Source organism: Nomascus leucogenys, chromosome 3 (assembly GCF_006542625.1).
Source record: "Nomascus leucogenys isolate Asia chromosome 3, Asia_NLE_v1, whole genome shotgun sequence".
In the NCBI taxonomy this organism is placed as follows: domain Eukaryota; kingdom Metazoa; phylum Chordata; class Mammalia; order Primates; family Hylobatidae; genus Nomascus; species Nomascus leucogenys.
This window is the reverse complement of record NC_044383.1, coordinates 146,439,345-146,573,751: the sequence shown is the minus strand read 5'-3', so window position 1 is coordinate 146,573,751 and position 134,407 is coordinate 146,439,345. Positions and strand designations below refer to the sequence as shown.

Sequence of the window (134,407 nt, the reverse complement as noted above, 5' to 3'; positions counted from 1 at the left end):
AAATACAAAAAATTAGCCGGGCACGGTGTCATGCTCCTGTAGTCCCAGATACTGGGGAGGCTGAGGCAGGAGAATTGCTTGAACCCAGCAGGCGGAGGTTGCAGTGAGCTGAGATCACGCCATTGCACCCCAGCCTGGTCAAGAGAGCAAGACTCTGTCTCAAAAAAAAAAAAAAAAGAACATTCAAATAAGATTGAAGACAAATTGAATTTCCTTAGCTCTGCCCAGCATAAGGCCTGCAATCAAGATCCACTCAGGTCCTCTTATGAAGGAATAAACATCTCTTCCAGCATGAAAATGCTAAATTCCTTGCAAGTATTTACAAAGAAAGTTATAAACACCAGGAAACGTCAACCTCACCAGGAGGTGAGGTAGAGTTCACCCTTCTGTTTCACCTGAAGTGGAAACTGCAGCCAAGTCACAACTTCCTAGGTGATGCATGTCCATGCAAGCTGGACTGTATTGCTGGCCTGACGTTTGCACCTGCCAGCTCCTCGCCACCCCCTCTTTCCACCTTCCTCCAGCCCAGGCTCTGCTGCCTGGGAACTGCCATTCTAGGATAGCTTATTTCATCAACATGAACATCTCTGCATAGCCCTAAGAGGACAGTATCATTTCCAAATGGAAATAGCAAGAACTTAACTAATCTGCTAAGGACTCATATAAAGCATCCCTCTGTCGTGGTAAGAGTCCTCAGCAAGTTTATTTGTGCCCTCGATGCCAATGTGCAGATTGTTTTTACTGCTATTTTAGTGCATTAGGGCATATCAGCGAGGAGACTTGTAGTAATTAACCTGGAGGTGGCTCTTCTTTCTTTAGTTGCCCTTTTCCACATGTTAGCTTTTGTTCGTCAGTCCCCGGGACCGTGCAATGAGGTGCTTATCAGCCCTCACGTCCCGTAAAGAGATAGCAGGCTATCTCTCAGTTAGCACAGTGGTTAAAATGTAATCCACTAGGGTACATTTTCTTTTCCTTTCTTTCTTTCTTTTTGGAAACAGAGGCTGGCTCTGTCACCCAGGCTAGAGTGCGGTGGTGCAAACACAGCTCACTATAGCCTTAACCTCCTGGATTCAAGCGATTCTCCCACCTCAGACTCCAGAGTAGCTGGGACCACAGGTGCACGCCACCACGCCCAGCTACTTTTTTTTTTTTAATTTTCTGTAGAGATGGGGTTTTGCTGTGTTACCCAGGCTGGTCTTGAACTCCTGGGCTCATGGGATCCTCCTATCTCAGTCTCCAGAGGTGCTGCAATTAGAAATATGAGGCACTTTGCCTGGCACTAGGGGACACTTTCTAAGTGAGACCTAACTCATTTGGGGCTCAGTGAGGTGATATTTTCTTAATTGAGTTGTGCTTGAAAAAATCTAGGTATCTATTCATCTTTGAAAAAAAAATAATTTTCATTGGCTGTCTCCTCATCATTAATAAGCATGGCTGTGTTACATGCTTAAGACAAATATTAGCAGAGAAGAAGACAGTCAGTCCCAGATAACTTAGCAGCCTGCACTGAGGCGGCACCAGGACTCCCCAGAGGAGAGACGAGGGTCCTTCTGCTCTGAGGTCCAGGCTCACCATGGATAAAACAGAGATGCACCAAATCATCCTTCCCATCTCTCACATTCATTGTTCTCTAAGCTCATTCGGAAAAAAAAAAATCTTGTCTCACAGTATGTCAGGGAGATAAGTCATGTAGAAAAACATTAAAATATTTTCAGGAAAGCAAATGAGTGCACAAAAAACCTGGTGAAATCTGAGCAAGGTCTGCAGACTAGTTTTTGATATTGTGCCAATGGCAACCTTCCAGTTGTAATCATGAACTATAGTTATGTAAGATACTGCCTGAGGGAGGCGGGGCCATAGGCACAAGGACCTCTCAGTACTGTATTTGTAACTCGTTGTGTTTATACTTATTTCAAAACAAAAATTATATGTATATATTTATATATGTATACATGTTATGTTTGCATATACATGTGCCTATATTTGGATACATGTGTCTATTTTAGGAGGACCTATGATGATGTAACTGCTTTCATGCTAGTTAACAGAATTCCCAAAGTTCAGGGAAAGTCTAAAGTTATAGAGTTCCTAACTCAGGGTGCAGAACTCAGACTTTGGCTTATTCTCGTGAGCTCTTGGGATGAGTGGGTGGGACAGAGAGGCTTCTGCACCACCATGCTCCGTCCCTGGCTGGAGACCAGATGGTTAAGGACTGATGGGTGCCAGAGAGCAGCAGCCCCCCATATGGGTCCAGAACCCAGAGGCTGGAGTAGTTCATGCCTGCTCCTGCCTCCCAGGTATTCAAGGGAAACCCACCATCTCCACATACCAGCAAAACAGAGGCCCCAAGTAATGACTTCTCCTTTTTCATCTCATCCTGCCACCTGACCAGCTCCTGGGCTCCTCAATCCAAAGTTGGGGAAGAGAGAAGGGAAGGTCAGTGGAAACCACTTTTGCTATAAACGCTCATCCTTCAGATGTTCTTTCAGTGGGTACAATGCTTAGTGCTGTGCTAGGTGCTGGAGAATCAAGAGTAAATAAGAGGCCATCTTTGCCCTCAGGGAGTCTTTGGTCTAATGGGGTTGGGGCAATGCAGGTCTGTAAACTGGAATTGTAAAAGTGAAATAGCCCAGGTCCCATTTGTTGTAGTGGTGCACAGACAGACAGTCTTGAGAGGTGAGGAGACATTTCCCAGAGGAAGTGACATCCAAGTTGAGACTTAGAAGACAGCTGGAAGGATGAGAAAGGAGAATAATTCTGTGGAGTCCTAATTAGGCAAAAGGAATCAGGCTGGTGACACTGAGGAAAAAAGAAAGAGAAAGCAGATAAGCCGTAAGTTTGCCTTTCTTCATGGTCCAGGACCATAGCCCTCCTGCACAAATAAGTCACAATCTTCCTGTGCCCAGCTATCACCAGGCTCTCAGCTGATAGAAAAATGCAGGTTATCCCACTGCAACCTTGGTGTTATCAGTACTGCACAAAGCCCTCTTCAGCACACAGTACAAGCAACAGCCTATAAAACCCCCAGCAAGCCTTTGTCTCTTGGCATTCAGTTCCTCTCTTGCTGGCCTGCAACATATTTTCATACTTTCTTTAATAAATCTTCCTTTATTTATCTACAACTGTCTTGGTAAATTCTTCTTACTGCCCATGGAATACTGGCCTCAGATGGTTGCTTCACCTGCTACACATTCTTTAAGCAGAAGAAATATATGTGCAGGGTCCCAGAGGCAGGAGGAGCAGGCAGATGAGAGGAATTTGGCTAACATGGGGAAATGGTCCAATTGTACAGGCTTCTCACTCTGTTTCGAGAAGTTTAGACTTCAGCCAAAGAAAGGCAGGGACTACTGTTACTGAAGGCTTTTAAAATCCAAGGGTGGCTTGATCCCTCTGATTGCAGCATAGTGAGGAGGTCATAGGAGGTGAGAGATGAGAGGGGGTGAAAGAAGGCAGTGGAGAAAGAGAAAAAAGAATGGATTGGGGGATGTTGAGAGAGTAGAATATTGAATGTGGGGAATGAAATCAAGGATGCTGCCTGAATTTCTGGCTTGGACATCTGGTGGATAGTGGATCATTCATTAAGAAGGAACACATAGGAGGGAATAAGATGAAATTGCCTGGGGACAACGTTATGTTTAGGAACTTGAGAAAACCCAAGTGGAAATTTCCAGAAGGGAGTTGAATATTCTGGTCTAGAACAGGAGTTGGCAAACTATAGCCCATGAAGCAGCCTTATTTTTATAAATCAAGTTTTATTGGAACGTGGCCACACCCATTCTTTTACTATTTTCTGTGGCTATATTTGCACTACCTTAGCAGAGTGGAGCAGACGTGACAGAGACAGTACAATGACCAGCAAGCTGATAAAATATTTGTTACTGTCGCTTTACAGAAAAAGTTTGCCAATTCCTGGTGTAGAGCCTAGGAAAGAGGTCTGAGTTGGAGATGTGGAATCAGCAGTTGTCAGCAGATAGGTGGGATTGAAGCAATGGGGGTGGACAAGCTTGCTCAGAGAGAGAAAAAGAAGCCCTAGGATAAAGCTCTCAACAGCACAAGGACCCAGAAGAAGAGAATTCTGTAGAGATGACAGAACAGTTAACCAGAGGGGAAAATTGACAGTGTGAGTCCAGAGAAGCCAGCGAAAGTGAAAATTGTAAAAAGGTGGGAGTGGTCATGGGTACCAAAGACTTGTGAGAAATCAAGTGAGATGTATCCTGTGTATGCCAGAAGGTAAGAGCAAATGAGGCCAACATAACCTTAATAACACCAATCTCAACGGCCCAGACTCCCAGCAAAGTCTACTCTGGCTACCGCTACCATTAAATATATGTCAAACTCAGTAAAATAGCAATTTTAATTAAACAAATTCCTGACCTATCTCTGTAATATTCCCTTCCCAACATTTTTGCCTGCGTATTCTTTGATTGCCTCTTCAATAATGTTGTAATATCATATTGTATGAGAGAATAGAATAATAAACTATTTTGGCTCTAGTATTTTATTATTGATAGATTTAAATTTTTCTTCTGGCTTCATAGCTCGTGATCGATAATGGAAGATAAGTTTTCAGGATTCTTGGCACACTTAGGAAAACCTTATCAAATTATTTTTATTTAGGAGCTGTAAAATTTGGAATAATTCCCAGACGGGATCAGCTAGACTCTTTTCTAGCTTTTACATTTCTATTTTTCTTATTCAACTTTTATTTTAAGTTCAGGGATAAAAGTGCAGGGTTGTTACATAGGTAAACATGTGTCATGGGGGTTTGTTGTGCAGATGATTTCATCACCCAGGTATTAAACCTAGTACTCATTAGTTATTTTTCCTGATGCTCTCTCTCTTCCCATCCTCCAACCTCTGACAGGCCCCAGTGTGTGTTGCTCCCCTTGATGTGTCCATGTGTTCTCATCATTTAGCTCCCACTTATAAGTGAGAACATGCGATATTTGGTTTTCTGTTCCTGTGTTAGTTTGCTAAGAATAATGGCCTCCAGCTCCATCCATGTTCCTGCAAATGCACATGTCATATGACATAATCGTGATGTAATCTATGGTCTTGCATATTTATGTTACACTACCAGGTAAGTCAGCACAAAGGAGGTTAAGACTATTCTGAAATCTGTTTTACATAGGGACAGGCTAGCAATAACATATACAGAAATGACTCCATACCACATAAATAAATCCCATGGAACCCAAACTCAGTGACTCAACTCAATTCTTCTTTTGCTGGATCCTCAAAATGCCCACATCCACTCCACCACCACCCAACATGAGGGCAGAAAGAGATCAGAATTTTAGCCAATTACAGCTAAAATGTCTGCTTTTGACAAAAGCAAATGACCAAATGGATACATCGCCAGGGCCCCTCCAGAGCCTCAGAAAGGGCCTGTTGAAGTTGTCTTTTGCTATGGGATGAATCAAACCAAAACACAGTGGCTTAAAATAAGACGAATTATTTTATTTCTGAATTCTGAAGGTCTGCTGGCTTGGCCAGGTGATTCTCTTTCTTGTGGTCTCTTATGAGGTCAGTGGTGGCTAGGGCTGAAACCATCTCCAAGTCTTCCTCACTCACATCTCATGGGTGATCCCAGCTGTTGCTGGAACCTCATCTGGGACTATCGGCCAAAACACTCAGAGCTTCTCCATGTGTCTGGGCTTCCTAGAAGCCTGCAACTGGCTTCCAACAGAATCAGGCAGAAGTTATTTCTCCTTTACAGTCTAGCCTGGAAATACTCCAGCATCACCTGCGTGAGAGGCACAAGTCTCCCCAGATTCTAGGGAAGGACATATAGACCCCACCTTTCCATGGGAGGACTATTGGCCTCACCCTGTAAGAAGAGTACATGTGGCTGGAGTCTTGTGGCTGCCATCTTGGAAAATACAATCTGCCATGGGACTCATGCAAGGAAGGGGCCCTGCGCCTGAATGTTATTAGCTTCCCTGTGCATCGGTCTCTATTTACGCATGTTCCAAATTCATCTCCTTCCAGAGCTTGCCAAAAGTATCCCGCTATAATCCTTCCCTCTCCCACGCTGACACAGGTCAAATCCTTGAACTCTGTTGCCCAAATAGCTTCAAGCACCTCTGCTTCCACTGAAGGTTGAGCCAGAGGTTATCTCCTCCCCCTCCACTAGTGGTGGCATGGACCCCCAATATCACCGTGTCTTTGTTAGGTAAAGGGACTTGTATATTTATGGCAGGTGGTACCTGGGGAATAAGCTCTGGCTGTCATTGCACGCAGAAAGTTAGGTTTCTGCTATTTCAGAGGATAGCCCCCCCTTGTGTTCAGTCAGGGGTGTAACCACACACAGTTTTATGGGAATCAAAAGTGTTGCAATCTTTAATTGCCATAAACATGCAATCCTTCTTCCACAAAGTATGCTGAAAGATGTGCTTTTTGGTGCTGTAGTGGCAGGGTTAAAATGGAGTTTTGGCATTCGTCCCACTTTCTATCTCAAACAAGTAGTCCCTCCAACCTGACATCATGGTGTTGGGGGAGACCTCTAAGTGCTTGGCACAGCCAGCCATGTGGTACAGAGCCACTTCTGTGGCTGTACCACCATCTGACAGTAACCTCACTAGAGACCCCAAGGGAGAGAACTGCCTGGTCAAGCCCAGCCAAGCTCCTTTTTCCCTTAATGGAACATTGTCTCAGGAAGCCTGGCTGTTTCTAACAAATTGATCTTGGCCCAGAGCCATCGCAATTTGTACAAGACTTTATATTCCTGCACCTCAACAGTCATTAGAGTGCTGGTACCTCAGTATTTTTGTTCCAGGCAGACTGCTCTGGCCCACCAGGTGAATCAGGGTTGTGTTTAGATGGTTAGGAGACTCCTCCCAAGTTTAAAACAGTGTCCAAGCTCCAACTGTAAATCAACTGGGGAGACACCCCAACCCTAATCACCAGCACTGTCTGAGCCCCAGTCCCCACTCTACCAAGATGTCCTTTTAGAAAGATAAGGACTAAAAAATGCTCACTGAGTTTGGTGATGAGAGTCAGCAGAGGGGTGGGAAGAGAAGTCACGCCATATGTCTCAGCCCATTTGTGCTGCTGTAACAAAGTGTCACAGTCCTTGATGGATTACCCAGATGACAGCCTGGGTAATCCATACAGGACAGAAATGTATCGTCTCACAGTTCTGAAGGCTTCAAAGCCCCCGATCAAGGTGCCAATTATTATTATTATTTTATTATTATTATTTTTTGAGACGGAGTCTTGCTCTGTTGCCCAGGCTGGAGTGCAGTGGCGTGATCTCTGCTCACTGCAAGCTCTGCCCCCCGGGTTCACGCCATTCTCCTGCCTCAGCCTCCCGAGTAGCTGGGACTACAGGCGCCCGCCACTACGCCTGGCTAATTTTTTGTATTTTTAGTAGAAACGGGGTTTCACCGCGTTAGCCAGGATGGTCTCGATCTCCTGACCTTGTGATCCGCCCGCCTCGGTCTCCCAAAGTGCTGGGATTACAGGCGTGAGCCACTGCACCCGGCCAATTATTACAGTGTCCTCACATGGCAGAAGGCAGAGGGTAGGAGAGGATGAACATTGTGTCTTCACACAGCAGGACAGTGAAAGAGCCCGAACCCACTCCCACAAGCTCCCTTTAAAACAGCATTAATCGGCCTAAATTCCCAAAAGTCCCCATCTCCCAACACTGTTGCATGAGGGATTAAGTTTGCAACATGTTGGGCCGAGGCAGGGGCTCATGCCTGTAATCCCAGCACTTTGGGGGGCCAAAGCAGTGGATCCCTTGAGCTCAGGAATTTGAGACCAGTGCAGGCAACATGGGGAAACCCTGTCTCCACCAAAAATCAAAAATTAGCCAAGTGTGGTAGCACACACCTGTAGTCCCAGCTATTTGGGAGGCTGAGGTGGGAGGATCACCTGAGACCAGGAGGTGGAGGCTGCAGTGAGTCGAGATTGCACCACTGCAGTCCAGCCTGGGCGATAGAGTGAGACCCGGTCTCAAAAAAAAAAAAAAAAAAGTTTGTAAGACGTGATATTGAGGAACACATTCAGACCACAGCATCACAGCTGGAGAGTCAGTGGGAAACAAAATGGAAACAGCATATTAGGATAACTCTGAAGAAATGTGTCTGCGATGAAGCCAAGAGAGAAGGAGCTGGAGGCCCCAGGAGTGCTCACGGGAGAGCGGCCATAGGTGGGGAGAAGAGAGAAGGGGTTACCAAGGGTGAGTTCCTGAGGAGAGCGGGGCTGTCACTCGAGGAAAGGTAGTCCCCGTGGGGAAAGGACAAAGGAGTTGGGAAGTGACAGGCGTCCGCTGTCTTCACAGCAGGAAACGGAAGGAGGTTCCCTCAGGGCTCTTTTACCGGAAGTACAAGGCGCCTCCATCTTCAGAGCAAGAAGGGTGCAAGGTGGGGCAGGAGACCTGAGGGAGTCAAGGTTTTGCACAGAGTAAACGGGTGGGAACACAGGGCCCCTGCAGCCTCAGGAGGATCAGCTGCGGCCTGGTTTGCTCGTGTCGTCATTCGTCTTGGGCACCTTGTCCCCGGGGTCAGCCAGTTACTTGGCTTCCAGGCCTGTCATCCTGCCGGAAGCATCCCCAGCTTGGGGATGTTGGAGAGGCCCTGGCCCCACCTGGCTGGGGATGGAGTGTGTGAGCTGTCCTGGGCTGAACCTGGGTGTGGGGAAGAGAGGGGACTTAGAAAAGAGAGGGACAGTGAACTTGGTTTTGTGTGGCTGGCTGGAGTGACAATGACAAATGACTGCGTTTGAAATATTAAATTTCCTTCTCTAATCAAGAATTAATTGTACCTGCCTGGCCCCTGAAGGTGACAGTTTGCAATCCCTGATGTTATGGGCTGAACGTTTGTGTCCCCCCAAAATTCATATGCTGAAGCCCTGATTCATGATGCGCTAGTATTTGGAGGCAGGGCCTTTGGAAGTGATGAGGGTTAGATCAGGTGATGAGGGTGTGGATGGGATTAGTGCCTGTATAGGAAGAGGAAGACAGCAATCTACACACACACACATGCACACACACACACACGCGCACACACACACACACACACCCCGTTCCTTTCCCTCCTCGAACAAGCTGAGGGGATGCCATGTCAGCATGTAGCAAGGAGTGGCGCTATCTAAAAGCAAGAAAAGAGATTTCATCAGACACTGCATTGGCCAACACCTTATCTTGGACATCCAGCCTCCAAACGCAGGAAATAAATGTCTGTGTCTAACACCCAACCCTACCACCTCACCTCCTGTGTGTGGTATTTTGTGATGTCAGCCCCAGCTGACTAAGGCACCTGGTTAAACCAGAATAAGCAGGTGAGGAGCACTGGGGAGGGGTGAGAGAGGAAACCATACTGGGCCAGATGACTGAGGAGACTGTTTTGCTAAATATTGTGCATTTTAACCCAAAGGCCATGGCAAGCCACTGAAGGCAGGGTGTGCCACAAACTTGGAGAGCCCTAAGCCCCTTGGAAAAGAAAAGAATACCATTTATGGAGAAAAGGAGGTCCCCCTTTTCAAAGGTCATTTGACCTTCACAAAAGCATTGGTCCTCTGGTTCTTAGTGTTAGAGCTCAGTAGGGGAAGGTGGTTCCCTGAATTTTTAAAAGCCCTCTTCTGAATCCAACAGTACATGAGTCCCTTAAGAGTGGCCAGAGAAGAAAGAATCCACTGGCCGGGCGCGGTGGCTCGCGCCTGTAATCCCAGCACTTTGGGAGGCCAAGGCGGGCGGATCTTGAGGTCAGGAGATCAAGACCATCCTGGCTAACACAGTGAAACCCCGTCTCTACTAAAAATACAAAAAATTAGCTGGGTGGTGGCGGGCACCTGTAGTCCCAGCTACTTGGGAGGCTGAGGCAAGAGAATGGCATGAACCCAGGAGGCGGAGCTTGCAGTGAGCAGAGATCATGCCACTGCACTCCAGCCTGGGCGACAGAGCAAGACTCCGTCTCAAAAAAAAAAAAAAAAAAAGAATCCACTGAGTTGACATTCCAGTTCAGTAAGTTGTAGGGACATTGTTTTGAAAGAATCTGTAGGCAAGGGAGCACCAACTCATAACTCACCTCAAACCTGCAGGGTTCCTTAGCGCACTTCTTAGCCCAAAACCCTTCCCTGTCTGGCCAGCAGTGATGGATTATTGCAAACGTTGTTCAGTTTCATTTGACCTACTTTGCAAAGCCAAGTCCCAATATATAAATAACTGTGGGAGCTAAGGTCACTGCACTTAGTTCCTCTGAGCAGCCTTTCCACCTACCAGGCCACGATCAATAGTAATCACCATTGAACATCCTTGAGGCAATTCTTTCAATATTACTTTGCATCAATGACTGCACAAGAATTGCTCCAAGTGGAAGGACTGATGTTGGCAAGCAGGCTTCCAGCAGGGGCTGCAGATAGCCCTTGATCTTCGGGGGAAGTTACCTCTGAGTTCAGACACTCTGGCAATCCCTAGCTATCAACCTTCCGATAAGCAAGTAAGTGGAAAGGTGAAATTAGACAAACACGTTATTACCTTAGAGGACAATTAAGCATTGGTGGCTAATCTAAACATACCCTTTTCATGATTTTTATTTTACTACTAGCTATGATTTATTGTAGGCTTGTCCATCTATGCCAGGCACAAACAGCATTATGAATTACCTATACCATGTTATAATCACCAGAGTTTTTCTCTGTTATTATTACCATTTTATAGATCAGGACATTGAAACTCATTTGCCCAAAGTTATGCCAACAGAAATTGGCAGAGCCAGTTTCTAACCCAAATATCTGAGTCTTAAGTGATTACTTTTAACCACTGCACTGCAATTTACTACTGGGAGGAGGAATAATAATAATAATATCTTGATATTATTTGATTGACTAATGCCTAAAGTGTCTAGGCACCATACGAAGCTCTTTTTTAAATGTTTTATTTCATTTATAATTGACACATAGCAATCGTACATATTTATGGGGTACAGTGTGATGTTTCAATGCATGGATACCTTGTATAATGGTCAATTAGGATAATCAGCATATTTATCGCCTTAAACATTTATCCTTTCTTTGTGGTGAGAAGATTTAAAATCCTCTCTTCTAGTTATTTTGAAATATACAATACATTATTATTAGCTGTAGTCACCCTAGTGTGTAATAGAACAACCAGAACTTATTATTTCTAAGTGGAACTTTGAACCCATTGACCAACCTCTCTCGACTGTCCTCTCCCCAACTACCCTTCTCAGCCACTGATAACCATTATTCTACTTTCTAATTCTATAAGATCAAGTTTTTTAAAAAAGTTTTAATCAACAAATAGTAATTGTACATATTCATGGTGTACATAGAGATTTTCAATACATATAATGTATAGTGATCAACTCAGGGTAATTAACATATCTATCATCTCAAAAGTTTATCATTTTTTATATATTTGTGTTGGGAATATTCAACATCCCCCTTTTAGGTATTTGAAACTATTCATTAAATTATTGTTGACATCCTACAGTGGTATAGAACACTAGAACATATTCCTCCTATCAAGCTGTAATTTTATAGCCTTTAACAACTCTCTTCCTATCCCTCCCTGCCCTGGATCCTTCTCAGCCTCTAGTACCTTCTGTCCTACTTTTTACTTCCTGTGTTCAACTTCTTTTAGCTGCCACATGTAAGTGAGAACATGCAGTGCTAACCTTTCTGTTCCTGGCTTATTTAACATAATGTCCTCTAACGTCACCCATGTTACTGTGAATGATAGGATTCCATTCTTTTTATGGCTGAATAGTATTCCATGGTATGTATATACCACATTTTCTTTATCCATTCATGTGTGGTCAGACAACTAGGTTGATTCCATGTCTTGGCTATTGTGAACAGCTGCAATAAACCTGGGGCTGCAGATGACTCTTTGATACAATGATTTCCATTCTGTTGGATAAATGCCCAGTAGTGAGATAGCTGGATCATAAGGTACTTCTATGTGTAGTTTTTTAAGGAACCTCCATACTGTTCTCCAGAGTGATTGCGCAGTTTAAATTCCTACTAACTGTGTAGAAAAGTTCTCTTTTTTTTCTGCATCCTCACCAGCATGCTATTTTTGTCTTTTTGATAATAGCCATCCTTACTGGGGTGAGACAATAGCTCATTGTGGTTTAGCTTTGCATTTCTCTGAGGATTAGTGATGTTGAGCACATTTTCATTCATTTGTTGGACATTCGTATGTTTTCTTTGAGAAACGTCTACTCCGGTCATTTGCCCATATTTTAATTGGGTTAGATTTTTGCTGTGGAGATGTTTGAGTTCCTTGTATATTCTGGATACTAGTCCCCTGTCCCATGAGTAGTTTTCACATATATGAGGCAGCACACTAGGTCCTTTACAAGGTTATTTCATTTACTCCTCACTCTGACCCTACAAGGGAGGTGCTATTACTACCACTTTCATCTTACTAATATGGAGTTCAGCAGAGGTTCACAGCTTCCCCAAAGTCACACAGCTAGTGTGGCAGATGGAGCAGGGTTGGATGCCAGAGCCAGGACCTCCAGCCCCACGCCTCACTGCTGCCAGAGCCCGCTCATCTGCAGTCACTGCCACAGGCATCAAATGGTAGTACCCAGAATAAGCATCTATCGAGCACCTACTGTACTCACCGAACTCTGATCAGTCTGAAAGTCTAAGCAATGAAACAAACAAAGCCAAGGGATGGTAGAAATCGCAAAGTTCAAACCAGAGTCTAGGGCCTGAAGTGCACTGCATGGGCCGGGTTAAACTGAATGAAACATTACGATTTTGATCCCTTTCATTATTTGTTGTCCATATCCATAAATACTTTTACAGGGATCAGTTTAGATGCCAAGTCAAAAACAAACAGGCAACGAATCAGCTCTTCCGACATTTTCTTCTCCTGAAAAAGGTTCTTTGAAAGCCCTGTTTTGCAGAGACTCAGTCCTCTTGCATGATGGGTAAATCGTAGGAGACATCTACCAGCTCTTATGTTACATACTTAATGTGGAAAGATTGCTTCGTCCAAAAGCCTGGAGTTTTCAGAGACACCGTCCTCAAACTTCCCCCCTTGGACAATACCAGCGCCTGCAGGAAACAGCTCTGACGCACTTAAGACTTAAATACAACCCACAGAAGTGCTCGCTTGGCTGGGAAAACCTATTGCTAAGCAGAAGAGCGGCATTGTTTTTTTCTTTTCTGGAATTTGTAAACAGCATTTATTCTCAGCCTTGCCTTTGAAATGTTCCAGTTGGAACACTGCTGGGCAGCGTGGAAACAGACGCGAACGTCAGCCAGACCGGCAGGGGGCGGCAGACCCCACACTTTGCCCACGCCTCAGGTGGGAGGGAGTGTCCGGCTCCCAAAACCTGTCGCGGGCTTTATCCCAAGCGACTTCAGCCAGCAGATGGTTCATGTCCTGAGGCTGCAAAATACGAGGTGGTAGTAGTGGGGAGCGTGAGGCTGAGAGTGGGGAGAGCAATCCAGGGCGCCAGGGTGGGAGCTGCAGCGGGCCCGTGGCCGCCCGGAGGACACTGATACTTCTGGAGCGCGCGCGAGGGTCCAAGGCGGGACCTGACCAAGGACGCCTGCGCTCCGCGGAGACGCGGCCTGAGGGACACGAGGCAGTGGCAAGGGACAGGAGGAGGGCGCGGACACGGGGCGCTGGAACGGGGCGGAGACATGGACGGGGCGCGGGTGGGCGGACCCCCTCCCCGCAGGGCGAGGATGGCCAGGCCAAGGCCGCTGGGAAAGGCAGGACGCTCGCCCCTGAGCTGACAGCTGGGCTTTTCTCCTTCCTCTCCTGTCCTGTGTTCCAGGGCGCGACCCCGCTCTGTCCAGACGCTGGCTCCCGGACCGATCCTCAGGTAGGTGGGTCGGAGCCCCTGAGAGAAGTGGGGGTTGAGGGAGGGCGTTTCTGCTTCCTAGCGCAAGCACCGGGAGCCCGGATGCTCCAGCCCCTGGACCCTGGATTAGAAACTGGCAGGAGTAGGAGATGTTTCGCAGGAGGCCGCCCTCTGCCTTCCTCTGTTCTAACACCTGCTGGACTCAGGGAGTCCTAGCACCTGTATTTTTGACCAGAAAAAAATTCTAACAGCAGAAAGGCCAATGTGATGGGTTACGCCTCCTTAATGTGCCCCATTTAACTTTGTAACCTTCCTTCCACAGACTGACCTTTTTCGTGCAATTGATGTGATCCTATGTCAGCTATACAAAACAATTTTTATTTACTGAATTTGGTTTAAAAGGCAAGAAGTTGCTTCCCGTAGGGCACATTGATCCCCGGTGGAAAGGGATGTTTATGCCCTGAAACATGGACAGTCACATGCGCTGCTTGGTTTTGTGTGGAACTAACATGAGATGATCTTTTCACTGATTTTCAGAATTGTGGAGAATTCACTTAGGAAAATAAGTATGTGTATCAATGCATGACTGATATGGGCATTTACTTTAACTGATTTCACTGAAGCAGTGCTCCTAATATTTTGAGACACAGGTTTTATTTGGTTCCTTTTTACCACATGATCAATTAGCTTCTTACTTCATAAGTTATAGTGGGGGAAGGTACTTCCTGTTTTCTGTTTAAATTTCTTGCCCTTATTTAAAGAGACAATAGGCCGGGTGCAGTGGCTCACTCCTGTAATCCCAGCACTTTGGGAGGCCAAGGTGGGCAGATCATCTGAGGCCAGGAGTTCGAGACCAGCCTGGCCAACATGTTCAAACCCCATCTCTACTAAAAAAAAAAAAAAAGAAAATACAAAAATTAGCTGGGCATGGTGGCACGCACCTGTAATCCCAGCTACTTGGGAGGCTGAGGCAGGAGAATTGCTTGAATCTGGGAGGCGAAGGTTACAGTGAGCCAAGATCGTGCCACCGCACTCCAGCCAGGGTGACAAGAGCGAGACTTCATCTCAAAAAAAAAAAAAAGTCCTCAAGTCTTTGGCTAAATACAAAGCTGTGTATGCACAGGGAGAGGTTCCACAAAGAAAGAAGGATAAGGAATAGCTACTGGGAAAAGAACAACTGCAGGGGAACAGTGAGCTCAGTGGAGATGCCAGAGCTCACATACCACTTTCAGACTCTTTTCAGACTCAGTGTTTATTTTATGCTGAGTTTTTTAAATGAAATACTTTATGTGGACAGGGAAAATTGGTACCAAAGGGAAACCTTAACAATGAGGAGGAAACTTTCTATAAAGAGAACAGGGGACAAAGTGTGTGCTAAGTGTAAAATGAGCATATTCATCCTTAAAGCACATCAGAATTGAATACGAGTATTTATTCATTTCATTCATTGAATCAATGAAATAAGCACAGCTCTTTGAGGATTTGAGACTACATTCACCCTTTATTCAGAGTCACCTGCAGTTTTGCTTGTCTCTGCATTTCTTTGCTATTAGATGACTGCTGCATTGTTGAGTTGTATTTTGAGTGGATATTTTTGTTTGGTAATAGTGAAAATTTTAAATTGTAAAACATGCATATTTATCCTTTCTCTCCCTTCTAAATATGTGTCACTGTAAAACATCATTCCCATGTGACAATGTGTGCTGCAGACTGTTTCAAAATTGGGCAGCCAATTAGCAAGGAAAAACAAGTGGTCCACCTTCAATATTTGCTTGTTGTTCATTTACATGCTCTTGGCACCAGTCCGAGACTCACATGTGCCCCAGAATAACATTCAGACTCTCAGCTGGTCTTCTGTTACATGTCCATGGCCCAGTTCACTCCATGATATACACCTCTGTGCTCCGTGTCTCCTGGGCTGGGCTCAAGTCAAGCAGTCAGTGACAGACTTCATTCCCAACAAGAGAACCAGTTCGCATGACTCCCCATACATGCTGCAGCTTTGAAAACATTCATCTCAATGTTCACACTTTCATTTGGTATCAAGTATTTCACTAGATTCTTACAACCATGGTGCAGTAACATTCACTGAGGAAGAAGTGGAGGATCCAAGCAAGGATGGAGCAAGTTGCTCTGGGCACACAACGCATTTGCAATTTTACAGCCTCTTGGTGGCATCTCAGACATTCTGTGCACTGATCAATGCCCTATTCAATCAATGGAAAAGGACGCACTTGGCATGAGATTCCAGTTATGCACAGAATATACATGAGAAGTGCGCCTTTGTCATCCCTACTTTCAAAGGTGAAGGCCACCAGCAGTTTCTTATATGCAACTGATGCCTTTCAAATGAAACCTTATATCTGTGTAGTCCATAGGCAACCACAGGCAAATGTGAGGGTGAAACTCTGTGTTCTATGTTGCTCTGTGTCAGTGAAGCAAGGCAGTGCCAGCTCAGAGGGCTCTGGAGCTTCCCGGCAGGGATGCCTGGTTGTGGGTGCTGCAGCTGCCAGCAGAGCAGTCAAACATAACTGCTGATGCTTTTCTTTCAGTTCTGCCGTCATCACTGACAAAGTAATCCCAGCTTGTCTGCCATCCCCAAATTATGTGGTTGCCGATCAGACTGAATGTTACGTCACTGTCTGGGGAGAAACCCAAGGTGAGATAAATTCCATTGCCCACATAACAAATTGGTTTTGACCTACAGTCCATGTGACAAAATGATCATTTCGGAGAAAGCTGTGCAATTTCCTATCCATGAATGTGGTCCGCCCACTCCTGATTTTGCCTGGGCACCTGTCTATTTCTGCATAATGGATCTTCAAGGCACATGGTCAAGGGGTGGAAGACTGTTTCTTTGAGTCTGTCTTTTTTTTTTGTTTGTTTTCAGAATGTTTTTATTCTATTTTAATTAATTTTAACTTCTATTTCAGGTTCAGGGTTACATGTGCAGGTTTTTTGCATGAGTAAATTTGTGTCTCGGGGGTTAGTTGTACAGATTATTTTGTCACCTAGGTCCTAAGCCTAGTACCCAATACTTAGTATTTCCTGCTCCTCTCTCTCCTCCCACTCTTCTCCCTCAAGTAGGCCCCAGTGTCTGTTGCGCCCCTTTTTGTGTCCATGAGTTGTCATCATTTAGCCCCCACTTGTAAGTGTGGACATGTGGTATTTGGTTTTCTGTTCCTGTGTTAGTTTTCTAAGGATAATGGCCTCCAGCTCCATTCGTGTTCCTGTAAAAGACATTATCTCATTCTTTTTTCTCTTTATCTCACCATAGTATTTCATGGTGTATATGTACCACATTTTCTTTATCCAATCTGTCATTGATAGGCATATAGGTGATTCCAAGTCTTTGCTCTTATGAATACTGCTGCAATGAACATTCACATTCATGTGTCTTTATGATAGAGTAATTTGTATTCCTCTGGGTATATATCCGGTAATAGGATTGCTGGGATGAGTGTTAGGTCTGTTTTTAGCTCTTTGAGGAATCACTGGGCTGCTTTCTACAAATGGTTGAACTAATTTACAGTCCCACCAACAGTGTGTAAGTGCTCCCTTTTCTCCACAACCTTTCCAGCATCTGTTATTTTTTGACTTTTTTTTAATAATAGCCATTCTGGCTGGCATGAGATTGTTTCTTATTGTGGTTTTGATTTGCATTTCTCTAACCCAGTGATATTGAACATTTTTTCATATGCTTGTTGGCTGCCTGTATGTTTTCTTTAGAAAAGTTAATGTCTCTTGCCTACTTTTTTTTCTTTAGAAATGTTCATGTCTCTTCCCTACTTTTTAATGGAGTTGTTTTTTTTCTTGTAAATTTGTTTAAGTTTCTTATAGATGCTCGATATTAGACCTTGATTTTTGTCAGCTTTGTCAAAGATCAGATGGTTGTAGGTTTGGCCTTATTTCTGGGCTCTCTATTCTGTCCCGTTGGTCTATATGTCTGTTTTTTGTTTGTTTTGTTTTGTTTTCACCAGTACCATGTTGTTTTGGTTACTATGGCCCTGAAGTATAGTTTGAAGACAAGTAATGTGATGCCTCCACATTTGTTCTTTTTGTTTAGGATTGCCATGGCTATTCTGGCTCCTTTTTGGTTCTATATAAATTTTAAAATAGTTTTTTAATAGTGCTGTGAAGAATGCCATTGGCAGTTTGATAGGAATAGCAATGAATCTGTAAATTACTTTGGCCCATATGGCCATTTTAACGATATTGATTCTTCCAATCCATGAGCATGGGATGTTTTTCCATTCACTTGTGTCATCCCTGATTTCTTTGAGCAGTGTTTTGTAATTCTCGTTGTAGAGATCTATCACTGCCCTGGTTGGCTGTATTCTTAGGTATTTTATTTTTTGTGGCAATTGTGAATGGGATTGTGGTCCTGATTTGGCTCTTGGCTTGGCTCTTGGTGTATAGGGATGCTAGTGATTTTTGTATTTTGATTTTGTATTCTGAAACTTTGCTGAAGTTGATTAACAGAGAAGGAGCTTTTGGGCTGAGACTATGGGGTTTTCTAGATACAGAATCATGTCATCTGCAAACAGGGATCATTTGATTTCCTCTCTTCCCATATGGATGCTCTTTATTTCTTTCCCTTGCTTGACTGCTCTGGCCAGGACTTCCAATACTATGTTGAATAGGACTGATGACGGAGGGCATCCTTACCTTGTGCTGGTTTTCAAGGGGAATGCTTCCAGCTTTTGCCCATTCAGTATGATGTTGGCTGTGGGTTTGTCATAGATGTCTCTTATTATTTTGAGATACATTCCTTCAATACCTAGTTTATTGAGAGTTTTCAACATGAAGGGTGGTACATTTTTTGAAAAGCCTTTTCTGCATCTATCGAGATAATCATGTGGGTTTTGTCTTTAGTCACATTTATGTGATGAATCACATTTATTGATTTACATATGCTGAACCAATCTTACATCCCAGGGATGAAGACTATTTGATCATGATACATTAGCTTTTTGATGTGCTGCTGGATTAGGTTTGCAAATATTTTGTTGAGGATTTTTGTATCAGTGCTCATCAAGGATATTGGCCTGAAGTTTTTATTGTTGTTGTGTCTCTTTCAGGTTTTGGTATCAGGGTGATGCTGGCCTCATAGAATAAAATGGGAAGCAGTCCCTCCTCCTCAATTTTTTTTGACGTTTCAGTAGGAATGGTACTAGCTCTTCTTTGCACATCTGGTAGAATTCAGCTGTGAATCTATTTTGTTTCTTAGTAGGCTATTCATTACTGATTCAATTTTGGAGATCATTATGGTTCTGTTCAAGGAATCAATTTCTTCCTGGTTCAGTCTTGGGAGGGTGTATGTGTCCAGTAATTTATCCATCTCTTCACCACCATCACTATCATCATCAATAGACATCACATAACCAGTTTGTAGCTGGCCCAGAGGCTACTTGCTGTTTCTTCTTCCCCACACCCATCCACACATCTCTAACCACCATCCCCCACTGGGCTCCCGCCTCCCCGGTCTCACCTGCAGGTCCACTGAGAAAATGATTCTCAGAACACTAACTAGACCATGAGGTGCCACAAAACATAACTCAGGCCTGTTAATCAATTTTCTACATGTCAATAATGACATCAGATCAATTGGTGTTCTCAGCCTCTGAGAGGGAGGTTGAAGTTTTCCTGCTCTCCCCTTCATGTTTCCAGGTGTTCCCTGACTTGGATCAAATGCAGAGTTTGGAGGTGTTGAGGCCAAGGGGATTTTCCGGGTCAGTCGTCATCCGCCATCAATGGACTGATCCTGCTGCTGGACTTACCCTGCTGCCCTCTCCCCAAGGCCTCATCAGGGAGGGCTTCAATCCTCAGGTCACCTGTGGCCTACCTGCCTTCAGAGGTGACATCTCTATGTTGGCCACTGGATGGCAGCACCTACTCGCAGACCACATCAACTTTCCTGGCAACTTGCGGTAGGTTTTCACCATTACCAGGATGTTTGCCTTGCTTAAAGAGCAGATTCTAGAGAACAGTGCTCCCTCACACAACTGTGTAGTCCAGGTGATGCACCCTCTGCCCGATGCTTGGTAGTCAGAAGCTTCCATCATGCAGCTCTGCCCAGATTGGGCAGAGCTGGCCTCTGCAGCGAGGTGCTGGGATGAACATCTTCCATGCTGCTCATGTCAACTCCAGATGCAGTCAGTTTTCTGAACCAAAGTCAATGATCTGAGTGCAGTCAAAGGCTTTGGGGGATGAAAGAGAGAGTGCCTTATTTCTTGCCTGTGCCATGCTCACAAAGCAAGGATTTTTGCAAAATGCTAATGAAAGCTGGGCTTGCAAAATTGGAAAACTGGATTATTTGTGAGAACACTGAGACATCCCTGGGTGTGTCCATCTGGAGAAACAGCATTTCCTCTGGCAATTTTGCAAACATTCTATTTCAATTTGGCAAAGAAAATAAAGCAGTTTTTCACAAAAGAATAAACACAACTAGGAGAATCTTCACTCTTCCAAATTGTTAAAGAAGTATAAATTAGAAAATGAATCAGGACAATTTCAACCTATTAGATTAGCTAATATTTAAAAAATTGAACACTCATATAAGTGTGGTGAAGTGATTGTTTTCTAGTGACATTTTACACTGTCATACCCTTCTAGAAAATAAATTGGCAATGTTATTGGGAGACAGCAATATGTCTATATAATTTATGGGAACTTAGGCTCAGAAAATATTAAGGAATAAGAATGAACTTTATGAACAAAGATGTGGAAGGTCGGAAGCAAGAGTGGGGCCAACGCACAAGGGGAGGAAGCATTTGGGCAGTGACTCCGCAGACCCAGGCTCAAGTTGAACTACACAACCTCCTTATGCCTCGGTTTCCTTAACTGTAGAGCAGGAATGATGGAACTGCCTGTTTCATGGGACTGTTGTGAGGATGAAGTGAGATACACCACATTATAAACTTGTGCCTGGAAAGGGTAATGCTTAGTAAATGATGACTATTCTTTTTTATTGCAATAAAACATACGCAACATAAGAGTTACTATTTTAACCATTTTTGCAGGGTACCACCGAGTGGCATTTAGTACATTCACAATGGTGTGCAACCATCATCATATTTCCAGAATATTTTCCTCATCCCCAAAGGAAACCTCATGCTCATTAACCAGTAGCTCCCCATTAAAATATTAGTTATGAAGATTGTAGCGTTACACAAAACTCATTATGTAATGTTGAGTGAAAAAGCAGGGTGTGAAATTTTGCGATATGATGTAATTAGTGAAAGAAGCATATAAAAAGTCTGAAAATATAAAAACAATAGCAATTGCATTTCTCAGACTCTACATTTAAACGTTATTCTTTATAGTTTTAAAAGCAAAGAAAAAGGTAAAGAAACACCAACCAACCCCAAAGCACCATGACAAAGCCTAGATTGTTGAATCCAGATCTCTGGAACATAGACTCTTATATGACGATCAGAGAGCCCAGTGGCATTGGGAGCTGCCTCGTGTTCTGCAGCCTCATGGACAGACAGGAGGTCCAGCACGCTGCTCTGTTCTTCTGGAGTTTCCTTGTGAACATGTTGTGGATGTAGTTACCATTTCTTTCATCTTTTTAAACACAGGTACCTTTGGGGCTGGCCTTCTCAAGGAAGCCCAGCTCCCTGTGATTGAGAATAAAGTGTGCAATCGCTATGAGTATCTGAATGGAAGAGTCAAATCCACCGAGCTCTGTGCTGGGCATTTGGCTGGAGGCATTGACAGTTGCAAGGTAAGATAAGATCAAGAGACCAAAGTTAGTCTTGTGCTCTCCTGTCTCAGTCTCAGCCCCTTAGACTTGAGTCCCAAAGTGGCAAATTCAAGTAGGATTTATCAATGGAAGACCCCAGTCTAAGTGTTGCTCAGAAACTCCCTAGATCTGTCCCAAATGCATATTCAGATCATCCAAGGGGACTTCTTGGGGCTTGAGTTCCAGATCAGTAGCAAGGGAGCCATAAGTGCCATAACTACCTCAGACCACTCACCCTCCTGGGGTGTGCTGGTGGCCAGGGACTAAAGTGGTGACTTTTCTGGTAGGGAAGGAGGTAGAGGGTACAGGAAAGAGACCAACTGTACACACTTTACAGTGATGCCCAGGCAAGGCCAGTCTAAAGGAAACACCAACATAGGAAGGGATGTGTGCAGGATTCACAAGGGATTTTTTTTTCCCCAGGAAAAACTAAGTGGTGTGGTTTTGCTGAATAGACTTTGCTAAGTACTTAAGCACTGCAGATGCTCGAGTAATATGCTCATAAGTTCCTTTCTGATTTCAGTTACTGGGAAAATGTACATATGGATAACAGAAGGATGATATCCCATAATAAAAAGCTGGCAGTCTAACCCTCACATGGATTTTTCTCTCCCTCTGTATAGGGTGACAGTGGAGGGCCTCTGGTTTGCTTTGAGAAGGACAAATACATTTTATAAGGAGTCACTTCTTGGGGTCTTGGCTGTGCATGCCCCAAAAGCCTTGCGTCTATGTTCGTGTTTCAAGGTTTGTTACTTGGATTGAGGGAGTGATGAGAAATAATTAATTGGACGGGAGACAGAGTGAAGCACTGACTCACCTAGAGGTTGGAACGTGGGTAGGGATTTAGCATGCTGGAAATAACTGACAGTAATCAAACGAAGACACTGTCCCCAGCTACCAGGGAAGCCAAACCTCAGCATTTTTTGTGTTATTGTCTGACTGCTGGATTCTGTAATAAGGTGACATAGTTATGACATTTGTTAAAAATAAACCCTGTACCTAACTTTGATTTGAGTAAATTTTGGTTTTGGTCTTCAACATTTTCATGCTCTTTATTCATCCCACCAATTTTAAATGGGCAGACTGAGGAGGTTGTGCTGTTTTTGATAAGGAACAGTGCACAAAGGCCTGAGCAGGCTGCAAGGTCACAGAGGGCAGAGCCGAGAAGTCCTAGGAAGTTGTCCACACATTTACCTCATCAGCTAACGAGGGCTTGACATGCAGTTTTACTGTCTTTATTCCTATCACTGAGATGAATGTTTTCAAAGCTGCAACATATATGGGGAGTCACGCGAACCGATTCTGTTACTGGGGATGAAATCTGTCACTGACTGCTTGGCTTGAGCTCAGGGGACACGGAGCAGAGAGCTGTATATGATGGAGTGAACCGGTCCATGGATGTGTAACACAAGACCAGCTGAGAATCTGAATGTTGTTCTGGGGCACATGTGAGTCTAGGATTGGTGCCAAGAGCATGTAAATGAACAACAAGCAAATATTGAAGGTGGACCACTTATTTCCCATTGCTAATTGCCTGCCCGGTTTTGAAACAGTCTGCAGTACACACGGTCACAGGAGAATGACCTGTGGGAGAGACACACGTTTAGAAGGAAGAGAAAGGACAAATGTACATTTTTATGGTTTAAAATTTTAATTGTTACCAAACAAAAATATCCACTCAAAATACAATTCAACAGTGCAACAGTCATCTGACAGCAGAGAAATGCAGAGAAAAGCAAAACTGCAAGTGACTGTGAATAAAGGGTGAATGTAGTCTCAAATCCTCAAAGACTTGTGTTTATTTCATCGACAAATAGATTATTCGTATTCAATTCTGATGTGTTTTAAAGATTAAGATGCTCATTTTACAATTAGCGCACATGTGTATATTGTCACCTGTTCTCCTTACAAAAATGTTCTTCCTCATGGTTAATGTTTCCCTTTGGTACCAGTTTTGGCTGTTCACATGAAGTATTTCATTTTTAAAACTCAGCATAAAATATAGAGTGCATCTGAAAAGATATTGAATATAACATACAAAGCAGAACACACAAGTTCCACATTTCAAAAGCCTCGATAACAAAAAAGAAAGATCAAATCCCTTATTAGTCTCTGTAAAGTCATTTATAAAGCTCCTACTGATCCTGTTAAGCATGGATATAATTGACCTTTCTTTTAAATTAAAATGTAAGCTTTTCCCCAAGACATGTCAAAGTGAATAGGAATTGTCCATGTTTTTCACTTTTGACCACGGGCACCATCGGAACTGAACTCACAAATATAAGAAAAATATGTCCCTTCACTTTTAAAATCCTAAGACCCAGAAACCAGAATCCATGGGATTTGTTTAGTAAAGAAGGGAATCTGTGGTTTTAGGTGTCCACTAAAGGAGAGCCAAAAATGTCCCAAATAATCTCAGAACCACAGCATCATTTTGCAAATAACAGAGCCAAGTCCTCAGATTGCACAGCAGATTGGTTCTTATTGCTGGAACGGGCCTAAACCATGCCTGGAACCCCAGATGTTACAGAGGAGGTGGACGGGAGGGACTCCTGACCTGTTCACATTGCGAAGGTGTGCAGAAACCAAGGTGAGCAGAGGACATGAATGCTCACACCCTGTGGCCCAGGTGCCTGTGATTCAGCCTTCTCATTAACAGGATTCCCAAATCTCCATCCTCCATGCAATCTTCAGAATGGTCAGCTAGGGGCTTAGTCCCTTGACTGATCAGATTTGATGAACACATTTCTGTACAACTTTCTCAAATCCTTGGTCGGCACATCCCACATTCTTGATGGAGCTGTCATGAGAATCAGGTGGGGGGCTTCTCTTGTCTCTCTTTAGCCTAATGGGTCAGAGACCACAGGGAACACAAGAAAAACCCAGGAAGGGCTGTGCAGCACCTGACAGGTTCTTTGTTAAACTGGCTACATATTATGTGTTCCCAGAAACTTCAACAGCATTACAAATCCTAACTCATCCAACATTATATAAAAATACTCTGGATAGATTGAGGTCTTTATACAGTATTACAACAGCGCGGCATGATGTAGCTGAAATGCACACGTGCATCTCCGCAAGGCACAGCTTGCAAGGAGGATCAGCTCCTGGATAGCTCCTTCTTTCTGTCTTTGTCAGGGGCCTCAAAGGTGAGAGCTGGAAACTGGGGTTTTCTTATTCCTGCCACATTTACAGTAATGTGGACTGAAAAAACAAAGGAGAAAGTCTTTAGGAAAGATTATGTAACTAGTTAGAAGAGGGTGTTCTGTTATTATTTAATAGTATAGCTGGTTTTGATCAAATACATTCATGCATAAACCCAACTCTAAGGTAACAACAATATCTGTCTCCAGGCTCATTTTTTATCTGTGTTCAGACCTTAGACAGGGGTGTTGCGGGAAGTCAGGGACCCTGAATGGAGGGACCAGCTGGGGGCACAGCAGAGGAACATAAATTGTGAAGATTTCATTTTGATATGGACATTTATCAGTTCCCCAAATTAATACTTTTATAATTTCTTATGCCTGTCTTCAATCTCTGAACATAAATTGTGAAGATTTCATTTTAATATGGACATTTATCAGTTCCCAAAATTAATACTTTTATAATTTCTTATGCTTCTCTTACTTTAATCTCTTAATCTTGTTACCTTTGTAAACTGAGGATGTACATCACCTCAGGACCACTACTGTGTTAACTGTACAAACTGATTATAAAACATGTGTGTTTGACCAATATGAAATCAGTGCACCTTGAAATAGAACAGAGTAACAGCGATTTTCAGGGAACAAGAGAAGACAACCATAAGGCCTGAATGCCTGTGGGGTCGGGCAGAATAGAGCCATATTTTTCTTCTTGCAGAGAGCCTATAAATGGACATGCAAGTAGGGAAGATATCACTAAATTCTTTTCCTAGCAAGGAATAATAATAATTAAGACCCTGGGAAAGGAATGCGTTCCTGGGGGGAGGTCTATAAACAGCCGCTCTGGGAGAGTCTGCCTTATGTGGTTGAGATAAAGACTGAGATACGCCCTGGTCTCCTGCAGTACCCTCAGGCTTACTAGGATTAGGAAACCCCGCCCTGGTAAATTTGAGGTCAGACTGGTTCTCTGCTCTTGAACCCTGTTTTCTGTTGTTTAAGATGTTTATTAAGACAATACATGCACCGCTGAACATATACCCTTTTCAGTCATTCTGCTTTTGCTCTTTGTCTTGTGATCTTTGTTTTTGCCCTTTGCCTTGTGATCTTTGTTCTCCTTTTTGCCCTTTGAAGCATGTGATCTTTGTACCTACTCCGTGTTCTTACACCCCCTCCCCTTTGAAACCCTTAATAAAAACTTGCTGGCTTTAAGGCTCAGGTGGGCATCACAGTCCTACTGATATGTGACGTTACCCACAGCGGCCCAGCTGTAAAATTCCTCTTTGTACTCTTTTTATTTCTCAGTTGGCCAACACTTATGGAAAATAGAAAGAACCTATGCTGAAATACTGGGGGCTGGTTCCTCCGATACAGGAGTTTGTTAGCAGTATAGCATTTAGGTTCTTTATGAACTTCTACTGAATTAACATATATTTGGAAATGAGCTGTTAACATGAACAAAAACCAGCAGAAATGATAAAATAATCCAGTGTGATTTTTAAAAGGGAAATGCTAACAAGTTTTAGTAATTTAGCACTAAGTAATTTTTGTAGAGTAAATAATCATGGATCACAATCAATGTGCTTAATTTGTAGCACTGTAAACCATACTTCTACTAGATTTTTTTTCGTATATAGAGACTAGGTATAATAACCCAACTTTTCATTATGAAAAATTATAAACAGAAAAAAATTAGAATCTAGGTACCTTAAATTTTTGCTGGTATAATCCTGCATGTTTATATGTTTGTTGGGTATTGATTTTCCTTGCACACCATTTAGACAACCCCCTTCCACCCACATTCCCCAAGCTAAAAACAAACGAAAACAAAAAGAAAAAAAACCTCTCCTAGCTGTTTATTTTTAATGTGACTGAAGCGGTAGAAGAGTCTTGATTTCAGAGGACTCCCTTTTCTTCCATTTTTTCCTGATGAGTTTGCAAATCTGACCCCTCATTGTTTTGGGGATAAAGAATGAAAGCATCACTCTCACTGTGTAAACAGACAGCAGTCAATGGAATAGAATCAAAGGGAAGAAAGCTGTTCCTCAGTATTTTTTATATATTAAAAATATTTAGAGCTCCATGTTCTTAATTCCTAGGTCATTATTGAGATTGCTTTTTAGTTGTTAAATTAGCTGTTATATCATTTTTTAAAACTACACAAGCAACACAAGACTATGTGTTCTAATTTTTAAAGAAAATCAAACAGTACAGAAGTCCCTGGCAAGAAAGTGATGGTCCTCCCTTCCCTACCCCTCTTCCCAGCCCATTTGTGTCCGTAGAGGGCATATATTATTATTTTACATCTTGTACTAAACATTCTCATATTCATATCTCTATCTTTTTAATGAAAAAATTTCAAACAATTAGAATTTGTGTAATGTGAATTTTTCTTGACATAACTCCTCACGTTAATATATTGGCTGGGTATTACTTTTACTTATACCCTATTTAAACACCCCCCTCCAAAACTCAATCTCTCTATCTTTATCTTCCTACTAATGTTTATTATCTATCATTTATTATCTATTTATCTATCCACCTATCTATCCAGACATTACCTATCATCTATCTATCATCTATCTATCTATCTATCTATCTATCTATCTATCTATCTCTATCATCTATTATCATTTATCTACTATCACTTATCTGTGATTATCATCTATTGTATCTATCTATCATCCATCTACCTATTATCTATCATCTACCTATTATCTATCATCTGTGTGTCATCTGTCTTCCTATCCAGCTGCAGAGAGAAACCACCTTTGGTTTTAGTTTTTTATAAATACTATAGCATGTTGTTCAGTGACATTTCACTTTGTAATCAGTCTTGAAAACCTGCCTATGCCATTCCATCTAGACAGACTTGATGTGTCCTCACTCTGTAGAGTAAGCCACACTGTTAATCCCCTGCTGCTGTACGTCCCAGCAATTTCCACTTTCCCATATCAGCAGTTCCTGCCTTTAGATCACTTCTGAGTCTTAGCACCTTACATGAAAATGCTTCTCTCTTCACAACCACATTAAAAAAAATAATGCATACTCTTATCTAGCTTTGGAGGGTTTTTTTTTACGTTAACCTTTTGTATCTACTTTGAATTTTTTGCTTATGATATTAGATGAGGATTTATTCTTATTTTTTTCCCTGTGAATATTCAATTTTCTCAACATCATTCTTTCCCCAGTGGTTTTAAATGTTGCTTTTATTTAGGGTGCATTGAATTTTGTACAGTACCTGCCAAGTTTTTCTACATCATCCACTGTCTCTGGTAAGGCAATACCCTTGGTTTCAGGCAAAAGCATCACGAGGCCACCACAGATGGATGCTAGGATACCTATGGAATAGGGGAAAGGTGTTACCGCCCCAGGAAGACACAGCTGGGCCCTCTCCCATGGGCCTGGTCACTCTGAAGCCACCATGTTGCTCACTGGAGTAGCTCTCAACCACAGCAACCTCTGCATCCCAGATCAATGCCCCAGCTCTCCCTTACCACAGCTTCAGAGGTTCTCTCCCTTCCTCAAACCCTGAGTAGCACCATGGCCCCTGTATACCTGGCAGCCATGTATTCACTCACACATCTCACAGTGATTGATTTCCTTCTTAGGGTCCAACACCCAAGGCCTCCTCTCCTGCATCGCAGGGAAACAGAAGTGCTGAGGGGAATCCCCTCTGTGCCTGCTCACTGACACTGTCACTTACCTGCTCCTCTCCCTCCGATTCCTCCTGTCACCTTACAGTGGAAAACTTGTCCTGGTGTCTACTCCGGGACCAGCCTTCTCCTAGGCCTGTCTCTTTGGGCTCCTCACTGTAGGGATCAACCCTTCCTCCGGTATCTCCAACCTATTGGGAGAAGCTTTCAAACACATTCAGACCTTTCCTGTTTGACCAGCCTTCTCTCAATCTCACCTCATCCTTCCATTACCATCCTTTCTTTTTCTGCTCTTTAGAGCCAAACTTCTTGAAAAGCCACCCTCCCCTATTTTCTCCACTTCTTTGTAGCCTAGTGGTGTGCTGGTAAATGTCTAACAACCCTCTTTGGGCAATCAAGCCCTGATTGGCAGCATCTGCCAATGTGCATGGTGTAAATGCTCCCACTGTGGGCCCTTCAGGCTAATGACACAACATCCCTGCCTGTGCCACTAGGAAGAGATGCAGGAGCCCCATCACTGGGGCTTCCACCATAAAGATGCAGCAGACACAATCTCGGGAACACAGGTAATACTGAAGATGTAGTAGCTGAATTAGGGACTGATGAGTGTTGGGTATTTATTGCCTCTGTTTCTCATATATTTCATATTCTTTACTTTTTGATGATATCTGTGCTTGATGACTGGCTTACAAAATTCTTGAAAATGTAGCTGATATGGTTTGGCTCTGTGTCTCCACCCAAATCTCATCTCGAATTGTAATCCCCACATGTTGAGGGAGGGACCTGGTGGGAGGTGACTGGATCGTGGGGGAAGTTCCCCCATGCTGTTCTCGTGATAGTGAGTGAGTTCCCATGAGATCTGATGGATTTATAAGTGGTAATTTTCCTTGCTCTTCTCTTACCTGCCACCATGTAGGATGTGCCTGCTTCCCCTTCCAGCATGATTGTAAGTTTCCTGAGGCTTCCCCAGCCACGTGAAACTGTGAGTCAATTAAACCTCTTTTCTTTATAAATTACCCAGTCTTGGGCAGTTATTTATAGCAGTGGCAAACGAACTAATATGGTAGCAGTTGGCCCTGGTGAGTGGGAGGTGCCAGCACCAGCATAGCACCATGCTCCAGGTCCTGCCTCTGCCTGCCCTCCTCTGGACTCAGCCTATATACTCCCTGGCTCTGCTCCAGTCAGGTTCCTTCTGCCTCTTGCTGGCCACCAGATCCACGTGTGCTACTTTCAGTCCTTAGGATGGACCTGGTCTTGTGCCCTCCTTCCTCGGGCTTCTCACTTGGTTTCCACTTCCTTGGCCACCTCCTCTCCTTCTGCCTAGGTCTGTCACTTTGCCACCCCTCAGGTCTCTGTCCTAGGCCTCTGCTTTCCTCTTGCTTTGTCCTGATTTTCTGGGGGCCTGGGCCACTCCCTCAGCTTCAACCGTTCTCTACTGCCAGGTGACTTCCAGCTCTTCATCCTGAGGCCACTCTTTCCTCCTGAGCTCAGCAGTGTTGAGCCTGCTGGTTTCTATTTCCACTTGAACTCTTCCAGGTGCCTCAAATTATGCACAGCTGACACAGAGCCCCATCACCCTGCAGACCCCCAGCCTTGCTGCTACAGTGCCTGTGCCACCTGCATTTCCCCAGGCACCTGGGCTTCTCAGCTCACCATGTCTTCTCCCTGTGCCCATCAGTGATCCCATCTTGCCCAGCTGGTTTCTAAGATGTTTACTTAATCTGTCCACCCTCTCCATTCCCATTGCTATCCCTTTATTAGAAGAAGCCACTGTGATCTCCTGATGATGACATCCTTGAATTGTCACCCCCAACATGGTCCCTCCAACCCACTTGCATATCTACCATCAGAGGGATGATGCTGGGGGGTCCTTCCAACCCACTTGCATATCTGTGTTTCTACAATGCAAGGCCAGCTCTGTCCACCTCAGGGTGAAACTGTCCAGTCACTTTCCACTGCTGAGTGTATAAAGAGCAAAGCCTTGGCATGTCCTTGAGGCCCTTCCAGATCCAGCCCCTGCCCTGCCCTGGCACTGCCTCTCTTCAGGCCCAGCTCACAACTGCACTCCATCCTCTAGCACCAGGTGCTTGAGGATGCAGCATCCTCTTGCTTTGAACTTTCCACTGCCTGGAGCACAGGCAGCCCCTCTCAGCCTAGACATTGCTTCCTTCCTCCCTGGCCTGCTCCCTTCCACTCAGGGGTCAAGGGTCCCTGTGACCCTTCTCATAGGAGCCTCTGCTTTCAAGGTCTCAGCATTTATCACATTCTGTTGTCACTGAGTTTTTAGAAATTTGGCTGTCTCCCCTCGCAGTCTCAGGCCCTGCCTGCCTGCCACTGGGCTGTGGGCTGCAGTCCTGAAGGTCATGTGTCCTGTCTCCTGGACTACTCTGTCTTTGCTGGACGGTGGCACTTTCTGCTTTTCCATGCTGACCACAGAATTAACACTCAGCTTGATGACCAAATCCCATACAATAATTTGAGGTGATCCTGTATTGAGGTCACTGGTATCAAGTGGTAGAAGCTGACTCTCTGTCCCTCACACTGTCAAAGGACTTTTGCATGAACCAGAAGGTCTGTCCTCATGGGCTCAGTATTTTCATTCAAATTTCAACTGCTGAACAATAAATGAAAAACATTCTCTACCAGAAGCAAGGAAGCAGAGGTAGAGAAAGGTTTGGGGGAGAAAGGGGCCAACCCATATCCTTTACTGCAGAGGAGGGCACAGGGGAAGTGTGTGAAACCCAGGCAGGACAGTTGGAGCAGCCCTGGAGAAGTGGGACACTGAATTCCCCAAGGTCTCTCCTAGACTGTGATTCTGTCCCTTCACAAGTCCTATGGAAGATGGAGGTAGGAGGAGGGGTGCGCTCGAGGGACCTGGAGGAGGTGATGGAATGTGTGCCCGGGGTACTGCGTCCCCTACTCCCTCCGCATGGATTTTTAGCATCAAGCCAATGAAGATATGATATCAATAGAGAGAGAACACCAGAAATACAGTTAGATATTAGGCTTATTTTTGTTATTTTTTATTATTTATTTTAGAGATAGGTTCTTACTCTGTTGCCCAGGCTGGAGTGCAATGGCGTGACCATAGCTCACTGCAGCCTTGATCCTACTGCCTCAGCATCCTGAGTAGCTTGGACTACAGGCACCCATGGATCACCACGCCTAGCTAATTTTTTAATTTTCGTCGAGGCAGTCTTGCTATGTTGCCCAAGCTGGTCTTGAACTCCTAGGCCCAAGCAGTCCTCCCATTTTGGTCTTACAGGAGTGAGCCACTGCACCTGGCCCTCATTTTTAAACATATTGAATATTTAATTTAGTCCCCTGAAAATTATTGGTTATGTTCTCCAATACCATAAGAGTTTCATAGCATTTAACTCAGAACCCAAAGAATGCTAATTGAATATTATTTATCACCACCCTTTAATATAAAGTAAATTAAAACCATTCATTATAACTGAATTGGCTCCTCAAAACTGAAATAGTTATTATAATAAGATGAAATGAATATCATAATTATCAATGAAATAGTTATTATAAGATGAATGACTATCATTATCATTATCATTATCAAACCTAATATTTATTATAGGTTTCTTTTAATACAAAGAATGTAGATGGAGGCTCTTAAGAACAGCAAATGAGTTCTTACCGAAGATGATCAGAGGTAGTTCTAGCCACACGGCTGCTAGCCGAAAGAGCAGAAACGGGGCTATGATTCCCCCAAAATCACACAGACCTGAACAGAGCGAAACTCCGAAGTTTCTGTTGAATGAAAAGTAATTTTAAGTGAAAACTATTTCAACAAGTGACTTCAAGATAATCAACATATTCAGACATATTAAAAAACCAAAGGAAGTGTGAAGATACTTTGCATTTTCTAACCTTGAAAACGACTACTCTTGTGAACTCTAAGCAAAACATTTCCATTCTGCACATTTCAGTGAGGCTAGTGAGGAAGTCTCCAGCGTGGGTGGAGGGTGCTATCCATCAACCCACTGCCCTGCCTGCTCTGGGTCACTTTGTGCCACTTCGGTTTCCTCATATGAGGGGGAAGTGTGCCCAGGGAATGCTTCCCCAGCAGAGGAGGTCGATTTGCACCAATCTGTGCACACTGTTTCATTTCGTCCTTCATAACCAGCTGCTCACCACTGCAATGCATGTAATGCAGTCAAAGAGAGGCCATAGTCTTGCAGCAGGTGACGCTGATGGATGCAGACGTAACCCACAGTCTAAGCAAGGGCACCTAGAGGTCTTCTGGTTCCAAGTCAAGTGCCTTTCCTCGAAACCGTAACAGTGCGTGAAGATATTAATATGAGAAATACTTCTATCACCAAATGCAGCAGGCAGCAATGCAGAAAGCAGTGATAACTGACAGCATATCTTCTTTACTGGCTGGATTCAGCCCAGGCTAATATATCACTGAGCTAAGGAAACGATTTCATAGTTTTTAACTAAATCAACTTAAAACACTGGTCTACAGAGTTACTTAAGAGAAACTATAATGTTTGTTAGAATTACCGTAATGTTGTTGGGTACAATTCTGAATTTACCAAATAAACAATTTCAAAGGCCATGGTTATCCCTAGTCTTCCCAGGGTAGCCACTGTGGTCCTCAACCATGCTATTCCTGCAAACACAGAAAGTTTGAAAGGGAGGAGTTAGGGGTCTGATTTCATTAACATTTTACAGAACAACAAAAGGTATTTGCTTAGTGGCCCCCAGTCTGAAGTCTTTGCCAATTTTAAGTACAAATGATAGAACTTTCTAATAGCGTAACCAAATTTCAACAACAATGAAACTAGATGATAGCTAATATTTTGGAGCGCTAGATGCCTTTCTGAGCAGGTTGGATTATAGGAAGTACAATTCAAGAACCATTTGTTGAGCATGAGTAGCCACTACATTGGAACACTGTTCCAGGCAATGACCTCCTAGAGAGCCGGAGCACACTGGCGTTTTGTCCAGGAGGTAGTTTCCAGTCATGCCTTTGAGCCACCACGTTCCCACAGCTGGTGCCCAGCTGTTCTTTCTGTGCATACCTTGTGGTGGTGACACAAGGAATAGCCGTTCCCAGCACACCAGGGGAGCTCCTCACGTGAGCTGACCTTGGTTTCTAGAGTGGAGCAAGCTCTGAGGACTGGGATCTTTGGAAGGGGACATCTATTCTGTGTGTTACCACTAAGGCAATTGTCACTCATTGTCTTCTTCATCCCCCATTGTACTATTTCCCTCAATAAACCATCCAGAAGGAGCCACATTCATCAATGCTAATTGGTTCATCCATTTTAAAATGAACTGTTTTAGGACTGCTTTGGTTGTATGAAGAAATTTTCCTTTCCTCCCTACTAACTGGTGGGAAATGCCAAACATTCTATATTAAATATTTTATTTCTTTTATGTTTTAAGGGCAGAGGAGTTAACCATTTTTACTCTAAAAAGTCACTGCTCTAGCTTTCCTAGAAGTTGTGCAATTGATGTCATCCTTTCCTAGGGGATTTAGTATTGAGGACATATGTCTGCATGAACAAGACCATATCTGCTCTCCAAAGCAAAACGAAGCAAGTCCAGTGTTCATGTGCCTTTCATTTTCCGTTTATACCCAACACGTATGCTCATTTAGCACTAAATAGTCCTCCTGTTTTCTAGGGGAATTATTGAACCTTCCTGAATATATAATTTTTTAGTAGAAATAAATGAGGATGAAAGAAGAGAATCAAGCTCAGTAGACTTCCGTGTGTTCTCTCTAGAGAACAGCCAACTCAAAAAAAAAAAAAAAAAAAAAAAAGCTAAAATTCATTAAATAAAACAATTGCCCAGGAGCACAAGTGTAAGAAAAAGATGGCTCAAGAATTCAAGCCATTTCTGGGAGTCTGCAGTTTACATATTTTGACTGCAAACTGGCCAAAGACATCCTGGTGCACTTGATGTTTTTCCCACATAAGAACCCTTGTAGCTGTCACGTTAACAGTTACATCAGGCAGTGAGGAGGCCAGGGTTGCACTGATGTGCTGGGCCACTGTCTGCTCTGGAGCAGAAGGTTTGTCAACACGTGTTATTTAGGCTTTGCTTCTTTATGAAGGCCAAGAAAAGGGGGAGTGGAGACTAGGTAATGCATTCCACCCCATCTTTCAATGAGCATGTGGTACTGGGAGGGGAAAGTGGGAGCAGAGGTTCAGATTCCCTGGGTCCCAGCCCAATGGGACCATCTCTTGCCACTCCCAGGCTGCAGTGAAGGCTGCCTGCTACCTAGGAAACAGCTTCACTATCCAGGTTGGGTTCCTCCATTGTAGGTTTCTTTTCACTAAATCAGGATTGCTCTAAAATTGAGTCCCACTGACAAATTCAAGGGCAATTTGGGTTTATAACCGAGGCAAGGTGTTTCATGGAAAAATCCAAACAAAAGCCAGAGACCAAATTAAAACACACACACACACACTCCTACCATGATAAACATATGTGATTAACTCAGATAAATAGCCAGTCAATTCAGTAAAACATTCAGAAAACGCCAAGTTGCCCCATTTGTGGAGATGTGGTCTGTCCTGAACATTGACCTTAATCTGAAAGACTCCCAACTCTTTTCCAAGCGGCAGAGTCCAGTATCAAACTACACTGGAACAGAGATTTTGTTGAAATGTGTAACCAAAGAAAAGTTTCTAAGGCATTGCATGGTTCATTAACTAAAAGTGAAAAGAAAACTATTAGGAAGTATGAATAAATATATACACACAAAAAAATTCTTGATTCCAGTAATAAGCTAAATTCATTTTGAGGTGGCCATAGATGTCTTTTGGTAGCAATGACAAAAACCACAGGGCAATTTAAAAATGAGTACTGAAACTAAAATTGTCTTCCACAGAGTCATATGAGAACAAAGAAAATGTTTTCTTCTGAATGTGGATTTGGTCAAGCTACTAGAGATTATTGGGAATAATACCTCAATTACTGAAGAAAGGATGCAGGACTTAAACAAAACTTTGTATGTTCTCTGAATGGATCATCTACTCTGAGTTCTGAAATAAAGTGTAGTGAGAAATTCTAGTAAAAATGTCTAAATTAAGATACATGAATTCACTTTTCAATTAAAGAAAAATAAAAGTGGAAGACAAGTTTTCCAGTTCAAGAAGACGACTTATCCAAACTGCTAGGTTTGTGGCCATCCTAAAGAAACTCAAATTAAAGATGGCAGACAGGTATGGATAAAGAAAGGTCTTTATTTTCCAGACATTAATGAGCGTTAAAAAAATTTGGGCTAGAAGCAGTGAGTCTGAGATGAGAATGCAGCCAGAAATACTATTTCTTCTTCCAGAATTCCATTCTTTAGACCATGAAAAGTTGGGTCAAGTGGAGGGAAAGCTGATTAAAGTGTTTGCTGTGAGACAGTTTTAGAGCTGGTTTCTCCAAAAACTCATCTGTATTCTCCCCAGAGGCTGGCGACCTACTGCTGACGTCAGGAATGGCTGAGCAGAAAAGCCTTTCTCGTGCTAATTAACCAGTCGCTGGAATCAAATCCAATGGGTCTTTAAATTGGAAGGACTCAAGGGAGGATCCTCTGTTAATATTTGGAACTCAGTTTAGGGATTTGAAATGTATTCTTGCCAGTCAGTCATGACTGACATGACTATAAAAGCAGCCAAGTCTGCAGAAGGTAAAAATAAAATGTGTCTAGAATAAGAGCAATTCGTTTTCAGTCTTGCTGAGAACAATTCTAAAGCTTCAATCAGGAAATTATATCTATAAAATAAAACAGGTTAGACAAGGGAGAACAGTCTGTTCTTGGTGTTATATTTTCCAATACATGAAAGTATTCTCTACAAAATAGTTTTATGACTATCTGGCTAGTTACTTCTATCTTGATTTGGACACACAGCCTTGAATGCTTTCTGGGGTCATTCTGAATGCAACAGTCATTAAAGTTATCCCAATCAATCTAGGACCAGAGAAAATCTTCTAGAGTAAAGTATATATATATATCATGAAATGAGGGGACACACTTAAGTCATGCATCTTTCTCTCTGCATTTCTAATTTCATATACAATGAATATTTCATTCATTCCTAGTCCACATATGATGAGAACAGAAGACTTCATCTCAGGGAGCTACAGTTTTATGTTATATCCAAAGTACCAAAGTAAAATAGAACAGTAACATCTCCAATGTTTGCGATTTTTCGCTCTTCTTAAATTATACAATTTTGAGGGCAGGAATTATGTCTATTTTGTGCACCTTTCCATCCCCCTCCTAGTTCAGTGGCTGGCAATTAGTCAATAATAAATAGATATGTATTAAGAGATAGCTATTGTACAGATCGTCCAACTCTTAGAATATGTTAATTCCATGTAGTGGGTTGAACAGTGTCTCCCAAAATTCATGTCTACCTGGAACCTCAAGGCTGCCACATTTGGAAATAAGGTCTTTGCAGATGTAATTAGTCAAAGTGACACTGACACAAGCAGAGAAGAGAATGTCCTGTGAATATGGAGGCAGAGATAGGAGTGACGCCGAGGAGCTGCAGGGATTGCCAGAGAGAGGCATGAAGAGACCCTCCCCGAGAACCTCTGGACATAAGCACCCTTGGATGCCTTGATTCTAGACTCCCAGCCTCCACACCCCTGAGAGCATAAATGTCTGTTTTTTCAAGCCGGTGAGTTTGTGGTACTTATTACAGCAGCCCTGGGAAGTGAATGCACTCAAGGAAAACAAGAGAAATGTAAATAGGTGGTTGCTGTTTATCATCGAACATTCCAACATGTCAGGGGACTTGTACATTATGTGTGTGTGTGTGTGTGTGTGTGTGTGTGTGTGTTCTGAATATTGGCATTCCTGTAATTTTATTCAAATAGGGTATACCTGGTGTTTTAAGAATTCATAAACCTTCATTTAATTAATAAACTCATCTGTAAATGTCTGACTATTCTGATTCCCACTATATTATCCATTTCTTGGCTGGTCCTCAGAGGATTCTCAAAGAAAGACAGCCTTTCTTGTGCAGACACAAAGGACGCCTGGAGAATCCAGCTTTCTCTGTAATCCCCACTTCGCCCCCTCTGGAAGAGGGAAAAGATGAACTTGCTCTACTTCACATATCCCCCGGGATGTGAATCCCTCCTCTTCCCAGTCCTTGGTGTGCTCTAGGGTAAGGATCTTCTGGGTGCTGCCCACCACACATCAGGAGTCACGGCACCCTCTACTTCCTTCTAGCCTGCACCCCATCTACCAGGCATGGAGCTCTGAAAAATTTAACTCTGCAACATCTCTGAAATGAAATGACCCTCTCTCATCTAGGCCTGACTGCCCCAGTTGTAACTCCTGCTCTCAGCATCTCCCCCTGCTTATAGCCATCTCTAAACTGTTGCAGTTATGCCAAGCTCACTCCTCCTCCACAAGCTCACAGGACCACCTGCAGGGCCGGTCATGCTAGTGACAGATCATTTCTCAGGCTCGTTGCCTGGATTTCAGTCACAGCAGTGAACCCTCAGTTCCTGCATGCACAAAGGTGTTTCATACTTCTGGAAACTCTTCTCTAGTTTGGAAACATCCGTCCTCTCTCTCCCTGATATCTGGCACATTTGAGTCTTCACGCATGTTTAGTTCTCATTGCTGGGAACCTTTTCTTGAATCTCCTTCTGGATTGATCACTCCTCCCCAATCTATTTTTTTATATTTCTAAATCTTCTAAATAATTTAATTAGTTTCTAAATCTTGCAAATAATTCATGACAATAAGAATCGTGACAGTATTAAAGTATCTGTATCCCTTAATAGATTGTGAACTATTCGAAGTCAAGAACTGCATTCTTCTTCTATGTGTAACCTCAGCATTTAGCATGGTGCCAGCAGCATGACAGAGGCTCAGGAAATAAGTTAAACAACATCAGAGATATCACAAAAGTAAGTCACATAAAGATGATTAACAGAAACCACATCACTATCAGCTAGATTGGGCACAATATCTATTTCATTCATAAATGATCCTAGCAATTGAGAAAAGAGAATCATCTACAGAACCAATCTCTTACTTCAAAATTTTTACGCTGATTAAGCAGAAAATGGAGTGACATCACGAAAGCTTGCCTGGTGCCAAGACTGTGATTCTATTGCACATTTCCTAAGAACAAGTGGCTCCCTATACTTGATTGTGGATTTAGGTGTTTTCAAGTCCTTTGGCTGCCAAACAGATGTGGGGTAAGATTACCTTCTGGTAAGAATGCAGTGACAAGGCAAGCCACCCCTGCCACTATATTGCTTGCCGCAAAGGGGAGGCGTCGTCCAAGGCGCTCAATGGTTAGCAAGATCAAGAGAGCTCCCGGCAGTTCCACCACGCCCGAGATGAAAAAGTCTATATAGAGGTTGCCTCCTATAATTCCCAGGCGCATGACAAGTCCTTGATACACCACTGCGCTTGTGAACCTGTAGCAACATTGAAAGACACCAGAGAACAAGTAAGAGATACTTCAAGCTGATTTGAAGGAAGGGATGTGTTGTAAATTTAACGCAAGCTTTTAAATCCAACACAAGTCAAACTTACCAAGCAAACATAAGAATAAGTGTGCATTTCCTCATTTGGGGAGTTCTCACCAGATCTAAAAAGGATGGATTACTAACTTCCTCATCTGTAACAGTGATCTATATAAGAAAAGCAGATTTCAGTAGCAATAGACAGAAAAAAAAAACACCTGCGTAGTATAGACTTGTCATTAACCAGAATCAAATGATCTTACTGAAGTGACTAGGGGCTTTCATAATATCTTAAAACCTGACAATTAAAACACTTCTGCTCTGGCATTTAGAACACATCAAATTCTCAAAGATAGGACTGCTGCACTGAGAATCTGTTCTTAGGATAATTTCAGTACTTTATGTTAAACTGCTCTGTGTGTTCTAAAGTAAAATACACATGCACATTTATTACACTGGGGGAAATGAGAATCAGGGTGGGTGAAGCAAGTGGGATCCAACCAGTTAAGGGTTTCTTTATAAACTAAATCCTCAAATCTGACTTTCACAAACAAAATATAGTAATGTTAAGTTTAAGAGCAAGCACCAAAGGTATTATTTTGCTTTTGTCCATTTATTGTAATCTAGCATCGTTTTGATCCAGAAAAATTCAGCTCATCTCTAGCTGGCCATCCAAGAAGTTGGTCTTTTCAGTTCAATTCAACAAATACTGCTATTGGCCAACTACATACAAGACATTGAAAAAAGTGAAGCTGGAGAGGACACCCCTGATCCCCACACCCTGCCTCCAGTCTAACATGTGGAAGCATCAGAGCATGATCCCCTGCAGTGACCATAGCTCCAGTTTCCTGTGCTTGTCAGTCTCTTACCTCTGCATGGAGGGCTCTTTGACTTCCTCAGTCCTGATTTTACCTCCGCTGGGAAGCCTTTCCTAGCCTCAGATAGAACTGATGGCTCCCAAATTCTGCCTCTACTCCCCGGACCTCTATCCTAGCGCCTGTACAATAGCACTCCCCTGTGGGTCTGGAGCTCTTGGAAGGCAGGGAGTGCATTGTCACACCAAGCAAAGTGCCTGGTGTTCAACAACTGTTTGTGTAATGACTAAGTGCTGAAGCAAGAAGTCAAGTGCCCTGGTCGCATCTGCTCCTCAGTGTTGTCCTCGGTTTCTCTCCTCCTATTAAACAAAAATGCTGGCTACTAAGGACAAGACCCCTGCTGTCTATTTGTACAACTCCAAATTTGGCCCAGATTGAATGAAAATCTAGGCACATTTTCCCCAAAGCTTTGAGCCAAAGTCTTTCTACCAGTAATCACAGGAATTTGACTTAGAGCATATGCACACTGATAGTACCTTGTCAATCACAGATTCTAAACAGTAAATTTAATAGGTCAACCAAAGCTTGATATCTTATGCCTATCCTTGCTCCAAGGAAAGTCACACACACACAAAAGTAGACTGCGAAATGAATGCCTTTGGTCACTTTCTTTTCCAAAGTCTTCACAATCCTCTATTTCTTCTATACCAAGACACATTGGTTTTCTACATTTTAATATCTCTTAATTGGAAGGTGTCCTATAACTGAGCTGATAAGAAAGAAATGTGTCCCAGTTTAAACAACATGGTTTCCTTTACTTAGTGGTACATAAAATGACTATGTGTCTTAAAATCAATAGTGTCTAGAGTCAACAAAACAATAGTTTCCATGACAATCGCTGTGGAAGACTGCTGATTGATTCCACCATCCATTCTTCCCTTCCCTCTTTTGAGAATACGTAGAATTTTAGTTGGGCATGTGGCAGCCTAGTGAGAGTCATTTTTTCTATCCTCTCGTTCAACTGTGAGTTGCACTGTGATTAAGACCTCAGCAATGAGGTGGTTGCGGGGGTCATGTGTGTAAGTTCTAGGTCTCCGCATTTAAAAAGGTAATAACTTGCTGGAAAAAGATGCCGGTGAGCTTCAACCATACAACCTGTGTAGGCGATGGTGGAGATGCAAGATAAATGGAACTCATGGAGCAGAGCTGCCTCGCTAGAGCTGGGCTGCTCACCTCTGGGTGGGTGTGCTAGAGAGAAAGACACTTTTATCTTTTGCATCACTGTATTTTCGGGGCCTTGTTTCATTAGCAAGTTGACCTGGATCTTAACTAATATAATGTCTATTAAGATGACCCCTGAGCTAACCTTCTAAATTTGAAGACCCACATGAGGGATTTTTCTGTGTCTACCTTAAACTTTGCTGCTCAAAAAACAGGACAGGAATATCAAAAGTGAAAGATAAGAACTTGATATATTACAAAAATTTATTATGGTATAGTTTGTTGCCAAAATGTTTTCTATAATTCATTTCTATGTGTTAATACATTAAAATGGCTAGTGTTCGTGGAGTGTGTGATATTAGATTCTGGACTAAGCACTTTATGTGGATTATTTTAAGTCTCATCAAAGCTCTATAAAGTTAGTACTTTTGTTAATCTTATTCTATAAATAAGGAAAACAAGGCTTAGGACTTTAAGGAGTGAATAGTAGACAGGTAAACCAGCCAGGAATTGAAACCAGGCAACTGATTGCTGAGCCTATGCTCCTGATCCCCACACGGCACTGCTGAATATATTTCATTCTAGAAACATTCTTGATAGTTAATGGTCACATCTAAATATTTTTAAAGAAAGACACTGTGCACTTGACCTAAAACTGAATCTTTAATTAAAACATTGTTCTATGAAAAAAATTTGACTAGATAATTTAGATTTTAAAGATCTTTAAATTCAGGATTAAAACCACCCGTCCTGCGAGGTTTCTGCATGAAAGTATCACCACCAACTTGTTCCCATGAGTTTTTCCTTTTACTGAGGGCTTTTCCACAACTCAGACTTGGGGCTGCCGGGCAGTGTCAGTCTCAGACTCTTCTCTCTCCACGGATTCCCTGACAGGATCCCTTGTCTACATACCAACACCACTGTCCATTCAGCACACACAGGTGGCAATACTTTTTTCTTTGCTTTTCAAAAGAAATATTCACAGCAATTTATTACTAGCTCTCTTTTATTTCCTCTTCAGACTTCTGCTGAGAGCTATGACTTCTATCCACCAGCTATGAGTCTGAACAAATTCACTCTCACTCAAGTTTCCAGTTCCGACATCCCAGAGTTGAAGGGAAATCCTACATCACGTATTTCAAGATCTCTGGTCAGTTCAGGTAGATAGTTTGACATTTTAAAAAAATTAAAAAAAATTTTTTTTGAGATAGGGTCTCTCTCTGTCACCTAGGCTGGAGTGTAGCGGTGTAATCATGACTCACTACAGCCTCAACCTCCCTGGCTCAAGCAATCCTCCCACCTCAGCCTCCTGAGTAGCTGGTACCACAGGTGCATGCCACAGCACCTGGCTGCTTATTATTATTATTATTATTAGTATTAGTAGTAGTAGTAGTAGTAGTAGAGACAGGTTCTTGCTGTGTTGCCCAGGCTGGTCTTGAACTCCTGGGCTTGAACAATCCTCCTGACTTGGCCTCCCAAAATGTTGGGATTACAGGCATTAGCCATCATGCCCAGCCTAATTTGATGTTTAAACACATTTGTAGATTTTTCGGTTGTTCATGATTCTTCACTGTCTTTAAGTGATAAAATAAAGGAGCATCTCTTGCTTTCATGTTAGCTCTGTAGATAATTGCCTTTCTCTGGCAGATCTCCAGTCACTCAATGACCATAGAATTATGACATGTTAGATTTTGACAAGAAAATAAAGATCTTATGTATTAACCCAGAGGTTGGCGAACCTTTTCTGCAAAGAGCTATATATTAAATATTTTTGGTTTTGTGAGCTCTAAGACCTCTGTTGGGACTACTTAACTTTACCATTGTAGTGTGGAAACAGTCATAGACAATACATAAATGGCTTCCAATAAAACTTTATTTACAAAAACAGGTTGCCTGCATGTCTGGCCTCCAAGCTGTAGTTTGCTGACCCCTGAATGAGAGGCTTAGTGCTGGAGCAACTTGTACAGATACTACTATCATTCCTATTACAGAGAGAAAGAAGTTGAGGTGGAGGAAAGCTATGTACCTTACCCAAGGAGGACACACAGACAGTAAGAAGATGAACCAGGAGGTTGATAGCAAAGTCTGTATTTTTAACCATTATGCTGTAATGTGTCTGCAGTATGTAGAATAAAATATTTATTTTTTATAAGTATGCCGTATCATTTCATTAATTACTTTCTTCTTTTCAGCTACAAATATTCTCTGAAAATTAAAAATTAAGCCTACATTGGGAGGCCAAGGCGGGCGGATCATGAGGTCAGGAGTTTGAGACCAGCCTGGCCAACATGGTGAAACCCCATCTCTACTAAAAATACAAAAAATGCTGGGCTTGGTGGTGGGCATCTGTAATCCCAGCTACTTGGGAGGCTGAGGCAGGAGAATCGTTTGAACCTGGGAGTCAGAGTTGCAGTGAGCTGAGATTGTGCCATTGCATTCTGGCCTGGGTGTCAGGGGGAGACTCCGTCTCAAAAAAAAAAAAAAAAAAAAATTAAGCCTACATTATTTTCGTAACAAAAGAAAAGCTCACTTTTAAAGTCATGGACTTAAATTAGACACAGTGTACCCAAATGTTGACTTCCTTCTCTTTCCTAACAGAACTCCCACTACACTCTCCCGCACCATCAATTCATATGTCTATGGGAGTTGACTCTGCTTCTAGTTGTAGGGGGAGGCCTGATTAGTTTAGGGAAATCGTGTCCTCCATGTCAGTGACTGGGCACGTGACCCAATTTGAACCAATGAGAAATGGGCATACAACCCAATTCGGGCCAATGAGAAATGGACTTCTGGGAAAGTCCTTCATTGCTCTTAAGTCAGAAGTTCCTGAAGAAATCTTTTTTACTTCCTTCAAGGAATGAATGAGGAAACTGTGGGCTCAAATACATCTTAGCAGTCATCTTACACCGATAAGACAACAAGTCTTAAGATGAAGCTATCCTGTCAGCAGGATGGAGAGAGGGGAAGAAAACCATGGTTTAATGAGATTGTTGAGATCCTGGTCTGGCCAACCCTGAATGCTGCTGTTGCTAGAATTCCAGACACACGAGCCAGTGAATGTCCTTATTGTCCAAACCTATTTAAGTTGGTTTTCTGTTACTTGTTGCCAAAAGCAGAATTATCTGAAGAATCCAATCCAGAACAATGCTTTTGCTTTAATAACTGAATATTTTAGGCATTTTTTTTTAGCAGATAGTTAAAATAATTGCTTCTATACTCCAATCCACTCCATAAAAATACCTGGTATAAGTATTAATTTCAAACTTTTAGGAGTTAAAACAGAGTGGTAATGCGATCTCTGCTTTTCCAGACCACGAGTTTACTGCCTCATATATATCATCTACCAAAAAAAAAAAAATACAAGGTGTTGATAACGAATGAAGGGAGTCAGGATCATGAAACCAGTCTTCCCTGTCCAGTGAATGAAAGGATTAAGAGTACTTCCAAGCAAGTACATATTTTGCTACATTTAAGGACAAATCCAGCTGGTCTTTGATTTACTAACATCTCCAAAGTGACGCAGATATTCTGAAAGATGACCCACTTTCTAGGCATCCAAAGGCCTTGAGAGACTTAAAACTGTATCTTGGATGGAATTCATCCAGGAAAATTTTGGCAACTCCTGTGCCGTGGCGGCCGCCACTATTATTCTTTTACAATAACTTCTAGCTCTGTATCTGTGCTGATTTTCTGTTGCCAAAGGGTTACTAAATTTTGCCTGGTCTGAGTCAGACACACAAAAAAACAAAATGCTATACCAGGTTTAAAATCGTTTTTAAAAAATTGCTTTATTACCTCACATACCATTCACATGCACTTTATGATATTTACATGTAATTTATGTACAATAAACTTCAGCAATTCTAAGTGCACGCTTTGAAGGCTTTTGACAAATATATAGTCTTATAACCACCACCACAAGCATGGTACAGACCCTTTCCATGATCCCCAAAAGTTTCCTTGTGTCTCAGTGAAGTCAGTCGCCTCCCCCCACTCTGGGCTCTGGAAACCCAGATCTGCTTTCTGTCATGACAGTTTTGCTTTTTCTAGAATTTCATAGAAACAGAATCAACAATGTCTCACTTGGCGTCCCATTTTGTCATACCTTTTGTGCTGTCTACATGGGGGATGCTGGTTTTGATTTGAAGCAAAGGGAGAAAAGGGTGATGTTCCGGGTAACACTATCTGTTCGGAGGCTTGTTGCCTAGTATCGACACTCTACTCATAGGAAAAGGTATCGCTCAAGGTTAAACTGCAGAGGTTAGTTTCCTTGTATTTATTTAATGAGCTGAATTGCTATTTGCCCTATTCATCTCTTTGATTATCTTTTAATTCTGCCAAGACTGTGTTTTCCATCAACAATGATGTACTCCATATTAAAAGAACACTTTATTCGTCTTTCTTTGATTAATTCAGCTCTCTTTGCAATTCTTCCTGGTGAAACATTTCTTCAAGTTGACATCTTAATTTAAATTGCCAAAGAAGAGAAAGACATTATAAATAACCATCTGTTATAAATATGATGGTCAGAGCTCCCCATGTGGAGGGCTGGTCTCAGGTCAAAAAAAAGACAGTCAGGGTCAGGCCAGACATGTGGTATTCTCCTCAAAACATTTTTTTACTAGCATGTTATTTAAACTCTTTGAGCCTTAGTTTTCTCATCAGTAGCAGGAGAATAATAATATTCAAATATATTATTTCAATATTATTATTAAATATTCATTTATCAAATCACACCTTATTAGTGTTTTGAAAATTCATTTAAATAACCCATCTATCTATATAGATACATAGATATGTGTACATATACACAGATACATACAAGTTTGTATATATATACATATATGCACCTATACACACACACACACACACACACACACACACACACCTGGCACACAATATGTCATAGTAACAGAGGCTGTCAACATTAATCTTATGTTTTATAACATTTGAGAGTTACTTTACTTTCAGGTGATAATTCACCCAGCACTTTTTCCTTTAGTAATTAGTGGCTAATGCTGTGACACATAAAGGGAGGTGCTTTTAAAGTTCCTCAGATAAAGAGAATGGTTGCTCTGCTTTTTTTTAAGAAATGGATTTCTTTTTATGTTGAATTTTCTTAATATACCAGATGTATTTAATGTTGATTTGGAACCGTGGATCTACCAGGCTTAAGGCAGGGTAATTTTTCATGAATGTGCACACCGGCAAATACCACGTACGCAACTCAAAGTATGACCCACAAGTCAGCAGCGTCGGTCTCTCCTGGGAGCCTGCTGAACAAGCCCTGCCCCAGATCTAGAGAGAGAATCTGCATTTTAACCACATCCCCAGGAGACTAGCATGAGAAGCACTAAGAGTGAAGGAACAGCAATCCCACCTCATGGGCTCACTCCCATTGTTTACTTCCACCTGGGGCTCTGGGTGCAGAAATGTGAGTCCTCCCAGGTTTAGGAGGGAGAAATACATTTACCAGCAGGGTTTACCATGGGCAGGGGGAAGGGGATGGTGTTAATAGCTGCTTGTCTAGCCTTGTGATTTCGTCTGCTTGTTCTCAATAGGAGACTTCTTCATCAGTTGCCGTATTTCACAAGGAAAGGTGACACCGATAAGAAAGAAAACTTATTTGCTCTTGAGTATAATACTGTGATTTATTCGGTGAATGTGTCATCACTAGTTCCCTAAAGACTCTGCTCTCTAGAAACTTTTAATCTCTAAGAAGTTTGTGTGAATAAAATGTTATTTGAGGTCTTTGGGCTCACCGATTGGGGGAGCCAGAAACCACCTTCAAAAGTTAAAGTACCCATTGGTCTTACAGACAAGCATCAGGAACCAGAGGGCCTGGTGGGGCTGGGAGGAAGCTCGGCAGTGACAGCTGAGGTGCTCATGTCCTTCCATCCCACTGCCCAGTGGATAATGAGCTCAGTAGTCAGATGCGGACCAGCCCAGAATAGCCAGGAGTAAGCACGTCACATTACAGAGCTGTGGCCAGCTTCTGGGTGGAAATAGCACTACCTGGTACCCATAAAAGAGAATTTGCCAAATTACCTGTAGTACTTTGGCAATTTTTGAAAACCTCCTTATCCTTTAAAACAAGAGTAGATAAAATATTTACCATGCAAGAGCATATATGATGGAGAAATATTTGTATTAAAATTATCACAAATGTTTGATGTTTCTTAAAGTAGTTAAAAATAAATCCCAGTCCTCTGGACCAGTGCTGTCCAGTAAGAATATAATGTGAGCCACACAAGTACGTTTACATTTTCTAGTGGCCACATTAAAAAACATAAAGAGAAACGGGGAAATTAATTTATAATACATTTCATTTAATCCAATATATCCAAAACATGATCATTTCAAGGTGTAACCAATATGAAATTATTCATGAGGCATTCTATATGCTTTGCTTCCTATTAAATCTTTGAAATCCATTGTACAGTTTACTTGACAGCACATCTCAGTTCAGAGTTGCCACATCTCAAGTATTTGACTGCACATGAGGCTAGGAGCTACCGTGCTGCACCGAGCGAGTCTGGTCACCTGCAGCCCAGGTGGCTCTTTCATTGAGACACTGCATGGAGAAGATAGTTTATTCCATTAGTTTGAGTTGGCCTGAAAGAGTGCCCCAGTCCCCCACCTCCTAGATGACTGGGCATGCTGCCCAGAACAGCAAATGGGCCTCTATCTATGCAGTCCCAGGAGGGACCCAGAGGGCAGCCTCAGTATTGGCAAAGGTTAACGGATTGCAGCTGTGGGTCACATGTTGGAACATTTCTTCATTTCTTAAAAGCAAAGCTGAGAGTGTTTTATTTTTATTTTTTGTTTGTGTGTGTGGGTGGGGGGGTGGGGAAAGGAGCCTGTTGACGTAAGAAGAGAAAGGAAAAAAGAAGAGAATGTACTCTCAGTTCTAAAACTCTAACTCTAAAGGCTCAGAAATTAAGGGAATATGCATCAAAACTTGTGTGGACTGAATCCAACATGTCATTGAAAGCTCCAGCAGCACCTATGCCAACAGTCATCACGGAAACAGAAAGGTTCTAAATATCACATTTTTGAAATGCCCAGTGCCTGAAACTATGGTAGCATGTATGGATACACAAAATTTTCAGTTCCATGAAGAGGCAAATTGAGTGTCTATAAGACACTGGCCAGCCAAAGTTGTTTTGAAGAGAGAGAAAAAGCAAGTTTGGTGAATTCAAGCAAATCCTCTGCTTTATCACAAGTAAAAATCAAAACTACACACTCCTGCCCAGAACAATTCTTATCATCACTTCTTCTCAGTCTTATGAATGCTTTGGGAATTATTTCAACAGGAACATGGTCTTTAACATCATCATCAATAACATATGAGCTCATCAGACCACCTGTCCACTCGCCAGCTGAGGGAACTGTTCCAGCCGTTGGATGTGGGCAGGATTCCAGGATCCCTGCAACCTTGTCCCACTAGATTCCTGGTAGGTGTCTCCTGCTGGGGCCTGGGCACATAAGGCCCTTCCCCCACTGTCTTGGGTTGGCAGTGCTTTCTGCACAGGTCAAGGACAGCCAGGGTGACATCAGCCCCAGTCACTGAGTGCTCAGGGCAAGGGTGACTGGGGCAAGTCCCGACTACATTCTCAAAGAGCCAGTAGCTGGGGCTCGATGCCGCCTATGTTCCTCCATCCCTTTTCTCAGGAAAATGGAGCCTTCTCTTGTTTCCTGCATTTTTCCTGCATGTTTTCTTGGCAAGCCGGCAGTGGGGGTCTCTGCCTTGCCCTCAACCTTCCCCATCAGCTCGGGTCACAAGCATCTCCTCCATTGCTGCATGCTCAGGGTGCTTTGTCTTCATCCTGGCTCTGACCTGGTCCCTGCCTACTGGGAGAGTCCTGACTGCCCTTCGATTTCTTCTGTTTTCCATGTGCTCCAGTGAAGGTACAAAGAATCTCACCAGTAACTAGAGATGTGCAACTTAAAGCACTGAGGGGGCTGGAAAAATTAGGTAACTGGAGCATACTAAATCTAGATGTGGACAATAGGGACCCACAGGTCCCACTAGTGGGGTAGACACAGAGAGCAAGCTGGCGTTATTCAGGGTATGAAGCTTGCCTGCACACCAAGACCCAAGGGATCCGCTTCTAGGCCTTGAACTCCATGGAGAACCATACACAGGTCAGAAGAGGACATGTATGAAAACACCGAACACAATTATTGAAGGCAACCCAGGTGCCCATCATTAGGAAGATGGAGACCAGAGACACAGCAGGTGTGGCCTAATGAAAATCACACGACAGTTGGAAGCAATGCACTCACACATGAACAAGTTGGGTAGACATTTAAAACACATAGTTGAGTAAAAAAGTAAGAAATACAAGATCTGGAGTGGCACAATGCCATTTATATCACCTGAATACACACAGCACGCTCCACTTCATAAGAACACATTAATAGCAAACGTATAAATCAGACACATTAGAGTGGGAACCTACCTAGGGAAGAGTGGGGATAGAGGAGGAAGGGGAGAAGAAAATCAAGCAGGACATGAGACGAGTGTTGCACAGCCCAATGATGCCTGACCCATGCACAGAGTTCTAAGTAACCCAACTCTGCGCCCCTCAAAAAACAAGAACCAAAACCACAAGAACCAAAACTACTGTCATCTTGGAATTTCCTCCATTTTCAGTGCTTCCAAATTTGTCAAATAGCCAAATTTTGCCTTCCTTATGTAACTCAGAAAGCCTTTGGTTTCGTTTGAAAATGCTGAGACGTATTCCAGAGAAAGTCAGGTATAGCTGAAGAATTTGAAGATCAGTTTAGATGAACCTCAAAATAAAGATCACAATCATTTAATGAGTTTTGGAGTTTGTGGGTTGCTTACTTTTCTGGTTCTTGATTTGAAGAATATTTTCTGCATATGGTAACTCATTGTTCACTGGTACGTCCTTTGTGCTGCTTAAGGCAGAACGTTTAGAGATAGATGAGATTCTCTTATGTACCAGCCATAAGCCAGTAGCACACACCATCTCTGGAATTCCAATCCTGAATGTTCTTGACAGTGAAGCATGTTATGTCTCATGGCTGGTCTCTGGGCCATGGTAATTAATCTGCATTAATATTATATTGTGTTCACTATTTATTCAAGTTTGAACTGTCACTTGATTTATCATATTCCAACAAATATATAGACTAGTTTCCATAATTAATAGCTGTACTTACCCTACCTAGATTTCAATGTGAACGTCTGTGTGTACATCAATCAAAATTAAAACACACTGTGGTGATTTCCAGACATATAAGACATGTCTTATATGCATGTTCTTCGACTTTGTGTTTAGTTGTATTGTGCATATCTATATGATGAAAGTAAGTATAGTTAAATAAATACCTATTATTAGGAGGAAGAGATGGAAAACAGCCCAAAAAGAAAAAAGGAAAAAGGGAAGCAACTATAGAGGATTAGAGAAAATAGAAGGCATCTTGAATGCATCTGGGGAGACATTTTTGAAAGTGAACATTGCACAGAGGTTATTTTAAAAATAGATGCCTTGAATACAGCGCCCAGTAACTATCTGCTGAATAAATGGAGGAACAAATGAAGATAAATGACTGCTGCATTGTGTATATCCATACACTTTCGTTTCTGGGACAACCTCATGTCAGTGACATTAAAATAGTTTTTCTAAACATGTGGTGATCCAATAAGAATTCTGTGATTCAGTTTTTAATGTGAAAAATTGTTCACTTCAATAACTTAATACTCAACTCGTTTAAATTTAGAAGTTGGCTATTTCTAGACAACAAAATGTACCAAGTTGTTTAAAGAATTGTGGAAAGAAAGGGGATGGCAGCAAGCAATGCTACATGAAGTTGATACTATATTTCACTTAATTGACATCAAAAACCTGTCCCCTGCTAACTTGAGAGCAGCCTCTATCAATGCAGTGCATAAACTGTTATGAACTGCAGATGGAACACCTGAAATGTCTTTAGAAAAATGTGTCTAGATCAGATCTCAAAGAGACGTGTGTAAGCCTGGCGGAACACACATACTAATCAAAATATGTGTGTAAGTATTCAATCTCTATTTCACTCTGAGCCATAAAAATAATTGTGCTGAGTATTCCATAAGCCTTCCTCAGTCTTCCTAAAGATCTAAACTATTTGTGATGTGTTGGCTCTGAAATGTAAGCCGGAAAAGGCCAAGATTCATCTTTGAGAGACAGGCAATTGGGAACCTTGGTACTCAACCCATCCTAGTCACCTTTGAGAGACAGTAGGCAGTTGGGAGCCACAGCACTCAATCCACCCTACTTAACCTGTAGAATTTGTCCCTAAGGTCAGTGGAAGATAAAAATATAATGAACTCAAGTTATTTTATTGAATGAAAGAAATGAAGGGATCCTAGAAGTTGTTGTCATGAAGTTTATGTATGTCAAGACTCTCAGCAACAGGTAGAGACACCTTATTTGTGCTTACAGTGACATCCTTTTTGAGTATGAGGATGTCTGATTAATGTCAAAAAAATTTAAAGATTGCCCACATGACAGGAATTGTGCTCTTCACTTCTGTTCTTTGAGACCACATAATGACACAAATTTACTATGATTTAATAACACCTTTCAATTTATTATTGGGTATTAATTCTAACTGTATTTAATTTTATCTGAAGAAAGTACATTTTTTTTATCCAAGATGTATTAATTCATTCAACAGACAAGGCTTGGTTGCTAATGGTTTGTGGACCTTTGCAATAACTCCATAGTCCCTAGGATCTGTGGCCCACTGGGACAGATTCTTTTGTCAACTCCGGGGCTGAGGTTACAGAGGCTAGGAGACAGGAATGTGTTAACAAGAATATCCAGGATTCCCTGTCTGCTTACCCTCCATGTTCATCACTAAAGAAGGTGACATATGTAGAAAGCTGAAACTGGATCCCTTCCTTACACCTTATACAAAAATTAATTCAAGATGGAATAAAGACTTAAATCTTAGACCTAAAACCATAAAAACCCTAGAAGAAAACCTAGGCAATACCATTCAGGACATAGGCATGGGCAAGGACTTCATGTCTAAAACATCAAAAGCAATGGCAACAAAAGCCAAAATTGACAAATGGGATCTAATTAAACTAAGGAGCTTCTGCACAGCAAAAGAAACCACCATCAGAGTGAACAGGCAACCTACAGAACGGGAGAAAAGTTTTGCAATCTACTCATCTGACAAAGGGCTAATATCCAGAATCTACAAAGAACTCAAACAAATTTACAAGAAAAAAACAAACAACCCCATCTACAAGTGGGCAAAGGATATGAACAGTCACTTCCCAAAAGAAGACATTTATGCAGCCAACAGACACATGAAAAAATGCTCATCATCACTGGCCATCAGAGAAATGCAAATCAAAACCACAGTGAGATACCATCTCACACCAGTTAGAATGGCGATCATTAAAAAGTCAGGAAACAACAGGTGCTGGAGAGGATGTGGAGAAATAGGAACACTTTTACACTGTTGGTGGGACTGTAAACTAGTTCAACCATTGTGGAAGTCGGTGTGGCGATTCCTCAGGGATCTAGAACTAGAAATACCATTTGACCCAGCCATCCCATTACTGGGTATATACCCAAAGGACTATAAATCTTGCTGCTATAAAGACACATGCACACGTATGTTTATTGCGGCACTATTCACAATAGCAAAGAGTTGGAACCAACCCAAATGTCCAACAACGATAGACTGGATTAAGAAAATGTGGCACATATACACCATGGAATACTATGTAGCCATAAAAAATGATGAGTTCATGTCCTTTGTAGGGACATGAATGAAACTGGAAAACATCATTCTCAGTAAACTATCGCAAGGACAAAAAACCAAGTACTGCATGTTCTCACTCATAGGTGGGAATTGAACAATGAGAACTCATGGACACAGGAAGGGGAACATCACACACCGGGGCCTGTTGTGGGGTGGGGGAAGGGGTGACGGAAAGCATTAGGAGATATACCTAATGTAAATGACCAGTTAATGGGTGCAGCACACCAACATGGCACATATAAACATATGTAACAAATCTGCATGTTGTGCACATGTACCCTAGAACTTAAAGTATAATAATAAAAAAAAAAGAAGGTGACATAGTTTTGCTGTTACACAAAAGATTCCTGTAGCAGAAAAACATCCTTGGTTCTGGCTGTTTTCCCTAACATCATCTAAGTTCTTCTCCTGCAAAGGATAAAAGGACTTTAGCAGCAATTAACACCTCCTTTATGCAGACACCTTACAAAGACTTCGTCTCAATCTGTTTGCCTTTCTGTATATGAAATTATATTTCCTTCCCTCAAATAACACCAAATTCAGAGAAAAAAGAAAACAGAGCAGGCCCATCTTATTTTTTCCAAACCAAGTAATCTAGCCATCTCTGCATTGCGTGGGCCTCATGGTGTTTGTATGAGTGTGTGGGTCCCACCATCAGTCCCCACATGAAGAAGTGTTGCTACGCCAACACAACCCAGGTGTTCATCCACCCATTTATGAGATGGATCTTAATTTTAATTCTTTCTAGGGAAAGCAGGATTGATTCCATGAAAATCCAGCACCTGATACCTTTTTTATCATCTTCCCGGATGGGACCTCAAGAGACTGAATGACAATGTGTTTTCTCACTTACTTACTTTTTAGTACAATTTCCTCCAGCTTCATCTACATCAAAGGGGCACATCTGTGTATGCCAACGTTCAATCTAGTGCTGGGGAATTTAAATGAATTTCATCTGCTCCTCGAGCCACATCTCTTTTCTTAGGATTATTTCATGAAGAAAGACAATTTTCCCGGTGGGTCAAAGGTCTGGCAAGCAGTACTGCCATGGCAACACAGCTCTGGGTTATGAAAACACCGGAACTCCTGCCAAGGTTGCTGGCTGTGCAGAGCTCTGGAAGTTGTACTCATTATTGTCTCCACGAAGGAGCACATTCACAGAGAGGAATATTTTCTCATTTATCCACAGTCGAGAAGCACAATAATTTGGATTGCAGAAACTGGTTTTGCTGAAAACACAAGAATGGACCAAATGGCAAAGGAGCAAAATACATGAGGAAGCTGAGCCTCTTCCCTCACACTGATTGATGGAAGGATTCCAGAGAGGGTATCAGAAGGTCCTTCCCCAGCAGATGCTTGAAACAGAAGAAGGACAGACAAACTTGCTCCTCTTTTCTATTAGAGAGGGACACATAATTAAAATAATCAAATCAGATGCCTACACAACTCCTAAAAAAGAGAACAACCAATATTAACAGAATAAAACAAGCCTGTGTGGCCTGTGAGTTTTGCCTTGTGTTTTACTTTTGTTTGTGATACTGCCGGGGCTCAGGGTAGACAGGAAAGAAGTAAATGCTTCTCTGCCTACCAAGGGGTGCTGGAGTAGAAAGGTGAAGACTTTTGCTCCTAAAGAGCAAGGGGAAGCCCAGCCTTTGAGAAGGGAAAGGTGGAAGCCCATGCATTTAGATTCATAACTAATCACGGATAACTGAGCAGTTGCCAATGTCACTTTGCAAAGCTCGGAACTCCTGCGTCATAAGCCACATGGACCTGCCTGTGTGGTCTGCCAGGATCCCGGTAGCAGTGAGAGAAGAGTAAGTGAGAAAGGAAAGGGCTTTGGCTCTCCACCTAACCAAGCAATAGGACTTATTCCTCCACGTGGAGAGACTAGTTAGGGAAAAAAGGGCTTTGTGTTTTCCATGGGCTGGCCCTGCTGTCTGTGGCCTGGGGACTTCTCTGGGAAATGGGTTGGCAGCAGCCGTCTCTAGGAAGGGCAGGTCCAGCCATCAAGACAGCATCAGCATCTTGCTTTAAGGCCATGGATGTGTGGGGACAGGACAGAAACCTGCCTTCTGAGGATGAAGCAGGCAGGAATGAAGCAGGGCCAGAGCCACAGTAGAATGGGCAAGGGCTCAGGACCAGATGAAGAACCGGGGAAACACGAGACTCTGAGGAGGAAGGGGTGCGGGAAGAAAGGAAGCCTGGCAGGCAACTAGACAGGCTCAGCAACCTGCCCGCAGTCCCGGGAACGGCTGGCAAGCAGATCCCAGGCCCATCATCCAGCCAGGCGGGAATCCCGTGTCTTCTCCTAGGCATCAGGGCCCATGGGATGGGCAGGGAGGACTTGTGATGCCTGCAAGTGTAGACCTCTGGAATCTTCCTCTGAGCATAACTGGGGAGATGAGGACTGACCCAGTCATGGAGGGACCAACTCTACCCAGTTTGCCTGAGACATTTTTTGGTGTTAGCTCTGAAACTCCCAACTCCCCAGCCCTGGGCAAACAAGGACAGTTGGCCACCCTGCTGGACACTGCCTGAGTCCCTCTGTCGTCCTGGGTTCTGTAAATACACTCACTCTTTAGTAATATGTCGTCAGACACCAGAATTGATTGCAAGGACCGAACGCAGGAAGTTTATGGGACCATAATGCGGAATGCTTTCCTTTCCCAGTTCTGATGAATAGTTTTCAAGCCCTAACTTGTACAGCAGAGGTAGTTAAGATTTTGATAAAGGCATGACCCAATTATTTATTTTCCCAGAGGAAATCTGGAAGATGAGTTTGGGTGAGTAGGGGGAAAAGCCCTGGCTCACCACGGTTCCTTGTGCAAAATGCTGCTCTCTGATGAGGCATCCCAGAAGTCTGCCTAGCCTGCTCCAAGGCTGCAATCTCATTCTTTAAAACACCTTTAAATTGAATTTCCAATTCAATTAAAGCTGTAGGAGAACATCTTCCCCTCAATATCTTTCTGGGTTAAATGACAGCCCACTGACCTGAGCAATGCCAGGCTGAGTTTCCTTTTGGGGAAGGAAATGAGTGCTGGGCACCATGCTTCAGAAAGGAAGTTGGGGGTCTTGACATGCTGTGGATGGCACCGTTTACTGGTACAGTCTTTACGGCTATTTCATTGTAGCATGAACAGTTTTCTCATTTTATGCCATGTAGTCTTGTTTTCAAAAAGTTAAAGACATGGAAAGTAAAGAAATCCATTTAAATACACACCATTTCTAGAACTCAGGCTATTTTTTTAAAAATAGGAAGTGTTACTAAATTATTGGCTACAAAGTTCCGTTCTGTGTTGAGTATGTCCAGTGTCCTGACATATTTTTATGCATTCAAGCATATTCTAAGTTAAAGTGAGTGTGATGGTACACATACTACAGCTACCATTTTTATGAGTCATTTTAAAGATGAAGCCTTTGCTGGTAGAATTGGCACCATTCATCCTGTAAAGTGAGAGGAGGAAGACTTAGCCCTGTCAGGAGAAAACGCTGAATGGGTTCCCAGTGACTTTCTCTCCAATAACTGTTTTTGAGACTTTCTTTGTTTTTGAGACTCTCTTTGTTTTTGAGACTCACATCCTTCTCGTTCCAACACTGGACTGCCCTAGAGACCCGTCAGATACTCCCTGTGCCTAAACTATGATGTCTGGATCTTTTGAAATGAATTCCCCGAAGAGAGATTTCAAATCTGAAGTCTGAGATCACAACTAAACACAACAGTTAACAAAGACAGCACCCTAACTGAACTGAAATACCACCATCCCTGATGGGCTCCATGCAAGTTGGAATCATAGTGTGGTTCCTCTTTTGGAAGAACAAAAATTATGTTTATAAAAATCCCCCTTTGAAAGGAAATGTCAGAAACAGATATTCCCAAAGCTGGAAAGTCCCTTTCTGTAGTAATATTGGTTTTTGTGTGACTGCTCATTACATTATAGAAAAGATGGTAGCTATTAAGGTCTAGAAGTCTCCCTGACAACTAAGGTAATAAAAAAAAATCAGCAAGACACTTTCTAATGAGGTTTTAATCTTTTCTATTTTGGAAATATTTCAAACAATGGTATCATTTATATTGATGATGGGCCTAAAAGAATGCCTTTGGAATTGGAAAGCTCAAATTCCGTTCCTGATGTCACATAAACATACCACCAAAGGAACGGCCTCAAGTATGTTTATGTGTCAACATGTATTGATATAACATCTAATGTTTAATTTTAAAAGCAATATATTTGCTATAAACAATACATAAGTGTATCCAAAAAATAAGGAAACTACAATCAAAGCTTATGGGTTTATTGAGCCAGTATAGGATAAAATATCACTAACAAATATGGGCCTATTCAGTTCTGTAGTATCAGAGACCCCTTGTTAGCTAGAACTGTAACCTACTATTCTCTATGAGTATATCCCATACAAAAACGGGAGGTATGGGCAGCTGGGGGCGGAGGAGAGGGATCTTCAGGATAAAGGCCTTTAAGATCCTGGGAGTCAAAAGGAAACCAAAACTGCTGCCACAGTTACTACCTGTGTAGCTGCATCATCCAGGTCAGTACAGTGACAGTGGCTGCTCACTCAGTGTTGACACAGTCGGCTATTATATTGGTCAAGGTTCTCTAGAGGGACAAAACTAATAGGATCTATGTATCTATGAAAGGAAGTTTATTAGGAGAACTGGCTCACAAGGTCACAAGGTGAAGTCCCATGATAGGTTGTCCGCAAGCTGAGAAGGTAGGAAGCCAGGAGCGGCTCAGTCTGAGTCCAAAAGCCTCAACAGTAGGGAAACCAACAGTGCAGCCTTCAGTATGTGGCCAAAGGCCTGAGAGCCCCTGGCAAACCACTCCTGTAAGTGCAAGAAGAGCCTGGAGTCTGATGTCCAGGGGCAAGAAGCATCCAGCCAGGAGAAAGATGAAAGCTGGAAGACTCAGCAAGACATCCTATCCCACCTTCTTCTGCCTGCTTTGTTCTAGCCACACTGGCAGCCAACCGGATGGTGCTTACCCACCTTGAGGGGAGGCTTCCTCTCCCAGTCCACTGACTCAAATGTTAATCTCCTCTGGCAACACCCTCCTAGACACGCCCAGAAACAATACTTTCCCAGCTATCCAGGCATCCTTCAATCCAATCAAGTTGACATTTTACCATCAGAGCTATTGATAAATAATGCTGCATAAAAGCCATCGATCTTAGCAGCATAGAATAGTAAGCATTCATTTATCTCATGTGTTTGTGGGCTGGCTGAGGCCTGCTAGTGTAGGTTCGAGGAAGCTTTGCTAGGTCAGCTCCATTCTGAATGTCTCTCAGCCTCCTTTGGGGCCCATAGGTGAGCCTGGGAGTTTTCTCTTCATGGTGATGGCTGAGGTGCAGAGATAAAGCCCAACCACACAAGCACATTTCAAGCTTCTATTGCATCACATCTAGCAACCTGCCATTGGCCAAAGCAGGTCTCATGGTCAACCCCAAAATCAAAGGGCAGGAAGTCTACTGCACCTATCATGAGGCCAAAGCAATATCATTGCCATGCCCAGCATTTATAGACCCAGGAAGTATTTTCATCCCTTGGAAATGAGGGAAAATGTGAATCTCTCCAAACAGTAATTTAATCTACCACAATCAGATACCTTCTGTGTCACCAAAAAATGTATTGAAGCCTACTCTGGCAATTGAACTAGTAATATGACCAATTGCATTAGTTAGCTTTGGCTGCAAGAACAGATACCCCCAAATCTCTGTAGTACATGCAGACACATTGAGCAGTAGTTTACTGGGGAAACAGCTTTTTCTTGGCCATGTCCCATACAGCAGCTGTAGGTCAGCTGCTGCAGCTCTGCTCCAGGCTGCAGCTCTCCTTCTGAGACCCACCCTGAAGGAACAGCACCGATTTGGGATCTGCTGTTCTTATGGCAGACAGAAGGAGCAAGAGGGCTGTCAGGAATTCATGATGCCTCTCAAAGGTTCTGCCCTGAATTGATACTCTGCCACTTCTGCTCCTTGGGCGCAATCAAGTCAGGTGGTCAAGCCTGACGCTGGATGGGGAAATATATTGCCCACAGAGAGATACTGCTGTCAGTCATGTGGCAATGGGTGGGGATGGGATGCAAAATCCTCTTACAGAGAGGGAGTGAATAGTTGAGAGGATTAATACAATTTATCACAGATATTAGCAGTCCATGCTTACTTAGAAACAATCCCAGCTCTCCATTACTCACTAATAGACCAAGTCTACTACCACCAGAAGTGTGGGCACTCTGAAGTACTTGCTCATTCTCTTTTATTTTGACAAGCACATCCATTCAGCACCTGGGGCAATGGCCAGATCCTCAGATAAGCATTGTTACTCCATCCATTATTCATGCTTGCACACAGTACTATTACTTGTCTATCATATGAGAGTGAAAAGTAGAATTGAGTGGTTAGTGACCAGGTGTAAGGCAAGAAACAGAGCACTAAATTAACAAGCAGGAATAATGTCAAACTAATACCAAAGAAAAATTTCACATTTACTGCACTGTAAAAGAACTTTGCATTATGAGCAAAACAGAGGGTGTGGCCAGGGCAGAAAGCATTTCTCTTCCTTGATATGTTCTCTGGGGTCAGTGGATGACTGTGGATGCTCCTGAAGACATTGTGAGACACTGTCATGCTGTAGCTGTGCTTGTGCTGTCATTATTGTAGACTTACCCATAATTTGTTTTTTTTTAAGTAAGCCTTAAAAATTATCATATGCAAATGCTGAAAGGCTGAGAACCACCAGACTAGGTGTCTAAGCGAATCCTCCTTCTGCATTGGGTAACTACCTACTGCTTAAAATTCTACCCATCCACTGATTCTCTTTAATTTCTACCTAACCTCCTAGTTGCTCAAGCCACTTCGCTGTTTTGCATTGGTTTTTGATTTTGGGATTTTTCATTTTAGTGAATAACAGTTATACTGTTTGTATGTTCAGAGAGCCTGGACCCTGATCACTTGTATTTCTCCCTGCTAGTGCTAGCTATCTCTTCAACAAAGCCAGAGGCCGGCCAGAAACTTTGGCAAATGGAAGCCTAGGAACAAGTGAGACAGAGACAGAGTTCGCCTACCCATGAAATGAGTAACATCCATGTGAACTGTAACTGAGATGATTTACAGGATAAACAACCCTCAAAATGCACCTGGTTCAATGTTGGATCAAATCTATCATACTATTTTCCTCTCATATTTTCCCTTCACTCACTAAAGCTCTGGGGATTGGTGTAATCTTAGTTTGTAGTGAATTTAGCTTATCTGTAATATGGAGCATCCTTGGGTAGATTTAAGCTAGGTCCTTAAATATACCTGGCCCTCTGATGTCAGCAATGGAACAGGCTGGGGTTGGCAGGTGGTTCTTTTCACAAGAGAATAATGCTGACTTGCCGGGTCTCCTAGGGCTTCTTTGAATGCAACTACATTCTTTCAAACCCATTCTAACCTTCTCCGCACCCTATAATAGGCACCCTGAGAATGAGGTGGGAATTGGAGAGGTCGTGAAGGATGAGGTCATTTACACAGTGATAACTTCTTCCAAAAGTCAGAAGTTACTGAAGAGAGGTTCTGTGAAAACTAAAAAGAGATTGCTGGGAACTTCAGTCATGTGTCTGAACATCCTGGAAACTGTATCCAGAGAGAGGGATGTGGGCTAACATGAAAGTAACTGTGTAAACATACAGTTTCAAGGCTATCCTAACATAGACACGGACGGTATGTATTTGAATCACCAAAATATGAGTAATTTATACCGGTCATACTTGTCATTGCACAAAACCTGTAATGGAATCCTGCTGTGATTTTTGGGGTTGGAGTTGAAGTACAGTGCCTACCCTGCTGGCCAGTCCTTCTGTGTCATCACGAAGAGGTTTTCTGCTCAGGATGGTGCTTGTGGGGACATAAGGACCTTTGAGATGGAAAACTATGACGTGGCCCATAATGTGGCTGAATTCTGCTTTTAGCAAGGTGTTTTAAACTTAAATGTTAAATCCTTCTCTTGAAGATAACACTTTGCTTTTCTGCTTATGCTGTACAATTAAAAAGATTAAAGATGGGTAGGTTCGGTTTGAAGACATATGTTTCAAAAACCAAAGCTCCCTTGGAGAAATAGGTGATTCCATGTGTGAGACTGGAACTTACAAGATGAGACTGGAAAATCTCATCGTGCTAAAGAACAAGGAGGTATTCGGAAGCTACTAGAGGATGGCAGACTCCGGATAAGCTGCGTCTGCCCAAAGATGGAGCAATTTGAGCATCCGAAAGGGTACTCACCAAAATAACTGCTAACATGGTTTGGCTGTGTGTCTACCCAAATCTCATCTTGAATTGTAATTCCCATAATCCCCATGTGTCATAGGAGGAACCCAGTGAGAGGTAATTGAATCATGGGGATGGTTACCCTCATGTTGTTCTCATGATAGTGAGTGAATTCTCATGAGATCTGATGGTTTTATAAGGGGCTTTTCCCCTTTGCTCGGCACTTCTCCTGCCTGCTGCCATGTGAGGAAACACGTGTTTGCTTCCTTTTCTGCCATGATTGTAAGTTTCCTGAGGCCTCCCCAGCCCTGCAGAACTGTGAGTCAATTAAACCTCTTTCCTTTATAAATTACCCAGTCTTGGGCAGTTCTTTATAGCAGCGTGAGAACAGACTAATGCAACTGCAAAGGATTGAAACATATAAACTATGTTTAAATAAACACACTCAACTCATTAATCACTTTGGGAGGATATAGGGAGCCAATTTATTATTTGGAAAAGAAAAAATGATGCATATGTCTTATCTCTCCTATATGAGCTATATTTCAGGGTCACCAAGAGTTGATGGGAGAAATTGGTCTTTAAGCACTGCAGCAATAAATGAAAAAGTAATGACAAGATGAGAATATTGTCATTTGGCAACCTCTGGTGAGTTAGTAAATCCAGGCAGTGATTATCGTGGCAAGAAATGTTCCAAAAGAAGAGACAAGCAGCCACCAAGTATCTCTTAATGGAAATGTACTAAGCCACTTATGAAGTAGTCTTGCCAGAATATTAAACTTGAACTTGATTAAGCTCTAGATCTAACTACCAATTGACAGGGAATATAAAAGACAGAGAAACGTATTAAAGGATCCTATGGATATATTCAACAAAATTTAGACTGTGGAAATTCTTCAGGAGAAAAACCCCAGGATTTTTTTTTATTCCCAAAGTTGGAATGAAATGAAAAAGAGCAGGAACCTATGGATTAAATAAACCCAAAGAGATCAACAATTCACAATCCATAACTTCAGGAGAAGTCTAATGCAGAAAGATGCCGTGAAACATTGTAGGACAATCAGGGAAGTGGAACACTGACTTGATATTAAGGAATTGTGGCTATTTTTCTTAGGACAATGACATTGATATTAGTTTTATATTTATATTTTACATACCACTGCCCCGTCTTTGCTCCCACAAGAGGGATCAGTCCCCACAGGTGGATCAAAGGTGTGATTACTTGTATTGAATTTTAAGAACCACAGGAATAGTTCTTGCTCCTCCTTCAGCAGTGTCCTGATAGTGCACACATAGTTCCAGAGATATCTATGTGTTCCTACTTTAGAGGAAAATATTACAAGATGAAATGCTATGATGGCTGGATTGATTCCTACTCAGTTAATAGGGAAACTAGGCAGAGTATAGAAAAACTAAGATGGATCAGGAGTTGGTAACTGTTGGAGCTGAGGGATATGCATAGAGATTCATTAAACTATTTTTTGTATTTTTGAGTATGTTTGGAAATTTCCATATTAAAATTAAAATGACTTGGAAGCCACTGGATCCCACAGTTCATGATCTCTCATAAGCACAGCCATGTGGAACATTGAACTACTTACCTGTTGTCATGATCTCTACAGTGCTCATGAATAAAGCTGGGTCAGTAGGTCTGTGGGAGCAGTGCTGAACTGTACACTCATGGGATGTGTAACAGCAGCTGCTTCGGGGAATCAGACTCGTCTCTCAGTGATACTCACTATCACACATGACATGCCTGGTTAATCCAACATTATATTTCACAAGTTACCAGCACACAGCTGTTTTTTCTATATTCCTTTCTATATCCCTTTCTAGATTCCTTTCCATATTCTTATCTTTCTATATTCCTTTCTATATTCTTATTTTTCTATATTCCTTTCTAGATGCCTATTTTTCTAGAACACTTTATATATTCCTATTTTTATATATTCCTTTCTTTATTCCTATTTATTTTCTATAATCCTATTTTTCTATATTCCCTTCTATATTTGTTTTTTCTATATTCTATATTTAGACCTTTAAATCAAGATTCTAAACCTTGATGTAGATCATATACATGCTTACCTCTGGACTATGTGTGCAATGTCTTCAGGAGACTGCTGAGTAAAGAGCAGAGATTATTCACTGGATGATTAAAATTGAACACAAATTATCAGATCTTTGACCTGGCTATGAGGACTATAGACAATGGATGAGTGCAAGCTGGGAAACAGGGGTATATTATTTTTCCCTAAAAGGAACACACAGCTCAAATGTGCTCACTCAAAGAGTGACAAGGATGGACTTATCATAGTGGTTTGAAAAGATCATGCTTTATCTTTACCACACATTTTATGATCTGTAAACCTCAAGGTACATCATTAATGTACTCGCACCATTGCACCAGTGACAACTGTTCGGTTGAAACTTTGGAAAAGAGCCTACTGCTTGCCACTTAATATAAGAGAGAGGAAGAAGGCAGAAATCCAAATATACATGACCAAGCTTCAGGGGCTGGGGAGGGGAAAATACAACCAACAAAACCCAGTTCTTCTTTAGACAGAGTTTCACTCTTGTTGCTCAGGCTGGAGGGCAGTGGGGCAATCTCGTCTCATTGCAACCTCTGCCTCCTGGGTTCAAGTGATTCTCCTGCCTCAGCCTCCCAAGTAGCTGGAATTACAGGCGCTCGTCACCACACCCCGCTAATTTTTCTATTTTTTAGTAGAGACAGGGTTTCACCATGTTGACCAGACTGGTCTTGAACTCCTGACCTCAGGTGATCCACCCGCTTCGGCCTCCCAAAGTGCTGGGATTACAGGCGTGAGCCACCGCACCCAGCCCCAAAACCCAGTTCTTATCAGAACGTTCTTATCAGAAGGTTCCTGTGAAATAAACTGAATGCTATGAAAAAAACAATGTTGACAACCTAGTCTTAAATCAAGATTCATATCATCCAAAAATTCTTCTCTAACATTCCTTTTATAACAACCTTTCTGTTATTCTGTAGTCACTTCAGTCTTTGGAGCTAAAACATCATCATATTTTTCTTTATCTGCTATTCTCTAATAATTTAAGGGTTGCTTTAAATATATGTTATATCCTCAAGTGCATATCAAATATTCCAAAGGGCAAAAGCTTTTAATTTTTGTCCCATTTCATTTTTTTAAAATCTTTTTTAGAGACAGCATCTTACTCTGTCTCCTAGGCTGGAGGGCAGTGGTGTGATCATGACTCACTGCAGTCTCAAACTCCTAGGCTCAAATGATCCTCCTGCTTCAGCCTCCTGAGTAGCTGAGACAACAGGTGTGTGCCACCATGCCCACCTAGTTTTTAAAACTTTCTATTTGTAGAGATGCGGTATTGCTATCTTGCCCAGGCTGGTCTAGAATTCTAGGCTCAAGCAATCCTCCCACCTCAGCCTCCCAAAGCAGTGGGATTATAGGAGTGAGCCATTACACCCGGCCCTCCCCCATTTCTTAGTACACTGACGAAGAGGCATCCAAAAAGCCTGTCTTGGAAGGAGGAAGGAACGGAGGAAGAAAAGAAGAAAGGGAGAAAGACCAGCATATGGGAGTTTAAAGGCTGAAATATTACGTTACTGCTCAAGCTCTGGTATGAATAAACAGATTTTTTCAGGGCCAAACTTAAAGCTTTAAATTAAAAGTCAAAAAAAGTTTTACAGTTTATACAATCAAGATGAATGACTCAATATTATGGGGCTTACAGTAAGTAAAGTATAATAATTCAAGTAACTTGGTGCAATTATTAAAATGTGCACTGAAATGATCAATTAACCTTGCCTATAATGCTAATAGAGCTTCATAATCATTTCTTCTTTAATATGTCCTATGATTTTTCCCAAGATTTTTTTTCAGTTAAGTCAGACTGAAAATGATTTCCCAGATGTTTGGTAGTGTGTGTCTGTGTATATATATATATATATATATGCATATTTTGTATATACATTTAAGAAGCAACATTAAGTACACAAGCGGCAACAAAATCAATTCACCTACTTTAGCAATATTTGTTACTCATACTAAAAGAAATTACCTCTGAGTAATTTGATGAGAGGTATTTCCCATTGCACTTAGCAATGCGTCTCAGGATCTGTAATGCTTTATCTCCTTTCTTCCGAGTAATCAGCCAACGGGGAGACTCGGGGACCACCCTGGCAAAGAAGGAGGCTGTTGTGAGTTATGTCTAAGAATTTCAAACTCTAAAATCTATTGCCTTGAGTTTTTCTATCAAAATGGATCTTGCAATTAGATATACATTTAGGAGTCAATAAGAGTTGATAATAGGTCCCTGAAACACAGATTATTCTTGCAAGGTTATAATGGATGGGAAAAAATGCCAGCTTGATAATTGGATCATTGCTCATCAAAATAATCAATATGACATTGCTCTTGCAAAACCAGGCTATCTTACAATATATTGATTCCATATATGAAAAGAATTGGGATTTAGTAAATATTAAGAAAACTTAGGAATCTGATTTATGTAAACTGACTTGCCCATATATTAAAATTAAATTAGAAGAATCATTAAAACATGTTCATTCCAATAAAAATCAAATGCTGGCTAGGCATGGTGGCTCATGCCTGTAATCCCAGCCTTTTGGGAGGCTGAGGCAGGTGGATCATTTTAGGTCAGGAGTTTGAGACCAGGTTGGCCAACATGGTAAGACTCTGTCTCTATTAAAAATACAAAAATTAGCTGGGTGTGGTGGTGCACGCCTATAATCCCAGCTACTTGGGAGGATGAGGCAGGAGAAGCACTTGAACCTGAGAGGCAGAGGTTGCAGTGAGCCGAGATCGCGCCACTGCACTCCCGCCTGGGCAACAGAGTGAGACTCCATCTTAAAACAGACACAACAACAAAAATCAAATGCTTATCTGTTGCTTTTTGATAATGTAATTTTTTGATGCTCTTAACATCTCCATATTCCTCAGAGAATTTCTGAGTAATATTCATTTGCTTTACAGAACACACAGAGAAACAAATAGACTTCATTGCATTTAATTTTCATGTTGAAATACTGGCAGATAAGGTTTGTTGCCTTACAGTTTTCATGAAGCTATTTATTACAAAACAAAACATAATGCAGTACCCTACTTAGAATTTTGTGTTCTGGTATTTTATTAATTCATTTTTCTTCACAATTATTAATAAAATCATCAACAAATACTCTCTTTAAATCCTAAAATTCTCTAAAAATTCTCAAAGCATGTAGCCATTTTAGAGATGTTTGAAAATTTCCCTTATTGCTTTCATTTTCATGTCGGTTTGGAGTCCAATTTCTGCAGAATCAGTATAAATATGATGATAACCAAAACCACATTACCAGTAATAAAGGAGGAAGAGAAAGTTGGGCAGCGTGATGGCTAACTGGATTCCTTGCCAATTGGAGATGAAGTAGGCAATTCCAGGGAGAATTATGATTCCAAGGGTAAAGAACATTTGAATCACGATTCCCACAATCCTCCTTTGTTTCGAACCTACTATTTCTGTCACTAAAGGAAAACAAACACAAGAGGTCACAGAAGCACAAGGTCAGCTCCAAAATAAACAAACAAATACAGAGATGTTACACCTGTTACATCCATCAGCATTGCTAGAACATGCTAGCACTCAGATACGGAGGCTTCCACACTTGCAGAAAGGATGGAGGTGTCCTTCTTGATACTAAATGCTTTTCTCCCACTCTCACCTCTGCCACTTGTCACAGGCACTTGCCATGTTTCTCTTATGCACCCAGACCAGCACTCTTCTGGGTACAATAGGAAAATACGAAGAATATCTGTGTTGGTTTTAGGAAAGCTTCAGTGATGATTATTTTAAAAGGTAATTGTAATTATCAAAACATAAATATGTTAAGATGGCTACATTTTATCACTGTATCTCTAGAGATACGCACATTCTAATCTCGTTAGAAGATTCATTATAAATATAAGACTCTACAAAGACTTTTCGTTATCACAAGACAACTTCTATTAAATGATAATTCTCTCCACAGTGTTGTACTTTTCATTGACATGATATGCTCTAAAAATCACGTGGGAAATTTTATTGCTGAAATCTTTTCCTTTCCTGCCCCTTCCCACTAATTGGTTTCTTATATTCTGATTATCCTGGGATAAGCTACTTTATTGTTGCCCTCAGATCAGAACTTTGAAGATTCACCTAGGCTAAGTCTCCTTAAAAATGCCTTGCTTTCTAATGTTACTCTTTCTGTTCCAGACAGCGACAACCAATCCCTCTAATCATCTTCTCTCCTTCTCCCACTCACAGAAAGATCTTCAAGGGTCTCCAAAATGCACACTGCTTGGAGATTGTATAGCAGTGACAGAGGAGAGTGGAAGTGCAAAGATCTGCAGCAATAATCTAAGATGAGAATTCACATTTTCCTGGTCAGAAATCCACCCCTACTCTTAAAGTAGGTGGCTGGTCCTGAGTTAGAAATGGAACCAAAAGGAGTAGCCAGGGCTTTCCCAAGGGATATGAGAAAAAAGTAAAGCGAACTTTTTCTTTCTTCCATCACCAGAAGGTCAAACTTTCTGGCTATAGAAGATATCCAAGGGTCACAAATGAACTTCTCATTTTTAGAACATATTTCTCCCATAGTAAAAAGTTTCCCACTTGTACAGAAAGAGGAGAGTTGGCAACACAGGAAAGTAATCTCAAACTGTACCACATAACACAGTGCAGAAAAAATGCTTTAAAAATGCCTCAAGAAGCTACTGAGATTTTATAAAAATTAATTTCTTATAAAGCAAAGCTAGAAACCATATTATAACAGTATAGAAGTACTTAAAAGTAGTTTGCCCCAGTGTTTTATAATATTCTACATTTGGCTTCTAAAGTAAGGTGGCATTTTAGTTTCTAAAGCACTCAGAATCCTACCTCTGAGCTCTCCTACCTGCAGAAATAATTACTGTAGCTGCAGTGAAACCCCCTTTGTTAAAGGACACATGAGGAAGAGGAAGGTTGATGAACTAGCACTCGTTGGCCATCTGGCCCTAGTTTCCAAATAGAGAAGATGGTGTAAGAATATCTTACCAATCACGTAGCAAGTCATCCATGTCCCCTTTCCAAACACACCTTGCAGGAAGCGGAAGATCACAAACACAGGGAAGTTTGGTGCAAAGGCCACCACAACCCCAGTGACGCCAACACCAAGGCAGGATAGCAAGTAAATGACGATCCTGCCATACCTTTTTGAGAAAGACAGGAAAAGAGCTCACCTTAAACATTTTCTTCAACACAATGGGAAAATATAAAATATTATAATATATCATACCATATCATATTATACTATATTATATTATATCATTTTATTTTAAAGATGTTTTGTAGAGACGGGGTCTCATTATGTTGCCCAGGCTGGAATTACAAAATTTAAAGCACAGAATGCATCCTTTGTGATTGCAGTTTCTGAAAAGATGACCCTCCTTAAAACTATTGTTTCACATAGAGTCTCCCCGGTGGTACAGATGTGACACTTTCTAGCATTTTTTATGTGTCAAGTCATAAGGACAGAGAGGCAGAAAGAAGAAACAATGGTGTGTTATGGCCAGAAGGCGTTGCCTTGAATCTCACCTCAACCATCTACCAGTCATAAGACCTTGGGCTAATTCCTAAGGTCTTCAAAACGAAGGTTTTGCTTGCTTGTTTTTGTTTATTCCCACCTTTTTCTAGAGGGAGGTTGTAGAGAGGATCAAATGAGATGTTGATGTGAAAGCGTTTTATAAACTACAAAGTTCACAGCCAATGTCAGTTGTTCTTAAATTTTGTATTTTATTTTCACCATTGGCATAAGTGTTATTAAATAGTTTAGGAAAAGGAACAAGGTATCATGAACAACATTCTGAGAGACTGGTGTTAATTGGTTCAGCATAGTGGTATCAAATTATTGTCTGGTAAATGTTTGCTATCAATGTCCATTAAGAGATTTGATTCTATGACATCTTTTCATAAAAATTTCCATAAAATATGTACATATAGCTTCTTGCTTGAGTCAGCAGAGTAGAGATGGAAGTAGCTTTAGCTTATCTAATTTTTTTTTAGTGGACTCTGTGTCCCCTGCCCCTACACATGCACGGCATTCTCCTTGTTAACATTCCCCATGGGAGTGGTACACTTGCTGCAATTGACGAACCGACAGGGACACATCATAATCACCCAATGTCCACAGTTTACATTTGGGTTCACTCTTGATGTTGCAAATTCTATGTGTTTTGACATGTGTATAATGACACGTATCCACCATTAAAGTATCTAACAGAATAGTTTATCTGCTCTAAAAATCCTCTGTGCCCCTGCCTGTTCATCCCTCCCTCTCCCCACCCCCTAGCAACCACTGATCTTTTTTTTTACTGTCTCCATAGTTTTGCTTTTTCCAAAATGTCATATAGTTAAAATCTTATAGTATGTAGCCTTTCCAGATCAGCTTCTTCATTTAGTAATACGTACTTACGTTTCCTCTATGTATTTTCATGGCTTGATAGCTCATTTCTTTTCAGTATGGAATAGTATTCCATAGTCTGGATGTATCACAGTTTGTCCATTCACCTATGGAAGGGCATCTTGGTTGCTTCCAAGTTTTGGCAATTATGAAGAAAGCTGCTATAAACATGTATGTGTAGATTTTTGGGTGAACATGAGTTTTCAACTTTTTTGGGTTGGAATTGGAATACCAAGGAGTATAATTGCTGGATCATTTAGTAAAAGTATGTTTAATTTTGTAAGAATTACAAAAATGTGTAAGAATTTTGTCATCATCTAAAGTCACCGTTTTATTTTGCATTCTCACCAGCAATGAATGACAATTCCTGTTGTTCCACATCCTAGTCAGCATTTGGTGCTGGCATTGTTCTGGATTTTGGCCATTCTAATTGGTATGTAGTGGTATCTCACTGCTGTTTTAATGGGCATTTCCCTGATGATACATGACGTACAGCATCATTTCATATGCTTATTATCATCTGTATACTCTCTTTGTTGAGCTATCTGTTAAGGTCTTTGGCTCGCTTTTTAATTGGGTTGTTTTCTTATTGTTGTGTTTTAAGAGTTCTTTATATATTTTGGATAACAGTTCTTTATCAAATATTTGCCTTTTGTTAATATTTTCTCCCAGTCTGTGGCTTGTCATTTCATTTGTTCTCTTAATAATGTCTCTCACAACACAGAAAATTTTAATTTTAATGAAGTCCAGCTTATCAAATCTTTTTTTCATGGATTATGCTTTTGGTGTTGTATCTAAAAGGTCTAGATTTTTTTCCTATCCCATCCTCTAGGAGTTTTATAGTTTTGCATTTTACATTTAGGTCTGTGATCCATTTTTTTTAAGGGTGTAAGGTCTGTGTCTAGATTCATTTTTGTTTTTGCATGTGGTTGTCCAGTTGTTCCAGTACCTTTTGTTTTCTGCTTTGTCAAAGGTCAGTTGACTATATTTATGTGGGTCTATTTCTAGGACCTCTATTTTATTCCATCGAACTATTGGTAGAGGTCTGTTCTTTCACAAATACCATGCTGTTGTGATTGTTGTCGCTTTGCAGTAAGTCTTGACATCAGGTAGTGTCAGTCCTCTGGCTTTGTTCTTCTCCTTCAATACTGTGTTGGCTATTCTGGGTCTTTTGTCTCTACATATAAACTTTAGAATTAGTTTGTCAATATCCACAAAATAACTCTGTAGGATTTTGATTAGTCTTGTATTGAATTTATACATCAAGTTGGGAAGAACTGACATCTTGACAACATTGAGTCTTCCTATCCATGAATGTTGAATATCTCTCCATTTATTTAGATCATCTCTAATTTCTTTCATTAGAGTTTTGCACTTTTCCTTACATAAATCTTGTACATATGTTGTTAGATTTATATCTAAGTGTTGTGTATTCTTGTGGTGCTAATGTAAATGGCATTATGTGTTTAAATTCAAATCCTAATTGTTTATTGTTGGTACATAGGAAAGTAGTTGACTTTTGTGTATTAGCCTTGTACCCTGCAACTTTACTATACTCACTTATTAGTTTCAGGAGTTTTTTGTTGTTGTTGTTGTTAATTCTTTTGATTTTCTACATAGACAATCATGACATCTGTGAATGAAGACAGTTTTTATTTCTTCCTTCCCAATCAGTATACATGTCATTTTCTTTACTTGTCTTATTTATTGTATTAGCGAGGGCTTCCAGCATGGCATTGAAAAGAAGTTATTAGAGATGACATATTTGCCTTATTTCTGATCTTAGTGAGAAAGCTTCTATACAGTTTATCATCATTAAGTATGACGTTAACTGTAGTTTTTTTCATAGACATTCCTTATCAAGTTGAGGAAGTTCCCCTATATTTCTAGTTTACTGAGAGCTTTTTTCATATATAGATGTTGGACTTTGACAAATATTTTTTTTGTATCTATTGATATGATCATGTCATTTTTTCTTCCTTAGTTTGTCGATGTGATGGATGACATTAATTGACTTTAGAATGCGGAACCAGTTTTACATACTTGGGATACTACACACTTGGTATGCTACAGTATTTGGTTGTGGTGTATAATTTTTTTATACACTATTGGATTCTACTTGCAAATTTTTGTTGTGGATTTTTGCACTTATCTTCATGAGATATATTAGTCTGTAGTTTTCTTTTGTTGTAATGTCTGTCCAATTTAGGTATTAATGTAATGCTGGTCTCAGAATAAATTAGAAAGCAATCCCTCTACTTCTATCTTTGGAAAGAGCTTTTAGGGAATTGGTAGAGTTTCTTCCCTAAACATTTGGCAAATTCACCTGTGAACCCATCTGGGCCTGGTGCTTCCTGTTTTGAAAAGTAATTAACTATTGATTCAATTTGTTTAATAGATATAGCCCTATTCAGATTGTCTATATAATCTTGGGTGAGTTTTGGCAGATTGTAGTCTTTCAAGGAATTGGTCCATTTCATGTAGGTTATCAAATTTGTGAACACAGAGTGTTCATAGTATTTCTTTATTATCCTGTTAATGTCCATGGGATCCGTCAAAATGTCCCCTCTTTTATTTCTAATATTAGTAATTTATGTCTTCAACCTCTCTCTGTCCTCTTTCTTTTTTCTTAGTCTGACTGGAGGCTTATTGATTTTTTTTTATCTTTTCAAATAACCAGCTTTTGGCTTTATTTTCTCCATTGATTTCCTGTTTTTAATTTTATTGATTTCTGCTCCAATTTGTATTTTTTTTTCTTCTACTTGCCTTGGGTTTAATTTGCTCTTCTCCAGTTTCCTAAGGTGAAAGCTTAGATTATTGATTTTATATATTTCCTCTTTTCTAATATATGTATTCAATGCTATAAATTTCCCTGTAAACATTGTTTTCGTTGCATTCCAAAAGTCTTCAGTGTTTTCATTTTCATTTTGTTTAATATACTTTTTAATTGCTCTTGAGATTTCTTCTTTGACCTGTGTGTTACTAGAGATGTGTTGTTTCATCCCCAAGTATTTGGGGATTTTCCATCTATCCTTCTGTTATGAATTTCTAGTTTAATTCCACTATGTTCTAGGAGCAGACACTGTATAATTTTTATTTCTTCAAATTTGCTAATATACGTTTTATGGCCCAGAATGTGATTTATCTTGAATATTGCATGTGAATATTTCATGAGAACTTGAAAAAAAATGTTAAGTCTGCTGTTGTTAGATAAGGTTGTCTAAAGATGAAAATTATATACAGTTGATTGATGATGCTGTTGAGTTCAATTATATCTTTATAGGTTTTTTACCTGTTGAGTCTGACCATTTCCAACAAAGGGATGTTGAAGTCTCCAGTGAAATCGTGGATTAATCGATTTCTCATTCCAGTTTTATCACAGTTTTTGCCTCTTATAATTTTGTGCTCTGCTACTAGACACATAGATATTAAGGATTATTGGCTTCTTGGAGAATTGACCCCTTTATCATTATATAATGCCCATTTTTATCCCTGATAACTTTCCTTCCTCTGAAGTCTGCTTTGCTGATAATAGTATAGCTACTTCTGCTTTACTTTGATTACTGCTATCATGGTATAGTTTTCTCCATCCATTTACTATTAGTGTATATGTGTCTTTATATTGAAAGTGGATTTCTTGTAGACAACATATATGGCTGGGTCTTGTTTGTTGATGCACTGTGAAAATCTCTGTCTTTTAGTTGGTGCATTTAGACCATCTTACATTTAAAGTGAGTATTGACATGGTTGGATTAATGTCTACCATATTCGTTATCATCGTCTATTTGTTTCCGTTATTTTTTATTCTTATGTTTGTATTCCACACTTTTTCCCAGCTTTTGTGGTTTCATTGAACAGCAGTTTATAGGATTCCACATTTTCTTCATTTTTAGCATATCAGTCATGCTTTTTTTAAAAAAATCTTTTTTTAGTAGTTGCTTTAGAGTTTACAATATATATTTACAACTAATTCAAATCCACTTTCAAATAACACTGTATCATTTCATGAGTAGTATGAGTACCTTATAACAAAAAATACTCTATATATGCTTATGTATGCTTATATATATAAACATACACAACCAAACACATTGTTGCTATTATTATTTTGAATAAACTATTATCTGTTAGATCAAGTGAGAATACTCAACTGATCTAAGAGATAATAGTTTATTCACTTATTCCTCTCCAATGCCTTTCCTTTATGTAGATCTGGATTTCTAACCTAGATCATTTTCATTCTCTCTAAATAATTTCTTTTAATATTTATTACAAGGCATCAAATTCCCTCAATTTTTGTCTAACAAAGTCTTCATTTCTCCTTCACTTTTAAATGATAACTTTGCACAGTACAGAATTCTAGATTGGTTTTTCTTGACACTTTAAGTATTCCACTTTCTTCTTGCTTACCTGGTTTCTGAAAAGAAGTAGGATGTAATTTTTATCATTGCTCTTTTACTATAGTAAGACATTATCCCCCCACTCTTCTTTCAGAATTTTTCCTTTGTCTTTGTCTTTCTGTAGTTTGACTATGATATAACTAGGTATACTTTTTTATGTTTATCTTGCTTGATTTTCTTTGAGTTTCCTGGATCTGTGGTGTCTGGCATTAATTTTGAAAAATTCTCAGTCATTATTGTTTAAAATATTTTTTCTATTTCTCTCTCTCTTCTCCTTTTGGTATTCCTATTACACAAATATTATATCTTTTGTAATTGTCCCACAGTTATTGAACATTCTGTTCTGCTTTTTCATGTAGTTGTTATTGTGTGTGGGGGGAGTTTTTTTTTTTTTTTCAGTTTTGGAGGTTTCTATTGGGATATCCTCAAGGCCAGAGATTCTTTCCTCAGCTATGCCCAATCTCCTAATGAGCCCAGTAACAACATTTTTCATTTCTGTTACAGTGTTTTTGATCTCTAGCATTTCATTTGGTTTCTTTTTTTAGAATTTCAATCTCTCTACTTACATAGCCCATCTGTTCTTGCATGCTACTTTATGCATCAGACTTCTTGTCATAGTTGTTTTACATTCTTAGCCTGATCATTCCAACATCCCTGCCATATCTGAATTTAGTTCTGATGCTTGCTCTGTCTCTTCAACTGTGTGTGTGTGTGTGTGTGTGTGTGTGTGTGTTTTGGCTTTTAGTATGTCTTGTAATTTTTTCTTGATAGGTGGACATGGTGTACTGGGTAAACGGAACTGCTATAAATAGACCTTTAGTAATGTGGTGGTGAGGTGTTGGGGGAGGGAAGGCATTCTGTGGTTCTATGAGTAGCTCTCAGTCTTTTAGTGCACCTATGTCTCTAAACGGTGAACTTCACAAGTGCTTCTCTATCCCTCTCCTCTGAACTAGGGGAGAAAGGCTGGAGGGGGCTGGAGCTGGGTATTTCCCTTCTTCCAAGTTGAAAGCTAGAGGAGGCTAGAATCTGGTGTTTCTCTTTCTCCACTTGGAAGGCTAGAAGGGGCTGGAGTTAGTATTTCCCTTTCCCCAGATCAATGAGGCTCTCAGAAAACCCCAGAAGATTAGGCTCTGGTTAAACATCTTCTCCTGAGGGCAGACATTGTTAAGAACAATATTCTGGCATATTTCAAAATTGTTCCTTTTCCCCTCTGGCTGCTAGAGCATGAGGGATTTTCCTTAATATTTACCTTTAGAACCTTGTAGAGCTTCAGGAGGCAAAAAAAAAAAAAAAAAAAAAAAAAAATTCACAAAAGTTTGGGCCCTCCTTTGAGTGAGTCCCTCTAGAGTTTTTAATCCTCCAGGCCATCCACACTGATCCTCCAAGAATTCATCAATTACAGTTCATGTTTATCTTCCCTGGCTCTCTCAAGGAGGTTTCTGCGCCTGTGTTATGATTCTCTGTATTCTCCTGCCTTTCTATTTAGTGGGGCTGGGGGTGCGGCGTGGTGCTGAAGGCAGCAGTTTACCTTGTAATCTCACTTCTCTTATGGATCTGAGAAGAATTATTGATTTTTCAGTTTGTTCAGCATTTTACTTGTTGTCAAGACTGAGTGGCAAATTCTAAGCTCCTTATATGCTGAACAGGAAACCAGAAGCCCCAATCTAGATTTTTAAATTCACTTTCCACCCTTCCTACACTGTACTCTCATTGACAAATGGCCTATTATTTCTTGTTCTTCCTTCACATATATAAATCATGGATATGGAGGAAGAGAAGAACATTCGTTCGTTCATTAGACATAGCGCATTTCAGTCAAATCATCTCTTGTCCCCACGGATGCCCCCTCAAATGTAGGAGGCAGAGTTATTCATGGCTCCTCTTTTTCCCAGGTCTGGCCCCTCCCCCACAAGACAGCATGTCCTATATGAGGTCAGATGCTCAATCACTTATGAGAATACAGGTAGGGGAAATTCCCCATTTTAGTAAAGTTAATTTAGTTTGGAGATATGGTTATTGACTGAGTAAGAGAAAAAAAACACAGATGAAGCAAAACCGAATATCTAAATTAGAAAGAGTAAAAGCAAAAAATAAATAAATATTTAAACTGCACAGTTCCAAACTGTAGCCAGCAAAAAAAGAGTGGCATGTGGGGGAAATTAGGAAAGGAAAGATGAAGCTTGAAAGGGCTAGAAGTAGAACAGGAGAAAAGGACATCGATAAAAAGAAGAAAAAGGGGAAAGGGCATCACACATGAAAGGACCCAGCAGAAACTCACATGCAAAGGACAGCTGTGGAGAGGGTGAGAGAGAAACATGAAAAAGAAAGAAAAAGTGACAGAAAATGAAACCCAAGGCTCTACCCATTTTGAAGCACTGGTCTGATTAAACTCAGATCTTCAATTGGCTACAGGATATGGGGCCTTTTGTTGTTCTATTAGCTAATTAATTGCGGTTTGCAGTTCTCTAAAAGGTACACTTAGTATCACCCACTGAATGGTACAGTCACAAGAACCCACCATGGGCTGGGCTGGATTAACCAGAACAATATTAGGCCAGATATGGCCATGAGTCAGAGATTGATAAACCAGAACAATATTAGGCCAGATACGGCCATGAGTCAGCGATTCCCAGTCTATACTCCTATTACTCCTGCTAAGGGGGATAGAGAGGAATATTAAATTACTGCAAGTATTTTCATAGTTAGAATTGGGATAAAAATAGAGTTAAACATGAATACAATAGCTAGTATCAATAATGTTAAGGAAGAAGAATATTTAAATAGAAAGCATGATGTTTTGAATATACACACTCACCATGCCTGCCATTGGGCAGTTGCATTTATGAATACAAAATAATAGAAAAAAACTCCTTTAATGATTTTTGGAAAAATGTTTTTTTTTTTTCACAGAGTTTTACATTTGTAGAATAAAATACAAGGATTTCTTTAAAAAAAAATTAGGTGAAACAAATTTGGAATAGGCCAATCTTATGACTAAATTAATAAAACCACAATCAGTAAGCTGTTACTGAAGCACATCGAATTGATTGATTCTGTAGTATTCAGCACAACAGTGCATCAACCCAGTCATGATGTTCCTGCTTTGGAGGTCTGTGTTTTCATTCTGATGCTCTCAGACCTACTGGGAACAGCCTCAGACCTTTGTGAAGTTCAAGGAATAAGGAGATGAAGTTTGAGAAGAAAAGAACTAGTCAAACCAACCAAGTGTGGATGTCATGAATGATGGAATCAAGAATTGCTTGCGAATTTAGCAAAAATATTGTTTTAATAGTTAACATAAAACATTTTTCTCCCCGTATTAATGCATGGTATTATAGTGACATAAAATGGCTGTCACATTGGTACCTACCTGTCTGCTGCATAGCCTAAGGTGAATGCTCCAGTCAGGAAGCCGAGGTTCAGGATGGCTTGGCTGAGGTCCAGCATCCACGCATTGACACAGACAAGGTCAAACTGAGAAAACAAAGAAAACACACATGGAGACATGCCGAACGCAGATCTTCAAAACACCTTATCTTTTGTATGGATCAATGATCTGTAAACATTTTTGCTCATATACTCCTTAAATAAATTTTGAAAATGTATCACATGCGTATGTTTACATTAACACATAAATATTTTTGTCAGTTTAAATAACTGCAAAGGATGTAATTTTCAGTATACTATGTTGTTATAACATCTTTTTGTTTGTTTGTTTGTTTGTTTGTTTTTTGAGATGGAGTCTCGCTCTGTCACCAGGCTGGAGTGTAGTGAGCGATCTCTGCTTACTGCAACCTCTGCCTCTCGGGTTCAAGCCATTCTCCTGCCTCAGCCTCCTGAGTAGCTGGGACTACAAGTGTGCGCCACCACACCCATCTAATTTTTGTATTTTTAGTAGAGATGGGGTTTCACCATGTTGGCCAGAATGGTCTCGATCTCTTGACCTCGTGATCTGCCCACATCGACCTCCCAAAGTGCTGGGATTATAGGAGTGAGCCACCGCGCCTGGCCAACATCATTCTTTTAAGTGTATTGAATAGAACAGGGGTTCCCAACCACCGAGTCATGGACCTGTACCAGTTTGTGGCCTGTTAGGAACCGGGCCGCACAGAAGGGGGTGAGCAATAGTGGACCACGAGCATTACCGCTCAGAGCGGCATTACATTCTCATAGGAGCGTGAACTCTATTGTGAGCTGCGCGTGAAGTCTTGGTCGCGCACTTCCTATGAGAATCTAACTAATGCCTGATGGTCTCAGGTAGAATAGTTTCATCCTGAAACCATCTCCCCCAACACCCCTGACTCCCTCCATCCATGGAATAATTGTCTTCCACAAAACTGGTCCCTGGTGCCAAAAAGGAAGGGACGGCTGCAACAGAGTATGAATATTATATGCTATCAGGTGTCCAATTGCTATAAACAGACTGTTCTTTAACAGTCTGAAATTTGACATCAATTTTTTTCTCTTTGAGCTCTTATTTTCATTTCCACAGACTTTTATTCTAATGTAATGTATTTTGTGTAGAAAATGTTTTATAGGTTGTCACCATACTTCTATGTACAATAAGTTACACATATAAATTGACATTTAATTTTTAAAATTTTCCTGTGGCAATAAGTCTCTAAATATTGGATTTTTTCTGCTTGGGTTATAATTACAATTACCTTTAGACCATAATTGATAAAAAAATATAAGATGTAATAAATTTTAAGAAATAATTATTATGCAGAAGTAAAATTTTGTTGGAAATGTACGTCTCCATGGCCAGAAAAATGTTAAGTGAGTCTAAGTTTTTCTATTTAGGTCATGAAATCAGTGGATATATTATTTATTACTAGAACGAGTTAGGGCTCAAAATTAATTCTATTTCTGTTTTTCATTTTTATAAATTTATGGGCCAAGAAGATTTTTCCATATAAATAAATCAGTGGGAATGGAGAGAGTTTTGTTACAGAAATGTTACTCAATTCTTTAACCACCTTCTCAGCTATATGCCAAGATTCACAGTGATCTATCACCAAATTATTTTTACTTTTTTATTAGCCAGCATGTCATGTAAGTTCTCCTACAGTTCTGCTCTAAGGAAAAAAATGGAAACCATCAGACTTACAAAAAGTCGTTTAATGAAATCTTTAGTCATTTACATTTACTTATAGTTAGCCTTAACATTAAGAAAGTTACTTTCTTAATACTGGAACAATATGTCAAATTGTCCCATTGTTTGATGCCCTGAAGATTTTGAAACTTCAAGTCAACGCCTCAGAGTAAGATGAGAGAGAGGCATGATTAATTTTGCAAAGTGGGAAAAGTACAGTTTTGGGTAGGAACCTGCATCCTTAATAGGGACATGTTCTTCGACAAATTTGTTTTGGGAAAGAGTACAAATGTAAGTTGAGGATCTGAAAACTGGCTCCCTTAAAATTATCCAGGCCGACAATTCCTGTGATCATCTTTGCAAATCTCCAAGTGGTATGCTTACCCCAGTTTCATGCTGCAGTCTAACCACTGCATTAGACTCTAGCATGAAGAGAAAATTAATGTGGTTGGAATATGAATTGTGAGGAGTCTCATAAATACATATTCATAAGTAAACTATCATATGTACTTATAAAGTCCAACTTCTTGCCTTGGTTTTACAGCTAATGACCTGTCACCTAAAATAGTTGGAAAAAACTTGGAGGCAATAGTAGTTGGCTTCTCACAGAGTTGCTGAGATGATCGGTCAAGATGTAAGAAGTAAAGAGATTTACGGATCTGCATAATAGTTGTAATCACAGTCATTTTAAAGGATTTTTATTATCAATTTTGGTTTTTCAAGGTACAAAAATTTTATTTTGAGTAAACAACTTGATGATTATTTATCTGAAATAATTTCTCATTGGAATTAAGCAGGCAAAGAATGTACCTAAAATAAAAGTACATAGAATTTCAGAAAGCAAACAGCGAAATCAAACCACCAGAGGAAATGCAACGTTTGTTTTGGAAAAGCATCAACCAGTGTCAAATATAAAAACCCAAAGAGTAGAATTTGCTTCATCCATCTGTACTTCACACAGCTGAGTTAGCTAGCAGAGGGAAACAGTGGTGCTTTTCGTAGATGACATAGCAAGGCCTATCAAGAGCTTGCCTTTTAATACATGTATTCAGCTGCTTTTGAACTATGTGAATTAAAATACCCCCAAAATGTTCTTTAAACCCATAAAATATTCTTTAATATAATACTGATTATCTTCTTGACTGTCACATAAAAGAAATAGTCAAATAGGATTTGTCTTATATTCGATATTTAAATAAGAATCAATTTAAAATAAATACTTCAATGGTTAAAGTGCAGCGATAACACAACATTTTCTAAAGCTTTATGATAGGCATCTGGGCCAGATACTGCCTGTCTTTCTGTGTTTTCTGTACCTCAGGGGACTACATTTCTCAGATTCCTTTACTGGAAGGGTTCTGTGTAGGTTGCACCAGTAGGGAGCTAGCGCAAGATCAGAAGGTAGGAGGGAGGTAGTGGACATTCTGCTTCTGGCTGTGGCAGCAGCTCCAGCTACAATCCTGACAGTGGCGGCTGTGGGAGTCAGCCAGTGCCCCGTGTGCCTGGCCACATGGGGGCAAAGGGATACTGCCCCACAGATGCCAGCTTTGTAATGGCCACCCAGCAGGGCAGGGACTGACCACCAAGACACTGCAGGAACTGTCCTTCCTGACCCCTGTCCTCTCCTTCTTCTTCAGCTCTTCCAAAACAGCTAAAATCCTAACCCTTTTATTAAATCCCTCTCTGGTTAAAATACCTAGCCTGGTTTCTGTTTTTGTGACTGGGATCTTGCCATCTTTCAAAAGTAGAAAATAAAGCAACAAACAAATTATGTGTTTCTAAAGAAATGCACACACATCCACACATGCTTGTGTTTCCTGTACAGGGAAAACTGCAGGCCCAAGGATTGAAGGGCTTGATGTTGACTCTTGCTCATAGAGTCAGGGGGCAGACCTCTGCCTCTAGGGGCTGACGCTTCCTAATTAGCTCTCAGCTTGCTGCCTGCCTGCTGATGCAACAGCTCTGGGCCTATGATGTGTCTTTCGTGTTTAAAGAGAGGTTAGCGGGCATCAAAGCCATGAGCTTCACAGGCTAAGTACTTTTTTCTGATATAAAGTACTAAAAGCTTGTTGTAGTTCCTAGGGAGACCTAAAACCCACCTTTTGTTAATGGGAGATCATTGTGCATCACCAACAATTCACTTAGGTCACTTAAGACGCACATTTATGTCCTTCTCCTAAGCCAATCTATGTAGAACAACTGAGGCGTCTCCTATTTTTTTCAAAGTATGCACATGCAAAAACATTAAGCAATTTTAAATGTTCACAAATCCACGTGTACCCATTCTGTTACTTATTAATCTTCAAAGTCACTTTTACACAAATAAAATAATGCCTTTTGGCATGAGCAGAAAGTCAGTCTGATAAAAGACTCAAACAACTGTTGGTGTAATGTAAGGACAACATTGCTTCATTTTGCAGAAAGCCTGAGAAACTGTAGCCAAATGAGAAACTTTTGAAGAGTTTCCAAGTGAAGGTTTTTCTTAGCTTTTGTTCTTTGTTAAAATCCAAATAGACATTATGTTAATTTGAGTTGTAATGATGAAATGCTGGGGCAAGTAATTATTAGATATATGCTAAAGTTGTCATTTCTAAATTATCCTTAAAACAAGAGCAACAAAACATCTCCCATTTACAAAGGTCAAAGGTAAGAAGTAAGGTAGAAAATAATGCAAGTATTCAAAAGGCTTGGAAACTCAGGAGAGGGGCCTCATTTGCCCCTCAGACCATAGGGAATGGACCCAGGTGACCATCAGCTGGATTTTTCCACTGGGCTCTAGGTTAGCCCTCTTGAACAAATTCTCACTTAAGAGATTCTAAGATTAGACGATATCGCAGTATTTTACTTTAGTTATGAGCCATCAGAAATAGCACTCATTTGTGGTGTGCATCGTTCTAGGAGAAAGGGAAGTCTCTGAAGTCAAATTACAATATCTATGTGCTTCTGTTTTAATTTTCTAGGGATGAGTTGTCAATGGAACCTTTCCTAATCAGCTCTTAGCTTGAAATCAGGAGTCATTAAACTCTTCATCAGTATTAATAATAACAATAATAATAATAATCACTGACACTGTCAGGTGTGGTGTGCTCCTGGCTACATTTTGCACTGGCCAAAACAATGACATGTTGACCTCCATGGGCAACTTCCATTTTTAATCAACCACACGGTACCATAACAGAGCCTAATAATGGCTAAAAATCATAGTAATCATAAATAATAATTTGGTTTGGGTTTCCATGAGGAAAAAGGATGTCATTATTAATTCAGGTCACCATGAAAAAATTTTGACATGATCTGATGGCACTATTTGGGCACCTTCATTTAATGTCAAAAAGTTAACACTTCTTATACTGCAGGTATAAAAAGTAATTATCAGGTATGTTGGAGATCACTCCAATTTGGTTTGCTTGGCATTATGCCGACAAGGCTGGGAGGAATACCAGGGATGTGCACACCTTATTTCTGCCCCTGGGAGGAACTTGTTATATAGTTTGGGAGCCAAGGTCAATTTATGTGAAGCAAATGTAGAGCAGCTGAGATCTAAACAGAATGGAATCGACTGAATGTAAGATAACTTCAGACAAAGAAATGGCCCGTGGAGGCAAGAGCAGCTGGAGACTTGAAGAAGGTGGGACCAGAGCAGGTCCCACAATGAGCTGGATTTAGACGGAAATCAAAGGAAAAAGAAGAGCACTGAAGACAAGATGAGGAGCAGGCACAGCCACAGAGACAGAAACGCGGGTGCCAACAAGGTTCTGCCTGGCACGTGGCTGGGAAGTGCACTGTTTTAAGCTGGGCAGCCGCTTCTCCCCATCCCACCTTTGATGGGGAAGGGAGTGTGGGTCCAGGGCCAAGACAGGAAACCAGGGGATCTGCAATGATTGCCCAGAATGGGGTGATTTAGTTTAATGCAGAGAGGCATCATTATGAGATACAGGCTCTTAGATCCTCACTTGTCATAGAAGCCGTTCTCCAAGGTTCATCACTACCAGGCTTTACTGTAGGTTAGGCAGCTAAGCTTCGAAATACGATGGAGAGATGTCTTTTAAATGCATCGCTTTTTGTCTAAACTTGTGAAATTGGGAGACATAAAAGTATTAAATCTGTTTGAATAATAATTTCTGTCATTTATTAACTTCTGCCCTTGGTGACTCATCCTCAGGTTGTACAAGCTACATATGATACGTCAGCCCCTCTCTGTCCAGGCTGTTTTATTTCTTTGTAGTGAAGGCTTGCAGTTACGCATCTTAAAATGTTTACGATTTCTCTAAATAACTGAGACTATCTAAAGATGAGAAGAAGACGAAAGGTTCTAAATATGTGCAGGGTTCTCTTGGCAAAGATGAGTCCTAGTTCCGGAGCCAGACAGCCTGGATGTCTTGACTTGGCTGCTCCCAGCTTTGTGTCCTCTGGCGATTTTCCAACGTTGTTGACCCTTGTGTTCCTATCTGTAAGATGAAGAGCTGGAATGATGAGTCGTTGGTATAATATACATAAAGTACTCAGCCCAGTGCCTGAGACATAGTAACCCTCCAATAAATGTTACCAATTGCATTATAATCAGTGATATAATACTGATGATAATAACATATATATATATATAATTACTTGACGTAAACGAAAAAAATGCCTGAGCCCAACTCCAGTCCAATTAAATAGGATCTAGTCTAATATGCAGTTGATATAGAGGTTATCAACTATTTACCTGCTGGAAGATAGTTAATTTCAGCATATTTTATAGGATTAGCATCCCCCGCCGTCAACACCCTACATTTTATGTCTACCTGAAACCTCAGAATTTGACCTTTGGAAATAGTGTCTTTGCAAATGTAATGAGTTAAGATGAAATCATGCTGCATCAGAGCGGGCCCTAGTCCAATGACAGGTATGCTTTGAAGAAGAGAAAACAGAGACACAGCCACATACCAGAAAAAGGCCATATGAAGCCAGAGACAGAGATTGGGGTGATGCATCTACCAGCCAAAGAGTGCCAAGGACTGGCAGCAGTGCTGGAGCCGGGAAAGAGGCATGGAACAGGCCTTCCCCTAGAGCCCAAGAGACAGCATGGTCCTGTGCACATCTTGACTTTGGACTTCTGGCCTCCAGAACCAGGAGCGAATGAATTTCTATTTTCTGAAACCACCCAGTTTCTGATATGTTGTTTCATCAGTCCTAGGAAATGAATACTTCTATCAGTTGTGCATAAAACCAAGCATTACTAAAACAACAAGGAAGATAGCTCTCTCTTCTGCGTCCTCACTCCTTGGAATTCAGGGACGAGCTTTGTGCTGGGTCCTGGTCCACACAGCTGCATCTCCCTGGTGGCTCACTCATCTCATTCCCCAGTTGCAGCCCCCTGGAGAGAGTGCACATCTTTTTCCCACCTCTCAGGTGTCAGCCTGGACCCTCAAGATACTGGCTTCCCAAGCAGAGAGGACCCGACAGCCTAGCCGTAATGGGACTGTCTCTCAGGACAGACTCTGACCAGTAAAAGATGGAACACAGGAGAAGAGGGAGCCCAACCCCCTCCATGGCTGCTCTGAGACACAGATGTTCCACTAGGCTTTGCAGAGCTCCCTGGGGAATGAGGCCAGTGCCTTGGCTGTGGAGTTGTGGCTGGCTTGGGGTTCCTCACTCTGAATTGCTCTCCCTCCTTCCTGCCACTCTTCCTTTCCCGCCTCTTCCTTCCCTAGGACGGCAGCCCTTGATGAAGAATTAATATATAAGCTTTTGCCCCAGGCTCTGATTTTTAGGCCACTCAGGCTAAGGAGTGCTTAACAAGTGGATCAAAGCCATCTGCATAGGGCTAGTCTATTTTAGATTCATGCTTCCACATTTTGGAGGAGTTTGTTTAAAAAAGTATACATTATAAGTGGGGATTAATTAGTTCTAAGTTAATCAAAGGCACAAATACTTGGCACTCGTAGCTACTGTTTTTCATGAACTAAACATCTTGAGTCACCGCATTGATTGAATGCAATTCCATCCAAAAGGATGAGACCCACACAGAGTCCCACCCAAGGCCAACCACGTTAGACTTCACTATACAGACTCTGCCCCATCCCTGCTGGAGCCAGTGCTGACCAGGTTCAACAGTCTCCAAGGCTGTCAGCCCAACCAGCAGGTCCTGCCGCCTGGATGGTTTCTGTTGCTCTCAGCCCTGCAGCCATAAACCTGGCACTACCAGGGTTTCCCTTCCACAAAGACAGAACAGTGCTAAGCCAGGGAATGAGTTAAGAGCTGAAATTGCAGCCTTGCTCTGACCATCTGGGTGTAGTATCATCAACACTGGGAGTACAAATGGTCAAGAAGGGACCAATCTCTGACCTGCTCTACCCATGGGCTAGAAGGAGAGACGTGTCACAGAGTCAAGTGGACATGCCATGGCTGCACATCAGGGCACAGTGACAGTTGCCTGACACTCCTTACTTGCTCCAGTGGCAGTGGCAGGACTGAATTTTGGAGAATCACCCTCCCCACTGTGAACAAGAACAGAGCCCTGTCAGTTAAGGTGCTTGGCCATCCTTTGCCGTGGTCTCCCACGTGGCCACGTTGGATTATTCCAAGGACTGGCTGACAGAATTGATGTTTTCCTGCTTGGTACTTGGTAGACCCTCCATAAATATTTGTTCATTGATTGGCTCAGTCAGTTGGATATTCCAAGGAACTGGCACAAGACTGATATTAAATACAAGACAAACAAATGGCTCATGATTAAGGGCCAATTCTCATGATTAAGGGCCAATTCTATGGAAAAATCAAGTCACACAACTTTTTAATCAAGTGAGATGATCAGCCTTCTATACGAGACATTTCATCATCATGTCACCTGACCATGAGTGTTCTGGAAAGATGACTAAATTGGATGCTCTAGCCAGTGACTATCTAATACATTCACGTCTTTGGGAGCCCAAGAGGGGAGTCTTCCCCTTGGTTTTGGGGTAACTGACAGTCAGTGCCCTACAGCTCCAGTTGTCTGGATTCTTGCATTTCCTAAAGCTGGTCTCGTACCTGCCCAAGCAGGCCATGACTTAGCAGCTGATGCACAATGCAGCTTTGGGGTAATCCTTTCTCTGTTCCTTTACTCTCTAATAAAGAACCACAATCAGGTAACATCTCTATTTTCATCATACTTATTCTTGTTGCAGATAATTGCTGTTAGCTTCTTAAGCTGATTCCTGTAAAGTTTATTTGTAAGAAAATAAAAATAGTGAATAAGGTGGTGTATAGAATAGTCCCAAAGGGAAAAATGACTAAATTCGGAAGCACAATATAGACAGGCAACTTAATGGGGACTGGACTCACAATAAGAGGCATTTCTATGAGCATTTTACAGAATTTTTTTTTTTACCATAAAATAAGCAATTACAGTAGAGATTGAGAAACATACAGCAACTTAGTAAATCATTATTTTCAAAAGGAGAGCTCATGACTTAACACAGTGTTCTCAAAGTGTGGTCTCTGGTCCAGCAGCAACAGCATCATCTGGGAACTTAGAAATGCAAATTCTTGGGATCTACCTTGGACACACTGACTCAAAATTTCCAGGGGTGGGTCCCAAAAATCTGTGTTTGAGTATAGTGTATCTGTTTTCTATTGCTATATAACAAATTACCATCAACTTAGTGACTTAGAATAACACATATTCATGATCACATGGTGCTGTAGGTCAGAAGGCTGGGGGAGGCTCAGCTGTTCTCCCTGATAGTGTCTCCCACGCAAGGAGTCAGGGGCAGGCTCAACTCCATCTGGGCTCTGGGGAGGAATCTGCCTCCCAGCTCATCCGGGACATTCACAGAATCCCAGTCCTTGTGGTTGTGGGACTGAGACCCCCGTTTTCTTGCTGGTTGGAGGCTGGGAGTACAGAAACAAGGTCATGCCCATAATAGAAGGAATTAGAATTCATTTCCAGATTATAATCCAGGTAATAGACATTACCTCCAGGACAAGGATGAAATGCACATGCTATTATGGGAAGATACTAGGAGAACTATTAACTGAGCACATTTCTAGATTTTTGTTTTTTGTTTTCTTTACTAGTTTTTACCTTAGAAAATACTGACAGCATTTCTGAAGATATGAGATCCAAAGTCTGATGAGGCTGGCAAACAGAGAGTCTAGGGCAGCATTTCCTAAGGTGACGCCTATAAACACTACTCCCATGAGGCCTCCAAAAACGTGAGTGCAGACCATCATACATAAGTATAATGTCTAGGATAGCCCTTCTGAATGCAGACCTTCTAATACATTGGCATTTTAAGGTTCTGACAAGTCCTGTAGCAAAGAAATCTTTTTGCCTAAGCTGAGATTGTGTCTACATGTATTTCCTTGGGAGCCCCTCTTGCTGTGGGGTATTGGAAATACTGCTCACGCGTGTGGCAGTGATAACTGTAAAGCCAGAAGCAGGCTTTGGGAGAAAACTGGGGGTCAGACTCCTGCTCACTTACAGGCAGTGAGAAGAGTTTGTCTTTGGCCTCCTTCCCTCTGTCCGATGCTCCTCCCCTACCACTCTTTCTTCACTCATTTGCTTTCCTCTGCCAACCTGCAACCTACAGAAAGCAAAGTTGGGCTGGGCCTGTTTATGCATCTTCCCAGGTTTTCCTGGCTCCATATGCCCCTGGCCTTGGCAACTTGCTATGTGGGTGCTCGGGCAGTTGCCACCAAAGTCTGTGTCCTGACCTGTCAGCTGTCTGTCTTCCCCAGAGGTAAGAGCTGGGCCTGGGTATGGCTGCCTTGATGCCATGTGCAGGAGGCACAGCAGCTCCAGTGCCCATCCCTGCTGGAGGAGGGTGGTACCCATCCCTGCTGGAGGAGGACCCCTCCTGCAGTGCTTGGAGCAGGGATCTGGCTGTCCTGGTGGCTGCATGACCATGAGGTGGCCAGGCAGCCTGGAAAGTGTGCAGTGTGACCATCAAGATGAGAAACAGGAAAGAGCCAGAAGGTCCATTCCAGATGCATTACTCTCTCCATCCTCTCCACAGACTCTAGTCCCATGAGAGGCTCCAAAGCAACAGCAACAATGACACCATGCCTTGGGGTAAGTGCTGTGCATGCCTGCCTACCTCTGCCCTTCTTGAAGAGCAGGTGCCCTGGCTCCACCAGCCCTTGGAAGACCTCTGTGCTGCTGGGTGACAGCAGCTGCTCTATGCATGGGATCTGCAGGGCTCTGTGGGGACCCCCATGTGTCCACCTTCCTGCCCACTCTGCCCCACTCCCCTTCCCTCACTCTGCCCACCTGGGCCTATACTTCCCCTTCCCACAGCAACCTAGCAGAAGCTTTGCTTCTCCATGTGTTTTCTGAGAAATCTGGGCTATGGAAAGATACAGGCAAACTTTATAAGATTTTCTCAAATGAGGACAAAAGACTTAAAGATAATCTCACTCAAAGAGATATCCTAAAAACCAAGAACTGCACTTGAAGAATGCAATTGGGGATAAAGCCATAAATACCCTGCAGTGCCACAACCTTTCCTCTTCGAATATTCCCTTCTATTTCCCCTTCCTTCACCTAACCATGGAGGGGAAAGGGCAGGCTTCGGAAAACAGAAAAGACAGGCTGGAAAACAGAGAGTGAGATATATGGGTGGAAGTATAAGGAGCTGGAGGCGAAAGCAAAAGCCCCAAAGGCAGCAAGACCCCAAGAGGCTCCTTCATGTGCGCAGGTGCACGGGCCATGCCCTGCTCTGCAGAAGGTGCAGGTGGAAAAAGCCATACCATTGGCAGTCCACATTCATCTCCAGGGGCCTGGATTCAAACAGTTGAGAGACACTGCTATGCACAATAACAAAATAAGACATAAGAAATAACCTTGGCTTCCAATTCCTAAAGGTCACTGAGTCACAGATTTATGGATTCCTCTCTCTCCCCATTCCAATTGAAAGGACCCAACCAATACATTAACACAAATTCCAAGCCACAGATAGAAACTAGAGAATGGTCATGCCCACAGACTCAATACTTGGGGAAGTTTTGACCGAGAGCAGAGCAGGCAGGAGCCACGTCATCTGTCCCAGGCAAGAGAGCCTGCGAGGGAGGTAAGCAAGGATTTATGGCTCCCTTTTTCTGTTACCCTTCACTAACAGCTCCTGCACTTGCTGGAAGGCAGAGGAAGGCTTCAGGGAGGATTCTGGGGTCCAGTGTGCACGAGCCCATGGGCTCAGCTGCGCACAGTAGGGCCGAGGAAGCTTGGCCCTGGGTGCAGGTGTGTGTTGAGGGACTGGAGGCCACGGGGCAGACAGTACAGAGGTCAGAGGGGCTGAGCACCTGAAAGGAGGGCTTACCTCCTTCCCTAACTGTCTTGTTCAGCCCCATCAAACTCTCACAAGGAAGAGTGGCCAGAGCTCCTGAACCCTTGGGTATCTCCCCCTGAGCCCCGCCAACCAGAAAAAATACAGTAACTGGGAAGTGAAAGAATTGAACAAGGCACTGTGTCTCCCATGACAGAACGCAGGGCACCTGCTACCCCCAACAAACTCTGTCCATCTACAAATATGAGAAGATGCTGGCCAGGCAGGGCAGCAGGGCTCAGCATGATTCTTCAGAAGAGCGGAACTGGAGAAAATGATTCCATGCACAACAGGACACAAGAAACAAGAAGTAACTAAAAACCTGAATTCCTGCTTTCATTGAGACACAAGTCTATTGCATTGATAAAATGAGAGCAAATAATCTTGAAAAAGGAGCATCCTGCAAAAAGGAATCATTGGAGATGAAAATTATAACTGCTGAACTTAAGAACACTGGGAGGCAGGGAGCTGCACACCGGCAGCTGGAGGAGAGTGAGCAGGACTCGGAGCGCTGGTTTGATAAATGCACCAGGAACCTGAGAGCACAAGCCACAGAGGAGGAGCCTGCGAGACAAGAAGAGGAGCCCAGAGAAAGCCCACTGTGCGGAGCCTGCTTTCCCTGCATGGGAAAGAGGGGAGCAGAGACATGATGAGGCACACAGATAAAGTCTACTATGTGGAGATGGCTTCCCCTGGGTGGGAAGGAGGGGAGCGGAGACACAATGAGGCCAGCAGAGAAATTCTGAGGGTGGAAGGAAGCTGAGAGTCGAGCAGCAGGTCATGGAGGGAGCACTTAGATCCCCTTCCCACCCAGCCTCCCAGGCCCCTGGGGCTGCTTGGGGGAACCGGAGATCTGGGGATCTGGATGCTCCTCTTAAAGCTTGCAGCACTATTCACAATAGCAAAGACTTGGAACCAACCCAAATGTCCAAAAACGATAGACTGGATTAAGAAAATGTGGCGCATATACACCATGGAATACTATGCAGCCATAAAAAATGATGAGTTCATGTCCTTTGTAGGGACATGGATGAAACTGGAAATCATCATTCTCAGTAAACTATCGCAAGGACAAAAAACCAAACACCGCATGTTCTCACTCATAGGTGGGAATTGAACAATGAGAACACATGGACACAGGAAGGGGAACATCACACTCCGGGGACTGTTGTGGGGTGGGAGGAGGGGGGAGGGATAGCATTAGGAGATACACCTAATGCTAAATGACGAGTTAATGGGTGCAGCACACCAACATGGCACATGTATACATATGTAACAAACCTGCACATTGTGCACATGTACCCTAAAACTTAAAGTACAAAAAAAAAAAAAAAAGCTTGCACGATTCTCTTGTGTTCAGCCCCACTGGCTCCCCTGGCTTAGAAACACCTGAGTCTTTCCTGGTCTCTAAGGTGCGAGTTGCCCCTCCCTGACTGCTCCTGTCTCCCGCCTTCCTCATGCTTAGTGTGAGATTCCAGTTTCTCTGCTGAACTAAGTCAATTATTGTCTATATTTATTGATATGGACTGATATCCACATTCTGAGTAAAAATTAAAATCAGATTATAAAACTGGGCATATGATTCCATTGGTGTAAAACACCCTGAATTTATGTATATACAATCATTCTCAGGAGATGACCATAATCTGGTGATTCATTCTAGGACCCTCCTTGGATACCAAAATCCACAGGTGTTTAAGTCCCTGATATAAAAGATACAGTATTTGAGCCAGGCGTGGTGACTCACTTTGGGAGGCCGAGGCGGGCAGATCACCCGGGGTCAGGAGTTTGAGATCAGCCTAGCCAACAAGGGAAAACCCCGTCTCTACTAAAAATACAAGAATTAGCTGGTCCTGGTGGTGTGCGCCTGTAATCCCAGCTATTCAGGAGGCTGAGGCAGGAGAATTGATTGAACACAGGAGGCAGATGTTGTAGTGAGCTGAGATGGCACCACTGCATTCCAGCCTGGGTGACAGAGCGGGACTCCATCCCCCCCACCAAAACTGATGTAGTATTTGCATATAACCTATGAATATCCTTCCATACACTTTAAATTATTTCTAGATTATTTATAATACCTAATATAACATAGCTATGTAAATAGTTGTTATATTGTATTGGTTTTTATTTATATTATTTTTATTGCTTTTTAAAACATATATTCTATCCATGGTTGGATAAATCTGTGGATGCAGACCCCATGGATAAGGAGGGCAGACTGGGCACTGAAATGTCAGAAGAGGACACCTATTAAACTGACCTAAAGATATGAGTGGTTGGGTGATTGGTGAGTTTGTTTTCTCATTTGTGTTTTATCCATTTCTTTTTGTACTGAGTGTGTTTTATTTTTATGTAGTCTTAAAAAAATATAAAACTATATTCATTTTAGAAAAAAATAAATTCTATTTATAGAATGTGAAGTCACACATTAGGAGGGTGGGGAAGGAGTTTTCATTGAGGGAAATAAAGTGTAGTGAGCATAGCAAGAGGAAAGGGGGGAAGGGCCCCCCAGGGTCAGATTCAATATCTATCAGAGGCTGATTTGGGGTGAAGTGGAGTGGGGTGCTCTTTCTGACAATTACATTTGAAGTAGTTGTTAGTGGGAATTGGGATGAGTTGGAGTGGGGTGGGAAGACTGCCTTTAAAAATCTTTCAAATGATATTTAGTTTCACTTGAAACTCAGGAAATAATTTAAAATGTGAAAACACTGAGGTTAACCAAGAACCTCTCTCTAAGTACAGTTAATTCTATAATGCCTAAGGAAAGTTCACTCAAACTGCTGACAAATCCAGTTGTGGTAAATGAATGTTCCTGGCATAGTGCAGCCCTAATTCACTGCCATTCCCCCATGTCCTGAAGCCTAATGCACAGGCAGAGCTTGGATTTTGTGTGCTGGACTCCTTGATAGTGTTTTTTGTGAGTTTTTTTTTTCTTTCTATTCTTAAGATTGGGCCATTTTTAAAAATCTATTGTCAGTTTCACTTATTCTTGCTTCTGCCACCTCCAGTATGCTATTGAGACTGTTTAGCAAGTTTGTTATTTCAATTATTGTACTTGTTCAGCTCTGGAATTTCCATTTTTTAATAATGTAATTTCTCTGTTGAGATTCCCTATCTACTCATTCATTAAGACAATTTTTCCTTTAATTCTTTTAATGCCCTTGGGTTCAGCATATCTACAATAAGTGCTTTGAAGTCTTTGACTACTAAATTCAACATGGAGGCCTATTTAAAGTCAGCTTTGGGTGACTGACAATTTCCATAATCTCCCAGCCCCTGGCATTATCACATTCCCAGTTTCCTTGCATGTCTTACTAGCTTGATATATCAAAGGACAGCACCTAAAGCTAGTAGATAATAGTCACTGCAGCCTTTCGGAGTCCTGTTGTGCTCTCCTGGTGATCATTGGCTTATTGTTCTGGTAAGAAGTTAGCTGACCTGGACTCAAACTACAAGCTGTGCTCTCCTGTGATATGCAGCAACTGATAAATCCCTAAATTTTTCAGCTTCTGCAGTTGCTTTGTTTCAGGCTGGCCTACTGAAGTCTCCCTTATGTTTGCATAAGTTGGTGGTCAGCCAAGTATTTGGAAAGAGTTTATATTCAGATTTTGGGGTTCATCCTGTCTGTGGTTATCCCATTTCTAGGGAAACTTGCCCTCCTAATTTTCAGCTGGTGTGCCAGTTTTAGGCTCTGTTCTCTTACATCTTTAGCCAGCAGGGCCTCAGCTTCCTATCACCCAACCTGCACATGGATTCAGGAAATGTACTCAGTTAATAAGTGAATAAATGGATCTGCATTTTTATTTCTTTTTCTAAGACAAGTCATACTGGATGAAATTGGGAATCAGCATACTTTGGCTCTTGTAATATAATACAATACCTACAAGATAATATTGCCTGCTTTCACATTTAAAAATTACAGGAAATGTGCTTTCAGACTACAAAATAATTCTAAAATAAATGATTTATTTTATTAAGAAGACTAAATAATTCCTACCATTATACATATGTCCTTTAGAATTTTAAACTTAAAAAATTTTCTCCATTCCACTGGACTCACTGGAAATATAACTAAATGAAGTGTTATTGTCACCACATGTGATGCTGGAATCTCAGAGGTAGGATAGTTCTAGTACTCTCTTTGATTCCAACCCCAACACATCACCCTAAGTAGGTTTTCAGTTCCACTTTCCATTGGTAGAAAAATCATGGCTGAAAATAGACATCATAATAATCTCTTTGCTAATAAAAGGCCTCTATTATTCCTCTTCATAGTTGTAAAATAAATTATGAAAATAAAATCAACGAGTTTACATTAAACCACTTCTTTCTTAGGCCTAATTAAGTGTGTCTCAATTTATGTGTTCAACCTTGAAGATATTGTAGTATAACTTTTAACTATCAGTGTTTAAACAATATATTCATATACCTTCCCTTTAGAGCAGTGTTAATTAGAGCTGTGCACAGTATCCAACTCACACTTTTCCCAGTATTCTCAGTTCCAGAGACAACGGTCAGCCTTGAATACTGGAGAGGAGTCAGCTTCTGTTGTACCTTACTCCATATCAGCCATAACTCCTATTTGAAGTTCAAGTTTCAGAATGCATGCTTCCAAAAATGTGTCTGCTGATATGCTTTTAAAAAGTGTTACATCAATGTACAGATAAAAGACCTTCAGGCACTGTCTTTATAAAATACTACTAAAGTAATAATCCACCATAGAATAAGAACAGCTCCTACATGTGGTATTAGGAAGGAATGTCTCCTTTTGTTTTTTTTGCCTTGGAAATGAGATTATCTCTGCTTTGATTAAAACCTTCAGTAGCTCCCCACTTTTACAGAATAAAGTTTGGGCTTTTTGTATTTATTCCAAAGCCTTTCTCATTGTGTCCTGGCACATTTTTCAAATCCTATCACCTTCTCGGCTGCACTGGCATATTCACCAATATTTGAATTATGTTTACCTTTCTGAGCTTCCAGCTGTTCTCTATCAGAGCCTTCATAGATATCTGGTTCAGTTCACTCTAGAAGCTGAACACCTCAATTGTGACCACATATCTTGAATTTTCTGGAAAAGTCCCAGTGCCATTATATTTTTAATCTCTAAAATGAACTTGGCACTTCTCAGTCTATGTGTCCCTGTTTTTTGGTTCAGAAACTATGATTTAGTACGTTATCATTCTATGTCAACAGATTAAAAAGCTGATAAAAAACAATTTTTAATAGATTATTGCACATAACTTAATTTTTTGAAAATTTAAATAACATAGTGGCTCTTTAGAAATTAGAAGAAAACAACAGAAATCATTATCATCACTTGCATTTCCACTCTGATATGCACATTTTTCTAGACCTTTGTCTATGTATTTATGCATATGTATATGTTTTATAAAGATAAAGTTATGTTCTATTAGTATTTTAGATGAGTCACATATGATTTGTGAGTCTGTGAATCTTTTATATCATCATCATAAAAGGTTGCATTTAGTACATGGTATATATGATCATAATTCTCAAACCAATCCTTTATTTTGGAAAAGAGATTACATGCCTTTATTTTTTATTATTGTTACAGAAACACATTGAAAACCTGTTTTCAAAAAAGGGATACTAAACCTATAAGAATTTTAAACTATAGTCAAGTCATAGCAAGAAAAATAAATGCACTGGGTACAAAAATTAAATAATAATTTCAGTTTATTATTCCAGTTGTTTTATAAACCTCACATTCCAACTTATTCTAAAACAAGTTTTTAAAATATTGTGTGACATGATTTGGTAATTTATGTAGATTACAGATTCTTTTGTGAAATGTCTAACAGACCTTCTAAAATAAATACACTTGAGTATATTCTATAAATATCCATTATTTTCTCCACAAAGTTTTTAGCCTCAGTATGTGAAAAATATGACACAGGATCTGTCTAGATAAGCCTCAATTTAATTATAGTGATTACAACTTCTTCGTATAATTGATTTTGTATACCTTATATGACAATAATCCTCTGAAATAATTAGGAGTTTTAAGGACTTTAGAAGAGTGTGATAAAGACATAAAAATGACTCAACATTTTTGAAAGAAGCCTGTCCAGATTCAATGATGGGAGAAATAAAATCGGGTGACATACTCAGCATATATATTTCAGATGTATTGATCTTCATATGACTTGTGAGCACAGGTAAGAAATGAAATACAAATCAAAAAAACATGGCAAGAACAGAGCATGAGTCATAGCTCCTTGCTTTCTGATGACTCTAACTGCAATAATCCATGGTGGCTGGTTTGTATTTGGAATTACACAACAATTAGCCAAAAATGGGCCAAGTATTTAATAATGGTAAGTACTAAAAAGCAAAACTAAACACACAGGATAATAATAATGCAGAGTTTCATTGGCTTTTATGGTTCTTTGATTTGGAAAAAGGAAGGTACTAAATTAACCCATCAGGAAGAAAGAGACTTTGGGACTTCACTGTTGCAAAAAGTAGTTCTATCACATTTAGTTGGCATTTTGAAAAGAGTGTCAGAGGATATTCTTTTGCTACTAGAAATTTTCCTCAAATACAGAGAAAGTGATATTGGGCAGCTTTGTGCATTCTGAGACCCCATGTAAGGAGCAGGAGCAGTGCCACAGCCATCATGATGCAGAGAGGGTGTCAAGGGAGAGCAAAACAGATAGAGGAAAAGCATTAAAATACATTTTTTAAAAATCTTAGAATGAGTTTCACTATCCCTTTCGAGGAAAGGAAAAATAGGGACAACTCTCCCTCCTTGCCTTGATGTGAGGGCGTGATGCTGAGTTCTGTGTAACTGTTGGGGCTGCTTCCAGGACTTCTAGACTCCAATCTCTTTTGGCAATCTGCTGCCATAAGATGTCAAGGATTGCGTGATCTACAGACAGTCCCCAACTTAGGATGGTTCAACTTGGCGATTTTTGACTTAATGATGGTGTGAAAGTGATATGCACTTAGTAGAAATGTACTTTGTTTTTTAATTTTGATCTTTTTCCAGGCTAGCCATATATGCTGGGAAGTGGCAGTGAGCCGCAACTCCCAGTGATGCGATCAGGAGGGTAAACAACTGATACTATATCCAATAAATTATATGAGCTATTTAACCCTTTATTACAAAATAGGCTTTGTGTTAGATGATTTTGCCCGACTGCAGGCTAGTGTAAGCATTCTGAGCAATTTAAAGTAGGCTGGGCTAAGCTATGATGTCTGGTAGATTAGGTATATTAAATGCATTTTCAACTTATGATATTTTCAATTTAACAATGGGTGTGTCTGGATGTGATCCCGTCTTAAGTTGAGGAGCCTCTATATATTACTGTCCACCAGACATTCCGTGAAAAGAAATTCTAAGGTGGAGGATAAGGGCCATCATATCTGATTAGATTTTAATTTCTGTCTTTCAACATTACGGTAGCCCTTTTTCTCCAGTTGGAAAGCACAGTTGCCAAAGATTTTCAAAATCTCATCAGAACATGCAGTAACACATGTACCTTTTAAAGCTTGCCAAAGCCTACATTTTCTAATAAGAACACCCTCTTATGACATAGACAGCCGACCTGATGAAACACGAGCACTAGTGCCATATGAAAATCCACCTTTCCAGAATATGAAAACTAGCCTACAGAATTTAAATATTTAGTATTTTCCCAGTTTAATGTGTATCTTTTTTAAACTTCTAAAAATCATTGGCTTTTATATAAATATCAGAAAGCTATATTCTAATTCTACTACCATATTTTTGAGCTCAACATATTATTCTGGAATCTTCACAGCCTCAGTTTTGTTCACACATCAAATTAGGGAACACAAATCAAGCAGTCTTGAAGGCTGAGGCTTTCTTGTTCTGATATTTTCTGATTCTGTGAATGTTGAAGGAGTGTTAAATACAAACACCAGGTTACTCCTATCACTGACAGGATTACCATTAGATTAGGAGACAAGCATACAATGAAAAGGTTTACAGGAGGAACATAACACTAAATAAACCAATTTTAAAAAGCAAAAACTACTGTTAGAATGAGTGAACAAATTTCCACAGGTTAAAAACAGTGAACTGATTCAAACAAACAAAAATCTTTAAGCCAAACCTATGCTTTCTTGGCAGTCTCTGCAGAGGGCCCCTTTCCTCTTGCATCTTGCATCCACTTTTACTTTGTGTTTTGTTCTTTTGGTGGATTGTGTTTGAGATCAAGAGTAAGTGAGACTTGACCACAGCATTATTTTCATAACATTTCCAATTGATTGGAATCAGGAAAAGAGACTTGAGAAATCTCTTAATAATCTTAGGAGAGTTTTGGCAAGGTTTTTTGGGCAGAGCTTCAAGGAAGTCCACTCCAGCCTTAAAACAATAGGATTATTGACTGAAGTCAACCTGGAGATGGAAGCTTTGCAAACATTTCCCTGTTTCTTTCTTTCTTTTTTTTGAAATAGAGTCTCACTCTGTCAGCTGGAGTGTGTTGGCATGATCTCAGCCCACTGCAACCTCCACCTTCCGGGTTCAAGCAATTCTCCTGCCTCAGCCTCCTGAGTAGCTGGGACTATAGGTGCATACCACCACACCCAGCTAATTTTTGTATTTTTAGTAGAGATGGGGTTTCACTATATTGGCCACGCTGGTCTCGAACTCCTGACCTCAAGTGATCCACCTGCCTCAGCCTCCCAGAGTGCTGGAATTACAGGTGTGAGCCACCATGCCCAGCCACATTTCCTTGTTTCAACTGGAGAGTTTATAATTATTTGACCAAGCCTGCAGACCAAACTTTGTTATCAAGCTCTGAAGAGCTCTGCCCGTGGAAAGATCTTGTTTCTAGTCTCCCTGCCCCCACACCAACAGCATCTTTCCCAAATTCTTTAGGATACCCAAAGCTGTCCTTGCCAGGTGTTGGATGTGATGGAGTGGGAGAACTGGCCTATCCCATGACTGGGATGCATGTTGATTCTGCCAGCTCCAGGGCAAAATTAACTTCTCACCCAGGATTGCCATTCTAATTTGTCATGGGACCTGAGGTCACATTAATAATAGTGCAAAGTCCCAAATTGATAATATTTGCTTCTTAATACATTTTATAAATAATTGTTTTCATTTGGTTACTTGGAGTTATTAAAACAAAAAATATATATACAGGGACTTCATGATGACCCAGCTTTAAGGCCTCACAGAGCTAAAAGCAGGTGCCTCTCTGGGCTGGCTCCCTGAACATACTTTAACAGAGCAAGTAGCATAGAGCAATGCAGCAGCCTTCAACAATTGAGCAATTTTTATTCTACACATCCAGGTGTTCAGGTGAATAAATACATAGGTAGATGCCTAATCACAAGTACCACGGCCTGTGTCAACTCTAAAATCTAGTGGCTAAAATTCACTTAAAAAAAAATTTTAGTTTAGTTTAAGTTCTGGGATACATGTGCAGGTTTGTTACATAGGTATACGTGTGCCAGGGTGGTTAGCTGCACCTATCAACCCGTCATCTAGATTTTAAGCCCCATAAGCATTAGCAATTTGTCCTGGTGTACTCCCTCCCCTCACCCCTCTCCACATCAGCCCCCCGTCCCCCCGCCAACCAGGCCCCAGTGTGTGTTGTTCCTCTGCCTGAGTCCATGTGTTCTCATTGTTCAACTCCCACTTATGAGTCAGAACACGTGGTGTTTGGTTCTTGTGTTAGTCTGCTGAGGATGATAGCATCATCCATATCCCTGCAAAGGACATGATCTCATTCCTTTTTTATGGCTGCATAGTATTCTATGGTGTATATGTACCACATTTTATCACTGATGGGCATTTGGGTTGTTTCCATGTCTTTGCTATTGTAAAATTCACTTTTTTTGAGACTTCACATTACCTCTCTGTGGGCCAGGCTTTAGATTAGTTGCTCTACATCTCATTAAGTCCTCCCAACAATACTGTGAGGTAGATATGATTATTATCCTCATTCTACAGGTGAGAAACCCAAGGATTAGAGGGTTTAAAAACCTAGTCAGAGGTTCCAAGCTAGTCAGTAGGTGGAAGCCTAAACTCAGACCTCTGACTCCTGGGTCTATACCTCTCAACCCCTGAGAACAGCCATGAACAAAGAAATGCGATTTTTTTTCAAACTGCTGAAATATGCGTTCTTAGGCTGGGCGCAGTGGCTCACGCCTGTAATCCCAGCACTTTGGGAGGCCGAGGCTGGCGGATCACAAGGTCAGGAGATCCAGACCATCCTGGCTAACATGGTGAAACCCCGTCTCTACTAAAAATACAAAAAAAAATTAGCTGGGCGTGGTGGCGGGCACCTGTAGTCCCAGCTGCTGGGGAGGCTGAGGTAGGAGAATGGCGTGAATCTGGGAGGCGGAGCTTGCAGTGAGCCGCGTTCACGCCACTGCACTCCAGCCTGGGCCATAGAGCGAGACTCGTCTCAAAAAAAAATATATATATATATGCGTTCTTGATTTAAGCAGGCTCAAGAGATCATTCTTAAAACACTTGAACTTAGGTAAATATACAGTGCAGGAAATATGCAAGACTTTCCTTTAAGAATTAAAAAAAAACTTGTCACTGTTCTTTCAATAAATAAGACTTTATTCCTTTCTTAAGTGAACTACTTTCATCATATTTTTCCAATTGAATATTGTCCCACACTTGCTCTGCATTAAGCACTTTCTGAAACTCGTATAAGGCAAAAAAAAAAGTTGGTATCTTACCAGTCTGGTTTTTCTTTCCCTCTAAACACCACTCTGGCAGTTTATATTGCTTAGAACCCATTGCTTGGGGGTGGAGGGCAGGGGGGTGGGAAATGTGTAAGCTTTTGATCACAAGAGTTATGCATCTTGACCTTAAAATTATGTTTGCTTTGCAAAGAAGAGAAGGTTCTGGAATAGAGTGTTTCCTTGGCAGTTTATATGTCTTTATCTTGGCTCAGACTTAGGCCAGACAACAAGCAAGCTGCCCACTGCTAAGACTGCATCTATTCTGTGAAAGCCTGTGGGGCATTTCAGAAAGGCAGGGGTCCTGGTTGTGTGCATGGAGGTGAAATCTGGCTTTTCATGATCCTGATTCCTTCCATTTCTTTCAGGAAAAAGAGGAGCAAAGGCATCAAATTTCCAGATCTGGCTTGCTACATTTCTGGAAAGATATGCTGCCACCAAGGTTTTCGGTGAGCATGTGGTCATTCCTGCCTTCCCAAGTTCACTTTCCCCATTAGGAAGGAAGTGGTTGTCATCCTTCTATGCGAGTCAGACAGCAGTCTGCACACGCTCTTGCTCTGTCTCTGTGGAGTGCACCTGGGCAGCAGAGATGCCCCAGCCTCTGGCACTGCACTTGCCTTACAAGTTGAAGATGGAGATAAGACACACATTCATTTCTTTTAAAAACATCATGCTAAGCCCAGAGATTGGCACCCTTCCCAGGAGAGGCCTGAACACCCTGCCCTCCCACTGGCAAGTCTTTCTTTTCTGTTTCTTGTGGCCCTTCTTGATCCAGGTCTGCTCTAACTGGAAAGCCAGGTCCCCAGAGATGAGCCCTGTGGTGGGAGGTGGGAGTCATGGGAAATGCCCCCCATCACCAAAGCCAGGGGCCTCTCCACACACACTGAGTAATTTTGGGGGAGCCGGGATGATGTCTGTCTTACAAGACATTGCTACTTTAAAGTATTCAAGACCCTATATTTTCCACAACCTCGGTGAGGCATGAGCATACAAAGCACAGTGAAAAGACAGTTCATTCATTTATTCATTCATCCATTCAAAAGACTTTCACAAGTGGCAGGATGGCTGAATAGGAACAGCTCTGGTCTGCAGCTCCCAGCGAGATCGGTGCAGAAGGGGGGTGATTTCTGCATTTCCAACTGAGGCACCAGCTCTTCTCATTGGGACTAGTTAGACAGTGGGTGCAGCCCACAGAGGGCGAGCTGCAGCAGGGTGGGGCATCGCCTCACCCAGGAAGTGCAAGGGGTCGAGGAACTCCCTCCCCTAGCCAAAAGAAGCCTTGAGAAACCGTCCTGTGAGGAACTATGCATTCTGGCCTGGATACTATGCTTTTCCCATGGTCTTCACAACATGCAGACCAGGAGATTCCCTTGGGTGCCTATACCACCAGGACCCTGGGTTTCAAGCACAAAACTGGGCAACCATTTCAGCAGACACTGAGCAAGCTGCAGGAGTTTTTTTCATACACAAGTGATGCTTCAAATTCCAGCAAAACAGAACTGTTCTCTCCCCTGGAAAGGGGGCTAAAGCCAGGGAGCCAAGTGGTTTAGCTCAGTGAATCCCACCCCCATGGAGCCCAGCAAACTAAGATCCACTGGCTTGAAAATCTTGCTGCCAGCACAGCAGTCTGAAGTCAACCTGGGACACTCGAGCTTGGTGGGGGAGGGGCATCCATCATTACTGAGGCTTGAGTAGGTGGTTTTCCCCCTCACCATGTAAACAAAGTCTCTGGAAAGTTTGAATTGGACAGAGCCCATCAAAGCTTGGTAAAGCCACTGCAGCCAGACTGCCTCTCTAGATTCCTCCTCTCTGGGCAGGGCATCTCTGAAAGAAAGGCAGCAGCCCCAGTCAGGGGCTTATAGATAAAACTCCCAACTCCCTGGGAGAGAGCACCTGGGGGGAAGGGGCAGCTGTGGGCACATCTTCAGTAGACTTAAACATTCCTGCCTGCCAGCTCTGAAGATAGCAGCAGATCTCCCAGCCCAGTGCTCAAGCTCTGCTAAGGGACAGACTGCCTCTTCAAGTGATTCCCTAACCCCCACGCCTCCTGACTGGGAGACACCTCCCAGCAAGGGTCGACAAACACCTCATGCAAAAGAGCTCTGGCTCACACTGGTGGGTGCCCCTCTGGGATGAAGCTTCCAGAGGAAGAAACAGGCAGAAATCTTTGCTGTTCTGCAGCCTCCACTGGTGATACCCAGGCAAACAAGGTCTAGAGTGGACCTCCAGCAAACTCCAGCAGACTTGCAGCACAAGGGCCTGACTGTTAGAAGGAAAACTAACAAACAGAAAGGAATAGCATCAACATCAACAAAAAGGACATCCACACAGAAACCCCATCTGAAGGTCACCAGTGTCAAAGACCAAAGATAGAGAAATCCACGAAGATGAGGAAAAACCAGTGCAAAAAGGCTGAAAATTCCAAAAACCAGGAAACCTCTTCTCCACCAAGGGATCACAAGTCCTTGCCAGCAAGGGAACAAAACTAGATGGAGAATTAGAATTACTTTGATGAATTGACAGAAGTAGGCTTCAGAAGGTGAGTAATAACAAACTCCTCTGAGCTAAAGGAGCATGTTCTAACCCAATGCAAGGAATCTAAGAACCTTGAAAAAAGGTTATATGAATTGCTAACTAGAATAACCAGTTTAGAGAAGAACACAAATGACCTGATGGAGCTGAAAAACACAGCACGAGAACTTCATGAAGCATACACAAGTATCAACAGCCAAATCAATCAAGCAGAAGAAAAGATATCAGAGATTGAATACCAACTTAATGAAATAAATCATGAAGACAAGATCAGAGAAAAAAAAGCATGAAAATGAACAAACAAAGCCTCCAAGAAATATGGGACTATGTGAAAAGACCAAACCTATGTTTGATTGGTGTACCTGAAAGTGACGGGGAGAATCGATCCAAGTTGGAAAACACTCTTCAGGATATTATCCAGGAGAACTTGCCCAACCCAGGACAATAGGCCAACTTTCAAATTCAGGAAATTCAGAATACCACAAAGAAACTCCTTGAGAAGAGCAACCCCAAAACACATAATCACCAGATTCACCAAGGTTGAAATGAAGGAAAAAGTGTGAAGGGCAGCCAGAGAGAAGGGTCAGGTTACCCACAAAGGGAAGTCCATCACACCAACAGTGGATCTCTCTGTAGAAACCCTACAATCCAGAAGAGAGTGGGGGCCAATATTCGACATTCTGAATGACAATAATTTTCATCCCAGAGTTTCATATCCAGCCAAACTAAGCTTCATAAGTGAAGGAGAAATAAAATCCTTTACAGACAAGCAAATGCTGAGAGATGTTTGTCACCATCAGGCCTGCCTTACAAGAGCTCCTGAAGGAAGCACCAAATATGGAAAGGAAAAATGGTACCAGCCACTGCAAAAATATACCAAATTGTAAAGGCCATTGGCACTATGAAGAAACTGCATCAACTAATGGGCAAAATAACCAGCTAGCATCATAATGACAGGATCAAATTCACACATAACAATATTAACCTTAAATGTAAATGGGCTAAATGCCCCAATTAAAAGACACAGACTGGCAAATTAGATAAAGAGTCAAGACCCATTGGTGTGCTGTATTCAGGAGACACATCTCATGTGCAAAGACAAACATGGGCCCGAAATAAAGGGATGGAGGAATATTTAACAACCAAAAGGAAAGCAAAGAAAAAAGCAGGGATTGCAATCCTAGTCTCTGATATAATAAACTTTAAACCAACAAAGATCAAAAAAGACAAGGAAGGGCATTACATAATGGTAAAGGATCAATGCAACAAAAAGAGCTAACTATCCTAAGCATATATGCACACAAAACAAGAGTACCCAGATTCATAAAACAAGTTCTTAGAGACTTACAAAGAGACTTAGACTCCCACACAGTAACAGTGGGAGACTTTACACTGTCATCCCACTTTCAAACAAATTTAAACAAATTTACAAGGAAAACACAACCCCATCAAAAAGTGGGCAAAGGATAAGAACAGACACTTCTCAAAAGAAGACATTTATCTGGCCAACAAACATATGAAAAAAAGCTCGTCATCACTGGTCATTAGAGAAATGCAAATCAAAACCACAATGAGATACCATATCAAGCCAGTTAGAATGGCAATCATTAAAAAGTCAGGAAACAACAGATGCTGGAGAGGATGTGGAGAGACAGGAACGCATTTACACTGTTGGTGGGATTGTCTTCCAACATTGTGGAAGACAGTGTAGCCATTCCTCAAGGATCTAAAACCAGAAATACCACTTGACCCAGCAATCTCATTACTGGGTACATACCCAAAGGATTATAAATCACTCTACTAGAAACACACATGCACATGTATGTTTATTGTGGCACTATTCACAATGGCAAAGGCTTAGGAACCAACCCAAAAGTCCATCAATGATAGACTGGATAAAGAAAACGTGGCACACATACACCATGGAATACTATGCAGCCATAAAAAAGGATGAGTTCATGTCCTTTGCAGGGACATGGATGAAGATGGAAACCATCATTCTCAGCAAACTAACACGGGAACAGAAAACAAAACACCTCATGTTCTCACTCATAAGTGGGAGCTGAACAATGAGAACACATGGACATAGGGAGGGGAACATCACACACCAGGGCCTGTCAGGGGGTAGGGCACTAGGGGAGGGCACTAGGGTAGGGCACCTATGTAACAGACCTGCACGTTCTGCACATGTATCCCAGAACTTAAAGTATAATAATTAAAAAATAAAAAGACTTTCACAGCCTGCTCCTGGGTGGGAGGCACGTTGTTGTGCACTGAGTGCTACAGAGACTGGGGTCTGGTTTTCTAGAAGCTTCCAGGTGAGCCCCAGTGATGTGATACATGAAATAGAATACAAAAGATGATCTGTGTAAACCCACGAGAGAAACACAGAATGTGATAAAAGCAGAGAGGAGGGAGATGAGGTAAGCTGGGAGGTCTGTCTCAGGAAAGGATTCTAGGCAGCATTTGAGCCAGGCCTTGAATAATTGATTGTATTTGGACACAAGAAATGAGTCAGAAGCGAAGATTACAAGTCAGCAAAGAAATGAGAGGAAGCCTAGGACAGGATTACAATATTAGAAAATCAGACTTAAAGACTTAATGATAAGGGGCAACTTAATAGCTCTGCACAGTTTACAAAGCATTTTACTATCTATTATTTTATCTCATTCATGCAAAATATGAACTTAAGTCTCAAGACTCTTATTATATTTTATTTTGAGGAAGCCTGGACTGAAGGAACAAATGTGAAAATAGTTTAAGCTTTGCAAATTCCTACATGAAGTACTATGCTACTCTTTATTACTAATGATTACAAAGTATTATAATAGAGAGTATAATATAACTAAATCCAATGTACTTATTGTTTTATTAATGCCACATTCCCCTAGCCCAGCTTGAATAATAATAACATAAGAGCATTAACAATGCCTGGTTTTAACACTGGATTTCATGACTCTGTGATTACTTTTTAGAAAGATGGAGATGCAATGAAGAGACATTCACATGGATACCCACATATGCAGGGAAAGTGCCCACACATGTTTGGACTGCAGACAAACTACAAGAGTGGATGTCCCTAAGGAGGGAGACTGGGACTTCTGGCCTATCCAAAGATGGCATGACTCCCCCACACATGCTGTTTCAGAACTTTGCCCCACCTTCATCATGAAATGGCATCTAATTCCCTTTCCCTTGAATCCAGGAAGGGCTTGTGACTCTCCTGGAACTGACAGAATACAGCAGAAATGAGGCAGTGTGACTTCTGAGGCTAGGTCCTGAAAGGCAATGCAGCTTCTGCCTTGTGAGCTATTATAGAACACACCTATGGGGCTCTGAACCACTTTGTGAGAAGTCTGCGGCCACCATGCTAGGAGGAAGCCCAAGCTACACAGAGGCATCATGTGCAGTTGTTGCAGCTCACTGAGGGCCCAACTGACATCTGTACTGACTGCCAGATCAGTGAATGAAGACACCCTGACGGCTCCTGCCCTGGCCATCCGGTCATCCCAACCTCTAAGGCTTCCTATCTGAAGCTGCACTTTGTGGAGCAGAAACAAACACTCTTATGGTGCCTGTTCAGGATTCATGACTCTCATAATCTGTGAGTAAAAAAAATGGTTGTTTTAAATCACTAAGTTTTGGGATAATTTGTCACACAACAATAGTAAGTAGAATTTCAACTTGACCTATAATGGCTTATTTCTCTGCAAAAAAAATCTAAAGAAAATATGACAAAATCCTAACATTTTTTCATTTGGGGAGGTGGGTACATATGTTATATTTGTTAGACTTTTCTTTGAAAGCTTTCTTACTTTTAATTTGATCTAACATGAAATACAAATTGTTGAAACTTCCAGTAAATTTACAAATGCTAATGTTAAAAAATAATTCTAAAAGACCCACAAATAAAGATATTTACATTTTACTTTGTATATTTCAGGATTAAAAAATGGAGATGAAAACACAGAACTATAAAGTGGGCAATAAAGATCACAAGCAGGCATCACTGGAATTGCCATAGTAATGGTTCTACACAGCAACAAATTCTGATATTGTTTCCCATGACTTATAAATGAGCTAAACATTTTCATAATAGTCTGGAATGCTACAGCAGCATTATTTGCATGATAGCCATTTTGGAATAACTATGGATTTTGGCCTGATAAAAACAGGCATCCAGGAATAATTTGTAAATACACTATGTCAGGCTTTGGTTGTTTACAGATGGAGCATTACTGAAAAAATAAAGAACAATGGCAAAATGCAATCATTGATATGAAAATCCCCTGAAAGTATCTATTGTTCAAGTAGGCACTTGGTAATTATGGCATTGGAGATAATGAAATACATGATAGTTGACCTAAAATTACTTCAACATTTCACTAAATAGAATGCTTTCTACAGACCAGCTCCAGATTTCAGATTCATGGCTCCTGGAAGTATGGGTGAATCAGAAGCCTGAAGCATGGCCAGTTGTGTCCATCTGTTAAATGTGTTTGGCTTCATCAGAGCTTGGACAGAATATGCAAGCAGTGAAAGAAGAGATGTACCGGGGAGCACGAAATGAGCAGAACGGTGAAATATGAACTGGTGACTATGGCAGCTACTGTGCCAGCCACAGGGGTCCCTACAGAGTAGGAATCCTATTCCTGCCTTTCGCACAGCTGACGCTTTGGTGTGATACACAAGACCAGGGGTGAGGAGGTGAGTGAACAGCAACCTCAAGGTCATCGGAGACCCTGGGAAGCACAGATTCTGTGGTGTGGCGGGGATGATGGAGACCACACTAGGTTGAGGAGTGAGTGGAAAGTGAGAATGTGGAGATGATGAATGTGCCTGTGACAGGGAATTACAGGTGCTCAGCTGCAGAGGAACACAGGGATAAGGGACACTGCTCTAAATAGCAGGTGAACTTAAGCAGGTTTAAGTGTGGATGAGCAAAGAACACCAGTGAAGGAGAGACTGAAGACAGGCATCAAGGGTATGGTGGGCAGGTGGAAATCACCTGAGAAGCCAGGAGGGGTGGGGACCAGAGCACAGGTGGAAAATAAGCTTTCAACAGGGGGCAGTATTATAGCTCTTCTGCTGTGGGGTTAGAAGGAAGCTATGGGAGCAGAGACAGAGAAGTTGATTGTCCTGGTGCAGGACATTGAAGAAGTGTATTATTCCAAGTTTTCTATTTTCTCAGGGAAGTGGAGTGAGTGGTTTGCTAAGAGTAGGGTGAGAGGGTATGAGTGGGGAAGGGCAGGTTGGAAGTTGGCACAGAACAGAGTCTGGAGAGCCAGAGTGGACATCAGGACACTCAACACAACTCTCAGGCAATATCAGGACACAGGGAACTAGAGAGGACAGAGCAGCATGTGCTGGGAGTGGTGTCTCCAGCAGTGCTCTCAGCCCAGGCAAGCCAGTGGGAAGGGCAGCAGGGCCACTGGAAGATATGGGCTGAAGAACTGGACCAGGGACCTAGGCTGGATGGAGGAGGAAGTGGAGTTAGACTCAACAGAGAGGGTGCAGGGACATTATGGGTGAAAGTAGCTGAGTGGCATGAGGCTGGCACCGACTACAGAGGTACAGGGGAGGGACCTGGGCCTCTTGTTCATGGCAGTGTCCCAGCACCCATAGCAGTGCCCCATCATCCACGATGTGCCTGGATGCCCTGACCACTCTGTACTACCTCTCAAATGAACAAATTAGTGCATTTCAGGCATGGCCCAAGGCAGGGCTTCCAGGATGACAGGAACACCACTTGGAGACAGCAGAGGAAACACTGAGCAGCAGCATGGCCTGTCAGGGCAGAGGAAGTTTCAGTTAACTTCAAAATCTGCACATGGAGGTGCTATCAATGCCTGATGGGGGTATGTGCTGTTTTTATAGGACTTGGAACTTGCAATACAGGTATGCAAGTTGCAGTGGAGGGGGAAATGCTTCAGTGAAAGAAACCACATGATATGGTTTGGCTGTGTCCACCCAAATCTCATCTTGAATTCTAGTTCCCATACTCCCCATGTGTTATGGGGGGAACTTGGCAGAAGGTAATTGAATCATGGGGGCAGTTACCTCCATGTTGCTGTTCTCATAATAGTGAATGAGTTCTCACGAGATCTGATGGTTTTCTAAGGAGCTTTTCTCCCTTCTGCTTAGCATTTCTTGCTGCCGCCATGTGATGAAGGACGTGTTTGCTTCCTCTTCCACCATGATTGTAAGTTTCCTGAGGCCTCCCTAGCCCTGCAGAAATGTGAGTTTCCTTTATATATTACCCAGTATTGGTTATATCTTTATTAGCAGCATAACAATGGACTAATATAGTAAATGGTACTCCAGAGAATGGGGTGCTGCTACAAGGATATCCAAAAATCTGGAAGCAACTTTGGAACTAGGTAACAAGCAGAGACTGAAACAGTTTGGAGGGCTCAGAAGAAGACAGGAAAATGTGAAAAAGTTTGAACTTCCTAGAGACTTGGGGGCTCAGAAGACAGGAAGATGTGGGAAAGTTTGGAAGTTCCTAGAGACCTGTTGAATTACTTTGACCAAAATGCTGATAGTGGACAATGAAATCCAGGCTGAGGTGGTCTCAGCCTTAAGCCTTGGCAGCTTTCACGTGGTGTTGGTCCTGTGGGTTGGCAGAGGACAAGAACTGAGGTTCGGGAACCTCCACCTAGATTTCAAAGGATGTATGGAAACACATGGGCGTCCAGGCAGATGTGTATTGTGGGGCACAGCCCTCATGGAGAACCTCTGCTAGGGCAGTGTGGAAGGGAAATGTGGGATCAGAGCCCTCACACAGAGTCCCTACTAGGGTACTTCCTAGTGGAGCTGTGATAAGAAGGCCACTGTCCTCCAGAACCCAGAATGGTAGATCCACTGACAGCTTGCACCGTGTGCCTAGAAAAGCCACACACTCAATGCCAGCCATGAAGGCAGCTGGGAGGGGGGCTGTACCCTGCACGGCCACAAGGGCAGAGCTGTCCAAGGCTGTGGGAGCCCATCTCTTGCATCAGTGTCACCTGGATGTGGCTTGTAGCATCTTTATTTTGGCCAATTTTTCCCATTTGGAATGGCTATATTTACCCAATGCCTGTGTCCCCATTGTATCTAGGAAGTAACTAAATTACTTTTGGTTTTACAGGCTCATAGGTTGAAGGGACTTGCCTTGTCTCAGATGAGACTTTGGACTTGGACTTTTTAGTTAATGCTGGAATAAATTAAGAATTTGGGGGACTGTTGGGAAGGGATGATTGTGCTTTGAGATGGGAGGACATGAGATTTGGGAGGGGACAGGAGTGGAATGATATGGTTTGGCTGTGTTCCCACCCAAATCCCATCTTGAATTGTAGTTCTCATAATCCCCATGTGTCATGGGGGGACCTAGTGGGAGGTAATTGAGTCACAGGGGTGGTTACCCTATGCTGCTGTTCTCATGATAGTGAGTGACTCTCATGGAATCACATGGTTTTCTAAAGGGCTTTTCCCCCTTTTGTTCAGCACTTCTCCTTGCTGCCACCACGTGAAGAAGGAAGTGTTTGCCTCCCCTTCCACCATGATTGTAAGTTTCCTGAGGCCTCCCCAACCATTCTGTACTGTGAGTCAATTAAACCTCTTTCCTTTATAAATTACCCAGTCTCAGGTATGTCTTTATCAGCAGCATGAGAACAGAGTAATACACCATATCAGTGAGTAGTAGCTGAATTTTAAAGAACTGAACTTCTGATGACTTTCTTTGAAGAAAGCCACAATTTTCATTCAAGTGTAAGGTTAGCCATCATCATCACAATGAAAAAAATCACTAGCTAATACAAGCCTCCTTCTAGACCAGTGGTCCTCAAAGTGTGGTCCCAAGACCTGTGACAACAGCAACATCTGGGAACTGCAAGTGTTAGAAATGCACATTTTCAGGCCCTACCCCAGACCTACTGGATCAGAAACTCCAGTGAGGCCCAGCAGTCTGGTTCCACAAGCCCTCCAGGTGATTCTGAGATCTAAAATCTAAGAGTCCTCAAGTCAGGTGGATTGGGACAGGACATTGGTTTAGGGTGAGGCAGACCTTGCAGGAAAACAATTTTTCATGATGTCTTAACTTGGGCGAGTCAAAAACTGCCCCCAGCCTCAATTCCATCCTTCAAAATAGGGGAAAATAATGACTTACCTCATGAGGCTATTTCTGATGCTGAAGACAGTTTAACATTTAAAACACCTGGAATGTATTTAGCTATTATGTCTTGTGACTAGAAATTTTCAGTAATCAAAATAACCCCAAAGAATACATTATCTCACACAGATTTTAAAAACTTAATAGTTCATGAATCAAGTAAGCGTATTTTGCTACATAGTAAAAAAATTATTGATTTTACTATGTAAATACACTTACTATGTAAGTGTATTTTTTTACATAGTAAAAAAACCATTATATTGATATAAAACAATATGAACTCAATAAGGTAAAAGATAATGTGTACACTTTAACAGAGCATAGCTATTAAAAGCTGTAAGTCAGATTACAACCTAAATGAAGCCATTGCCTTTTCAATTATTCATATGGAGGAAGGTAATTGTAGGTTTCGTATACCATTTTAGCCTGATTTATCATCTGATCCTGCTCTGAGCGATGGAGTCCTTTTGTTACAACAGTTTCCTAACTGGGGAGTCCCCTCTGGTGCCAGAGGCTTGATTCTTCTCTAAACAGCCCCCTCTTTTCAGAGAGTCTTTTCCTTCAGGTGGACAAGGTAAATTTGTAACTAGGTAACAATTTTGCTTAAGAGATCATCAATAGGTACTTTTACTAACTGTAGGTTTTGACAACCTCCCTCTATTGTGCCTTACTGAGAAACAATTTGGTGCCTGTTCCTTTACTGAAAACCCAATCCAATTTGTATACTTTAATTTCTGCATCTTTGACTTGTTCCTCAGAAATCCCGTCAAGTTGAACAACATGACTGCAGTTATTGTCAACGCTGCACCCATCTACTCATCTGTGTTAAATGTGGTGCCACCATGAAGGCTGCTTCACACCTCCTGGCTCTGCATTTGGCAAAATAATATCTGAATTAGTTAAGAAGAAAGTGTAAGCAGCAGTAACTAAAAGCTCTTGCCTTTAGGGCCCCTATGCAACAACAACCCATCTACCACATGGAGTGTACAAATATAGTTGAAATCATCCAGTTTGCACAAATGTATAACCCGGCCTTCTTCTTCCTTAATATGTCATCAACATTTCTGTGTTATTTTATAAGCATGGTTTCCTCATCCCTGTAGTAACTATTTCAAATGGCTACACCACATTTATTTAACCATATTCCCCCTCTATTACGCGTGCAAATAATTCACAGCTTTTCATTATTATACATTTTATGAATCATTTTTCTACTTGCGGGTCATTTAGGGTGACCAATCATCCCAGTTTGTCTGGGACTCTCCTGATTTTAACACTGAAAGTTCGTATCCCAGGAAACCCTTTCACTCCCAGCAAGTGGGGACAGCTGGTCAGCCTGGGAGAGCCCCAGATACAAGCAGAAGAAAGTGGGGCCGGCATGCTGAACAGTCATCAAGGAAAAAACCCCACAGACAAAGGCGGGTTTGAAGGCAGCCCCTGTGCTGGGGGCAGGGACATGTCTAAGTAAGGTTTATGGGGCTGCCCCTTCAGGCGGACACAAGATGGTGGCAGGGGATGCAAGACATGCAGGCGCTTGGAAACAGAGAAGCAGCATTCTGCGGAGTGTGGCCTGGGAGGATTAGGGACAGGGTCTGTGCTCTGTCCTGTGGGGAGTGGGCAAGGATGGTGGTGGCTTACTAGGACTCACCCCAGGCCACAGGAAAACCCCAACCCGGCCCCATCCAGCGTTCAGAGCCAGCTGCAGGTGGATCTGAGCTGGGCACACGTCTGCCAGGGGTGACAACCGGAGCCTGAGGCTTCACCCAAGAGGGCCCCGCTCTTGTGACCAGGCTGCCTAGACCTGGGAGAAGCTCTAGCCCCCAAAGAGGGGCACGGGGCCTGGAGTCAGAGCTTCCTGCCTCACAGCTGTGCCGGTCACGTGGGACTCATGAGGCCTTCACGGTGGGGTCTTCCTAGACAAGGGGTCACGACAGAAGCGAGACTAGGCCGGGCAGGGGCCGGCTGCGACGTCTGCTCCGCTTCCAGTTCACTACCCTCACCTGGAACTCCCACCTGCTCTTCCAGCCCTTGCTCATCCCAGCTCCTGCTGGCCACATCGCCCCCTTCCAGCCTCTTCTCGGACCTTCCACCGGGCTTAGGCCAACACCCTCTCTTTCTGCCCCTCGGCAACACTGTGCGCATTGGGGCGCGATGCCCTTCGTCTGTCTGAAATAGCTGCCTGCGTCCCCGGGAGCCCAGCCCAGCCCAGCCCAGCCTCAGCGGGCTCCGGGGCTGCCTGCGCTCAGAGACATCTCCGTCGGCCCAAAGGAGACCCTGGCAGGAACGAAGGATCCGTGGGTCCCTGGATGGGACGTTCTCGTGCACCCTCCTGGCTCCCTGGCCCCGGCCCAGCCCTGTTGGAGCTCTGAGCGCGCCGCTGCCGGCACCACCTCGAGCTCGGGCCTCCTGCCGCACCGCTCCCAGGCGCAGGCTTCCGCGCTGGTGCCGCCTGGGTCCCCTCCGGCGCCGGAGCGTGAGCCAGAAGGCTCATGCCGTGGACACAGTCTTCCTCCTCTCCCGCTCCGCACCGTCTGGCCCGCCCCCACCCGCTGGGGCCCGGACTCTCTGGACATCCCGCGGTGTCCCTCAGTTTCCTCCCTGTGGCTGCTCCCCGGAGAGTCTAATGCATGAAACAGCTCCCACGCCCTCGCTTCAGCCTCTGCTTCCCTGGAAACTCACATGGAGACACCACCACACTAAAGACCAAAAAGACAACGGTAAAGGGTGAAGGAAAAAGGAAAGCGGTGAGAGGCCAGAGCGTTTGGTTTCAGGCAGGCCTGCGCCTACCCATAAAACTGCCAGAGCAGAGTCCCGCAGAGGGTTTTGGACACATCTGCTACCTTCTCTTCCTAACCAGGAAGCCGAAGTGCTCCTTGAAGACAGAAGCAATCCCTGAAATTCTGAACCTGAGAACACAGAATAGCATCCTACAAACTGTGGATTACCCAAAAGAAAATCTGGGGAATGCAACTACTAAATTTGGTGATGGAATTATTGGATTAATACCAGGCTTTTCAGATGGAAACTCAGAGGCATCTTCCCTGTGACGTGTTCTGAGGGCGCAGCATCCCTGGGTGACCCCTGAAATCTGCGCATTGTTCATCTCCGTTTTGCAGCCAGGTGACACCCACAGGTAAACAGCTCCTGGGAAGGCTTGGGTTAACTGTCCTAAGGGGATCAAAGTATCTGCAGTATTAGCACACTTAGGATGTATTTAGCCTGCAAGGTACCAGTAACACGCCACAGGTTACTTTAAATGATGTTTCATTGTATTCTCAAGTTACCACACAGAAACTGACCTAGTATTAGAAGGGGAAAGCTCCCCAGACACACGCATTTCTTCATGTGCTTAGTGGCCTTTTGGAGAAGTTTCTTCTCATGAAAACTACCTATATCCTTTGTTGATTCCTCTGCAAGACTTGCTATCTTTTACTTGTTGATTTACAGAACTTCTTTTTCTATTCTAGAGATGTCAGTTAATTACTTGTTGGTTGAGACATTGCAATTTCTTTTCCAAGTCTCCTATCCTGCAGCTCCAGATTCTGGACAAGTTATCTAATCTTTCTGTACCTTCCTGTCCTCCTCTAAAAAATATCTACAAAAATGGCACATGCCTCATGAAGTGGGTAGGGATTAAGTGAGTTGAACACATGTCAAGTGTCTACAGCAGTGTTGAGCACACGGTGAACATTATTGAAGCCTTTGTTATGCATCGTATAACTCCCATAATGACCCTTATTAGAGTAGTATGGCTCTACTCAGTATCATTGTCATCATTCAATTAACTCTGCTGATGGTATCTGTCATGAGACAGAAATCTGATATAATCTAGATAATCCATTTTTGGCTTCTACTTTTCTTTAAAAAGTCTTTCCCTAACCTTGTCAGGTTTCTCTGTATGTTCCTTCGTTAATATCACCTTTTACTTTGACATTTAAGTCTTCAATTCACCTTGAGTCCACCTTTGTATGTGGGGATAGGTGGATTGATTATTCTCCATATCTGATGAGTCATTACTTTTCTCAACACCAGTTAGCCAACAATCCATCCTCTCCCCATGGAGTTATGGGGCCATCCTTACTGTATATGATGTTCCCCTGGGTGGAGTCAGTCTCCAAGTGCTCTGATCTGTCCATTGGTCCACTTGTCTGTTCTTGTTCCAATACCATGCTGTTCTGATTACTTTGGCTTGGAATTTCACTTTAATTTCTGGTAGAGGAAGCCCTCCTCTTACTCCCTACCCCTTCTTTTAGAATGATTTACCTGCTTCTGGGCCTTTATTCTTCCATATAAATGTTAGAATAGCTCCCTTTGCCTCTTCTTTCCTTTAACTGATGACAAATAGGAACATGGATCCCAGCTCCATGATCACTCTATATCTTGTCACCAAGTCAATAATAGATTAAGGTAAAAATATATTTGTCGGGGGAGGGTAGTTAATAAATACAAATCATATACCAGCATTAACTTAAATGCTTCTGCAAAGGGAAATAGAGTGTGGACCTTCCTGAGACTGGTTTAGGAAAGGTAGCCTTGAAATGCACTTTCTTGGATAATGTTTTCTAGGTCAGGACAGTACTTCAATCTGACTAATGCTGGACTTTGAAGCTTTTCTAGTAGTTGTTGTTTGTTTATGTTCTTAAGGGAAAGAGGTTTAATAAAGAGAGACTGAGAAAATGAAAAGGGAGATCAATATAGAGTAATTCAAATAATTTGTAGCTTGTATGTATCTTTTTTTTTTAAGATGGAGTCTTGTTCTTGTTGCCCAGGCTGGACTGCAATGGCGTGATTTCGGCTCGCTGCAGCCTCCACCTCCTGGGTTCAAGCAATTCTCCTGCCTCAGCCTCCCAAGTAGCTGGGATTACAGGAGCCTGCCACCATGGCTGGCTAATTTTCGTATTTTTAGTAGAGATGGGGTTTCACCATGTTGTCCAGGCTGGTCTCGAACTCCTGACCTCAGGTGATCCACCCACCTCGGCCCCCCCAAAGTTCTGGGATTACAGGCATGAGCCACTGCGCCCGGCCACTTGTATGTATCTTTTATACTTTGACAGGTTTTACGGTTTAAAAAAAGAAAAATCATTTAAGTGAAATGTCTATGAAAGTTTAGTAAGGAAAAATAATTTTATAGCATGCTATCAAATAAGAATTGAAAACTATTATAAAAAGAATACTATGATTATAGATACTTGAAAAGTATATGAAATATGTTTTTACTATTCTTCTAATAGTTGTAATAAGATAATGAGTTAAAGGTCATGCTGTACCAATGTGAAATCCAAAAAAGGAGTAATAATCTTTCTTGGACTCTCTTTACCAATGTTATTACAGTTCTTTACAGAAAATCTTCACATATAAAAAAAATCACTGCTCAAACATAGACCATGTATAGGTCAACAGCTTCCATTGTAAATGCTTCTTGAACAAGGTTGAGTTTCAACCCTATCACCAATTTGCTGTTGTTTCTATCTCCTGGTTTTGTGATACATCAAACCCATAAGGCTAGATTTAATTACAGCTTTCTATTGCTTCATAAAATAGCCTGTTTGATGTAGACCATTAATTAAACTGCAGGGTCTCCTTCTGACCAAAAAATCCAGATGCTAAGATGTCTTTTTTGATATTTCCCTTTTTGCTGAACACCACAAGCTCTCTTTCCCTAATTTTAAATTTAGTATGATTATTAAATGTACTATGTTTTCTGGTAATTAAGGAAGAAAACAAGTTTCTAAGCAGGAAATGAGTATTGATAACTGTAAGAATAAATGGAGTATATTATAACATGGCTTTTTGTCCCTATTGGCTATGAAACTAACTTTCGTAAATTTTTAGTGTCTATTCAATGTTATGAGAATTGGAATGCTCCATATATAAAGCACTTTAGCCCAAATTTACCTCAACCCTAACCTGAAGCTCAACATTCATAATTACTGCCCCACCATAACTGCTGTGTCTTCATTTCATAGATTTGGATTTGGGTTGGGGGAGTATTTTCTTTGAGGTCACATTCTCATAGCAACACGAGCAAACTATGATCTGATGTTTTCATTGCCTATAGGACCATTGCAACTGCCCACAAACAACATAAGGCAAATTTGTCTTACTGACCCAGCTAGAATACAGGCATGAGCCAGATGGGTGCCTTTCTAACACAGCACCTTTGGGGCACCTCTTGTTGTTCATATTTATTGAAGGATTTCCAGGCTCATGAGAAAACATGGGATGGAGTTCAAGCCCTGCAGCCCCACAGCTGAGTCTTCAGCCCTCACTGAGCTCTGATCTAGTCCTGTCCTGGGATTTCCTAGTTTTAGGAAAGTCCAGGGCTCTCTCCCAGCGTCCCTCTGCTCAGACTGCAATTGGAAAGAAGTGTGGGGTTCTGAGGGAGTCTACATCCAGCATCCTCAGACTAGACCAGGCAAGGGGAGGACTTGGGCACCACAGCTAGTGACAAAGAGCAAGTAGGAGGGAACTGGCATGTGCCCAGGACCTTCCACATGCTCAGCAGTTCCTGCATGTTTCTCATTTGTCCCCAGAGCCACCTGGATGGAGGGATTGTTCACTCTATGTCACAACTGAATCCATGCGCTCTTGAGAAATCTTACCAAGTCAGGTAGCTCCGACCTCTACCCTGGGCTTTTCCCTGGTTTTCATTACTAAGCTCCAGTTTATACCAGCTCCAGAGGGTGGACCCCGGCCATGTCCTTAGTATTAGAATCTCGGTGCCCTGCCTAAAGCACACTTCCCTCAGCCCTAGGGGCTTGCCATCTGCCCGAATTTCCAGGCCCAAGCTGCCTCTCTGAGTCAACTTCCTCAGTATCTGTTGTCAGCATGTATGATCATCACCAGCTACTTACATATCTCAGACGACAGGACAAGCACTTTGAATGCCTTATTTACATAAGTCTCCCCCCTAAAACCAGGGAAGTCTCAGGACTGGGCTAGTCCAGAGCTCAGAAACCCTCAAATTCAGCCATTTGCTTATATCCACAAAACTAGGAAGTCTATGTTCTTAGCCACCTATTTGCCTTAGCAATATACTACACTAAACCAGTTTGGATCTAAAATTTGAAATTTTTTTCAGAAAACTTTGCAACAATAAATTGTTATTGTCTAATGATCTCTGGAGTTGATAAATAGAAAGACAATTTTATTTGGTTTTATAATGTATTCAACTTGGTTGAATTTAAAATAAAAATTATTGTGTATGCTCTATTAGATACAGACTGGATAGGGAATTGTAGCAATCTTACAAGGATGCTAGGGGCTGACAAAAGATGTGATAAATTTGTCACACAATTTCCCACTAACTGCCACACAGGAAGATCAAGAACCTCTGTGGAAAAGGTTCCTGGAACACTTTCTTACACTCTAATAACTTGGACATTTATTTATTTGATTTCTTTAAAGTTGATGCCAAATTAATCTGAATTAGTTTCAATCTAATTTTCTCCTCTACCCTGGGTAGTTAACGTTTTTAACTATCCAGGTGACTTCTCTATGGGTATTTTCTTTAAAATACTCATTTGTGAACATTTAAAGGGCATTCATTTCTCAACAGATATTTTCAGTGCATTGCTTTTTAAAACATCATCAATATTAAATGTGCAGGCTGTTTTCACCACAGCCACTTAATCCCCATAAATGTGCTACAAACAGTTTTTAGTATAGGAGCTCCTGGCACCTTGACCCTTTGGTTTCTGTCTCAGAAGCATCAGCTTACGGCGTCCCTCCCCACTAGCCTGGAAACACACATGTTGTCTTTCATTTTGTGCTGTCGGTTGCCCAAAGCTTCCCGTTGGCAGAAGTGTCATGAAATCAGAGCCATCCTGTGCGTATGCTGGGCAGACGCAGCTACTGGGAAAGGCTTCTGAGATGCTTTTCCATGTTGGGACCAGTGGTCTCTGTTAACATGGAAAGCCAAAGACTTGCTTATCACTTGGTTATCTCCACTGCTGGTGCCCTATAGCAATCCTATGAGAGAGGTCACCTGCCCTCCCAGGACTGAGTTTGAAAGCAGAATAGGTGCCTTTGTTTCTCAGGTCCAGGCTTGTGCCTACCCTTGCTTCATCCAGCCGTTTCCACTATGCTCACAGCCAAGGACAACTCCCCTCCTTGGACTCTACAGGGCACTGGGATCTAGAGCAGATGTTAAGGAAGGTGGGATGGATGCCTGCCCCAGAATTGTTTAAATCACATTTACTTATTCACCTTCTTCTAAGCTCCTAAACTTCACCCCTCACTAATTTTCTCTATTGTCACATGAGTACCAGCCGCGGAGTTATTTTGCTTTATTACCAACACAAAGAGAAGAGCATGGTAACCCTTAAAAAGCTGTTACTGACCTCACCCAGATAAAACAGTATTAGCCATCATTTGACAAGCTCAACAGTCATTTATCATTTTAAAAAGCTACACCAAAGACCATTAAAACTTTGATTTTTCCTCACAGACTATAAATAAATGTCCTTTCTTGGTTATGATTTAAGAGGGGGTGGGGAAAAAACTGAGGCAGAATGTTGGAAAGGTTTTATTTTGTTTTGGAAGGTAGGTGGTGTTTGCTTCCTACTCCATAGCCATGAAGGGGACAGCGCTGCATCCTGGGAGCTGCTCAGCCCAGGCCCCTCAGTGCTCCTCGCTGCACCGGGCCTTGCACCTGTGCCCAGCTGCCCTGGAGCAGGCTCGGTTGATGACACAGACTACTGTGTGGTGCCAGGACAGCTGGGAAAAGTCTCTTCTGCACAGTGGACGTCAGCACATTAAAATTATGGCCCCAAAGAGCCAGCAGTTCTATTCCTTCCTGTTCCTTTCATGTTCCAGGTCACATCCCCTACATTAGGATTCTGCGGACACAGACCCCGTGAGTAGATAGGAGTCGAGTGAAGTGGAGGCCTGTTTTCCCCCTGCTGCAGAGGTCTGTGGGGGGCCATGGCCGCCGATGATTGTTTATCCTGTGACTGATCACACCTCATGGATGCAAGGCGGAGGATGATGCAAGGCGGAGGATGAGGCAAGGAATTGGCGTTAGGGGTCAACAGGAAGCAACACCATCGGTAGAGGGCCTGGGTTAATCTCTGAAAGCCAATCCCAGGGTTGGCCTAGCCATGGTCATAAAAAGCATTACATGTTCCAAGGAATCCCTGTCTCATTCATTCATTAATCACAAATATTTGCCAAACACTGCGTTAGGCTAGGAGGGCACAGCGCCAGCCCTCCAGCACCCCAGAGTCTGATGAGGCAGTGAGCACAAGGTAAGTAGAGCGAAGGCAGCTTGACAGAAAGGAAGCCAAGCCCAGCCCTGGGTGGAGGTGGCAGTGGGGAAGGTGTGTCTGGAATAGGTGTGTGTAAAGGTACAAAATGGAACAGCCTCATGAGGAAAGACAGGTTTCTGTTTTTTTTTTTTCTTCTTTTTTTGAGACAGAGTCTTGCTCTGTCACCCAGGCTGAAGTGTAATGGTGCAATCTTGGCTCACTTCAAGCTCCGCCTCCTGGGTTCACGCCATTCTCCTGCCTCAGTCTCCCCAGTAGCTGGGACTACAGGTGCCCACCACCACGCCCAGCTAATTGTTTTTGTATTTTTAGTAGAGACGGGGTTTCACCGTGTTAGCCAGGATAGTCTCGATCTCCTGACCTCGTGATCCACCCGCCTCGGCCTCCCAAAGTGCTGGGATTACAGGCACGAGCCACCATGCCCGGCCAAGGAAAGACAGGCGTTTTGAGGAAAGGAAAGCAAACAGCACACACGAGCCCAAGGGGAGGACAGCTGTGGCACATGTCCCAGGGTGACCCCCTGGAGAATGGGAACCCCAGGTGCCCAGAGAGGGAAAAGCCTCTATAGGTGGAGACATGGGGTAGAGGCACGGAGACCTTGTGTACCAGACCCAGGGGAGGATACTCTTAGAGGCACCAGCCTCCATACCATTTTATCAGGTGCCCGCAGCCTTGTGACCTGTGCCCTACCAGGAAGCACACTAAATGCTGTATGAGTCAGAGCAGCCTAACAGGAAGAGCTGCAACAAGCAGTCTCCCAAGCCTCAGTTGTGTAACACAATAAAGCTTATTTCTTATTTGCAATCCCATATTCCTGTGCAGATGAATTGGTGTGGAGGGGAGGTGTGGGGCTCTTGCCCTCCTTGCATGCTTCCAGGAACCCATATCCTTCCATGTAAGAGCTCCACCATCCTCTGGGGACTGCAGGAGAAAAGTCGCTCTGGCTCCAGGCCTAGCAGTTCCACATTCGCTTCCCCAACATCGTTGACCAGGACTCAGACATGTGGCCTCTCTAGCTTCAAGGGAAGCTGGGAAATATGACCTACCTGTGGGTCCAGTAGGAAAGTATTGGTATTCTCAGCCTCTAGAGCAAATTAGTGTCTGAGATATTTTATTTTATTTTATTTTTTAGAGACAGGGTCTTCCTCTGTCACCCAGGCTGGGGTACAGTGGCACAGTTCAACCTCCTGGGTTCAACTTCCCAAGTAGATAGGACTACAGGCATGCATCACCACACTTGGCCAATTTTTAAAAATTTTAAAAATATTTTTGTATAGATGGAGTCTCACTATGCTGCCTAGGCTGGCCTCAAACTCCTGGGATTACAGGCATGAACCACCACACCTGGCCAAGGGTTTGACTATTTATATTTAAGGCAAATTTATCAATGATTTATTATGCTAGACCAGGGATCAGCAAACTTACAGCTCCAGGGTCAAATCTGGCCCATAGCCTGTTCCTTCCCTCCCTCCCGACTCCCACCTGGCTTAAGGGTCTTTATGTGTTCATAGGAACCAACTGTTGTGAGCGCCACCTATGACCAGGCAGAATGGCAGGAACTTTGCATGCATATGTCAAGCCAATTGCTAAGGCAGGCATTCTTGCACCCATCCTAGTGCTGAGGAAACTGAGGCTCAGGCAGATGCTCAGTTGACTTGCCCTTCAAGTTAATAAATAGAGGAGCTGGGATTCAGGACAAGATTTATCTGACACCAAAGGACATGTGTATTCTTTCCACTCCACTAAGATGCCAATGCCAAAAATAACCTGTGGGTCCAAAAGTACAGATGTCTCTGCAACATCTGTTGGAGTCCCCTACCTTTGCCCAAAGCTGCTTTCTGAGGTTTACCAAGATTCCCAGAAAGTGTGATTCAGCTGTGGGCTTCCCCCCTCCCCAATTAATTCTAGGATTTTATTATCAGTTGCCCATCCCTGGAGAGCTCAAAGCTTTCTGAAAATAAACAGCAGCATTTCATCTGATAAGATGTGGGAGACCTCAGCATACAAAATCAATGTACAAAAATCACAAGCATTCTTGTACACCAATCACAGACAGAGAGCCAAATCATGAGTGAACTCCCATTCACAATTGCTTCAAAGAGAATAAAATACCTAGGAATCCAACTTACAAGGGATGTGAAGGACCTCTTCAAGGAGAACTACAAACCACTGCTCAATGAAATAAAAGAGGATACAAACAAATGGAAGAACATTCCATGCTCATGGGTTGGAAGAATCAATATCGTGAAAATGGCCATACTCCCCAAGGTAATTTATAGATTCAATGCCATCCCCATCAAGCTACCAATGACTTTCTTTACAGAATTGGAAAAAACTACTTTAAAGTTCATATGGAACCAAAAAAGAGCCCGCATCGCCAAGTCAATCCTAAGCCAAAAGAACAAAGCTGGAGGCATCACGCTACCTGACTTCAAACTATACTACAAGACTACAGTAACCAAAACAGCATGGTACTGGTACCACAACAGAGACATAGATCAATGGAACAGAATAGAATCCTCAGAAATGATGCCGCATTATCTACAACTATCTGATCTTTGACAAACCTGACAAAAACAAGAAATGGGGAAAAGATTCCCTATTTAATAAATGGTGCTGGGCAAACTGGCTAGCCATATGTAGAAAGCTGAAACTGGATCCCTTCCTTACACCTTATACAAAAATTAATTCAAGATGGATTAAAGACTTACATGTTAGACCTAAAACCATTAAAATCCTACAAGAAAACCTAGGCAATACCATTCAGGACATAGGCGTGGGCAAGGACTTCATGTCTAAAACACCAAAAGCAATGGCAACAAAAGCCAAAATTGACAAATGGGATCTAATTAAACTAAAGAGCTTCTGCACAGCAAAAGAAACTACCATCAGAGGGAACAGGCAACCTACACAGTGGGAGAAAATTTTTGCAACCTACTCATCTGACAAAGGGCTAATATCCAGAATCTACAATGAACTCCAACAAATTTACAAGAAAAAAACAAACAACCCCATCAAAAAGTGGGCAAAGGACATGAACAGACACGTCTCAAAAGAAGACATTTATGCAGCCAACAGACACATGAAAAAATGCTCATCATCACTGGCCATCAGAGAAATGCAAATCAAAACCACAATGAGATACCATCTCACACCAGTTAGAATGGCCATCATTAAAAAGTCAGGAAACAACAGGTGCTGGAGAGGATGTGGAGAAATAGGAACACTTTTACACTGTTGGTGGGACTGTAAACTAGTTCAACCATTGTGGAAGTCAGTGTGGTGATTCCTCAGGGATCTAGAACTAGAAATACCATTTGACCCAGCCATCCCATTACTGGGTATATACCCAAAGGACTATAAATCATGCTGCTATAAAGACACATGCACGTGTATGTTTATTGCGGCACTATTCACAATAGCAAAGACTTGGAACCAACCCAAATGTCCAACAACGATAGACCAGATTAAGAAAATGTGGCACATATACACCATGGAATACTGTGCAGCCATAAAAAATGATGAGTTCGTGTCCTTTGTAGGGACATGGATGAAACTGGAAAACATCATTCTTAGTAAACTATCGCAAGGACAAAAAACCAAACACCGCATGTTCTCATTCATAGGTGGGAATTGAACAATGAGAACTCATGGACACAGGAAGGGGAACATCACACTCCGGGGACTGTTGTGGGGTGGGGGGAGGGGGGAGGGACAGCATTAGGAGATATACCTAATGCTAAATGACGAGTTAATGGGTGCAGCAAAACAACATGGCACATGGATACATATGTAACAAACCTGCACATTGTACACATGTACCCTAAAACCTAAAGTATAATAATAAAAAATTAAAAAAAAAAAAAGATTTGGGAGACCTGTCTGAGGATAAAGGGATAATGGTCCCCTCCGAGAGTCTCCAGGGTGTGCTTGGTGGAACTGGCACTTCTCCCCCAGTCATTATATTCTCGTCATGCTCCTCATTAAGAAACACCCAGCTCGTCTCTCTGTGTGGTCCATGGATCATCTGAAAGGGCCCTAGATGTTTGTGAAAAAGGAAAATTCCTGAACTCCAACCCTCATCTTTTGATTCCAAACCCTGTGTGTGCAACCTGAGAATGCACACCAACCACTGCTCCTGAGGGCACAAAATAAATGGGTGCAGAGAAAATAATGAAGATGAGAGGGTGCGAGAATGGAACATCTTTTCCCTCATATTTTTGTCTTGGACTCCTCCTTGTACTCTGAGGTTGAGGCTAAGGTCAATGTACTTTCTGCCCTGGTTCACTCCTCTGTCCCATCAGAGGGTGGTACCCTTTATCACACCCACAGCCACTGTCATTGCATTATCTCTGCAATTTTCCCTGCCAAGCTTCATGCTGCTTGGAGAAAGACTTGCATATCTTTGTATCCCCAGCCTAGCCCAGTGCCTAGAATATAATAAATGCTAAATAAACTTCAGCTGAACTGATGTTGATAATCCAAAATATCAGCTGCCAGAGAGGAGCAAGAGATACTCTTGCATATTCTCATAATGAAGATCCTTATTGTAAATATTTTCCTTGTTCTGAGGTCCAGAAAGCATTGCTACATGAATCTGTTTGGCCATTCTGCTGCCTAGACCAAGAATCAGACATCTAGTGGAGTGGCTGTTCACTCATTAGAGTCCTGCTTTCACTCCATTAAAAATAAACTATTAGGCCGGGTGCAGTGGCTCACGCCTGTAATCCCAGCACTTTCGGAGGCCTAGGCAAGCAGATCGCCTGAGGTCAGCCTGGCCAATATGCTGAAACCCTGTCTCTACTAAAAATACAAAAATTAGCCAGGCATGGTGGTGGGTGCCTGTAATCCCAGCTACTCAGGAGGCTGAGGCAAGAGAATTGCTTGAACCCTGGAGGCAAGGTTGCAGTGAGCTGAGATTGCGCCACTGCACTCCAGCCTGGGCGACACAGCGGGACTTTGTCAAAAAACAAAACAAAACAAAAAAACCTATTACGCTATTAAAATACTTTTGTCATCAGCAGAAAGGACTAGTTACTCTGAGAGACAAGGGTCAACATAAAATAAAATTTTTGTTGAATTGTTGATGTTTCAGAAAGTATGGGAAAGACACACTCTTCTAATAAAAACAAACAATGGATTCAGTTTTTATAGATTCAGCCAGGTAATCTGGAAGGGAAAAAGTGATTCCAAGTCAAAATGATCTGGAAAGGAAAAGCAAATGTGATTCAGTCTGTTTTTAAAGGTGTTCTGAAGCCCTGCTCTGAGTGATAGCCTAGGGAGAAGCTCTTTTTTTTCATCCATGGCATATTAGCAAGCATTGAAAAATCCTAACATCAATCTTGAAGACACTCTCTGGGCAGTGAATTGAAATATTTGGGACAGGGGGTTAGACTCGCTTCTCTGTATTACATCGTATTTTATTCTGCCCAGTATCTGACAACAAGATAAGGCCGAGATTCAGACATTAGAAAAGTCTCCACTGAGGAAGTTCAATGTAGGTGATAAATCCACTGCCTTGCCTTGAGCAGGAGACACAGATGGGGAGCCGGCCATAAAGGGATGTGCAATTGGCATTGATTTCTGACTTAGTGTCTTAGAACTGTCTCAAGTTGTAAGATGCGAAGGGGGTGTATGACATTTAAATACCATTTTGCAACTTTCACATCAGGAGGCTAGAGAACCATTCCCACCAAATGAAAGTACAGCCTTCCTATCTGCCAGTCTGGCTGATTGTGGATCCTGACACCATAAAATGAAACAAAGTAGCCCATTGGAGGACCATGATAGTAAGAAAATAAATACGAAGTTTCAACAAGGTTTCTGCAGGTTATAAAGCCTGAGAGATCTGAGTACCATGTTTCATTGACTTGTTTGAAGGATTTTGAACACTTTATGGAGGAAAGTGGACTGACTTACAATCAAGGCCCCCGGATTTGAATCCAATTTGGCTACATAAATGGCATGGGACCCTGGAAGGTCCTCAGGTCTCTCTTCTATAAAGCCAGGACAATGATACCCCTCCCACCATAGTTCAAGGATGAAGTATTATAGCTATATGGAGGCATTCTGGAGTCTGGTCATCCCGCCCACTTTGTAAACTCTCCCAATTCACCCCTTTGCTTGATTTATATCTCAGGCTTCAAGTTTATAAAAATACACTGGATACATAACGTTAGCTGAAGATGGAACTACAGTTCCTTTCATCAGACAGAATTTGAAAGAAAAAAATTAGTCGAACCAAAGACAGCAAAATATTAGCTATGCAGAATTCAGAGAGTGGCTGACTTGTTATGGATAGTTGAACTTTATGAATAGATGGAGGTTTTCCTCTTAAGAATCCAAACATGAAAAACAAACCAAAAGAAGCACAAAACTATTTGGAATTTAAAAAAGAGGCCGGGCGCGGTGGCTCACACCTGTAATCCCAGCACTTCGGGAGGCCGAGGTGGGCGGATCACAAGTTCAGGAGATCGAGACCATCCTGGCTAACACAGTGAAACCCTGTCTGTACTAAAAATACAAAAAATTAGCCAGGCATGGTGGCAGTCGCCTGTAGTCCCAGCTACTCGGGAGGCTGAGGCAGGAGAATGGCATGAACCTGGGAGGCGGAGCTTGCAGTAAGCCGAGATCACGCCACTGCACTCCAGCCTGGGCGACAGAGCGAGACTCCGTCTCAAAACAAAACAAAACAAAACAAAAAAAAACAAACAAAAAAAACAAAGAATCTCTCCAATATATTTCAAAAACTTGTTTGGGGCTTTAAGGGGTACATTCCTAATATCATTCTACTTTCTTAAAGACTTTTTAATCATTGTTCTGGGCACACCAAACAGTAACCAGGTGGTGACCCTGTTGGCATTTGGAGCATTGTAACGGGCTGAATCCAATGGCTAATTTTACAGATGAAAAAAAAACAAGCCCAGAGAGGGCGAGTAACTCACCCAAGCCATACAGCCAGCTGGAGACCGAGCCAGCCCCTGACCCTCCATCATTCCACACCGCATTTTAGGAGCCACTGATCTTCATAAAATCACCTTATTGTAACCCCAGAATGCTAGTAACCCTGCAACCCCAGAGTGCTTCTGAAGTATCTGTTGGAGCATTAAATTACAGATTTTTATGTCTGTCTTCTTTGATGCCCATGGATCATGCTCACTCATGCAAACCTCGCTTGAGCACTTGTTGAGGCTCGTTTTATTCTTCATCTTTAAATGTCTTCAAAAATCAGCTGTCTGCCCTCCATGTGGGTCTTCTGGTTCACTTGGGAAGTAAGCACTAGGCTGAGTGGAGTGGAACGAGCCACCTAACAGATGCGACTCACAGAGATAATGCCCTCTCTCACCCAAGTCCATGCCCTGTCCTTTCAACTGTGAAATCTCTAACAAGACCATCACCAATTATAAAGCAGTCCCCAGCCTTACCATGGATTAAGTAGAAATTAAAGATCCCAAACACACATATGTATTGCCTGGCTGTCTTGCCAGGGGGTTTTATCCTGAGATCACTCAGCATAGAGCCACTCAGTGTGCGAACACACTCATATGGCATTATAGAAACACCCTGAACACACACACACATTGCCTGGCTGTCCTGCCAGGCGGTTTTATCCCTGGAGCACTTAGCATAGAGTCACCCAGTGTGCTAACACACCCATATATGGCATTATAGAAACACCCTGAACACACATTGCCTGGCTGTCCTGCCAGGGGTTTTATCCCTGGAGCACTTAGCATAGAGCCATCCACTGTGCGAACACACCAGCACATGGCGTTATAAAACATGCACAACTGCAACCACCGACCCTCCCAACTGCAGCGAGATAAGCTCACCAGACCAACGGCAATAGCGGCAGAAAGGGCGCTCCTACCTCCTAATCCAGTGTTTACCCCACTATTCAAGTAGGTGATTTTTAAAGATTTATCACACAAAAAAGACAAACCTTTTTTTCCTAATGTACCTGATCACATTCAATCATTTTTTAAAAATTAACTTAAGCTGTGATTGTAGACAAAGCTCAACAAAACTGCTCATCCCTGCAACCCATGCTCAGCTGAGGCCGTTTCTGAGTTCTGATTATTACAAAGTGACTCTGCTCTGTATCTGGACCTCACAGAGAGGCAATCTTCCATTTCAGCAAGGATGCAGAAACAGATTACTGAGGCCAGGGGTGAAGGAAGCTCCCCTAACTTCCAAATGCACTGACTGCCCAAAATGTGGGGATCGCCCCCGCACACCCGCCGGCAGCAGCCTGTAAATGGGTTGGGTATTTGCGTTGGAAGGCTGTGGCTCTCCCGCTATGTTCCTGAAATTTATTACCAGAAAAAAGACTAAAATTTATCCAATACTTCAGTTTTCCCAACTTCTCACAGATGTTGCTCTTTGCCCCAAAGCAATTTTACCAAAACCATTCCCCGGGAAAGCCTAGACCTTTGTCCCCTTGCATTTTGGGTAACCATTTGGGCAACTGGAAAAAAAGCTGCCGCTGCCTTCAAATGTTGGTTCGCCCTTTCCTTTGCCCCTGGAGACCATAAGCGAATCCGGAACTGACAACGTCGCTCGCCCCAGAGACCGAAGTTCCCTATCGCGCACCTAACCATAATTTCCAAAGACGGCGCCCGCACACCTCAAAGATAAGGAACGCGGTGCTGGGTCTTTGATCCTGAGCAGGCGTGTGCCAGGCGTTTACAACTCGGCTTCGATGAAAGTTTTTGTTCACACCCGAAACCAAAGTATCTGTGCATTAACTCACGGGCTCAGGCAAATAACGAAAGGCTTTTCCCAGCATTTACGACGCGGCACTTCCAAGGGTGCGCTGAATCCTGTCTGTGCCCAGAGGTAGCCGACCGGTCCCCGTCTCCGCCGACCTCCCCTGGCGGCCAGCGTCTCACACGCGGCGTGTCCGCCTGGGAGCCAGCATCGTCCTCTCCCGCCGGCTTCCAAAGGGCCGGGCCGCCCTTACCTCGCTGACGATGGTGGAGTGGGCCTGGGCGTAGCGCCAGCCGCCGCGGCACGGCACAAGGGGCGCCGAACGGTTGGGGAAGGCGGCGAGCGGGTCCGCGCAGCTGAGAGCGCTAGTGGCGGAGGCGCTGTCGTTGGCCGCCTCCAGGAGGTAGCGCTGGCAGCGGCCGCGGCGCTCGGGGGGCTCTGGGCCGCGGGAGGCGGGCGCCGTGCGGTTCCACTCCTCCTCCGGGCTCCAGCCGCAGCGCTCGGCCAGCGCCGCGGCACTTGGCCCGCGGCACCAGTAGTGGTCGGGCTGCGTGCCCAGGAAGACCACGCCGACGAAGAGGAAGGCGAAGGTGACGCCCGTCAGGCACAGCAGCAGGAACACGCGCCTCTGGAAGCGCCCGAACTCGCCCGCCCGCTGCAGCGCCTCGTCGAAGGAGGGCATGGTGCGCCCGCCGCCCGCCGCCCGCAGCCCCGGCCTCTGAGTGACCCGCGGACCCAGGCGGCGGCCTCTCTTTACTCCGCCGCCTCCCCCGCGCCACCCGCCTCACTCGCCCTGGCGCGGTGCCGGCCGCAGCCGCTCCTCCTGCCCCCCGCGGCCCCCGCCTCTCTTCCCTGGGCGCCCGCAGCAGCCCCGGGCCACAGGTCGCGGGAGGGACGGCCGCGAGCCGGGCGCACCCGGCCGGGGTGGGCGCGCGGTGGGGCCCGGGCGGCGTGGCCTGACTACGCGCCAGGGACCCGGCCCGGGACCGCGAGTGACGGGCGCAGCCTCCGGCCTGGCGCGGAGCTCCTTTTGGTCCCTGCCAGCAGCCTGCTCTGCAGTCAGGCCCAGGTCGGGCTCCAGAAGAAGAAAGTTCCAGGGTCACCCGACCACTCCCGGAACTTCTGGGACCCGATCTCTCAGCGGTCCGGAGTGCAGCCCGGGGACTAAGGAAGCGCGCGCCCTGGGTCCGGTGCCTGTACCCGGGAGAGGCCCCTCCAGCCCTTGGCCCTTGCGCGTGCAGAGGCCTCCTGCGCCCATGTGGGGCAGGACAGGGCAGGGCTGCTCGTTCCCAGCACAGCGCTGGCCATCGCCCTCGACCCATCGAGGGCCACAACTTGGGATTTGATCACCCAACTTTCCCCAGAGGGCAGCCGGGCAACCCACACAGGCGAAGGGGCTTGCTCAGCGTCCAGGAGGTTTGGTGTGAGAAGGGATCGCCTCAAGGCCAGCCCTGATGCAGACCTCCTTCCGCCAGGGCCTTCCCGCCCACCTTCGGTCTGAACGCCAGGGAAGGTGTTGGTGGTTGGTTTGAATCCTGGTTTTTCCGCTTACTTATTGCTCCTGCCGATTCAGCAGAGCGCGATCAGAACTTCCCGCCCAGGCTGCCCAGGCTGCTGGGTCCATGCTAGGATGCCTTCCCTGGGCTGGGTCGCGGTCCCCCCACGCCCCCACGTTATCGGCCCACGTTCTGCCTTTAGCTCACTTTTCTCCAAGGCCCTGGGAGGACTTGCGGTTCCTCCTCCGGAACAAGGAGTTTGAAGCCAGGCTGCTTGGATTCAAACTGGCCTCATGTCCTCACCAGCAGTTTCAACTGCCCGCTGGACCCCAGACTCAGTCTGTCTCGCTCCAACGCAGCTCCCCTTTCCTGCCTTGCCTTTCTGTGCAACCATGTCCTGGGCCCAGACACAATACGCCAAAATGAAGGCCTCAGAAGCAGTCTCTGTGTGATCTTCTGCTCTCCTGTCTGTGGGTCCCATTCTCCCCCAGGCTAGCCATCGAAACCAGAACGCTTTTCCCCAAAGCCTGTCATAAAACAAAAATATCACTGTGATTTTCCCTCACTTGTCTGTGTAAAAACTGGCCATAAAGAAATCACCTGTTCTACCTTATTGATTGCAGTCCTAAGACCTCCCATTCCACAGAAGGACCTGCCCCTTACCAAGAAGGAAAAAAAGGCTGCTCAGAGAAGCCCAGAAGAATCTAGAGCGACCGGCCTCGCTGGGTTTCCCCACTCAGTATCAGCATCAGATCACACCCTTTTGGTCCAATCCTATTTCGACAGGGCTATCCATGTTTTGTTGAACCTAAGCATAAAACTAGGCAATTTCCTCTGTATCTTTGGGCCTTCATTCTGAAGGCCCCCATGTACACCTTAAATAAATAAGTACACCTTTTCTTCCAGCCATCTGCCTCTTGTCAGTGAATTTTCAGGGAACTTTGACCAGTCAACAACCCACCCCAATCTCTGCACACACAAGCACATTCCCCCCTTTCCTGCTTTGTCTCCAAAGCACTTATTGTCATCTAACATAGATACGTTTTTATTTGTTTATCATATATTTATATTTGTACTTATTCATTTTATTTATCTATCTTATCTGTGTCTCTCCATTACAACTCAAGTTTCATGAGGGCAGACAGTTTTGGGTTTTCTCCTGTCGCTGTCTTCTGGAACAGTGCTTGGTGCATTGTAGGTGCTCAGTAAATATTTGTGAAATAAACAGATGCTTCTTGACTCCCCCACCACACACACACTCACACACACTCATACACACTCACATGTCGCCTCCTCTCAGCTATGTGATTGCCTTGGGCTCCCCTCAGGGTTCTGTCCCTGCAGCACCTGTCCTCTGGTCCAGCCTGCACTCGGGATCATCTTCCCACAGTGCAGCTTGCCTTGTTTTCTAAAATCCTCCTTTCTCACTCTCCCTTTCTAGCTCCTAACCTGTATTCCTCCTCAAATTGTCTCCTGTGGACAGCCAAACAGAACTACTTGCCAATCTTCACATTCCTCTTGAAATTTTTAAAATCTATGCCTGTACACACAAAGTTTCCTTTTCTTAGAATTTCATCCTCCTATTCCTCCCTGCCCATCACCCAGCAAGGCCTGGTTCAAATGTCAACAGCCCCTCTTTAAAGTCTTCCTCAGCCACCGCCACTGCCTTCCTCCCTCGGCAATGCAGTCCCCATCAGTGCTCCTAACATATCTAAGAAAATTTTCATGGAAGTTCACTATTTTTTTTTTGTATTGTGGTTGTCAGGGTATTTTAATTTTAATCACTTTTTTTTTAAAAAAAGGAAGTCATCTCAGCCTATGGACAGATAGACCCAGTATAGTTGCTAACTACATGGTGGACCTGGGAGCCAGACCCACTGGGTTCAAATCCCCCTCTCCTCCTTATACCTGAGTGATATCGGGCAAGTTAGTTAGCCTCTTTTGTAAAACTGAGTAATAATGGAACCTTCTCATTTTTAATGCAAATCACTTGGAACAGGCCTTGAAACATACGTGCTAGGTAAGAGTCAGCTAATAATAAAAAGAGCAATAAAACTACCACCCACCCCCAGAATTAGCAAACGTCATCTTATGTTTGCTTTGGATATATTGTTATAAAGTCCTGACATATCACAGACACGGCTGAAGTCTCCTTCCTGTTGCTTCAGATCCTATCCTCTGTCTCCTCCCTTCCTCCCTGGGGCAGCCGTTAGGTCTTTTCTTTGGGACATGGGGCTCAGAGCTACTGGGCAGGGAATCCCAGGGTCCCAGCTCTCAGAGTGTGGTTGGAAGTGGGATGGGGAATTAGGGTGATTGGCTTTAGGTGAGCGCAACCTCTTGCCCCTGGAGGAGGTCAGGAGTAGGGCCTGAGTGGGCATCCGCAAGGTCCCAGGCCTCTCTTGCCCAGATGTAATTCGCAGGAAGCTATTATTCTTATCTGTTTGAAGCCTTTAACACACAGGTATTGCAACGAAACAGTAGGTAGTATTTAGAGTGCTTTGAAAATTTTACATAAATGCTACCATACTCTATGTAGTTTCCTGTCCCTCCTTTTTTTTACTCCACAATATATCTTTGAGACCTGTTAGCCTTGATATGTAGAGCTTGGGCTCGTTTACTCTAACTGCTTGCGTCATTCTATTGAAAGGTCATCCTATGACTTTTCCATTCCCCTACTGGGGAACATTTAGCTCATTTTTAATTTTTCACAATTACAAATTGTGCTGCAGTGAACATATTGTGCATATTTCTTTATGTATTTATGCAAGAATTGGTCAAAGATAAATGCCTAGAAGTAGACTAGATGAACCATAAGTGTGCATGTTTGAACTTTACTAGACATTGCTGTCAATGGCTGTCCTCAATTGACATCCCACCAGCAACACATGAGATGATTCACATCCATACCAACACTTGGTCTTGTTAGACTCAATCACATCAGCAGATACTATGGGTGAAAAATGCGGTCCCATTGTTCTGATCTAGTCAGGGATGTGACTAACACATTTACATATTTATTCATCATTCAGGTTTTCTCTTCTGTGAGTTGCCTCTTCTTATCATCTGCTTATGCTCTCTTTGTTATTTGTGGTGTTTTTTTCTTATTGAATTTTTGGGAAATTATTTGCATATTTGTGTATTCTGCTTCTCTGCCAGCTGTATATATACAATCTTCTCAGTCTGGGGGTTGTCTTTTAACTTTTAGCATCTTGGATGCTACACAAATTTTAAATTGTGGTATAGTAAAACTGATCATCCTCCTTCATAGCTTCTGCTTTTTTTGACTTGTTATAAAAATCCTGCTCTAGTGTGAGATCTTAAGTACTTTCTTCTATGTATTCTTATTAAATCGTATTTTTCAAATTGAGGTTTAATGTCTCTGGAGTTATTTTTGTGCAGAGAATGGTGGGATCTAACTTTACTTATGTCTTTTGAATGGACAACCACTCGCCCAGATGCCACTTAACTGAACTTCTCCTTGACTTACACTTACACTATTGCCTCTCTCTTAAATTAGGTTCCTGCCCCTGCTTCCATCTGTTTCTGAGCCTTCATTCTGTCCTGCTGAATCTGTTAATATCTGGTAAGACAAATCCCAACTTTCCTCTCCCCTCACCTTGTCCTCTCCAAAATTTCCTTGAGTATTCTTGGACTCTTTTTCTTCCATACAACTCTTACATTTTATCAAAGTCCACAAAAATCAGTTGAAGTCTTAGTTTTAAATCATGTATGCACTTTTTTTCTCCCATGGCATTGTAGGCATTTTGAGAGAAAAACCAAATCACTCTCACCTTTGTATCTTTGAAACATCCGTTATCTGTTCTATATCTGCACCATCCAAAATGTTGTCCCCACTTAAACGTAGATTTATTAAGATTAAATAAAATGAATAATTCTGTTTCAGCCATATTCCAAGTGCTCAGCAGCCACAAGTGCAGGAACTAACACATTGGCTTGCACAGAGACAGAGAGAGAACATTTCCGTCGCCACCAGACATTCTGGTGCACAGAGCTAATCAACACATAGTAATCAATAAATGTTGGTTAAATAGCAATAATAAGAATCAATTGTCCCACAACCATAGACTTTTGTAAAAACATGCTGACATTAACTTTTCTTAAAAAGGTAATCATTTTAATTTATTCATCTGAAGTTTTATAGTTGGTAGTTTTATTGCATTCAGAAATGAATATACCAATACCAGAATATTCACCACATATTGAGCTGCTGAACTAAGTCATCATGACACTTACGCAGTTTGGGAAGAGTAAAGAACTAAGAAGATTAGTTTGGGAATGCTATAATAAATGTTGGTTTCAAGACTTTTTTCCTAAGATTCATGGGAGGGAAATTTGGCAGGTGAACTGGTACATGCGCCCAGGCCTACAGAAAAAAAAATGAAAATTCATATTTACTTTTT

General features: G+C 42.4%; 1 protein-coding gene across 1 annotated transcript; it reads right to left on the bottom strand.

Annotated features, from left to right (window-relative positions):
- Positions 1–23,178: 23,178 nt before the first annotated feature.
- SLC22A3 (solute carrier family 22 member 3) lies at positions 23,179–129,208 on the bottom strand. Its single transcript, XM_030809930.1, has 11 exons — positions 128,744–129,208; positions 77,126–77,229; positions 67,951–68,105; positions 66,236–66,404; positions 64,942–65,059; positions 38,874–38,971; positions 38,541–38,755; positions 32,864–32,972; positions 31,995–32,107; positions 27,928–28,027; positions 23,179–24,750 (listed from the first exon to the last, which is right to left on the bottom strand). The coding sequence occupies exons 1-11, from the start codon at positions 129,170–129,172 to the stop codon at positions 24,690–24,692; spliced, it is 1,671 nt and encodes a 556-aa protein (XP_030665790.1). The 5' UTR covers positions 129,173–129,208; the 3' UTR covers positions 23,179–24,689.
- Between the last annotated feature and the right edge of the window lie 5,199 nt (positions 129,209–134,407).

Coding starts and splice junctions, on each gene's coding strand:
- SLC22A3 (XM_030809930.1), bottom strand. CDS start 129,172: ATGCCCTCCTTCGACGAGGCGCTGCAGCGGGCGGGCGAGTTCGGGCGC. Junction 77,230..128,743: donor ACTCCACCATCGTCAGCGAG/GTAAGGGCGGCC, acceptor TTGTTTTCTCAG/TTTGACCTTGTCTGTGTCAA. Junction 24,751..27,927: donor GATGTAGAAAAACTTGGCAG/GTACTGTACAAA, acceptor TTGTTTTTTCAG/TCCACATTACTGTAAATGTG.